The 144,179-nt window shown below is 36.6% G+C and overlaps 1 protein-coding gene and 1 long non-coding RNA gene across 10 annotated transcripts in view; one reads left to right on the forward strand and one right to left on the reverse strand.

Annotated features, from left to right (window-relative positions):
- Nucleotides 1-58,429: 58,429 nt before the first annotated feature.
- On the forward strand, nucleotides 58,430-116,270 carry POT1 (protection of telomeres 1). Of its 7 annotated transcripts, XM_015628836.3 has the most exons (21): nucleotides 58,430-58,794; nucleotides 58,920-59,012; nucleotides 62,949-63,082; nucleotides 67,235-67,307; nucleotides 68,589-68,680; nucleotides 72,454-72,564; nucleotides 74,193-74,240; nucleotides 75,428-75,542; nucleotides 80,672-80,802; nucleotides 89,568-89,858; nucleotides 93,726-93,881; nucleotides 99,838-99,998; nucleotides 102,128-102,216; nucleotides 103,332-103,376; nucleotides 103,863-104,019; nucleotides 105,273-105,478; nucleotides 106,727-106,862; nucleotides 109,430-109,524; nucleotides 111,058-111,149; nucleotides 113,289-113,394; nucleotides 114,413-116,270. In XM_015628836.3, exons 3-21 carry the CDS (start codon nucleotides 62,960-62,962, stop codon nucleotides 114,523-114,525), a joined length of 2,340 nt encoding a protein of 779 aa, XP_015484322.1. In that variant the 5' UTR covers nucleotides 58,430-58,794; nucleotides 58,920-59,012; nucleotides 62,949-62,959; the 3' UTR covers nucleotides 114,526-116,270. The 7 variants fall into 7 exon arrangements, with proteins under 7 accessions (XP_015484322.1, XP_015484321.1, XP_015484324.1 ...); XM_015628835.3 differs by lacking the exon at nucleotides 58,920-59,012; XM_015628838.3 differs by lacking the exon at nucleotides 58,920-59,012 and having other exon boundaries at nucleotides 58,430-58,574.
- Nucleotides 116,271-139,553: 23,283 nt separating this feature from the next.
- The window catches only part of LOC117244459, a 9,906-nt gene continuing 5,280 nt past the window's right edge, over nucleotides 139,554-144,179 (reverse strand). For all 3 annotated transcript variants that reach the window (XR_004497623.1, XR_004497622.1, XR_004497621.1), the window contains one exon: nucleotides 139,554-144,179. This exon is cut by the window's right edge and continues 1,256 nt beyond it. This is a non-coding gene — a long non-coding RNA (uncharacterized LOC117244459).

Genomic DNA, 144,179 nt, shown 5'->3' on the forward strand with positions numbered 1-144,179 from the left:
AATCAAAGCATTGAGAAAATTAATTTAGCTAGGAAGAGCAAAGAGCAATGAAACAATGCAGGTTTACAGTTAGGGATATAAATGATATCATTCTTATTGCATAATATTAAATATTTTTAAATATTTTTAAATTGCACATCAATAGTTCTATAGAGAATAATGTCTGTAGAGAATGGCAATGAATATTCTCAAAGGGCAAAACAAAGAAAATTTCATGCTCCCTGGAGAAAACTGTTGCACAAAAATGCAAGTGAAGGATTTTGTATGTATAGCCCTTCTGAAGAGAGGAGGAGGAAAAAAAGGAATCACACAAAGATACTTCTCACAGTCTAATCTCATAAACGCAGTGGCTGGAAGGAAAAATGTCATTACTCACACTTACTTTCCATCAGAAAGCTCCTTCTCATAGCTATGCACAACAGCCCTCTATTTTTGTGTGCACAAGAAATGGTACTGTCAGACTTCTGCTGTGCAGAAAGTACTACCAGAGCAGTTTGCTTTTATTGGTTTGTGGGTTGGGAGGCTGGTTTGATTAGTTGCATAGCAATTTATTAAATGACAAAATCATGTCTTCCAAGTTTTGGGAGGATTTTCATAACAAAATAAAGCATAATTTTCACTTAAAGACAACTTTTAAGCGCCTTACTTATAGACTAAAGTAGAAATTCTAATTACTACATCTATTCTAAAGTTGTCCATATTCTCTCTCCTCCTCTAATAAAGGAAACAGATCTATTGACCATCTGATGATTGCAATTCCTCTTGTTTTTCCAGGTATCCAGGCTTTCTAACGTAGCAGTCTACAATGTAAAAATAATCTTCTATAGGGTGACATAGAAAAGATGTCTTGTCACAGTCTCTTGGGAACTTACATGAAGATTCTTCAGAGACTAGAACTTCCAAGGCAGCACACAGCAGAAGCAGAATTCTTTTGGGTTTTCTGTTTGGGAAAGGATATACTCTAGGTACTCATACAGGATGCAGCAAGTACATGCTCTGAGATATGTATATTTGTATATACATATATACACACAAATATATGAATGTGTATGTATTTCCATATGTGTATATAAATGCATATCTATCATCTTAAAATTTGTCTTTATGCAAACTAAATTAAATGGGATGGAAATTTCTAACCTCCTTTATGACTTTTTTATGCATACAGAGTTCTCATTCACACACTTAATGAAGTAAAACACTTTGTAACACAGCAGCCTGAAAGAGTTTCTGCCAACTACATTCTCAATCTTTGCACATTTAAGACAGATTATAACATTAAAAAGATTAAATTAATCTGTGGCTTCTTCTCTATAATTCCAGTTAATTTTTCATAGTGCAAGTATTTAGCACATAAAGCTCTTCTGATTTCCAGTGTGTTTTGGGGGGTTATTTGACATATAAGAAATTTTTATTTGTGCTCTCCAGATACACATAACACAGGGAGAGAGGCCTGACACCTCAAGTAAGGTGGCAGCTCATAGAGATACATACATTTATCTGACAACCCATCATCTTCTTTTCAAACTCTTTTTTTTTTTTTATTATGGTCTCTGAATCAATAGAGACTCAAGACATTTTGATGACAGCCTATTAATGGACATTTTCCTACTTGCCTATTTCAGTGTTTTTCTTAGATACTGACTCCCATGCCTGTTTCCTAATCCAGTTCCTCCACTGGCTTGGAATAAAAGGTAATTAGTATGATTATTTTCTGTTCACAGTTATGCTGTGCTTGAAATTTAACCTATTTTATGAAAGGCTAAGCACTAACTGAAACAGTAATTTAACTAATCTGTTTTCCTGCTCCTTCCTGAGGAACACTTAACGTTGTTGTAAGAGCATTTTACTCTGACCTCAGTATGCTCTGACACCTGTTTGGCTGTAGTGTCTTGAACATGTGGGTTCTTTGTAACTCAAACAAAATCTTCCATTTCCAAGCTGGGTACCCATCCTCTGCTGCTGTAGAGACAGTCTGTGGTGAATAATTGTACAAAAGCTGGGGAGACTGGCCTTTAGGATGGTGACAATGACCAGGATGAGAGTGTTTAGAGCATGCTTTGTATATTGGAAACATATGTTCAAATACTAGATCCCAGTGCAGAGCAAGATAGAAAAGGGTCTCCCTAATAATATGATGTGTCTCTGAACTAAAGTTTCCTCTGATTCCCTACTCCCTATTCCCACAGACTCCACACTGGATTTTGAGAAACTTTACTGAAATATGATAAAAAAACACCAAAAAATTCTCTGTCAACTCAGCACTGAATACCCAATGCTTCCCAACATTTAAAGATCCCATTTATTGGTTCATTGCTTGACCAATTGGCTCATAAGAAGATGTGGAAGGGAGGGAATATGAAAAGTGTTTTTCCCTAAAGCAGCTTTCTATCACTGTCTAAAGGATTCACTTACCAGGGACTATAATAATAAAAGTATCTACAGCCCACAGGGGAAAACAAAGCAGGATTTTCAGAGTGATTTCTAAAACTACTTTTCCAATAACACCAACTGACTTCTCCAACTCTGTCAGCTCTACCGCATGGAATATGCAATTTCCTGCAAATTTACTGGTAGCTTTGCAGGGTGGAAGTGTAGCAAAGCAATGGAACCGATGTGTTGCTTCAAGCAGGATTTTCTTCTAAAGGTGTATTTTTTTGGCTTAATTTCAAAATACAGAGGAAACTTCAATGTAGTGATGGGTTTGCTTTCATCTGAAATAAAAAGAATTTATGCTACTCATTGTTACAGGAAAATCAAACTGCAGAATTTGAATTTTGCTTAAAATACTTTTCTTTCTGAGAGATTTCAGTTTGAGGGCTGGAATCAAAATTTAACCAAAGCCACAGCTTCCAGTTATTCCAAATCCACAGGAAAGCTTAAGTCATAGCAATCCTCAGAAAGTTCAGTACACAAACACAGACAGAGCTCCTTAACAAATGATACCCTTTTACCCACCTGAGCTGAAAGCAGCTATCCATCACCCAAGAAGCCTGATACACCAGTTCACTGCCCAGGAATATCAAGGGCCAGAACACCTCTATCTTGCAGCAGTAGAACAGCTACATTCAAAAAGCACTGCTCTCCAAGTGGCTTCCCTGACCGTGCCAGATTTCCGTAGCTGTTTGGGCTGGGTAACATTTGTTGGTAGAGCCAACAAATACATTGTGAGGCTGGAAAGCAGGACTAAAGACTGTCACCTTGAAAAAGCAATAAGACTGTATGTGGAAAAGCAATCGGCAAGGAGGATGCAATGACCTCTGAGCTGTTTGGATAATGTCTTGGGATCTGGCCCTGCATGGAAGTAGATTTTAAAATACAAATAATAGAATGAGATTTCTTGATGAGCCTTCTGGGTACATTGGAGGCATGGAATCTAAGTCCACTGGTGCTTTAAGCATCAAAGCTCAAATACTTTAAATGATCAGGAGCCTAAATTAGTTATTTTTATTACCATATTTTAATTCATAATCACTGTAACACTATTTGCATACAGAATATCAAAAGAAATAGGCCATTGTAAATCTACACCTATACTTTTTAATTGGCAAAATTCTTCTGAACTGTGAGCTTAAAAATGCAACTAGAGCTATTTTTTAGATTATGCATTTTCTTATTTACTCATTTCTAGAACAGAATAGAAAAAAACTCCAGGGTCATTTATTTTAAGCCACAATTTCTGACAGGTTTGATTTAACTTAGATTGCAAAGTCACCTTGAAAAGTCCATCCAACTAGTTTTGTAGAAAAAGAAATAAGGAGTTAAATACTGTGAAAAAAAAAATAGTGCTTTGGGTAATTTTTTCTTCAATATCACCATAAGAAACCTCTGGAGTTCTTACACTCTGTTGTGTGTCTGTACCCTTGCCCTCTCTATCCACTTCAAAACATTACAGAACATTGTGGACTAACTGGGAAGGATTCTCCTGTCTAAACATTGATGTCTAGAGAACCTCAGCAGAGTTGGCAAATATGATATAGCAGATGTAGACTTTGACAGCATTAGATGTTATGATTGTGACATAGGGGGGATGCAATGCAAAACTTCTACAGCACTTTCCTGAACAGATGGGAAAGTGTCCAAAAGTAACTTCCTTACTTGAAATCTCAAGGAGTGGGAGATGTGACACAGAGAATAAATGCTGACGAAGAGGAAACAGGCACATGTGTGTATATATATATATATAAATAAACCTAAGTAAAATGAAATCTTCATGTCATTTGCACTAAATGCATTAATCACATCTGACTTGACACATTTAGTAAACATTTAATTCCAAAGAATTATTCCTCTGTGTTCAGTACAAAAGTGAAATAGTTTTGAGGTTTTTTTAGAATAGAATCTAACAGAATAACTGCAACATCATTGTAAAAATTTTAAATCAACATGATACTTCAGAAAAAAATCAACCCATCATATAAACTCTTTGATTAAAAAAGAAAAAACACCTCACATTTAAAAATTTTCCACCTAAATAGAAACATTAAATATTTGTCTGTAGCGCTGTATGCATTTAGTGGATGTAGTGTAAAAATGGAATGAGCATCTAAAGTCTCTTTAATCATGTCACGCTCTCTTATGTTCTGAGAGGCACTATTAAAATATACTTTTGGTATGTTATATCCATATTGACTACTCTGTGTATAAATATATGTGCACTAAGTCAGCACATGCTTCTTGTATTTTGAAAATTTCAGTTAAAGGTATGTATGTGCTGAATAACACTCAAAAGAAATTTATTGAAGGAGTTGGAAGAAAGGATGGAGAGAAACATAGCAGGCAAAAGAGGAAGAAAAAGCTGGTTTTTGCTGAGGGATTTTTGAAAGCATTCATTTCTGAATCCACTCCTCTTGAAGTTAATGATAAAACTCTTATGGATTTTGGTGACAAAAAGACAAGTTCCCAGACCTTTTGAAAATTTCTTCCTATCAGTATAAGTCTCTCCCTACTGAAGAGTTGCTTCTGTGACTTCATGCTTAACAGAACAAAAGAAAAGTCTATTCTTTTGAGACTATGAGAGCAGAGGCAGAAGGAGTGAAAGAATAATAACAGAGCAAGAAGTAAAGAGCTAGAATTTCTTTTACTGAGCAGCTGAAGCCAATGGAGCAACACATGCCACATAAGGAAGAAACCCAGGAAGTTTGTCAATAATTTGTGTCCTCTGGAAACATATGCATTACATTATTTCATAGCCACTGCCCTCATTATATACTGGGTCCAACAGTATCATTATAAAACAAGAAAAAAAAATATACATAGATATTTTTATATGGATTCTATAGAATCCATCAGATCGTTTTAGTTCTCAGGTTCTAGGAAGATTTGCTGTGTTGTTGTAGCTTCTGCTTTTATACAAACAAGGCTGATGTAATTATTCCCTAGGAATGATTTAGGGGTTTTGGCTATCTTACCTGTTTTCATCACTCTGTTACTGCTTTCATCCTAAAATGAATTTTAGCTTGTTCTTTTATGAATATATTGTAATGAAAATTGCAAATTTAAAATAAGAACTTCTGATAACAGGATATCATTTTCATCAACCCGACAACTTCTGTGATGACTTTGAAAGTAAATAGTTTCTAGCATGAACTTTCTAATTAACAGTTAAAAAGAAACTGAATGCATGTAATAAACTCCGTGACTTGAATATCTCAACATTTAAGCTTCCCTTTTCTAGAACTGGTTTCTTAAGGAATAAATGTCCTCAGAAATCCCACTGTGCTGGAGTTTTCTGTGTCTTCCATACATGTTCCGAAAGTTTACCCTTTACTCATTTCTTAGCTACATCAAAACTAAGTACTGTAAACTAGCATCAATTTTGCTGGGCTGTTGCAATCCCACAGCCTTTTGGGGTCAAACAAAGGAGTTATGTCTAAGCACAAAGGATAAGGAAATATGGTCAGCCAGTCAGAAGTCAGACACAGATAACCAAACTCAGCTCCAGAGTGATGGAGGTCCCCTGACCAATACTGCAGAATGAGGCTACAAGTTTAGGGCTCTTCATTGGCCAGCTTCTCTCATTAAACTAATGACAAAGCATTCAGTAACCTTAATGATTAAAGGTTAGAACCATGAGTCATTATCAATTTCTCGATTATTTTTTACTAATAGCACTGATCAAAATCTGAGGAGTTTAATGAGAAAAATTGCCTTGTTGATGCATTTTTATAGCATCCTTTCTTTAAAAATTCACTTAATCTAACTTTTAGGCTGAATATAGTCTTACAGTCAAAAGGGAAAGAAAGACAAACAACCAATCCCAAACTCAGAACAAGTTACATTTACCTTGGTTACTTCCTGCTCTAAATGTTACAGAGAATGTCTTAAAATCTGGAAGATTTTATTTTTTGATGTTGCTTTCTATTTAAATATCAAGATGATTGGCATCAGCCAATGAGGCTTTACAAAGGGAAAATCATGACTGACAAATTTGGTGGCACACTGTGATGGTTTTAAAGCATTGGTGGATCTGGCAGAGCAAGTGACATTTTCTGTTTGGACTTCTGCAATGCAATTGACACTATCCCACATGACATCCTGATCTTCAAACTGGAGACTTGGATTCCAACCCCTCAGCACTCTATGATAAGTTTGTTTGGAACAAACTGTGTTGGGAGGAAAGGGTCAGAAGCAGAAGAATGGAGAGGAGGATGGTCAATTGGCTCAAGTGGCCTTGCAGCTGGGGCCTGCAGAATAACAGTGTGGAACACCACGTATATTGTGCCTTCTGCTGTTGATCCTCTGACTGTTTTGAGGAGCAGGATCTCTGTGTGGAGATAACATATGTGTTTATGGGGACTTGGAGGCACTCTCACAGACCTGCTTGAGCTCCCAGTCTTGGGAGAGAGAATATCAAAGCTCAGAGCTCATAAAAGAGCACAGGGGAGATCACAACATGGGCTGCATGGGCCCTTAATAAATTCATGCAAACAGCAGCCTCACCTGCTGGGATGGGCTCAGCATGATGGTGCCGTCACTCCCACCTGTGTCTCCACCTGGGTACTGCTTTGGGATCCTCCAATTAGTGAGGTAATTAAATAAATTTACTCTTTGCAGTTCGGCCATGGTTTTGTGGTAGTTCTGGGTGCCTGCCTGTGTCAACTCACACAACTAGTATAACCACTGCAAAATCACATTAAATGACCCAAAAGAGACAAAGATTTTGTTTCTGGAACTGTTCTTACCATCACCAAAATATATTTTCAAAACTTATATTTCTACAATTCTACATATTATAACATTTATATATACAATTTCTACGATTATAACATAAGTTTTATAATATAAATTTTATTAGTAGACATGTGAGGTATGGCAATAATTCCTTCTACTTTGAAAGTCAGTATAATTATTCTCATACTTTCATAATTTATAGCCCAGTACCAACTGACTTTTAATAGTTCCTACATAATAACATTATTTTACATTATAAGTGTTTACCACAAAATAGTGTATATTAACCACAAAGAGTGGCAGAAAAAGCTGCATGTGATTTTGTTTTGTAACAGATTGCCAGTGCTAACAAGAATACACAGCAATTGAAAACAACCTTCTCAAGACAAAAATTACTTCATTATTACTACATCCAGTAAGGCTAGCAAGAGCCTTTCAAAGGAAGTGCTTTCATTTAATTAACAGATGAGAAAAAATATAAACTTGGACATTTTGCTGAAATTTTGTTTCCTACATTACCTCCCCTCATTATCATACTTTTCATTAAATGTATTATTTTAGTTAGGCAGTGCATCATTTTCTGGATTCCTAGTGTCACATAAAAGGGATATGCTAAATTGGATGGGAAATTCCATTGAAGCTAACTGTTGTTTGGGAAATCACATTTATGGGGTCATTTCTTTATTTCTGGAATCACAATCCTAAAATTAATAGGACTGTTCAAAGTATATGCAGTGAATAATCTAGATACTTGCTGATTCCCATCCAGCAAAATGATCCTTATGAAGAAAGACTGAAAGAGAATACAGGCTACAATCTCAGCTTTTATTGCTACCTCATGGATGAGTTCAAGATGAATATGCAACATATTCAGCATATCCTACAGTGATTTAAGTGTTTTTGATAATATTATTCCCATTTCAGCAAAGAGAGCAATTAAATCCTACAAGAGAACAAGAACAGCTTTTTTCTTTCTTTCTTTCCCTTCCCTCTCATTAATAATCTATGGAATATCATAAACATTCTGGCAGCTTCTCTTGTAGGTGCTCCCAGCTGATGTGGGACACCAAAGGACCAGCAGAGTTTTAACCAAGTAAGAAAAGATGACCCTGGAATTCCTGGCAAATGCTGTGATTCCCTGGGGACACAAGGAGACCAATTTCACCTCAGAAAGACAGAATAATGATGCTTTCTGCTTTTGTTCGACATACAGACTTGTTAATTTATGACTGCCAACTGATCATTAAAACTCCCGTGGTGTTGATTCTTTGCTCTAGATATTCTTCTGCATCACCTGACTTGCAGATCAAAGCAGCTAAGGGAAAGCTATCCTAGAGCACGTTCAGATCTCTGTCTATAGAGGACTCCGATGTTTATGGGCAGATGACTGCCATGTGATCTCCAAATGAGATTCCAGGTAGATCCATTTTCGGTTCTACACCTCCAGAGACAAAAAAGGTATTGCATTAAGGTTTTGTTCTCTGCATGTGTTACTTTTCTTTTTTCCTTGAGAAGCAATTGTTAGAGAAAATTCATCCAAGACTTTCTTTCCTTCAAAGTTAAAGGCAGATCTTAAATTTAAAAGCTGAGTATACACTAACTCTGACAGAAGAAAAAATACAGATCAGTCAGCAATCAATAGAAGAGTCTGGCCTTCTGCATTTGAATCCTGTAAGGCACTGTTCCCAGAGAGAGCTCCCAGGTTTGTTAAAACATCTCCCTCCCTCTATTCCTTCTTCCTTTGAAGTAAATTTCTTTCTCCTGCCGTTACTGCTGTCACTGCTAAATTATATATGCCCTCGTGTTCTAAAAACTCTGCATCAGGCACAGTAGTCAAGCACCATTTTCTTCTGTAGCTTACAGCTGTATGAAACCCAGGTTTTCCTCAGTTTTCAGGTAATTCTGCCTCCTTGAATGCCTCACCATTTATTATGTATCCTCTAAAAAGAAGGAATATCTTCCACTCAGTGTGTTGGAATAAAGTAGACTTGTTCCAATTCCACAATATTAGCCCCCAGCATGTCTTCCACAATGGAAGGAATTTCCATGGTTCAGAATCAAATTTAGGAAAATCAATCCAATTAATCAAGGTACAATTACACTGTAAAATTAGGGCTATCTCCTAAAATGCTTAAATCTGCTGCAATATCCAGCATCTCTTTGGAAAATATAAGTATTTTCATTAGCTGATTCTCAATAATATGAAACACTGAAAAAAGAAAAAGTAAAAAATAAAAGTGTGCTGAACTGGAAAGGAAGAGTCATCTTGCTTTTGCCTAAATATGATCTCAAGGTAACCAGCCAAAGTCCACAGTAAACAGTGTAACTTGGACTATATGAAGCAGACCTGCAATCTTAGAAACAGAAAAATGTTGTCTTGGTTTTGTTTCTATTTTGGTCTCTTCTTTCAGTAGTAGTTCACAACATAATGATCAAATAAATACAATGTCTGTTTGTCTATAATCATGTAACAAAAGAGTGAAAAACAAGATAAAGCAGGAAGATAATGGACTTGTACTGAAACCAACCAGAATATTTTTTAGCAATTCTATTCTAGATTGCTGCAGTTTTCCACTTCAGAGTTAAGCAACAAAATCAAAAGGCCCTTCACAATACAGGAGGATTCTGAAGTCTTTGAGAGGTGGTTTACTGGAAATTGGGCAATTCAAGGAGAAGTTCTTTGAAAATAGATTAAATGTGAAGTGTCAATATCCATCTATAGATCTGCTACTAAGGAGCCAAAAAGCCATTTTGCTGCAAAAAAACCCCTAGCAATGTACCTTTTTTTATCAGATCCAAATTCCACCAAAGTCAGAGTTTTTGCATTGTTTCAAGTAGGCTCCGCATCAAGGCCAAAGTTAAGGAAGAGGGTGCAGTCAGGACAGACATAAATGCAAAATGCTCATATTGGGGAAACTGTTGGTTTTGCCATAGAGACTGTGTTAGTGCCCACCAATACGCGAAAAATGGATGGGCATGAACACATACATTTCCAAATATTTCCAAAATACAGCCCTAGTTTTGGCTGAATAAAATGGCCTTTTCCAGCTCGCTTCCCAGACAAAGAGACGTCTTTCTTTACTTGCAAACTGTCAGTCATGCTGCAGTGAGCACAGACACCATGAGTCACTCTTCTTTGAGCTCTAATCTCTGCTCATAGTGACAAATAAGACTCAAAAATCAATATGGCTCTGACTCCTCATATCTTTGGGGATTTTATTACTATTTTTTTAATATCAAGTAAATGTATTGCATGTTTTAGGTACAAAACTAGAGGATATAAAATTGTGATTATAATTAAATGAAATGTCAAACAGCTTAAAATGCACCTGCAATGGTGTTACCATCTTGTTATAAAAATGTAAGCTAACTGCCATACCTTTAGAGCCTTTTTTACGTTACTCCTCTAGGCTTATGGCAGTCTAGTTCTCACCTTTTATAGACTACTACAAATTGTAAAGCAAAACAGTGCATATCTCTTCTACAGGTCAGAAGAAGATACATTTTATAATGTTTATTATATACATATATCATATACATACATAATATGCCTTGAACTATAGTAAAAGGATCTACAAGTAATGATTTAATGTACAATGTCATCTCCAAAGGGATGCTATCTTCCCACAATTCCCATAAGCTTCCCATAATCATTCTATTATTGTCCAAGATGTACTGAACAGAAATATTAACTATCTTGTGTATCACCTATATACCTGTCGAGGTAGGGACTTCCTTTGCCACTAGGTTTTGTGGAGATAACTATTCCACTAATTTCCTTTAGTTTGAAGCCTTCCCCCAAAAGAGTAAAAGGAGGTCTGCTAAAACAGAATTACCTTCCAGAGTGTCAGATTTAAATATCTGGGAGAATTTAATGTTCCACATTCTAACCAATATCCTTGCTTAATATGAGAATAAATACTTTTTTTCTGTAACAACCTCTGTCATGGGATCCCACATACTCTGAAAAAATACATCCACTTCGATTTTGTTTGTAGTTTCAACAAAGTCTTACAGATCACCATCAACTGTAATACTTACCTCCTGAAAAATTGCACTGAAAATTTTAAGTCACATTGCACAATGCTGTAACAGAAAATCAGTAGTCCTAATTAACCTGCAGATTTGCTACTATTTTAACTACTTTAGTTGAGGATAGAACTGTGCTTGAGAATGGAAATAATTACATGACCAAAAGTGACACAATTCCTGCTTTGTGAACATCTACATCAGAAGAAAAGCATTCCTGTAAAAGAATTACTCCTTTTCAGAGTTCAGTACACACTTAGCTGATGGTACACTTTTACCACCGTGGTCACAATAGTACAGGTGGAATATGGAAAGATCACCTTAGAAATGCAATGTATTGTTTCTCTATTCTCCTCCTAGCCTTGCTGTATAATTTGATTATCTATCTTACATATGGTCTTCTAAATAATCAGTAAGGAAGACAAGCTAGTTCTAAAATCAGATTTGATTGATGGAAATGCATCAGTTTCAATTCAAAAGTACCATTTATAAGTACCAAAAGCTGCTTTTAATTTCCCCTGGGATTTGAGTAGCCTTCAATTGCATTATCACTTCTTCAAATGAGCAAAGGAAATTAAGAAAAAAAATAGTGAAGTCTAGTACTTACATTGAATGCAAGGGTGGATTTTATTTTTATGAGAGCTAATTACAATGTTCATGAAGTGGGAGAGATGTGTGAGAAGAGTACAACAGCAAAGCTCAATACTGCAACCCCTGCCAAAAGATCCCTCCACCTGTTAATCATTCTGCAAGATATTTCTAGTTTGGGCAAAAATAAGTAAGGTGCTACACTGTGTGAGTTTGATATAACATTGCTTCAGACACTGCAAGAGGATGTGTCAGCACATATATGAAAGCCATAAGTAATAAAAGCCTCAGATAATAATATATGCACTCTCTCTGTCATCATTATGCACCATCATTTTTAGATGTCACCATGCATTCTTGCTGAGTCCTCTGGCATATGTCCATTAGAGCCATTTACTGTCAAGTAAGCATTCTCCTTCATGGCACTGGTGATCCTTTCAGTGCTCATCAGAGAAACCCACAGAAAGATCCAAAGATAATGGGGATCTTGGAAGCTGACTGTAAAAAAAAATCCTAAGAAAATACAAATTATGTGCTTTTGGACATTTTTCTAATTTCTAATTTTCTAATAAATTTCAGAATTTGGAATGCAAGTGTGGACTTTCATTTCACAATCCCAGAAAACAGCATTAATCAGAGAAAAGCTGAAACCCATACCCACTGTATAGGTTCGGGGTGTATGAGAGAGAGAGAGCACTTGAAAAGTGGATTTAAGGAGGGCTGTCAGAACTTTTGGCTTGAATTGCAGTGCATAAACTCTTAAAAAATCAATATGGAGTGACAGTAGTTAAGCCCTGCATTCAATGCTGTAACTTCTTCTCTGAATGTTCCCAGTTCTTAATGTTAGCAGATACTTTTCTCTGTTCAATGGGTTGAGAGAGGGGAAAAGGTGACTCTCCAGCCTTTACCCCTAATATAAAGCATGGCTGTGCAAGATTTTAGGAACATCCAGAGAAGTGTAATCCAAAAAGAAGATGTTGTAGGCTAAAACTACTGTTGTCTACCACTGCAAAGAGTTTGCAAAGTGAATAACCCACAAAGTGGACTTGCTGTATTTTGACTGATACCAGGTTAGAATGTAAAAGCATTTATTGTATCATTAATCTCCATTGGTAGCAAACATCTCTCTGCATCAGAACAGTGGTGAAAATACAATCACACAATTATCATCTTTGCAATTAAGACCTAAAGTGACTTTCAACGTAATCCAGGCTGATTGACAAAGTCAGTGAGAGCTACTGACAGACTGATCATATAACCTGATTAATTTTTGTACAGGCAAAAAAAAAAAATTCTTAAAATAGACGAAAAAGGCCATCCTGTCATACCAAACAACTTTTGGAGGTCTACATTTCAAGTGCTGTGTCAATGTGAGAATTCTTCATTATATTATTCATTAACTCTCAAAAACAGTAGGAAGAATTATCTAAAGTAACAAAATCTATATTTTATGATTCCTCCATCCAGGCTTGACACTTACGAAAAAGTTATTTCAGTTTTAAGGGGAAAGCTAAGATACATCTTCGGATATAAAATAACAAAAAATTTATTTTCACTATTCTTTCCAAGCTGCATAGCTGCCTCCCTTCAATTTGAACTTTATGCTTGTACTCTGTTGTGGCTGCATCTTATACTAAAGAAGTGTGAATCACAGCTTATATTAAACAAGTCTGAATCAGTGCTGCAAATAGAGATTCGATCTTTTCTTCACAAATTCTGTTAATAAGATTTCTGGATTCATTCTGGCTGACATTAGCTGTCCTAAAGTTAGTGCTCTAGTCTAACCTCATTGTCTGTCTTTCCTCCATGGTCAATGCAGCAGGAGAGATGCACAGATACCTTCACAGGCACACTTATGAGGTTTTCCACTGTCACCTGTCTGAGGTGGCTTATTGTCAGCAGAAGAGAAGCCCACCTGCTCAGCAGCTGTCAGAGGTGTCAGTGAAAGATGTTTGATCTGACAGCCAGGAAGCTCTGCAGAGCCCAGCTACACAGCCTTCCACTCCAGCCTTACACCACTGAAACCAGGAACACAGAAAAAGGATTTGGAGTCCATTTTTCACTTACTTTACACCATTGCAAGTCCATATGTCTTAACTAAAGTGCTACTTCTGACCTACTTGGGAATGTTCGGGAAATTCAGAAGATGGAAGGAAAAGAGAGTTTAAAGTATAAGGTTAAAACTTAGAAAATCTGAAAATACAATTAATATATTAAGCTGGTTTTCAGATTTGCAGCAGGATACAATTTTACCTGCTTAAAAATGTATTTAACTAAGCGTTAGTTAGTAACAAATGGAAATTATTCTTAATGTTTTTCTAAATCTTTTCTATGCAATTTTTTGCATTTATTCCAAATACAAGCATCATGGTTTATTAAAAGAGCTCCATCTTCTGGCAGCTGATAAAGAACAATGCATCATAGACGAAGAAAGGCTTAAAATCATTTGCAGAATATAATGAAAAATTGATCCTGAATAATAAATGTCTGTAACTGCATTCCACAGAGACTTTGTGACATTTTGATTTTATACTAATTTGTTACTTGTTAACCTTGATTTCTAACCTTTTGTCAGGAAACTTACTCATTATCAAATTAAAATAAAAGGGTGACATACTAGAACAATGAAATTTTCCTTCCTGAAAAAGGGAAGTAAATTTATAAGCAAAAAAGTACTGAAAATTTATTTCAGCTTTTCAGAATGATAAGCAAATTCTTTCACATTTTGTCTGCCTGTCTTACCAGTAGCTCAATATTTAGCAGAGGTAGTCAATGGCAAAAGAGGAAGATGGCATCCTACACTTTATCATTTTTTATACTCATCTCATCATTGATTTTATTACTAAGGGGCTTAACTCGTTTTGTTTTTTTCTTAAGAGGGTGTGTTGGAGGAAATGTAAGCTGAATCCAAAGGCTCTTCTCCCATGTTCCACAAACAATTGCACATCTGCTTGATGTTACAGCACCACATATCTGAAGAAAAATCAGTTTAGGAGATCATTTATCCCTCTTTGGAGTTTTTATGAATAGAATAGTTGCATTAACAGGTTGAAGGTTTTCTGTAGTAAAAAGTCTTTACATAAAGAATAACTGAAATGGTGACTAAAGAACCAACATCCATATTTTTAATCATTTCTGTGTGAAAAGAAATAACGTGAAAATGGTGAGAGATTGACTGTGGAATCAGTTTTTTATATGAGTTTGTGAAACTTATTTTGTGTAATTACTTCCAAAAGAAAGTTTAAATATTTTAAAGTTTGAAATGGGATATCTGTGATATTTCCTCTTGCAGGAAGCGCAAAAGGAAATTTTGCATTTAAATTTAATGCATTAAAATTTAATGGTATAAAATAAAATGTCATTTTATTTAATGGCCACTTCATCATTAGTAATTAACTGCACATTCTGACAAATAGCATGAAAAGTGGTTTTCAATGAAGTAATTACAGAATATTCACTCTGAAACAATATTAGGAAGAACAGACAGGGGAAAAATATGATGTATATAATTAATCAGATTTTCCTCCCTGTATTATTCTTACCTTTATATTAATTCGTCTTTGAAGCTGTATTTATTATAGATTTACTTTAGAAAATCAGCTCCTTCCCAGTGACACCTCTAAAATCACACTTAGACCTATTAATTATTGCAGATAAACTAGCAATAAGGAAAACAAATTCAGATGAAAGTTTTTAAAGTTCTCACCCATTAGTAAACTTCACGAAAATGAATCTGAGTAAAATTAACTTGGTTATTCCTGTGTACATCAAAGATGGAGAGAAAAGTATACACATTATTTTATGTTCTTAAAATCTTTCAGTTGAAACAAGTGTATTTAAAGCAAAGGGATTTTATGTAAGGGCATTTCTGTCAGATATTCGTCATTTTCTCTTTCAAATGAAATTTGTTTTGGTTTCAGGAAGCTATGAAGGTCTGAAAACTGAATATAAGTGAAGTATGTAATCATCTGGAAAATACTGGTGTAATGAAGAAAAGACATATTGTTCTAATAAAAACTAAGACCCAGGGTACATGCAGCATGTAAGAAAAATCATGGTCAGGAAAACTAGATTCCAGTGTTTTCTCTGCTGGATAATCACAGGCATCTATTTAATTTTCCTTGTTTCAGTTTCTTCCCCTTGAAAACTGTGATAACATCATTTGCCCCTCTAAAGAGAATTCTGCTTAAAAAAAACTTACCAGAGAGGTCAGCCTGACTTAGTAACTAGAATATCTGGCAGACCTGTGGCATCTGGCCATCATTCTTTACTTAAAGCTGCTCTATCTGCTGCTCTCCAGCCTGTTTACACTGTCCTGGACTGAGGCATTGTCTCCTGAAATATGGCTTGAATAGCCTCTGTCACTTACTGTGGAGCTACCTGGGTCCAGAGGGATATGCTTTATATTATTGTAATACAAATGATGGACCAAAATAAATAGATCACAGTGAAATTTCAATAATCTATCTGTAAATACACTCAGAAGACTGGGGAATTTAGGTGGTCACGTGGCTAAAAATCAGGAAAGACAACATTTTATGGCACACTTAAAAATGTCAAATGCAAGAGAAACCTCTGCCTTTGAAGATATTTTTATAAATAGCTAAAAATGCATCTAATGAAATGCGATTTATGAAAAATGTCATTATCATCTCTTTCTTTTTTATATTGTAGTAACATAATTTTTCCTGAAACTTGGTTTCTCCTGAAATTGGCTTTTTTTTTTGGCAAGCTCTCAACTTATTAAATACATCATTTTTTTCATGCAAATTATCTTTCTAAAATATTGTGCTGTGTCTTATCATCTCATGATGCCTTGAGAGGCTGACCTAGAACAGAGGCTAGACAGAGTTAAGAATAAAGTAGGTGTTTATTGAAAGGCCTTAAAGAATACACCTTGAGCAGTACAGGAGCCTGGCCAAGGCTACACCCAAGATGAATTTAAAAAAGGTCACAAAATGGACCACTCTTCATGAGATCTCACATTTGTATAATGTTTTATAATGTTTTGGTCCGTTTGCATACCAGGGTTAATTGTCCAATCACAGCTTCAGATTATGAAGACCCATCCTTGTTTTCTGTCTTCAGTCCATCATTCTTTATGCTTCTTTGTGCCTGAAGCTTGTACCAGTTGTCCTTGGTCTCAAGCTAGAAAAGGAATTGTTTTGTCTGCCTACCCTGTGAAGAGAACACACTAACACTTCAAATGAAGCTCAGAGCTACACACCTAGGCAGCACAGAATATGAATATGAAAGCTAAAACTTAATGCATCACTTATGTCAGTTCTAAATCATTGCTTCTAAATTTGGAAATGACTGTGGTAATGTTAATTCTCCTTACTTTCCAGTAACACAGTTGTTTAACCCACTACTGCTACTGATTCCTCCTGATGGAGCTGTTAAGGCGGCAGGGGAGAGCCAGTGCTGGCCCTAGGCACAGGAGAGCTCTTCCAAGGCTGTCTTCTGAAGGAGAATCTCTGCCCCAGTGCTGTGCTCCATCCAGAACCTGGGAACCATCAGCCTTTCACAGATTCAGGCATCCCTCAGGTAAAATCTGCAAGCAATTATAAATTAAAGTAATATTTATGGAGAGACATACAATCCCTCTTCAGCTTTACAGGTACTTACACAAGCCTGCTGCAGCCAATGTAGAGTGAGCTCCCCTACAGAACAATCAGGCTAATCATCAAACAGGACTGGCTTTTAAAGTTCCACACAAAACAGGCTTTCCCAGATTCCTCTGTGGCACTTAGGTGTTACTCTGGCTACTTAGAGTCTTAAAAGCAGGTATGTGAGTGTCCTGTCTGGAAAGAAAAAACTATGGCAGCAAGGATTAAAAAATGGAAATTTGAGTATCATATTTTATAGGACTTCCATACTAAGGCTTTCTTCAGTAATAGACAACTTCTAATTTGTACAACTTTGATTACGTCAGTAGGAAATCCTAGAGACTGATGTGGTCATGTTACATTACAGTGAAGTTTTGTATCACCATATCCCACCTTCCCTTCTGAGCTGCTGTGAACTGGATGTTTAGAGCTCTCAACATTCAGGAGCAAAGATGGAAGAGAACAAAAATATCACCCCAGCCAAAAAGACAAATAAACAGCTGTCCTGAATAGTCACTGAAGAGCAACACCTCTATGCATGTCTGGAATCACACATACTCTCCTGCATCCTTCAGATACAACATAACAGATCCACCTACTGAAATTCAGCATTTCTTTTCCATATTATTTATTTAATTTTTATTACTGAAGCAGCATAATAAAGACAAGTTAAACCTAGAAGCTTCAGGGACCTATTTCACAGTGTATCAAGCAATTGTATATTAAAGAAGATGAAATAACAGTATCCTCAATGTAACTTCCCACCCAGGGCCCACAAAAGAAACTGCTAGAAGTTAGAAAATAATAAAAATAAGAAAATTAAGAAGAAAAATAATTATAAAGAACTATCCAAGACTACCTTGCTTTAATTTTCTCTTCTTTGCATTCGTAAGAGATCTGAACTCTTTGAAAAAAGACTAATAAAGATCAGGCAGAAAGTGGGGATGAGAGAGAGAGGGTTGTCATTTTTATAAAATAGAAAAGACTTATGAAGGATTAACTCTGCTGTTTGTTATGCATATTCAAATATACTTGTATGTTATAATTTAGTTTATTTTAGCTTTCCATTCTCTACATATCTCTTTCAGAGAGAGGCTGTATACTGAAGATAAACAGATTAGAAATACACAGATACAGCAAATAAAGTTGTGCATATATGAAGAAAATAAACGTGAGGTTGACACCAAGAGAAAATATTAATTTGTCAGTAAATGTGTAATTGTAACTAGCCACAGATTTGGCAAGCAGACAAGAAAATATCCACACAGAGGCATTTCATGGCAGAAAATAAAGAAGCTGAACTGAACAAGATAAATTGCACCCCATCAGCAAGCTGGCCAGGTATAGCATGAGCTTGTGGTCTCTGGCCAGCAGGAACTCTGGGCCAGCCCACACATTTGTTCTACTTCTGACAATGGCACAACCCTCAAAGAAATCAGAATGCAATGAACAAATAAATTAACAAATAAAGAAATAAACAAATGTTAGAGTTGCTGTCAGAAAACTCAGCCTTGGCATTTTGTTAAAAGAACATTTAGTGCTCAGCAGAAGACAGACGTGCTGCTGTCTTACACAGCCTTGACAGGTCTTTATAGTGCTTTGAACATCAATTTAAAGGAGAAAAGATATTACTTATTTATGACAGCACAACTTCCTATTGATGTCTGTACACAGGAGGCACAGGAAAGGGTAGTGCCTGCTGGTTTCTGCTCAGCTGTAAGGTTCCAAGCCCCTTGGAATGGAAGGAGATGCTTTCAAAGCTCAGACATCACCCAGTAGGACCGTGTGTTGTCACCCCCATCTCAGAGCTGGGGAACCATGGCCCAAGAAACAAGTACATCAGCAGCTCTTGGTGTTGACACCAGAATTTTGCAGCTATAGGGATCGATCGATCTATCTATCTATCTATCTATCTATCTATCTATCTATCTATCTATCTATCTATCTGTCCCTACAGGGATCTCGAGCTCCTCTTAAATATGTATGTCCTCAATTTACCTTTCTTCCTACTACTGGCAACAAGGTTACCTCTGAAACCACATAGGCATTTTCCATTTTCCCCTTTTTGGTAATCTAATCTGCTTTTGCTCATAAGTAGCTACTCATCTCTTTCTTTAAGGAATTAAGACCAGTTTTGGGCCATGCATATCCCTACTAAACACTTAAAAGTGTAGAAGGTAAACAGATTAAAAAATAAAAATTATCAAAAGAGGGAAATAATCACAATCACCCACAATAAACTGCTGAACCCCAGCTATATGGGAGCATTATGTGGCTTTTCCCTGTACTACTTTCTAAGCTCCCATGAAATACTGGACCCAGGAACACTGTGAGATGCTGAATTTTGTTTTCTCTAACAGTTGAGGAAGTTAAGGTTGACCTTCCTGCCATGCACTATAACCACCAAAAGGAGGCCTCCAGATGTTTTTTTTACAGATCATCCTACTGAAAGACCAGTAAAGAATATTCTCCTTTTTAAGTGTGATGAGTAATATAGATTATATACACATATACATATATGAATATGAGTCAATTTAGACAAAGCTGTGTTAACTTGCAATTAGGGTTGACTTTTACTACTGCTGTATTAACAAAGCTATGCAGAATAGAGGACTGACTTCCACCTGCTCACTCTGTCTCCCTGCAGAATTCCAATTTTTATCTTCATTAGTAAGGAAGTTCATACAGTGTTTGAGTCAGATAAGGAGACTAGCACTTATCTCCATGCTACTATTTTATCATATATATTATTGTTGTTTGCAAAACCTCAAGCATGGATTTCACTCACAGTTTATATTTTCACCAGAAATTCCATCTAAATGCAGGTCAGAAAAGGGAAAATTACAGGTATGGTGTATTAGTACTACTTTTCCCTGGATGTGCATTATTTCTGCTTCATGACTGTGATGTCCACAGCAGAAAACAGAGAAAGCCATATCAAACTTCAGGAGTCCACTGGCTGCTATCAGGCTGCACATGTTCTGTGCACTGTAATATATGCTGAACACAGCTGAGCAGGACAGCAGGCCTAGAGGAGACATCAGAAGCCAAATTATCACTAGTCTGTGTCAGTAGGGAACACCCAGATGATTTCTCTGCAGGTGAAATTAAAATGAACTTATCTAAATTTTTAACACATTTTGCATCTCCCTCAGACAGAAGAAAAAGCAAATTTACAGTAAGAATCATATGGCAAATATTTGAGCTAAGCCAGGTTGGGGACTGAATTTATTGGGAAAAGATTTCATTAAAGAAAAAAAAACAAACCCCATAATTCTTTTTACAACTCCTGCAGTGAAACTATTGAAGCTTACATATTTCATTGTAGAATTGAGGACAAAATTCTGTTATACTTTCATATTGCATCATCCTTAACCATGCAAGACTTCCTTTTTTATTCACCACCAACCTTCCAACTATAATAATCCATTAAGAGTGGCACAGGCTTCTGAAATGTCTGATGAGAAAAAAAGAACAAAAATGTATTGTGATATTACTAATTAAAGAAAAGGCCACTAATTTCTTCTTCCTGTTAGCCTATGCTAACTTTATTTTAAATTCACATTAAATTTTTAAGTTAAGAGGAGGCTTAGATATGCCAGCTTCCTCGAGTTTTCCTTGGTTCACTTCTTTCCTTTTTCTTCCTTAGTCTATGATTGCACTTTCAAGAAGGCTATTTTACACTAATATCCTTCTAATAAATGAACCCAAAACAAGCAACTACTTCTTAGATAAAACCCTTTCAGAACAAAGAAAATAAAGTAAAAGGAGCAGAGGTAGCAAAAGCACTTGCAATTTATTAATTGAAAGTAATAGTTTGATGACTACATCTTCCTCCAAGACCCCTTTATTATCTGTGGATTAGTTTTTTTTATATTGAGTAAAATTATGCTCTTGGAAATAATCATGCAAACTGTATTTACACTGAAGTTTTTGCAAGTATTGTGTAGTATCCTCATGTCAAATCCTTCTAATATGCAGAGCCTCCTCTCCAGAGTCTACAAGCATACAGAAAGTCTTGAGACACAGAGATCAAATTGTCTCTCTATAAAAACAAGATGAGGCAGAAGACATTGCAAAACTCACCATACAAACTATAAATACAGGATTCACATTTTGGGAGAAGGAAGCTCCAGTGCCCTTTGTGCAACAATTCTGGCCAAATCTGGCCCTGAGAAACAAAGTCTGCTTGAGAGATAGATGTATTAAACAAGGTCATCTTGATCTTTGCCTGGGCTGGTATCCCAAGCAATATGAAACATCCTCACAAGCCTTATCCTGTTAGTATAGGCTGCATCCTTCCTTGTAGCCCCCTCCATTCTGGGACCCACAAATAGGCTTCTACTGCCACCAATCTGCCCAGGGTCTGAATTTTATGATATTCTGTGATTGTAACACATGAAAAAGTAGAAGAACTAAATTCTGCCCCTAAAGTATTTTTAATAAATAGACTTCTCAACTTCAGGTGCACTGATAAACAGCATACAGCTTTCATTTCCCAGTGTCTCTGGTGTTCTCTCTCTTTTCCAAGATTTATCAGTATCCCAGCCTACTCATGTCTAACATTTTCATCCAGTCGCTGCCAAACTTCTCTTCATGTAAAATGCTTCCAGTGCACCAAACCTTGCACTGATCATCTTTTATTCTTTTAAAATTCCCTTTCAGGGCAAAAATTAAGTTTATTGGTCTCAGGAGCAGTTTTTATTCATCCTCTGCTCTGAACACTTCTGCTAGTTTTATTGTTTGATATTGCATGTTCACCAGATCATATAGTGATTCTTTAAAATGCCACAAGTTAATCAGGGTCAAGAACAAATAACAGAATTCAAGAAGGACTGAATTTTGGAGAAATATTCAGAATATTGGTTGTATTCAATGCAGGTTATTTATTCCCAAAATTAAAAACCAAAACCATGGGATAAAAAGGGAACTGGATGAGGAAAGGACAATCAGAATAAGAAAGAGATTTTGCTGGCTTGCAGGTAGTTGAAACCTGCACAGTCTAACTAAATGTTTTAAACACAGACATCACTACTCATTTCAGAGTAGTTTGATTTCAGTTTACACAATGTCTAGTCCCTCTGGTGACTGGTACTTGATATTAATTCAGAGCAAAATTGCATGTCACTCTACTGTCTGTTCTTTGGTGCTGCATGCCAGACTGAATTTGGTTGTATTTCTGTGGCAGGTGGGTAAATCCTGTTTACCTATATCTCCATGGATTTGTGATACCTAATTACTGCTTTAGAAGCTTTCATAGATCACTGATGTAAAAAAAAAAAAACCTTCAGCCTTCCTAAGAATCATAGTAGAGTTCTCCTAATAAAATCTTCAATTTGAAAGCCCTACATTTCCTCTGAGTAGAGATGAGCAAGAAAGATATTATCATTATGTTTGTTTTTTATGTTTGTTGGGTTTTTCTTAAAGCATGTAGATCAGCCAATTCAACCATCACTGTAAAATATATCCAGCACAAACTAACACCGGTCTGTTACCAAAATAAGCCTCTATCAGAAAAATGTATTCTATATGAAGTCTATATGTGGACTGCAGAAACACTTAAAGTCATTGTGATCTGGCTCTTAACAAACTGGAGATTGGCATTTGTACTGTTTTTTTTCTATTTTGCATGTTGAAACATCTCTGCAGCTGGGCTCCAAAAACAAAATCCTGAAGTACTTCAAGTGGAATACAAAGAAAGTCAAAACTAGATTTTGGCTCCAAAGTTTTACCAGTAATCTAATGCTAGATCTCTTAGACCACTGGAAGTGTTAAGAATTAATTTCCAAGATTTCTATTGGGCTGCTGGGCAAAGAGTGGAAGGAAAAAAGATAAACCAACATACTTTTCTGTGCTCTACCAGAACGAGGAGCCTTATCAGCAAGAGAAAATACTTGTGTTGTATCCCAAGAATTCTGTTCATGGAAAGGAACTACACACCATCATATTGGAGGAACCTTGAGCTGCTCTGTAAGATATAGTTTCAGTCCTTCTTTTTTTTTTATTTAAAAAAAAAATCATCTAAAATCATCTTGTTTCTTCCTTTTACAGTGTGTTCCATAGTTTGGTTGTGTTGGTTTTTTTTTTTTGGTATTGTAGGTTTTTTTGCAGTTACTTTTTATGTCTCAATATTTTCCTTACCAGTTGGTACTGATTTTGAGATAAACCTTCTCTTTTGCTGCAAACAAGACAGAGTACTGGAGGAAACACACAAGACTCAGAAACAAACCGGTGAATTGTGCTGAGCTGGAAACTTCAGTCTCTCAAATCAAAAGAAGTGTTTTTAAAAGTGTTAATATTAATCTTGTAAAGAGGAGTGATGGATCAAAAGTTATCATAATATAGTTATACCAAAACCACTTTTTACAAAAGCTCCACCTCTATTAAATTATCTTCTACCAAGGGAAAAGAGCTTCAGAGAGAAAAAAATTTGTTCTGCTGAGGAGTACCAAACTGGTAGAAAAAAAAAAGATACAGCAAGTGTTTGGAAAACTATAAAATAAACCCTTAACAGTTATGATTGACTAGGTATCTCTGATGTTATCACTGTTAGGAAACAAATGCTAACATTGTTAGCATGACATAGTCATCTAAACTAATTTCAAGAAAAAAATCCATACAAAGAAGCAGGTCAGAAATAGAAAATGAAAAGTGACAGTAAGCAAGAACTGGGCATGTTTCTGAGCATTATGCTTTATTTGTACCATAATAGACGCTACCTGCAAACATAAAATATATTTGAGTCACATAATTTGTGACTCAAATTATGCTTTATTCTGAAAAAGTTCAATCCCTTTTACTTTAGTAATCCTATTTCCCTTCCTAACTCTGTTAAATTCTTTAATTTGCTACAGACATTAAATCCATGCCCCAATCTGGCTGGTATACATCATATAATATGCTATTTTACAACTGATGGACAGAAGTCCTTTACTGAATTCATTTCACAAGATGAATCAGGATATTGAGCACAAGGGAATGCTATCATTTGACAAAATTACTTTAGTAAATCCATCTAGCTCATTAGACACCAAATATGGTCTCTTCCAAAAAAATGTTTAGATAAGTGGTCATGTGCTGGGCCTCAATCCTATGATAAAGAGCCAACTGCCCATATATCAGTGGCTATATCTCTATATCTATATCTATCCATATAGTGTCAGTGGCATATTCTTAGAACCTTTCCCACCTCCTCATCACTTTCCCTTTCTTACTGTTTTCTTTTTCTTTTTGTATATTCAGTTGGTAAGGGGTTAACATAGCTGACACTGAAATCATGTGGATTTGTGCAAACAAAGTAAAAGATTAAGCTGATCATCTTTCCATATATTTCTCTGTGTGTGCCCTATCAAGGATGGATTTTCTGGGGAAAAGAGAAATGTGGAGGTCATATAGAACAACCTCACAGTGCTATGCAGAAGAGGGTGACATTCAGCAGTGTGTGGGTATGTATATGTTTGCTCACTGCTGCATTTTTTTCTTAAATTTAACTTATTGGAATTGAATTACAGTGACCTTTCTCTAAGTCATTTCTGACTCTCCTCAGTATGTAATATATGTGTGTGTATATATATATATATATATATATACACAGACAGATAAATATTTCAGTTCTAATAACTAGGAGAACAAAATCATAGCCACTTACACAATTCCATTCCATGCCTGTCATTTCAGAAATACAAACAGTATGTGTCTTTTCTTAGTTTTCTTTTCTTTTTTTTCTTTTTTTTTCCCCACGAATATGAAACGAGGCAGAGGAAACACATTTCCACACTGCCATCCACTGATAAACTCCCTAGGACTGTTATTAGCCAGATTCCATTTGCAGCCTGTGTGGCATGCTGCTGGGAGAGCTGACAGCCAGAGGAGGAATGATGCTTTGGGGTCAAATTCTGCTCTGCTACCCAGGAGAAACTGCCCAAGTAACTCTAGTGACTTTGAAAGCAAAGAGTACGTGTGTTTCCACAAAATCCCAACCTACATCAGCACACAATGTAGCCATTGAGCAGAGCATTTTTCTTCAGTAGACATACAATTAATGTTTTCTGAGAATATTTTACAAATCACACTCATTTTCAACCATATTAAGCCAGCTACAATGACTGCTGAAGCTCACTAGAGTCCTAAAAGAAGCCAGCTTGAATTCTCCCTGGTGTCAGTATGTTCTTATGTTGAAGGCTTTCAAATGTTTCTTTCCTGATTTCACAGGTCTGATTTTACATTACCAGTCTTACTATGAAAGCTGAAGTAGGAACAAAATTATTGTATAGCTGCTGAATAAAAGAAAGTGAGTCAAAAGAAGCAACATTGCTCTTAGGTCAGATCTCTCTTGAAGTTCCTTCTTCTGTTCATTAATTTCTGGCACCATTTCAAACAAGGAAATAAATGTGAAAGATCTCTCTTGTAAAAACCTCATTTATAGCATAACCATGTACATGCTTGTTTTTCTACATTTCTATAATTCTTAATTATTCAGCCTAACACTCTCTGTTTAAATACATTTGTTTCAAACAGCAGCAAAACCAGCCCACTACATTATCTTGCATTTCTAGTACAGTTTTTTTTTTCTTTTTCATTTACAGCCTGTTTTCTTTCCATGCCAAGATTTATCTATAGTGCTGGTTGCAATCATTATTATGTGCAAACATCAACATCCCTGTGGGGCACTGCTGTAATGAGGATCAAGAAATTCCACTTAAAAAATGGAAGGGGAGGAAATGGGAGGTATTAGCACCATATTTTACTTTTAAAGATACTCCTCTGCCAATCAAAGGAAATCAACCAATGTTACTTTTTGTTTCCAAAAATGCATAAAAAAGAACTGTAAGGAAAGCCTTTTTTTAAAAAAGGAATACCCGACAGGTTTAATTATGAGAGAAGACTGTGGCACTTAAGGAATAAATATGACACTATATTCAAACCTTTAATATATCCTTCCTACTCTAGAGATGGCTGATCTGGCCCCACTGCCACAGAAGACTCAGAAATTTGATTCTTAATGTCATAATCACATCAATTAGCACATAGTGTCTGGATTTTGACAGTTTAGGAAGAGGCAGAAGAGTCTGCTAAGTATGATCTACTGAGAGGGGGAAAAAAAAGCAGAAACCAAAAAACCAACACACAAAACCCCCCTCAAAACAAAAGAAAACTCAAACAGAATTAGAGCAATCCTGTAGAGCTTATTGTACATACGCAGGGGGATCGGTTCCTCTAGGTGGCTCAGCTTCATGACCTGTAGTGTAATCAGTAAACCCTGGCTGCTGAATCTAGTAAATTCTTTCAGAAAGAGTTGTTTAAACACTGAGTTAATTTTCATCACCTAGTCAAAATACATGCTTGGATAACAAGTTGAAAATTGCTTGCAGTGTTTCTTGTGGGAGAACAAGAGTTAGAGCCAAAGGCTGCTGAGAACTTTCCCCTTGGACTTGAGCTGGTAACAGGGAGTAAACGTCATTTTGCTCTCTCTTTGTTTTACTCCTTATTTCACCTGACAAGGTCATTTTTTTTCAGGGAAAAGGGAGCTGCATTGCTGAATATAAAATTTGTAATAGGATAAAAAAATATCCCTTATTATCTGAATGACATAACAATTCTTAATGTTCCATGGTATATCATGAGTGTCATCAGCCATTCCTACTCTGCGTAGTTATTCTGAATAAAAGAACCTGTCCAGTCTGTATTATAAATGCATTTTAAAGTGTTTCAGCTTAAGGGAAATTGAAAGAGATGTGAGTATAAAAGACGATATTGTCTGCTCTATTTCATCCATTTTTTTCAGCATCAGGTAGAAATATGGATATATATCCATTTCTTACTTAAACTTTCTGCAAGTTACCTGCTTTGTAGCCTTTGGAAGGCTACAATACTGGTGCAAATTCTTACTGGTTAACCACCTTTTAAGGTCTATTATCAACTAGGACAGATCATTTCAGGTCCAAGGTTAAAGTATCTTATGCAAAATCTGCTACAGAGCAGGGTCAGGAATCAGGGAAAGAGCATGGAATATTTTATTCTTCCTTTTTTATCTCCTTCTGGGTGCAATGGGGAAAAAGGAGCAAGAGATCTGAAATAAAATAGTGTGCCATTAGCCAAGATTTCATCTCCATTTTCATCTGTTGCAAAGTACTGCCTCGTTCAGCTTCTGCTGTTCACTGGGAGAGGACTGAGTATAATTTGGAATAATTTAGGGTATATTTTAAAAGGGTTTTTTTCTTGTATGGTGGCAAATCTGGATAATCAGATGGGTTTCATGGCTAAAATATTACCTGCTTTGAAGTTCATGGAATTGGATTTCTTCACTTGACTGGAGAAATGGGAACATGGTATTCAGCATGTTAGAGTGCACAAGTTCTGCGTCTCTTAATCATTCAGCAGTTTCAGTTTACAGCATCTGTAGACCCTACTTTCTGTTTAACATGGGACTAAATTTGATTTTTAGTGGTAAATATACACATATTCAAGAAATAAATTCTATAAGGGGTTGTGGTGAGCATACATTTGGTGAACAAAAATCTCAGTACAATACATTCAAACTCATTCTGGAAGCAGAGTTAATAAAATTAAAATTTCATCCTTCTCTTTATGTGTGTTTTTTCATTTATAACTAGGATTTATGTCACGTAACTGTGTGCCTAGTTTGGACTTGCCAGTTTGCTCTAACCTGTGGAGATAAATGAGCGCACCCAGAGGGAATTAATCCCATTCTGCATTAGAAATCTATTTCTGGCTATAATGCCCCACACAGAAAATATCTTCACTGACTAAAGAGTTGTCTATATAATCACCTTAGGCTGAACATGTAATTTTCACACAACTAAAGTTAGGTGAGACATATCCTATTAAAGTGTCAATGAAGTTATGTTCATACCATTTTCTGGATGAAAGAAAATGGTTATCCACAAAATTCACATGTAGATTTCTGTGTTATCAACAAATAACTTGTTTTTAATTAAAGTTTTCTCTAGTAATCAGGGAAATATTGAGCCACCTACTTTAATGCTCTCCTCCACTTTGGAGGTATGTAGCCCTGCATTAACAATAACCATTATTCTGACTAAAGTAAATTTATAAAAATTACTGCTCTGGATTCTTAAAATGTAATCTGTACAGTGAGGAATCATAGCAAACAAGATATGGACTCTTGAAGGATGGCAGATAACATAATTTTGTTGTTGAAAGTGGAACTTAATTTCCTTCTTGTATCTCGTTCTGTATAGTCATTATGGAAAAAGTCTATAACACTTGCTTTCAGAAATGTAAGCCAGGCAAAATTAAACTCTTAATTTCCCTTTTAGTTCACTTCAGCATCTGTAGAAGTACAAAGCAGAATACAAATCTATTGATTTCTAATTTAAAAAAAAAAAATAAATTCTTCTGCTACTAAACCCTCCAAGTAACATACAGTAATTTCTCACTGTTACGAAAATCCAGAGATGCAAGCAGTGTGTGACAGTAGTTCATGGCACTTTTTTCTTATTGCCAAACACAAAACAGGCTTCTTTCATTTTCTCTAATCTAGTCCTAAATAGAATATCCTCTTAAATGGGACTAACACTATCTGAGATATATTTACATTTTTACCAGAAGATTAAAAATGTGATTTGTAAGTCAAAAGATTTTTTGAAATTATCTCAAACAGTGTTTTCCAAAGCCATCTCATAGAGATCATGATTCTATTTTTATGCCAAGCCCTCTGTCAAATCATTTATGGCATCACTATAAGATTTCATGCTGGAAAGGAAGGCAGCAGTCCTTTTTTTGTGTGACAGACACACTAAAAACTTGGTTTTTTAGCTAAAAAATGTGAAATGTTTGTCATGTTATTGGCATGAATGCTCCAGTCAACACAGCTCTGCAAAGATGATAACACCTGATATGAACAATTTCTTTTTCTGTTATGTTTTCTTTTTACCCTCAGGTAATGTATGCTAGGTAATGGTTTCTGTGTCTGATCTAAATGGTATTTTGAGTTGCTACAGCAGACATTTAAGATCAAATTGTGATGATTCATGTTCACATGACTGGAAATACCCAGTTTGTTTTTTAGTACATGAGGGAGCCATGGATATGGCAACAAAGAGAAGAAGAGGACCAAGAACTGAGGCTTTGAGATTCCTGAAATGAAGTATGGCAAAGAAAGGGTACTCTTTACTGTTTAAAACTGAAAAAACCCCAAACCTGATTAGAGTGTTATTGTCCCCTTCTGTGCCTACTAGCACATTATGTGTAAAAGACTTACTGCAGTGAGAGACTACACCCAGGGATGAATATCTTCTCTTATTCTTTTAACCTCATGTATCTGCTAAAATACTTACTATGTTAATTCCAGAAGACTGAAAACTCTCAGAAGAATGCTCATGCATATTTCAAGCCTTCTGTCAAGAGGTGCATCCTATCTTCTAAAATTATGTGCCCTGAGCTACAGAAGTGCAATTTTCATTTACTTTGTCTGAGGTGTGTCAAAGGGGTATAATACTCCATAATGCAGAATGGGCAAGCACTGTATTTCATATATTCTTGCCATTTCATAGAAAAATTGCACACAGTAAATGTTTTCTGTTGACTCAAGACAGTGAGAGCAAACTAGATGGCATAAAAAGAGACAACAGTGTGAACACACACTGCTGAAGCTTGAAGAAACTGGTTCAGTCAATTCTTTCCTTTTTATTTCCTGCTCATTATGTAAGAAGCAGACATACCACACAGATCAGCACAGTGTGAATGCTTGTATTAATAGGTTTTCCTCAGAGTATGCTTCCAAAAGTATTAATTTGCTCAAATATGTGAATAGGGTAAATCATTTTAACAAACTAAAATCCTTTAGATTTTGACTCAAAATCCTATCATAGGTCATATTCACAAGTTTTAAAAGGCATACAACTGACATGAACAAAGTAATACCAACTTATGCCTGCTGAGCAATATTATGATCTCAATGGATAAGGAACACCTATGTGTTATCAACTACGAACAGAAAGACACCTCAGCAGAAATCCCTTAGTGGTCAGAGGAGGCTGAGCACACTTGCAAAGTCTTTTTAATGGCTAAAGAACCCTGCAATTAGAACAATGCCACCATTTTTAACTGCTTTAGCAAAGGAGACTATACTTAGTATAATGTTGGGTCACTAGTGTTTTCCACAAAGTTCATTATTTATTTGTGATGCAGGTATCACAGAGTTTAATACAGATTAGAATTTAATTACTACTTCAGTGTTTACATGCTCTATTAGTTTTAGTCCATAGACATGAGAAGCATTTGAATGTGAAAGAGTTTTGTCACTGTTTCAGATCAATAATATTTGTATTGTAATGTGTACTCCAGTCTTTTGCACCAACTGATCATTTTATTAGAGCCTAAAGGAAAGGTAAAGCTATGATCTTTGGGAAACAGAAACATTTTCATTGAGTGCATTAATGCTAAAGCAGAGAAATGTATTAAAAAATAGCTTTTCTACTTGAATTTAATGATTTCCAGTAAGCTTTATCTACCTTTCAGGTTATTTTTTTTTTATTATTTGAATAATATCTCACAATATTTTATAAGATACAAAAGCAGGTGGGGATGAAAAATATTATTAATAGTTCTAATTATTTCATTATTCATGTTAATTTGGATATTCCTTAAAGATATTAAATCTTAAATCAAATGACTGACAGTGATAAAAAGAACCTGGTCTTTGTTCCCTGAGGCCAAAAATAAAATTTTCTCCATTTCCAGGTGATTTTTTGGTCACAGCTGACAGTATCAATGACTCATTTCAGTTTGAAGATTAGGAATTGCAGGTGGAGACCATGACTTGAAAGCTGATAACACGTAAGAAATTTCTTGCATTTCACCACAGCTGATGGCCAACTCAACAATCCAAAATGAGAGCTAAAATAATCTAGAGGGAAAAAAAAATAATAAAAAGGTTTAAAAATCACTCAATAGGTACCAGAACTAAAAGGATTTAGTGTCTGGGATCTGAATAGAGGATCAGCAAGAATGCTGACACTTGGCAGACGCATATCTATGTGACTGAAACTTCATATATAGCAATATTTTTTCAGTATATCACTGTAATGTTTCTAAAGTTACTGATTGCTCACCATGACTGAGAATATGCATTGTAGCTGGAAGGGCTGAAGAGAAAGGTGTCCTGACTGTCCTTTCCACCACAGTGAATGACTGCCTCTATCCCCCACAGAGGGTGCATGGAAGTTTACACAGACCTGCAGGAGATGCTTACTGAAGTGAAGGCAAAAGGTTTTTCTACAGGAGTAAGGACAGGATAATGCAAATGAAAAGGTGATTCAATCATGTGAAAAGGAGGTGTCTTACCACTGGGAGAATTTATTTAAGGATTAATTCTCTCGACTGTCAAAATCTGTGTAAATAGATGAGAAAATACATAGAAAAGACGAATGCTCAATTACTAAATTGCTGAAGAAAGCTGTGAAAAAATCATGTGGTGTCCATGCATTATTTTACTACAAAGGGAAAAGAAAATCAGGCAACCAAAGACAGAGGAAATAGATGGACTGTAAGAGGAGGAAAATAATAAGATTTATAGGCTAAAAGGTGCTAGGAATACAATCTTTGATAGACTGAAATCTAATATACTTGGATAATTTGGTGAGGGCAGTAAAAAGCTAAGAAAACTTGTATGCTCTTGCAAGGAACAAAACAGAAGAATCTGAATTCCTGCCATAGAACATATAAAAACATTTTACAAGCAGCAGACAGATAAGAATAATAAAACATAGCTTCTGAAAAATATCTATTATTAAAGAGGTAGAAAGAAAAAGTGCTGAAAAAACATTAAGTAAATAATGTTCCAGAGAAAAAGGATTGAGCAGATGAAACTATGTTAAGCACTGGAAAATCACATAAAAAAATTTATCCAAGGTCTAAAATTAACTTTAAATACTGCTGCTGTCTCAATTCCTATGACAGTTCATTTACATTATGCAGAAGATTAAAACAGTCCTGAGAACACGGGGTGGAACACAGATTTCCTATATTGCACTGGACCATTCAATTGTTTCTTGTTCACTTTTTTGTGCATCTGGTGTGCTCTGATGATCTCTGACCACTGGTTAATCCAGGTACTTTGGTTATGAAATAGTCACAATTTTCTTAGAAGCTGAACTACTTCTGTGCATAAGAAGAAGTCACAGAAGTTCAGTGACAGAAGTTCACAGACCTGAGGAACTCTGAGTTCATAGTGTTGATTGATAAAGGTTTGGGGCATAATCTTTTTTAATTACATGTGCATGGTCCAGCAACATGTTCCCATTTTACCAAAAATCTATCCTAGGTGCCAAAGAAAACTCTCTGAATGTTATCTGGACTCAGCAAAATTTTTAGAAGTTTGTTGAGGCTTTCAGCTTCACAAATCTCTTTATCACAGCAGGGACATTTCTTATAGGCTTATGGGTTTCTTTTCATCTTCTCTTACTGGAAAGTATGAGGAAAGCCAGAATACTTTACACTTCATGTATAACTTCTGCCCTAAGTCAACTGGCTTAGGTTGTGGAGAGGAAGAGTCTGAGGCAGAAAGAAGACAAAACAAATCAAATTATTAATAGCACATTTTATTAGACAGGTTGAGGAAATCAGTCCTGCTTCTCAAATATCCTACCTTTCTACTCCTGGCCTATTTCTAATGGAACAGTTTGATGATTTATTTTTCAAAACAGAAATAAGAATGGTATATATTTAAGAGTGTGGTGCTCCTTTCTGAATTAATTTACAAGTGTGTATTTACAAATTTGAAGATATGTAAACAACTGCATGTTTACCTCAGGTAAAGCTAATAAATATTTAATGTATTTTAGAGCAAAATAACTTTTTCAGGCCAGTGCCACAGCTGAATCCAATCCTCACTGACAGACTGTATTTTCACAATTATTTTTAAAGGTCTGTTTCTCTCCATTTTATTAGTGCATGATAAAGTCAAGCCCTAAGGCATCCAATTTCTGAGTTAAATGATGAAATATAGAAGTTTTTGAAGAGGACTAAATTAAAAAGACAGAAATTATGTTGGGAAAGAAAACCTCCATGCAGTGATTTTTCTAGAGACTTGGTCTCTTACAAGGAGTATATAATAACTCTAAGGTGACAGTATTTTATTGACAGCCCATATGTTTTATTTCCAATTCTATGCCTTTCAATTGTACTAAGTACATGTTATTACAGAATGTGGGACAGAATATTACTCCTCTGAAGCTGTACTGTTTAAAGTCAGTTAAGAGACTTGATAGGAAACCTACTGAGAAAGGCAACAAGCTGGCAAACCAGCAGCAGCTCTGCCAAGGGTGGGAGGATGCACCCTATCAATCAAAACCTCTTCATGTTGGAGTTGCAACAACAGGGACAGAAATACAAACAGAAAAGCTGTCTATCATTTCGAAACATACCTTTTTGTCTAATAAAAAAAATGAAATAAGTATTTGTCCCATTTATAGAGGTAGGAGGCAGACTTTAGTACTATTCCACATCATCTGAATCATCTACATCATCTTTGATGGGCTGTCTCTCTAAGCACAGGCAGAAGCAGAAGCGTGGCTGCTCTTCACTTGCCTGGAGCTTGAGGAGAGGTAGCTCCTCAAGCTCCTTCATCCAGGACTGTACTGTCATCGCTGCAGGTTTGCTGTCCACCATTTTTCCAGCTGGGTGGAGCCCAGGCCTTGGAAAGGCAGCTCCTGTGTGGAATGTTGTCGTGGGGGCAGCCCCAGGAACCAGAGCAGTTACAGTTCCAGCCCAGGAGCCACCAAGAGAGACCCTGCAGACCTCACCGAGTGGGCACAATGGCAGCACAGGCTCCTGCTTCGGAAGGTGCTATTTTCCTAGGTTTCTTTTTGCTTTGTCTCTGTCTCCCCATCATCTGTCTGGCAGGGGGTGTGCATTGGCCCACAGAAATTCATTTACCACACTGTCTTCTTAGCTCTCTTGACCAGTGTAGGCTAACGCAGGAGCCTCCCTGCTCCCCACCTCTGTCTGTCTCCTTGGGACCATGTGCTGTGGGAGCAGCAGCTGTCTTAGCTTTTTCCCACTGGTAAATGCCTTTCTGTGGGTAGGGCACCTTTTTTGGTGTACTTTTGCTATGTGTGTTGTTGTTGTTACTTGTGGTTTTAGTAAATTTTTGTTTTTAATATATAGTCTCTCAGTATTGTCCCTTGTCAAGGGAGGGTGGTGGATAGGTGGTGGATACCCCCTGAGGGTACACCGCTAGTGACTTTCATCTAAATGGACTTTATGTCACTGATCTCAACCCTCTGGTGCTGAACTGGTTGTTCAGTGAGTTTTTAATACCTCCTCACTCTGTTTTTACACAACACAGATTGTGTCATCTAATCTGTGATAATGTCATGGAAGACTCCCATCAAAAACCCTACTAAAGTCCTACTAAGTCAGTTGACATTAGTCAACTTTCTCCCTTTGTCTACTGACCTCATCACCTCACTGTACAAGGCTATCAGGATGGTTAGGCAGGATTTGCCTTTCATAAACACACTGACTACTCCTGATCATCTTCTTAGGCTTTACCCTTGTGCTTCTAGTGACTCAGCACTTGTGGGTGCAACCACTCAGGCTGCATGGATTTCTGTATGTTCAGCTGAGTTCTTCTTAACATGGTCCTCTTCTGTCAAGGGTTATTCTTCCTTACTCCAGACTTTTCTCTGGTCTCAGGGGCTTGTGATTTCCAAAGACTGGTCTTGCCAGTCAAGAGTGAAGAAAAGAAGGCACCAAGTACCTTTCATTTTTTTCCAAACCCTTTGTCTGCAGCTCCTCTTCCCTGTGCAACACTGGGGCCAGGTTTTCCTTAGTGTTCCTTTTGCTGTTTATGTACTCATATAATCTTTTATTTTTATCCTTCTTATCCCTTTGCCAGATTCAATTCCAGGTCAGCCTTGGCTTTCCTAACCCCATCCCTGCATGATCAGACAACTTTTGCAGAGCAGCCCGTTCATGCTACTCCCTGGCACAGTGCTGACTTCCAAAGCTGGAGCAGGTTGCCCAAGGATTTGTGGGGCTTGGATTCTGCAACCTCTCTGTGCTACCAGCTCTTGAGCTTAACTGCTCTCACTCTGAAGACATTTAATTACCTCCAAAGTGAGTCTAGCTCCATTGTCTCTAACTCCAGGAGGGAAGACCTCATTGAGCCTAAAAATTTCAGATTCAGACCCCTCTTTCTACACAATATTCCTCAGGCCCCCAACCCGTAGGGGCCCTCCACCATCTTCTTTCCAGTTTCCTGATATTTCTTTTCTACTGAAGCACCCAAACTGGACAATTGTAACAGGTTAATAACAAAAGATTTTAAATTATGGTCACCTTCAAAATTTTCACCTCTTCTGAGTATTTATCTCTATTATCTTCATATTATCTTTATATATATATATATATATATATTTAATTAAAGAAAATAATTTCTAACATTACTAAAGGAAAAACAATATTGACAAAGAAGAGTTAGAAAATAATTTAATCTTTCTAGCTAGCCATCCTGATCTGAGATTACATGGTTTGGGACATTTGAGAAACAATTTAATCTGGCAACTGAAGCAACAGTTTGAGGAAACTGAAACTTGTTAATTGAATTAGGGTAAAGGTGAAATGCTCTTGTTCAAATACCTCTTCTGCCTCCTCAGACTGTGAAATTCTTGTACATCTGTTTTGCTTATTCTTTCCAACAGCCAAGAAAAAAGGAACGGACTGCAGTGATTTGATCATTTTAGATGCTTTCAGCCAACACTGTAGGGTTCAGAGTCAGAGCTTTTATTTCAGAAAAGAAAAATCCAGTAATTTAACAAAGATTTCTTTTAACATGATCCCTTGGAAAGTTTGAGCTTAGAATTTCAGGCTAATTGCTGAAACTCACAGGAACAAAATAAAGGGAAAACACCAAAACCTATGTGATTTGCTTACATAAAAAGTACTGACAGCATTATTAGTAGTGCTCTAAAATATAGCAATAAAAATAAAATGAAGTCATAAAAATATGTGTTTAAAGCTTTAGCTAGACCTTGTAAACCAGATGATGCAAGCTTTCACATATTTTCTTCCTACATGTTACATTTCCTAAGAGGAGTTGCAATATTTTACAGTATAATAGGCAGGGATTATAATAAAATGGTTAAAGAACAGTGTTTAAAATGCTAATTTCATATTCTCATGCTTTGTGTGAAGTGGGAGCCTATGCATGATATGCTGATGATGAGAACTTCCTGACAGCAAGAAAGATTTACCTATTTTTTTTCAGAGGTAATTAAGAAACAAAGCAATAAATTGAACAACATTAGTACTATGCAGCATTTCCAGGCTCTAGTCTGAGAAGAGCAACTTCTCCCAGAATATAATAATTATTTATGACTAATCTTTTTCCCATAGAGCATAGCTAGGATCATTGATTCACTTTAGAACTTACCAGTTAACATCTCAAAGGAAGACATTTAAGGCAACAGCAAACAGGAATGATGCTGAGATGGAAATGATGTAGAAGAATTTAAAGCAAAAGGGCTAAACAAAAAAAAATATAATCTAAGGAAAAAAGGAGAGTGTGTGAAATTTACATATTTGTTCTCACCTTCCAACAAAAAAAAGTCATATAACACCAGTTTTAAAGTCTGCTTACTCTTCCCATTAGATTTGACTGCTTGGTTTTAAAAACAAATCTATTAATTCTATGCTTAGATTTTATTCTGAGCATTTTTTTTTGTTTCTCATGCTTCAGAACTGATAGCACATAGTCTGGTTAGAGGATACACATTCACATTCCCCTTTGTACTTGTCTCATACAAACTGAGGTTCTTCAGGTAGGATGGGGAAGAGAACTGGAAAAATGAGAACTCATGGGTTGAAACAAAGACAGTTTAATAGGGAACACGAATGTCACAGGCATGAGCAAAGTAAACCAAGGAATGTTTGCCATATCCAGGAAAGCAGGGCTCCATCACACATAATGGTGACTGTCCAAGACAGATATCACCACTCCAAAAGCTCCACCCTTCCTTCTCCTCTCTCCATATGCAGAGCATGACACCATATGATCTGGAATGCCCTGTGGGATGGTATGGCTCTCAAGTCCTGGCTGTATCTCTTCCCACCTTCTTTTGCACCCCCAGCCTCTTCACTGGTGGGGTGGTACACATAGCAGAAAGGCCCTTGACACTGTGCAAGCACTGCTCAGCAATAACAAAAGCATCTCTGTATTATCAACACAGTTTTCAGCACAAATACAAACCACAGCCCCAAACCAGCCCCTGTGAAGAAAATGAACTCTACCCCAGTCAAAATAACCACAGACAAATAATTTTGCAATAAATCACAGGAATGATAGGCCATTGAAACAGAATTCAGCAGGGTTTTCATCTTAAAATTAAATGAGAGAATTGGTATTTGGGACATGTTCTCCTCCAATCCCTTGTCTGAATAGTGCTCTGGGAGCCCAAACGCTTTAAGGGTAAGAGCAGATCTTCAGGGTGCTCTAGGCCACACAACCTGTTGAATTGAGCTTAGCAAAACTGGAACAGCTGCAGAAATGACAAAGGCCCCCAAGGCTAAGCCCCATCCCTTGACAAAGCTATTGCTGAGCAGCAAGCCAGGCTGTTCCACAGGGCGGGCAAACCTCAGCTGAGGTTATGCACAGCGCAGGCACCACTGCATCCCCACCAGCAGATCCCACACCCACAGTGCCTGAGCAGGGTGAGCACAGCAGTGGGGTCCACCCACCATCCAGAGAAAGCTGAGGTAATGACTCAGTCTAATATCAGCCCAGGAAATCTAATCACCAGCTGGGGAATGATGTGGGCAGGGCTGGAGACAGGCAGATGAGGTGAGACTAGGGGCACAGGCTTGAGCTGGAATGAGACCTCTGGCTATGGCAAGAGTGGGTGGGTAGGGGTCCAATGCAAGGCTTGACATGGCACTAGAAATATTTCATAATGGGACTAGGGAGGCCCAGAGGAGAGGGTTTCACTATTAGCAGGAAGAAAATGCTTTCAGCAGGGTCTCTAAACTGTCCTCCAATGTCTGTAGCAAAACATCCCAGTGTCTAATTAGAGTTAGAATTACCTTGGGTAACCGACTGTGAAGGAAAAGTAAATGGCTGTAGACAGACCCATAAAAACAAAGAAATAATTAAATAGGTCCTTGTGGATGAGGAGCTTTTCAGAAAACAGAGCAATGGTTGAGCCAATTTATCATTTGGTAGATGGTGTTCTGACTTTACAGGAAGAATTAAAGCCTCTTATTACCTCTCCCATTTTCAGTATTGATCCTGGTATTGTAAAAAATAGTGCTTGGATTATGATGCCAACCAGTTCCTGGGAAAGTAGACAGTACACAAACCATAAATTTCACATTTCCTTCCTGATGCAACAGCATTTCCCATCTTGCCTGTTTCACTAATGATTAGTGTTAGTTAAATTAAAAACTATTAAAACCCTGGAAATAGAGATTAAAAGAGATCATCCTGTTCTCCGATTCTAGTCCCCTTGGTTTCTGTTCTATAATATAATCAATAAATTTCTTTGTCTAGAGTTTGAAGTAATTGGTGTTTTTGCCATCACTGTTTTTTTCAAAGGCTATTCCAAGCATTTTTTTGCATAGCCTGTAGTCAGGATGTGAAACTGTCAATACTATTAACTCTTACAATCAAATGTTCCTGACATATTTTTAAAATACATGGCTAATTTTATGCCTGGTAATATAATTTTATTTATTTTATAAACAAAATGTGGTCAATATCTGAATCTGTGACAAGACCATTAAATAGCTGATAACAAGGTCCCATCCTGTCAGGCAGTATTGGATGATCAGATCATCACCATTTCCTCAGAAGCAGCACTAAGCCTCTTTCAAAGGTGTTTATTAAGCAAGTTGAAAAAATGGTCTGATGAAAATTAACATCTTCACTTGACATCCACATAGCACTGAAGTGCTGTAAGTAATTATGGTAGAGGGAATCTCCACCTGACAGAAATTCAAGAAGAGTGAGAGTTTTCTGCCTGTAAGTTTTGCAACCTTCTCCATTCCTTTCCGAAATTTTTCTCCAGTCTGTGGCAGAGATATGCTAATACTTGTCCAATAATGGAAAAACATTTAAAAAAATCCTGTTTTCTCCAGCTCTGCATTTTTCAAGTATCTGACCATTGCCACTCCCTATTTATCTCTATGCTATTGTGGCTACAACAGTACTCCTAACAGCGAAAGAAGGTCACTAGGATAGCCTTAGTACTGGCACTAGGGCTCTGCTGTGACAGCTGGTTACAAGACCAAGGAATAAACTCAGTATGTGAGTGCTCAAGTGATGGAATTGCTGTGTAAATTTGGATAACCTCAAGCTACTCTTATTCATAAGAAAGATAAAAACTGGATCTTTGCTTGCCAGTATTATAGAAACAGAAATCTACCTTGGACTGTGAGGTGCCTCAGGGAGGCAAAGATTTAGTTTCAGATAAGCATTGTGAAAGTGAGAGGTGTGGCTGTAAAGCCAGGCTAGCGTGAATTCTAAACCTCTGCCTCAGGGTATGTGCCCCGTGAGCCTGGGAAGAGTTTCCCCACCCTAGACCCCTCCTGGGGTGTCATTTTTATGTCACATCATGGGGTTCTGATTGGGTTTGAGTCCCTGGGGGTTTTTCCCTTGCTGTGTTCCTGGTGGTCCCTGACCTTGAGCTCCACCCTGGTTCTGTCCCTCAAAACCCATCACCTGCCTCTGTTTGGGGCTCTCTGTCTCTGGATCTGAGTTTGTTCCTGTGCTGAATAAATGGTTTCATGAGCAGAAGCCGGTCTCCTTGGTTTCCCATGCTGGTTCCTGGTAACTGTACCTTCTCTGGACGTGATCGTGCAGCTGTAGAATGCAACATTTGACCAATTTTTACCAGGACTCAAGGGAAGCCGTTTAGTTAGTTGCTCATTGGTCTTTCATTGTCCAAGTATTAGTGGATACAACTATACTGCATTTTTGAAAATTGAAAATCCCATAGAGAAAGGACAGATTCCTGTACTTCAACTGACAGATTTAACTTTGGATGTTGTGAGCTGCATCCATATCTCTCTGAACACCTGCAATTACTTTTCTGTCAGGAAAACTCATATAGTAAAAAAACCCAAGAATCAATCACTAGGTTACTCAGAAGAGCTTGTAATAATTTATTTCTGGTCCTTAATAAATTCCTGATGTTTCCTCTTAGTGAAATCACAATTTTACATCATGAGAATCTGTAAATTACATTTTAAAAACCTGAGGTGAAATTCTGAGGGGATAGTTTTTCCTTTCTTATATGAACTTTCACTAAAAGAGACATGCCAAAATCAGTATCTTCTTTTAAGAGATCTGACTCTCTGGGTTTTTTTTTTATTTTCTGGTCATGAAAATTTCTGATTTTTTTACTAAGTTGGCTCCATCTGACTATAGAATTTGAAAAAAAAAAAAAAGTCTTCCTTTCCCTATGTGTGATGCTGTTGCAATAACCAATGCTTATCCTTTATATCAGCCATCATGAGATGTCCTACTGACATTTCACAAGAATTAATTACGTCAGTAATATGAATATGACTTCATCTGTGACTATGGAGAATTTAAAAGGATGTGGTACATTGATTACTGCATGCTTTTAAACACTTCTTCAGTTAACTTTATGCACTTCTTGCATTTTCTGATATTTTGTTGCATATTTCATTTACAGCAAAGTCTATTGACAACATTTTTTCAAAGCATCAGTATATGGATTTGGGTGATTCATGAGGGGCAAAAATACTAAATTCCTATACCTAGGTAGTTACAGAGCAAAGCTGGAACCCCTGAAATGTAACACTTAAAGTAACTTGAAGCAATAAAAGCAACTTTATTTCCTTAATCTACCCTTCAGCCATTTTTCTAAATAGGAAAGACCCAACTTACTTTTCTGAATGCAGTCTCAGATATTCTAAATTGCAAGAGATTAGACAGAATTTTATTGAGATCAAGTTCAAAATTAAGAGAAAAGAAAAATGGAACACCTGACAATTATGCTAGTAAATTAAATGTACTGAGAGTATTCCTTGGTCTTGAAAGGAGGTGGTACAAAAAAGCTTGTTTCTACACTAGTAATCACTGTTATCCTGGGAAATTATATGGTTGCATGCAAACTATCTATTGGCAGTCCTCATTGGAACCTTTCAATTCCAGCATCATACCCAGGAATTCTTTCAGTAAGTTACTCATGGCACATCAAAAAAACTCTGCCAAAAACACTAGCTAAAAAGATAAAAGCTTGCTAGCACTGGCAGTTGTGTTCCAGCACTCAGAAGCATCATTGCATAGTGCATAAAAAGCTGGAATTTTTTGTCAAGTATCAGGATTGTATGAAATATGCACATATAAAATTTTATATGTACATAAAATAAACATATAAAAAATAAATGCTGTAACAACCATATAATGTGGCAACAGCTCCTGTGGCTTCCTATGTACATTGCAGTCTCAAACACTATGTTTATTCATCACAATTCAATTTTACATCATCACCTTATATTGGGTTGATCTAATGCTGTTTACTTATTCACTACTGATCTCACACCACTCTTCTGCTCCATGTTCCAGCTGAGGAGCCCCCTGGCAAGGAAACCTGCTGTATTTTCACTGGAGCAAACCAACAGAGCACACACAAAACAGAGGCAAAGCACAACAATGTTCACACGTTTCTTTAGTCATATATACTCTGATATTGTTTATGGCCATTCTTCAGGAAAATCCTCTAGCTCACCATATTAGATCACAGAGTACTCTCAAGATAGTTCATCATTCAGCAGAACAGCACCTCACGTGGACAAGGCTGGAGAATATGGAGCTGAAGACTTGTAGTTAATAGCAGGATCCAAGTAGAATCTGTGATAACACAAAACAATGTCCTGTCTAGGTAAACTCTGTTGGTGTAATGTTAGCAAATATTTGCATGCATGGAGCCCAGCTGGACTAGATAAATAAAACAGTTTCCATGCAGCTCCAACCAAATCCAAACCTCCTGCCTACTTGCAGCTGACCTGTTCTGTTGTGCCCAGCCTTTGGAAGATATGTTGAGTGCACAGATCATGACTGATACAGGAGACTTATTGCAGGAGACTAGCAAACACTTCTCAGTAATAAAAAATAGAAAGAACATTGTAGCTCTTGTTGGTCAAACCCAGCCATGATCATCTCCTGTAGGTGTTTCCAGGTGATTAACAGTCTAAACACTTTCTCAAGGCACAAGAAATTTTTGAAGACTTTGCGAATAAACTGCTTCATAAGTTACAGGCTGGGATAAATGTCATGGACCCTAAAGAGTGAAAAACCATCCTCTTATTTTAAACCGTTTTTCATCTTGAGGACAAAACATCAGGTCAGGGGAATTTATAAATTTCCAGGTGAAACACACAAACTGATTTACAGAAAAGCGTTTTGAGCAACAGTGGTTAGATTTCTCAAATTTGGCATTTCTCTCTTCTGACAGAGAAAATGTCAGGTGTACTAGCACAAATCAAAGTTCCTCAAGAAATGTTTGCATTCATGTCTCAAGAACAAAAGAATTTTGTTGCTACCCTGGGCTCTCTGACATATAACTGCACAGCTGAGCCAAGCACAATTCAAGTTAGTGCTGAGACTTGAGTCAAAAGCAATTGTATAAAAGATTGCAAGCAATTTCTTGTCCTCTTTGTGCCATAAATTGTCCAAAGACTTCTGTGATTTTGTGAATATCAATTACACATCTCTGTTCACACATTCAAGTAACCTCAAGGTCATATTCCTGTCACTGCTTTGGCCACACTAAAAAATCATTTATTGTCCTCTGAAGCATCACCATATATACGTTCTGCTAAGCAACAAATCTGCTTTCTCTTTGTTCAGAGCCTGCTATTTTTTTCCAGAAAAACCCAACACAGTTTTCAAAAAACTGATCTCTCCACTTCATGCAAGAGGTTAAATCAGTACAGAAAACATAAAAGAATTCCATCCCTCAACATTTTTATGTCACATCATGACACGCTACTTTGAATAGGCTGTAACATTTGATAAAGTACACTGATGTGGACAAAACTTAATTCCAGTTTAGAATTACATACAGTCCCAATTGATTTATATCTTTGTATTCTTATTCACCCTCTTTTCCCTCATGTCATGGTTTTAATCCCAGCTGGGAGGGATTAAATGGATGCAGTGGTGCCTGCGCTGTGTGTAACCTCAGCTGAGGTTTGCCCGCCCTGTGGAACAGCCTGGCTTGCTGCTCAGCAATAGCTTTGTCAAGGGATGGGGCTTAGCCTTGGGGGCCTTTGTCATTTCTGCAGCTGTTCCAGTTTTGCTAAGCTCAATTCAACAGGTTGTGTGGCCTAGAGCACCCTGAAGATCTGCTTATGCCCTGAGTCCCAGTGCACAGTTTAGCCACATCATGAAGCCTGAAGGATCAGGGTAGGAACATGTCCCAAATCTCAATTCTCTCATTTAATTTTAAGATGAAAACCCTGCTAAATTCTGTTTCATTGGCGTTTTCTCACCCCCCACTGCAGTAGAATGAGGAGGAGAATCAACAGTAAAACTTGTAGGTTGAGATAAGAACAGTTTAAAAATTAAAAACAAATCAAAATACAATCATAATAGTAAATAATAATGGCAACAAAAAGGAAAAGAAAAAAACCAAAAAAATTATTTCTGTACAATACAATTGCTCCACCCACTGATTGATGCCAGACCCCATTCCTGAACCTGGATCAATCCCACTTCCAGGTAACTCCCCCAGTTTATATATTGGGTATGACATTCTATGGTGTGGAATATCCCTCGAGCCACTGTTATCCTTGCCATTCTCATTCCAAGTCCAAACTACAGCACTGCATCAGCTAGTAAGGAGAAACTACCTCTACCTAGCTAAAACTAGAGCATTCTAGTAATTTACACAGTTTAGCTTCCCTTAACTTGTGTCATCTGTTAAAACATGGTAAAAATCAATTTTACTAAAATAACATGAATCATGTGTGAAAAGAAGGAGAGACAACTGTTAATATCCATCTTTTCCCGGTTAACTGACATACATATTGCAACAAGTTAATACCCTGCTCTTCTCTGCAACAGGGAAAAAAATAGCAAAAAAAGTGGAAAATTTCTTTGCTAACACAACTTTAAAAGCATGACAATGTCTAAGGAATGCAGTGCTCAGGTTGTTTATCTGGCCAGCAAAATAAGTGGGTTTTTTTTGCTCACCCAACTGCTTAAAGGTTCTATCCTCATCATTTTTCTAACTCATACTCTGATATCTTATTACCAAATATTTTCTCAAGGGGAGCCCTGAGTTTCCCTAGACCAATGAGAATTTTAAAACATAAATCTTTGCTGCACAGGAATCTCATAGATGTTGTTAGCTAGTTTTTAATGAAGATCTACTGCTACCTTCCAAACCACATTCTTTTGTTGGGATTTAAAAATATATTGCACTGTTTCTAAATTAGTAACACTTGAAGCAAACTCCAGGGGTTCCCTTGCAGTTCTCTCAGGTTGCATCATAGAAATGTTAACTGTATGAACTGTGAATGGATTTGAGAAACTGACAAATTTGTCAAGCCTGAATTGGAACATAAAGACAGTTTTTTGATGCAGTAAATCATGTGAAAACTATTTCCAAGGAGCCTCTTGACAAGCTGTCAGAACAGTGGTTGGACAAGCACCAGGTAGCATTACTCAGGACTGGAACAGCGACCACAGTGAGGAAACATGTCATTTCATCTCTGTATTCCACTTCTTGAGAACCAGTTGTCATATGAGAGAAAATATCCTTTCTGTCAGATTGATTTTATGTGCTAGGGCTCTACAAACTGGCTGCTTTAAAAGGTGCACATTCCCAAAGTGTAACTTCAGGCACAAAAGCCTAAACTAGGCAGGTTCCCCTTTTCTCACAGTGGGCAGAGACAAGCTCTTCCAGAGACTCCTGCAGAGATCACGGATGAGGTTCCTTCCATGAGTTCACTCTACAATGGCTCATCTCCTGGGTTCTTCTCAGCCCACTTCTCTAGCCAGCTGAGGTCCTCCTGAGGAGTAGGTAGCACAGCCATCAGCTGCTCCTACCAGTTTTGCATCATATTCAAACTTGCTGAGGGTGCACTCTATCCCCTTGTCCAGGCCATTAACGAAAATGTTTTGGGCAAAAATATATCAGCTGCTGGTTAATTCTAACAACAAGTGTCCTGCAGGACTTTATCCTGATGACCACAGTTGGAACAGCCAAGAGATTAATGTGTTTTCTTTTCACTCAGACCAATTTTTGTTTTCCCTGACTGTTTTACTGTTCTTACAGTTAGAAAAGACAATGGCAGTTACTGATTCTTACTTTCTGAGGATGTTTCTCTTCTTTGTGAAAAATTTTGAACAATTTCCAGTACTATTTTTAAAAAGTGTAATTAATAGTGCACTGATTTAAAGGAAAAGTATTATGTGAGACTCACGGCCCCACCTGATAAGCTCTGATGTTTCACCACTCCTAACATCCTCTGTGTTTCATAAGAGCCTTATAAAATTTTTAAATCTACTGTGGGAATATTCCTCTTTAGTTATCAATAAACTTAAAGGGCTAATTTTTAGCCTCTACCTTGTTTCAGAGCTCTTAATCATCTTAGTTTATTCTCTAGGGGATATTGTATAGCTTACAATAAGTTGTAGATGTCTGGTCAGATAGCAAAATGTTAATTGTATCTTTTATTGGTTTTATAGCCTTTTGTCTTGTCCAGTTGCTTTGTTACCTTGTTTTCTATTTCAGTTCTTCATAGCAACTTTCTCTGATTTTCTATGTAGAAAAGCTTATGACAGTTAAATAATTCATATACAGATTTTTCATGAGTTTCCATAAACATCCATTAATCTGTGAAATGTCACTCTATATAGAGAGTCCACATCAATTCTCAGATCACTACATGCAACACCTGTTGATACCAGAGGAAGCTTTGCTCTGTCATGCATTATCATTTCAGGTGGTACTGGTAAAATTTCCATTTTATCAGTACCACCCGACAAACATTTCCAGAACAATCTGATTCCTGAAATGAATATAAGAAAAGAATATTTTTAATATTCTGAGTAGTGTATTACTTTCTTTTACTAGTACATCATGTGGGAAATCACTCTATATTTCAGTGGTTATTAAGTTTAGAGTAAGATTATGGTAGCAAATAGACTACCTATCAATCAAAGTCTTGCTTTTATCTTGCCTATGAACTTCATGATTGCCATCTCTGAATCTTTTTACCAGTGAGATGTGCACTGCACTAAGAGATCTCTGTAGAAAGTCCTTTCCATAGAGGCCAGAGACCCTGGCTAATTTTTCTTCTTCTAATCTTAAGAATTTCATGAAACTGCTATGAAGAATGATAGACGAGGAAAAAGGCATTTAGGTAGTGATGGCATTTTTAAGATTTTAAGAGATGTACAAAGTAATTATCCTCAATCACTACTACTACAATCCTTATTTGCCTTTTTTTATTTCTCTTTGTGATTTCTACCATCATTTAATAAAATATACTAGCTGTGAGATATTAGAATTCTCTGAAATTGTAATTGGCTATTTTTCCAATGAAGGTAATATTGTACATTCTTTATTATGATCCATATTTACACCTTGTTTACCACAATTCATGCCTTTTGACTTTTTCTCCCTATTGACATTTTCTCACAAGTGGACACTGGCTTCTGAAGAAGAAGACCAACAAGAAAATGGACAAATGACTCACTAAGAAATTGGACTGCTGACCATAGCAAAGCTTAATTTGCTGCTGTAGTTTTAACACTCTCATCAAGCTGACCTTATTACATTGCTGCCCTTCTCTTGTGCTAGCTGAAAGCACTTACTGTCAGTGGCTGGTGTTCTCCTCAGGACAACGCAGTTTGAATTCCTGATAAATCTCCTGCTTGCTAGAGTAATAAAACTAATAAATAAGAATAAAATTTGCCCATCCTGAAAGAAATTTAGAATTGGATGTCAATACAAATGAAGTTATCATTGTCTATGCAAAATGGTGTCTGTTGAGTACCCCATAAATCAGACTAATAGCTAGAAAATACACACTTTATATATTATTTGTTTACATTAAAAGCTGTGAGGCAGGCTGAGAAGAAAGGAATTATTAAAGCTGATGAGAGCACATGAACTTCAGATTTCTGAAGAATCACTTCAGTTCTTAAAGAGTGACAAGAGGATGTGGATTTTCTGTTTGAAAATGCAATGTGGATAAAACCATTTGTGTTGGTGTGGCAAGATTTTGGGGGTGAGTAGTTGCAGGGGTGGCCTCTGTGGAAGAAGGTCAGTGATTGTCCTGCACTGGACACAGTCATTTCCAGATAGCTCTCCACCCATCACAGGCCAAAGATGATCCCATCACTGAGTTTGGTGTTGTCTCTTCAAAAATGGAGACTCTTGAAAGAGGAGGAAGGAACATGGAGACAATGAGGGAACAGAGATAGGTGGAGGGAACCTGAGGGAAGCAGCAAGAGAATACTGAGGTCAGAGCCGTTCCACGGCAGAGCATATATTCCAAAGACACAGAGCCTGTGGAAGGCTCAGGCCAAAGCAGAGGAAAAAAAACATAGAAAGAAGCACCAAAAGGAACCACTATATCCTGATTTACAAACACTGCCACCCCTCCACCGCTGGATCCCATGCCTAACTGAAAGCACTGAGTGTAATCTGCAGCCACAACAAGCTGGGAGGTGAGAGGTGCCTCATGTGAAGCTTGGAAAAAGGAGTGGTGCATTTTCCTTAAATGTTTTAATGATTTTTTTTATTGTTTTGCTTTTGTTTCTTAATAGCTGAAAGAGTGAGTAATTAATTATTTATACTAATTTGCAATAAATAATTTGCCCAGTTTGAGTCTACTCTGCCCGCCACAGGTTATCTTGAAACACGAGCTATCTTCTGTTCTGTTTGCTCTTCAGCCATGCTGAGGGTGAGAAGAGTGAGAAGGAGCTGCATGAATGCTTGGCTTCCAGCCACGACCAGTCCACCACAGACCTTTTTGTTAATTATACTTTCCATAATGTTGCTGACCTCCTCAGTAGTCCCCCTTCTCAAACAGAAATGAACCTTGTTTACAGTAATCCACCTAGGTCACTGAGAAGCTAAAACTGCCATCCTCACTGCTGTAAATGCTTCAGAGAGAGCTTCATATTTGAGATGATATATTCAGATGTGTAGTGTTTGATCAAGTGCAGTGTTCTGCAAACTGAATGACAAAGAAGATTTGCATAAAAATAGCAAAGAAATACTCTTATTCACCAAGTTCGAGACAAACGTGATCTACATGACTCTTCCTAATGTCTTCCTGGAAAAGTGTCCTTTTTTCTTAAAAAACACTATCTTGGACATCCTCTCTACTGTTAGAAATAAGAGCATTAATAAATATGTGCAAATAATTTGACCATCACCATACTATTTCTATTAGCAGAAGCTGCAAGCTTCAAATTCGGTGTGGTATCGTGCTCCTTCATGCTTGTCTACTTTCTTAAAGATGCAGAAGTCAGTATCAGAAAGCTTTGTCTATATTCAGTGTCACAATACAGCATCCAACTGCAATTTTTCAAAATAATTAGATGCTTGGTTGAGCACTAGTCTTAGTCAATTCAGTTGAATTCAATTGTAATTATGATATATCAGAAAACATTGTTTACAATGCTTATTCCTTTTTGCCTGCCACTAATCAAATTATCAAAGAAATTTCAACACCTATTTTTGAAACTTCTTAGCACTTTGTAGATTTTTATTATCTAAAAATTACAATTAAACTAATAACATTAAAACACACAAACCACAAAACTGAATGACATTGTCAATATACAAAAAAGAACAAAGAACTAATGTATCATGAAAATGGGGCAAAACAATCAAGCACGATTGTTTAGAATAAAACTAAATGGCAGCTGTTAAGCTCATATTAATCACATCCTATCAAATACAATGAATACATACTAAGTCACAAAAAAGCAACAAATTGTAAATATATCAGTCTGAATGCAAACAGATTTCCATCCTTGTCTAGTGATTACTTTGAGTTCATAAAAACAGCTGAGAATAATGCTAACTGAGAATAATACAGCTTTAAGAGATGAATAAATTTAAAGTAAGCAAAGGTTTCAAGCCAAATCTTAAAGAATCATAGAAGAATAGAGTTAAAACAACCTTCAGAAGGTATCTTACCTATCTATCCATCTACTTTGAGACAAATCATCTAGCTAAACTAAATATTTTATTAACCCAGCTCAAAGAAATCCATTCAAGTAATGCAGATCTCAGAAAAATTATTCCATGCCTCAGCATTAATTTTTTTTGCTCCGAAAGTCCATCCTATTGTCAAATACAAATAATTAATTATAGAATTTAAAGTTATTACTTCTCCTCTGTACCATGGACACACACACACACACACACACAGATACACACGCAAAAATACTCTTTTTTAAAAAAAACATATTTCTCTTTGTATACACACGTGACTTCACATTAGAAAAATTTTAGGCTAAATAACCCCAACTCTTTCCATCCATTTTTGGTGGTCATGTTTCCTAAGCCTTTCCTCATTCACACTGCCATCCTTCAGAATGCCTTCAACAGATCTATCAGGTTCCTTTTCTTCAAGCTCTATGACAGAAATTTGGCAAATTATTTCAGCTTATCAGAATTCCTGAACAGGAAGGTTATTTTATGTACAATTGTGCAATTTATTAATGTTTTTGGTGTTTTAGAACAGAATGATATGTCTGACTCACATGTGATTAATTCCTTTCTTCTCTAAAGAACTGCCACCTAGCCCATTGTTTGTCCTTGTGTATTTACACTGTGACTATTTTTAAGTGTAGTATTTTTTGCTTCTCCCTTTTGACTGCATCTTAATTTTTAACCATTTTCTTCAATTCAACAAAATACTTTTGTAGGACAATGAAGAAACAATATTATCAGTATCTGCTATTATTTAAGTCTTCAATTTACCATACTTCCTAGGTGTGCAATATTTTACAGAACACAGCAACAAGACCATTGCCAAGGTTGTAAGAACATACCAGCATATTCTCATAATTCTGCAGGGCCTGAACATCTGCCCTGAGATTTCTGTGGAAATTGAGCTCATGTAGTACCTTTCAAGAGCTCAGCAGTTTGTTGTATAAGGTCTTGACACAGCTGAAAAAAATCCCGATTTCCACAAGATTCCACGTGGCTTTAAGTCCCATTGAAGTCCACAAGAATATAAAGCATCAAGTACAACACCGCTGCACTCCAAAAAATGTGAGCAGTAGTGGATGAAATCACAAGCACTCGAGTTATGCTGTCCTGGTTCTGGCTAGGACAGGGCTAATTTTTTGCAGTAACTAGGAGGAGGCATGGCTGGGACATATGGTGGAATATATTCTATACCACCTCATGTCATTGCTGGGAGCAAGGGAAAGGGACTCTCTTCCAAGGAGAAAAAGTAAATTCTAGTCAAAAAAAACATGGCAGAGGGAGCCCACTGGTATTGTCTGTTACTAGTTCAGTTTTGGGTTCTTTTCCATGTGAATAGTTTATTTTATTGCACCTTCTGTCATTTGTATTGTTGCTGTTACTGTTCATTTTTTTTGTTTCATTGCTGTTTCCAGTAAATTGCTCTTATCTCACGTTTTGGCCTTTGACTTTTGTCTCCAATTCTCCTCTCCATCCCATTGCAGAGGAGGGAAAGGGGAAAATGGGGGACTGAGAGAGTGGAGAATGGCTTGGAGAGTCTCAGTGAAGGCACTGAATTGGGGATTACCATTCCCAAGCCATGACATAAACAAACTCTAGAAGTAAAGATGAGTGCAAACTCATCACTAAACTGTTGGATACTAACATGGAGTTCATTTCTGTCATGGTCAAAAACAAATGGCATATTTTGCCTCACTTTGAATATTTTGGCTGCTTCCAAATGTAAAATAACATTTATGTTTATCATGTTTAGGAAAATTATATTTCTGGTTTTCTGTAACAAATAAGTTCTAAAAAGTAATCATCTAGCCCAAGAAAATAAACTGACAAAAATATTTGGAAGACTGAAGACAAACATCTTCCAAGTTATAAGTGTTTTTAAATAAAGTGGTCTGTTATTCCTGGTGGAGGAAGTTCTGTTCAGTTTTTCACAGAATGCTGAAGCTAAAAAGGTTAAGAACATTGGACAGTCAAGGCTTCAGCTTCAAGGTACTGAAAAGCACTTATGACTCTTTGAGTTAAAACTGAATTAAGGATCTCTTAGAAAACATTCAAAATATCTCAGGATAGGTGGTGAACATGACTAGAGTGACTAGATAAAGTCATTCTGTTTAAGCCACAGGTTTCTTCCTCTTTATTTTAATTTTAATTTTAATTTCATTTTCCTTTTACTTTTATTTTACTGAAAGCCAAAAGAAATGTATCATTAAAAATGCATTGATACAAAGCTGAATTAATAATTAAATGTGAACAGGGAAAAAACATGAAAAAAAAAATTTGAAATATCCCACTGTAGTCAATGCAGACAGAATTATCAAAACTGAGCCCTAATAGCTAAAGGATTTTTAAGAAAGAGAATAAATGGGTTTGTGTTTTTGGAGAATTTTATATATCCCAAAAGATCCATATTTTAGTAAATTATAATTCATTTTATATATAAAAGTTTTTTCTAGGCTGGAGAACTCAATGATATCTGGAAAACTGGCACCATCATCACACAAAGGGAGGCTAAATGACTGAATAGGAATAGGCTTCCCAGTAAAATCTCTTCCCAAGTCTCCTTCAGCTTCTTGACATATTTTTTTTTTGGTTTGTTAAGGAGCTCACTACATATTAAAATAACTTCAATTCTAATTTTCTAGGTGCATTTTGACTGTAAACTTGGTGGAGTGAAGACACTCTTTTGTTCACCACTATACTGTTAAACACAATGATTTCAGTTCATGACAACATCTAGAGATTTTTACAGTGAGAAAAGTGATGCCTGTGATAATAACCATAGTTAAATTTTCATTCTTGAAATGGAAGAACTTGAATTTTCCAGGTAAACCAGGTCATAAAGAATTCTATCTAAAGTATATTTTCTAAAGAAAAAAACAAAACTCAGGGGTTTTTTTTAGTACATGTCATAAAAAAAGAAATTGCTTCAGTTATTGAAAATAGCAGAAGAAACACTTTAATATTTTACAAGTAATACATAAATAGCTTTTCTAGTTCTGCTTATCTGCACTCACATAATGACACCATTTAATAAGCTCTTTTAATGAGTTTTTTGAAAATATATGCCTGGATTCCTGTCCAGTGTTGTCTACAACTGATGCACACATAACCAAAATTCACATCCAATGAATGGATATACAAACAAATGCTCTGACATTAAAAGATTAAACACTCCAGTGATGCCACTTTGTTTTTAATTACCTTGTAGTTATAATTGTTCTGCTTTTCTCACACAAAAATCTTAATACATCCCTGGCTTTATTTCTATGTTTCCAAAACAGAAAAGAAAAAATCCAGGGCTTCTGAAGTGTAGTGTTTCTTTTTGTTATCTTACTCCTAGGATATGTGTCACACTAACACATCAACTCTTTGGGAAATTATATAAATAAGATTTATTTTTTTGCAGTAGCCTTCTTAGCCAGTGTAAGCTTATAAGCATCAGGGAAAGAAGCACAAACTTCTATACCTAATCAGACATCTGAGGCTTTAGAATAAAGAATAGTACTTCAACATTCTTAGAGCTCATGAGTATTTCAACTGAAATACTGAAAAACTACTATACAAAGAGATAATAGATTTCTATCATTGATTTCTACAGAAGGCTTTTGGGTAGGTGCCTTATTAGAAAATAAAATCCTATTGCTAAGAAAATTAGCTAAGAACACAACCACTGAGCAAACAAACTTAATGAGTGTATTAAACTTAGAAAAGAAAAATGTCTCATTTTAAACAAAGAAGCATACTTAATACCTGCAAACAGACATCTAATCAGCATGTAGCTGTGATGATTCAATAAAAAGGAAACTTTTAGAACAAATGAAAAGGCTAACATTGAATTGAAACAGTTTTGTGTCAGCCTCCAAAATTTACACTAACTGTAATAACTCAGTATATTCTCTTAGCATTTATCTTAATAATGCTCAAAACCCCAATAAGGTTTGAAGTCGCCAGTTGGCACAAAAACCCTTTGCAAGAGACTCCATGTAATACATATCACTTTCTTTTCCAAGCAAACTTGGAGATTTTCAGATACACTTTAGAGCTGCTGAACTACAGAATTGCCACAAGCAGATGTGTGTCCAGGATCACATTAGTGGAGACTTTCTCCGTTCCCTTGCCTATATTCAATCTCTTGCTCTTCCCAGGATCCTCTCCTATTCCTTTTTCCTTGTCTCCTAGATACTGAGGAAAATTGTCTCCTGCTCAAAATGAGTCTTTCTTCACCCAATACTCCATTAGTGAGTTATTTAAAGCTGTCTTCTTCTGATCAGGGAGCCAGTCATGAATCTGCTCAGTGATTGAGCTACTGAAATATCATTAATAATCTCTGAAAGCGTTCCATGCTATCATATACAAATCATAACCTATACAATTTGGTCTAATAAAAGATTTATCCTACTCTGCTAATCTTGCTTCTTAAATTATGATAACATAGCCATTAAATACTTGTAAACATATGCTCTATTTATTTTTACACCCACATAAGTTACAGCCATGTAAGTGAGCTTCAGTCACACAGAACACTAATATAGGACAAACAACAAAGAATTGCTTATTTTAGTACTTCATATATACTTATTTCAAAATACTCAAATTCTGGTCTCTGCATTTCAGATTTCCCAGCAGTTACAACAAGTCATGAATCTGACTGTTCTTTACAGAAGGAAAATACTTTAAGCACAGTACTTTGTAATGAAAAAGCATGCCATAGTCATATGATTTTTTTATTGAGTGACTACACATTAATTATTTCTATAAAGATGCAATTAATCAAAATTGATTCCTGGAAATCATCTAGAAATTCTTAAACATTCATGCTGTAATAATTTCTGTAATTTTAATAAATCTGCATTTTTGACTTCTCCTAGCCTATCAATTCTAGCAAGCAATACATAATTTCAGATGTACTGCAAAGGATCTCTACCTGAATTTGGCTGGTATCCATAAAAGTTCAAGTAAAAATCAAGTGCTATCATCAAAACAAAGCAAAGGTAAAGGAGTAGAAAGGGCTGCATTTAGGCTATGAAATGTCTCATGCTGAACTTGGAAAACATTATACCAAGGCAGCTGTTAATGAAAATAGCCAATTGTACTCCTATAGGAGAATTCTTTTGCTACTGTTTACTCAGATATCTGAGGGAAATAAGATTGAAGAGGTAGAATTTTCAATATGGCTTAAGGACTTGACTGGTACTGCAATGTGTGTTTGGAAAAACATACTTGAAAAGCTTGCCTAGTTTTGGGGGGGGGGGGGGGGGGGTTTGGTTTTTGGGGTGGTTTCTTGGGGGGTTTTATTATTGAAAAAAAAAAAAAACCAAACCCATTAACTTGAGGCTAGTTTCTGGAACCCATATCTAGTTCTTGCCTCATTAAGATAGCAGTCTTCAGAAGCTCCTGTGACTAGGTATTGATTTAATGTGTAAGGCTCCTATTCCTCAAAGCTTTGATTCAATGTCTTATGTTTCATACAATTTTGATGTACAGGGGAGACCTTTTGGTCTTGCTCAACTGAATGGGAATTTTTTAGTATTTTCAGTGAGATCAGAATTTCAGTTGCACTTGGGGATTTCCAAGGATTCTTAAACTGGTTAAAAGCATGTGTAATTTACATGTGGACCTCACCCCAAAACTTGAGCTCAAGAAATAACGCTACCATCTTATTTATTCAAGGAGTTTCGTTTTGTAGTGTAAGCAGTTTATTAAAAGCCACAAAGCAAACCAACATTAAGATCAGAATTATGGTTTTGGTGATTTTTTTCCCTCTGCAGAGGTACTATTTTTTATTAAGATGCATCTAAACTGCAGCACATTTCAAGATTGCTCCAAGTATGAGTAGTATGAGAACACACACACTTACTGGAACATTAAAAATAACCTTCTGATGCAATTCATCTCACTTCTTAAATTTCTTAAATTAAAACTAGTAACTGAGGAAGAAGCAAGGTTAAAATTAAAGAAAAACAGACTTCAGGCTAAATTTCTGGCAGACCCAATTGCTTTGTTGACATATAAACTAAGGTATTCTTTTATCAAAATCAAAATTTTGCTTATATACAGCTTTTCAACCATTAAAATTACTCTGGAGTGCAACTTGATGTTTCCAAATTATTTTAATTTAATTCACCTATAATGTATAAGCTTTCCATTATTTCACTTTACTGTAATTTTAATTGCTAAACAGATCTTTTACAGACATGAAAAAAAGAAACCTAACAGAAAAGAGAAATGCATCATGGGCCAAAGCTACCTTCAACTTTTTCACTTCATCAACTTTTTTTTGCTGATGGTTTTCTTATTGTTTTCTATATTGAAAACTATTGTTGTAATGTAAAAATAGAGGTCATAAAAGAAGACAGCAAATATTCCACCAGAAATGTTTGCTGGACAGAACTTAATAGCCTAAAGATAAGTTTGATTTCTCAAAATCTTTTGATGGAAATAAAGGATGTGGGCAAGTCACACTAACCTCAGCCTATCTGCTACAGCTGGCTCTACAAACGGCAGATCATTAGACCTCCATGTAACCAGCTGCCTTAAATTTTAAATTCCCAGCTCTGTCTTAGCTCTGACTGTGGGCTACTTTTATCACGTCTGTTTAACAAGGTCTTAATAATTTTTTTGCTCATAATCAAGTATGGTACATCAATACCCAATGGAAGGTACAGGATTAAAATTTATTGAGAACTGTGATGATCAAAGAAAAGAAGCCTGTTCCAGAAAAGGTTGTCAGCGGTGAAAATGAGTACAAAGCATAGATGTCCCTCCAGAGGCTGCCTGAACATGGATAGATCCAAGCTCCATTTTTTGAATTGGATTTGAATTCTAAGTGTAACTATAAAACACTCCAGAGACGTAACTAACAGAGTTCCTAAATAGGAGGAGGGTTGTGAAGGAAATTATTTGAAGGTAGAGAAAGGAGAAAATTGTTTCCAGTGGGACTTTTTAAAAATTACTAAGTGATGAGAAACAAGAAAAAGAAAGCTGTCCCAGTTATTCAGGATTGCAGAGATGGGAAAGGAAAGAGAGAACATAGACTGGCAGCAAACGTATCTCTGAGGTGCTGGAGACAGAAAGCTGAAGTCTCTAAAGGAAGAAGCATCACTGTTGAAACGCTGAGCCACGAATGCTGTAATTTTGAATTGGCAAGCACTGCAAACGGGATCTTGGCATGTGTCAGTGAGATCTTGGCACGTGTCAACTTGCAGCATCCAAACACCAGCAAGCCTCAGGGACCCCGTGTCGCTGTCAGCGATGAATACTGCTTTCCAGAGCCATTTCAACAACAGACGCCAGCAAGCTGCAGGGTGTTCTTCTCCCCCGTATTTTTTAACTTTCTGCAGGTGGCGGCTTCTAAGGTCGTCTGAACACGGACACAACATCCACGATTTACCGGCTACCCCATATGGGCACTGAACATCCCAGGGAGGCTGGGGAACAGCCGGGAGCGGGCCGGGAGCGAGGGGCGGCCCAGGGCCGGCACGGCTCCTGCACGAGGGGCGGGGCACGGCGACACGGAGACACCGGGGCACGGGGACACGGAGACACCGGGGACACCGGGGACACGGAGACACCGGGGCACGGAGACACCGGGACACGGCGACACGGGCACACCGGGGACACCGGGACACGGGGACACGGGCACACCGGGGACACGGGGGACACGGAGACACGGAGACACCGGGGACACCGGGACACGGAGACACCGGGGCACGGGGACACGGGCACACCGGGGACACGGAGACACCGGGGACACCGGGGACACGGAGACACCGGGACACGGCGACACGGGCATACCGGGGCACGGGGACACGGAGACACTGGGGACACGGCGACACGGGCACACCGGGACACAGGGACACCGGGACACGGCGACACGGGCACACTGGGGACACGGAGACACCGGGGCACACGGACACCGGGGTACAGGGACACGGGCACACCGGGGCACGGGGACACGGAGACACCGGGGCACAGGGACACGGGCACACCGGGGACACGGAGACACCGGGGCACGGGGACACGGGCACACCGGGGCACAGGGACACGGGCACACCGGGGACACGGAGACACCGGGGCACAGGGACATGGGCACACCGGGGCACGGGGACACGGAGACACCGGGGCACAGGGACATGGGCACACCGGGGCACGGGGACANCACCCGTCCCCGCCCCGCGCCATCCTTCTGAAGAAGAATATGACTACCATTCAAAAACAGTATTAAAGAAAAACAGACTTCAGGCTAGATTTCTGGCAGACCCGATTATTGTTTTGTCCACACATAAAACTGAGTATTTTATCAAAATTCTGCTTATTTTTTTCTCTTTTGATTACATAAAGGACAGGGCATAAAAACCTCCAATTCTTCTAGGGTTAAGATTACTTTATAGAAATCATTTAATAGCAAATTAAAAGTAACTGGAAAAGAAAGAGCAAAAAGGAGAGAAGTTAAGACGAGAAGATCAAGTAACCATATATTCATCTGGAGTGCAACTTGATGTTTCCAAATTATTTTAATTTAATGTACCTATAATGTATAAGCTTTCCATTATTTCAGCTCACTGTAGTTTTAACTGATAACAGATCTTTTACAGACATAAAAAACCAGAACCAGAAGAGAAAAGAGAAGAGCATCAGTGGCTTCGAGGCCATCCCGGTTCCCATTCCCATTCCCAGCCCTGTGCCTGTTCCTGTCCCTGTCCCGGTCCCGGCAGGACGGGTGTGCCCGACGCCGCCGCTGCGCGTGCGCGCGCCGCCCGGGCATGCGCAGTGTGCGGGCGGTGCGCGGGGCGGGCGGAAGTTGCGCAGGCGGCGGCGGAGCGGGACGGGCAGAAACGGGGAGCGGCGGCACGTGGGGAGCGGCGGGTCTGCGGGCCCGGCTGTACCTCCCTCCGTCCCGCAGCTGCCCTGCACACGGGCTCCACGGCTTTGGAAGTTCTTTCCGGGCACTGAGTAAACCGAAAGGGGAGTTTTGTTGGTAATACGCCTGTGCTGGTGATCTCGGTTTTAAGAGTGTCGGCTTCTTGTAACTGGTGGACTCACTTTCTGAAGCGATTAATTAATACCGTGTGACGTGTGGGATTTGCAGAGTAGCCCTGTCTTCCTGAGGCCGCTACTTTTCAGTGGGTTGCCGCTTTCTAGAGATGAAGTACTAGAGTTGAGATATTAATGACTGTGTGAGAATCCCTTTTCCTCAGGTAATGTTTGATTGTAGTCTCTTGACAATGTCAGATGAGTAAATTTTAATCTGAAATAAATTTTGTTTTCTTAAGAAACCTAGTTGTACTCTAATGAAACTAAGTATCACTTGTGTAATTAACAGTAAGAATAGCCGAGGGTATACTTTCCAAAAAAAGACAAGTGCCCGAAGATCTGCAGCAAGAGCAAGCTGAAGCCTTGCAGCCAGGGCAATAAGGTGTGTCATGGTACTGACTTGATTTCTCCTTCTATTTCAGTTAATCTGACATGATGTTTTCACCTCATGAGAATTCTCAACTAATAAATTACAAAATTAGACTTTTGAAAAAAGTCTAGCCAGACTACACGCTTTGTTCGCTGATGGTCTTCTTGATTTCATTAAGGCTGCTATGTGACAAAAGCTTTGTCTTGTGATGGCAGGTTGGGTTTGTGGTAGTCTGTACTGCCTATTCTGCTCAAGCCGCAAATGATAATTTTTATGGCAAACGTTGCATAAAATATAGCAGGAATGCATGGCTGTGTCTACAAATATGTGTGTTTTTCTAATGAAGCATGACTTATTTCATAATTATTTTAACTTTTGCACAGTTAGCCTGAATGTTGCACAGACTATGTTTACTAGTATTTATGCTCAAGTACCTACCACTGTGACTTACCACATTAATAAGATGCTGATGCTCTCGGCTATTCCTTCATTCTTCATGAGGCTTTGGTGAAGTTTCCTTCAGAAGTCCACAAAGTCATGTGTTTTATTCTCTTTGGTTTCCCAAAATGACATTATTCTCTTCATGGAATTTTTGTGTATGACTGAAGTATTTCTTGGTAGCAGGGAAAGGATTAAATTTTCTAGAACATCAAGGATAGGGCAGAGCAGCCCGTAAGAGTTAAGACCATAGCAGTCCTCAGTGTTATATTTCACTTGAGTGATGCATATTGCATTCTCTTTGGGGATGTTAAACTGTGGGTTACATCCTATATACAGTATATAGTCTACTTTAAACAGTCTACATTCTGTCATATAATTCTTTGTTAAAATTGTTAAGCTCTCTGGTTGCTCACTCTCCATATTTTTGTCACTTTAAATACTGGAAGGCAAAAGGTATTTCTAGTTCAGTCTTCTTCCTGCTGTGTGTATGTGTTGTGTCACTCTTCTTCAAGGAGTGTCCCGTGCTGCTGTCTGCCTTTCCTGCAGTCTCTGTTGTTTTTGTTTGGGTTTTTTTTCAATATCCATCTTTATGTATAGCTCTCTTTACGCCATTTACGGGCTCCTTAGGCTCAAGTTGGAATGATTCCTGTCAGTGTTAGTCAGGCTTTTGAGAGCAACCAAGGTATTTGACAGACTTACTTATTTTCACTTTGCTGCTCTCCAGAAGAGTTGGGAACACCAAGGACAGCCCTAACAATATCTTCATGTAGATTTTGTGAGCCAGTGCTCTATCAGTTTGTTTTGGAAAATTTACTTTTATAACTCTTAGAACTGGATACTCATATCTTTGGTTTTTAATAGCTGAGAACAAGAATCTGAAAGCTGCATGGATTAGCAGTTAGAACACATGACCTTAGTTTTATATATATAGGAGTTTAAGATCTGTAAAAACACCCCACTTGTTTTCTACTAGAATGTTATTCACATAAATTCAAATTTTAACAAAATATAATTTTGTTATATTAAAATATAATGCTCTGTGTTCTTAAGACATCGTCATGGGAAAAATAAACATAAAATACTATTTTTAACTGCTAAGTTATGTAACAGAGAGAAACAAGATAAAAAATTGTTAATCTGTTATGTTGTATTGTGTATATATGGCTCATTATACTGTTGTTGGGTGAAGACCAATATTGCTAATTAACTTTGAAGTTGACTCTTTTTAGGTGGAATAGATCAGCTTCTCAGTCTGCTAGAATAAAGTGTGAAGTAGATACTTTGAACTGAAAAGCTCTGTAAATCTTCTAGTTGCTCTTTTCACTAGCGACTTGAAATCCTAGTAGGCTAATGACAATGCTCTTGTGGTTTGGTGCTGTTTGAAAACATACAGACAAAGGCATCGTTTTTAGGCTCATTTAGTAATGTCTTACAGAAATCCTAACTTCTAATACCTCACTAATCAAAGCAGGAACAGCATCTGCACCTTTGTAGCAGGCTTTTCCTTCTTTTGAAACTCAAGCAGAAATTGAAACCTGTCTGGTGCTGTACATCTCAGCTCTGTGCTGTCATAGGTTGACCATGGCTGGAAGCCAAAGCCACTCTTATCATTCCCCTCAGGAGGACAGGGAAGAGAAAATACAACTAAAAGCTTGCAGGTTGAGATGGGGAGATCACTCACCATTTACATGGACAAAAGAGACTCAAAGGAATTTAACTTGCTGGTCATCAAATCAGGGTGGGATAATGACAAATAAGAACGAGTCTAAAGACGTTTCCCTCACCTCTCCTATTTTCTGGGCTTAGCTCCACTCCAATTTCTCTACCAATTTCTCCCCCTGAGCTGTACAGGGGATAGAGAATGAGGATTGTGGTCAGTTCATAATGCTTCACTTCTCCTTCCTTCCTCCTCATGTAAATTGGAAGCTAGGAAAAAACAGAAGATAGTCATCCTGTGTGTGCCATTGCAACTGAGACATCCTCAAACCAAAATATTGATATGTCATGAGTGACTGTGACTTCTTGCTTGTATCTGCTAGACAAGAATAACAGCACTGGGGGGGTTTCCTGGAAAATGGGGAAGGAGAAAGAAGGGTTGCTAACAGCCAGAGAAACAGTCATGAGTTATTAGTGAAGTCTGGTATCTTTGGATACTGTAATAACAATAACGTAGATTTTTGAATTTTCTGAAGAATAATGCACTTTTTAAAAGAATGTGCATAATTTTTTGCTCTGCACCTCTATATGCTGACTTATGTTTGTAACTTATGATGGTCATAACAGAAAGTCTTCACTGGTCTTTCCATTTTGCAGTGGTTTCCCAATTCCATTTCATTATCACTGAATAATTTTTAGGAATTCACTCTGCTTAGCACTGCAAAAGCTCTTTTGAGCTATAACTGAATGTAGTTTAAGCTTTTACTGAGTAGAATACCAAGTTTTTGTGTCCGTTCAAAACTACAGAAAATATTTTCTTTCCTGTTCTTTACTATCATATATGAATTGCTAAAACTGTTTGAAATTAGAGCTGTGGCAATAATGCTGCCATCTGGATTTTCAGAAAACAGAAAGCATTTTTTGCTTAGTTTATTAAAACTTACTGGAAACAGAAGATTGATAATGTTGTGGCTGTTCTGTAGATGCCCACTTGAAATAAAAATTGTACTGTAAAGACGAAGATACCCCAGAAGAAATGAGATGACAATGTAATGAGAAAATACACCAGTAGCTTCTTATTGCTAGATCACTTTTTTCTATTATGTGTAACTTCACTGCAATAGACTACTCTTTGAAGCTCTCCCCTTATTCTCTGTGTTATAACACTGTCACTATTAATTTATTTCATTGACTTTTAGCACAATGAGGGCAGACCATAGATGACACAGTCATACATTCCTTGTCTTATTCTGAGTGCCTTCCATGCTTGGAATCTGTAGATACCCATCTTATTTTTTTATTATTTTTTTCATTACTCGATTCATTGATGAAAATTTTTTGATCTGTACATAAGCATCTTTTGTTCATTTTAAGTTAAAATGACAGATGTTTTAATTTCTTGCAGTCGAATTTTCTTCTAGGGAAGAAGCTATATATGGAGACTGTTTGTCTTTGACCTTGTGCTGGGGAAGGAGTCATTCAAAGTCTTTGCATGATTTTTATCTGCATTTCTATATAAAATATTAACACTGTTTACATTACTCTTTGCATTTATATGCATTTCTATTTATTTATATGTAGAGAAATATTTTATTGCCATTTATGGTGTTTTGGAATGTTTGAAAAATCAAGTAATTTGGATGGCAGTCTATTTTTGAGGAAATGTTACTTTCTTCTTGCTTCTTATGGTACTAAGAGATGAGCCCAATCCCCCTGAAATAGTTTTACATAATTAAACTGTCTTGTTATGAAATAGGAAAATATTCCCCTTCTGACTGAGGTGCAACTTCTAGTAACTCTTCATTTGAACAAAAGAAGAGCTTCAGGACTCTTTTTATGATTTTTGTTTAGATAAAGCAGCTATGCCTGTTCAGCTGCTGAAAATCATTAAAGGACAATCTGAGATTCCACTACCAAGCCATTTGCAGAAGGAGAATTTGCAACATTTGCAAGAAGGCTGTGATAATGCCAACAAATACATTCAGGTAAACTGACCAGTAAAAAAATTTTGTCTTGCTTTGAAATAGCTCCTCTTAACATTAGCAATGCACTTTTGTATTCCAGCTCAGTTGGTGACAACCTGCAACTTGTGTGTCTTTGTGTTCATCTGTTGCATATCTTAGCAGTGGAAAATTATGACCGTTTTGAACCTCATTGCATGTTGCTTTTTCCTTCATTGATTCACAGTCCTGTCCCTTTCTCTTACGTTATCAGACTAAAATTTTGTAGGAGTTTCTCTTTTCAGAGTTTATAAGCTGTGGACCAATTTAAAACACATTAATATGCAGAATGCATTTCTTAAAATGGAGGGACTGTGGGAGGTTAAGTGGTATTTTGTTTAAAAAAAAACTGTAATAAGCACTTCAATCCTGTTAAAGATCAGAGTAAGTGAATTGAGAATAACTGATTTCAGAGTAACTAAAAAACTTCTAAGGTAGTTTTCCTTTTGTATGAAATGATGCAATATCCAGTTTTATAAAAAATGTTTGTAGCAACTACTAGCATCAAGGCACAATTAGGTTTTTTATCATTACGAAGTGTGCACTTATATTTGATAGTAATCTTAAATATATTTTGGATTGGAAGTACAGTCCTGCGATACTAGTGAAATGCAGAACAAACCTTTTCCATGCCTAAAACAAGTATTCTCGGTAAAATGCAGTGTCAATTCTTGAGTGTGTTCTTTTTTTATCCTGTTTAACTTTTTTTTGTCTGTGACTCTGAGAATCATTTTAGGCATCACTGATGCTTACGTGTCAGAATATCAACATTAATTCAGGCTTTCTTTCAATCTGTTAATTAAAAAGAAGAAAGGGAAAAAGTTAAGGCAATCTGGTTCTGTAGAAAACCTGAGTTGTCTTGAATCCTTAAAAAAATGGCATAAGCATTTTAAAAATATGAGCTGAACTGATCTAATGTATTTCTGTATCCGAAAAAACATTTTTGCTACCACAGCTGTATATTCTCAGCTCCAACTCTAGTGCTTATGTGACCCTGTGATTGAGTCCATTCATGAGAAGGAAGCTGGCAGAAGACTGTCCTTATTGCTGGAGAGAGGATAATTTTCTGCTGCTTTCACTCTGCGCTGGTTCCTTGTGGTGTCAAATTGATGCCAAGAGTGGTGCACTTCGGTATAGCGAAGGAGCAGAACTGCCCTGTCTGGCAGCAGTTGAGTGGTGTAGGAGGTGATTTGATTGAGAATGAGCCTCCCTCAGGTCTTGTAAAGGAACAAATGGAAACATCAATAACCATTGCTGCTAGCAAACAGGGTTTATTCCTCAGGGTGTAGTTTTCTGTCCCTGTTCACCTGTACGATATATAGACTTTGCTGTTTTGAAGAGCTATGTCTGCAAGCAGCTCCGACATGGAAGAACAGGGATACTTGTTCAGAAGAAAGTGGTGAAGGAGACAAAAATGCATTATAAGTTAGAAAATCTTTCTGCCAAAATAAATATTTCTATTCGGAAAGCAGAGCAATTACTACCAGACTATGATTTAAAGCATACATGCAGTGCTCTAGCTGATCCTGAAGGGAAGAGTATGTAGAATGTCTTTCTCAGGCTTCTGCCTTGTGTAAAGAGAACTTCATGCTGCTGCTGACATGGATTAGTAGGTGACTAAAACAGCTTGGCATAAGCAGCACGACTGAGAGTTGATAAAGCTGGTGCTAATGCACCATTAAATGTGAAGGAAAATCCAGTTCTGCAGGCTGAGCTTGAAGTGAACCTTACTGTTCACTGATGTTAGGTTATCTTTGTGGTGGCACACTGTCACTCTAGACCTGCCAAAATAGGGATCAGGTCCTGCTTTAACAAGGGCAGGGGAGGATTTTTATGAAATGTGTTCTGGCAAAAGCAAAAAAAAAAACATTTGGAAACCTTCTGTCTGACTTGTGTGCCTCAGTCCTTTCATTCTTCTGCGTGTTTTTATCTTCCTCACACCTCTTTGAAAATGGCAAACTTCAAATTGGTAGAAAAACAGCACAAGCAATATTTGTACCTATTCAGTCATCATGTTCATTAACTAAACATGATGCCTTCTCCTATTAGTTCATCATCCTCTGGATTTTGCTGTGGCAAATCTGAACCAAACCTGAAAATAAGCTGCCAAATCAGCTATAGAACCAAACTGAGGGAGCGAGGCCTTCTCAGGAAGGAGACACATGCAGTAGAAGAATTTTACATGGTTGGTTTGAGAGTGCATCTAGTGGCATGTGGAGTGTTTTGGAAAGTTTGCTTCTGAATTCAATAAGCAGTGCAAGATTTATGAGGGAAGAGTCAATCTGAGTAAATTTTGCTAAAGTTCTTTTGCAGTTTGAAGCTCAAGATATTCAGGCATGTGGGGAAGGCAGTGGGGCAGTATGAGGAAATGGGTAGTAGCTGGGGAAGAGAACTATAGCTTAGGTGTTTGGGATACAGAGGAAAGCAGAGGGGCCAGACCATTAGAGCAAAGAATGTGGTCCCAGAATTTGAAAACACTTTGGAAGGTACTGGGATGTAAAAGGAAAAATAAAAAGTAAAGATGGTCAAAAAGCAGTCACTATCTCATCAATGAATTCCACTTTTAAAGTAGTGTGCTGGTGCAGATTGAAATTTTTTAATAAGAAAAAAATATATATGTAAACATTGAGTGTTCCTGAGGTGACTGTTTCATTGCAAAGACTTTATTACAAGAAAAATTCTGTAGTTTTTTATTTACCTGTGACAATTCACAGTTCACAATTGCATTTACCTTTACAATTCACAACAATCTCAGCAAGAACAAATATCTATGTGTGTGTGTGTATATCTATATATATATATATATATATATGTAGAGAGAGAGAGTGAAATTTTAAACAAAGCTGTAATTTTTAAAACAAGTAGGAAAGCTTTCTGTTTTTACAGGTAAGTTCCTACTTTTCACAGAGAAGACTAATGGTTTTATATGAAGACGTAATTATCAAAATATTTTGGAAATCAGCATCTGTAAATAATGTTGAGGTTTTGTGGACTGGTATTATTTCTTTATAAAAGAGATAGTAAAATCTTGTTGAATTTGATTTGGATTACTCCTCAGCACATCATATGACAAATTTTTCTGTGAAAGGCCTCTGGAGTAACAATTCACTGCTGCATATTTTATCCTGATTTGGTTTAAGCAAATTACTAAAATAAAACTGTAATTTACCTGACTGTCCTCTTAATGTTACATTTATAGATATATTGCCCTGGTCTTTTTTTACAAGAAACCTTTCAGTATATTTTTATGTTGTTTAGCTTTTTTAAGCATTTTACAGAGTCTGTTTTCAGTATTTTTATTTTTCTTTATTGAACCAGTTTTTTTGGTTTTATCATTGAGAAGGTGTAACAGTGCTTTATCTGCCATACTGTGAAAGAATACACTTGGCTGACATCTTTGGTAATGCAGATGATAACCATATTTCTAACTAGAAGTGTTAGTAAAGAGGTGTGAAATGTTAACATCCTTAAAGTTGCTGATTTTTGCTTCATTATAACTTCAGCTTCAAAATATAAAGAATATTTTGAATTAATCATTAAATCATAGCATCTTTTAGAGCATTTGTATTATTGCCTATTAAGTAGGACATGACAGTTTGAAACCTTTGTAGTACTCTTCTCACATCTGTATTTTTTTTTACAGAACATTATATATCTTCATATGCTCCTATTATATCTTGACTGTGATTTTATTCTGATATTTATGTTGTAATCCTTTGCCAGTATTTTTGGAGAAATTTCTGTATCTTTTAAGATTTTGATCACTACCTCTTCAGATGTGTTTCAGGTTTTGTGCTAAAACTAGCGTTATTTGCTATTTTTGTAATGAAAGTTGCATGTATAGTTCCAAAGCTACTGTCTTATTTTACTATCTTATTTGTGCTTGTTTATCATCTAGCTGTAGCATCTAAATAGTATTGACATACAATACTTTGTTGTATCTCCAGAATGTTGCTTTTTAATGCTGTCTATAGCAGTTGTTTTTTGGTATTTTATTAAGAATGTAGATGGCAATTTAGGCTTCTTCCTTAAATTCTGCCTTTATCTTACAGATGTTTCAGCTGTTACCAGCATTTCAGTAACTTAGAGGCATAAAGTCTTAGTTCATAACATTTTCTTTTATTTTTTGCTTTGTAGGGAATAGTTACTCTTTCCTATCCATTAACAAAACTCAGAGATGGAACAGACTTTTTCAAGATTGTTCTTCAAGGTACTACATTTAAATATACATTTTTAATTTATAGTATTACATCAGTAGTTCCTGCTTTTGTATAGTGTTCAATAGAATGTAAGATTTAAAACACTCTCTAAAACTCTTAATTTTCTAGAAAAAAAGTTTATCTTAAACTTACACCAGGTGAGTTAATGGAAACAATGCGGTGTTTATATTTCAGTAGACTTCTTGTTGCATAACTTTTTAAAAGACTGTCCTGGAAATGTATTAGCTATATGTATAGCTTTAACACACTGTATTTTCAAACTGCTTATCATAAGAAGGACCAAGGAAATTGCACATGTAATAGTTACCACATAATATATATACATAGCATATACTGTGTAAGGGCACATTTAGTATAGGTCAGTATTTTGATTAGCAGCAAAATATTTGTGTTTCATTCTGTTTTAATTTAAGCACTTAAGGAAATTTCACCTGACTACTCAAGTATTTGAATACCAGCAGCTAGATTTGCTCTTTGAAGGACCTAAATTGTTCATCATGTAATAAATGATGCAAAAAAAAATAATGCATTGCTTTCAGGTCTTAAGCTTGTCATCCCCTCCAGTCAGGAAGATGGAGGAGGTAACTTGTCAGGAATCTACTGCCACCTGTGCCTGAGCAGCAGTCCTGGGGTGTGCAGATCCTGCCTGGTTCTGCGGTTGTGGCTGGTGTTAGCAGAGGTGTTGAATTTCTTGGGACCCTAGCCAGTCTCTCTGCTGGCTCCAGAGTTCTCAGAGGGCTGCTTAACCTCCTGCTTAACCTCCCTGAGTCTTGCTGATTTCAGTGACTGTTCAGGAGAGGAGAATTTATGCACATTCTCCATGGAAACATAAGATTGCACATCTAAATCTTTGAAACAGTAAAAAGTAGAAAACTTGAAATAAAGATATGATTTCTGCTCCAGTCCTCCTGGGAGGCTATTAATTAATATTTCTGTGTCCTAGAATATCTTCAGTTTATAATAGATTCTACAATAGGATCTGTGTTAATGTGACTGCATAATATTTCCTTTCTAACACTATACATTGAATTATCCAAGTGGAAATCTTTTTAATTTCTGTTTAATTGTACACTGGTGTACAACATTCCCATTTTAATCCTCTTACGAAGAATATTCTGAGCACCATACCTGTAGTTAGTACATTTCCTGGTTGTACATTAACTGAAATGTGTTAGACTGTTGATCAGCTTGTTTTGTAAATCTCTTTCCACTGCTGTTTAGTTTTGGAGAAGGTATAGTGATTTGAATCATTTTTGCCTTTTTTCCTGTAGATTCGGAAGACTTGTGTTCCCAGATCAACAGCATCAGTGTTTTAATATATGGAAAAATGGCAGAGGATTGTGCAAAAATTATACACCATGGGGTAAAAAAACCACCAAAACATATATACATATATATTCTTGTCATAGGAATTGTTTTTCACAGATGTATGTTGACTTCTTTTCTTGTCTTCTTTTATCCCTAAAATTAGAAACAGTCTGTTCAGTCCCTTCAAATCTGTAAGTACAAACTAGAAAGAAAAAAAAAGTATTTGCTTACGTAAATTATTTCTCACACTAATATTGAAATAAAGCAATTCTTTTTATGAGTGCTGTTTACCTAGCAAGCAAAGGATCATGAATATGGATAATAGAGAAGTCACTCATTTATATTCGTATTTTGAATGTTTTGCCATTTGATAAAATATGTTTTACAATTAAATTCACTTAAAAGACAGTTATACTAAAAGATTTTAAAAAAAAATAAATTCAAAACTGTCCATACAGAGTTGTTTTACTGACTTGGTGCCAGTGTATTGCTTTGTCAGAAATAGAAGTTTGGTTAGATTGGCTCCAGGTAAGAGACTTAGACAAGTCAGCCTATGAATTTCTGAGACAGTGTTACCACTAAAGAAGGAAAACAAGATGAAAACAGTTATCTCAGTCTTTTTATAAGATTGCAGATCAGTTTATTGATGTGTCAGTATTAGCCAAATATGAAGTTGAAATTAGTATATGATGCATTATGAGCTCATGTTAGTGCTTTTTGATTTGTGATACAAATTCACACTAAATGGTAGAATGGGTTGGGCTGGAAGGCACCTTTAAAGGTCAGCCAGTCACAACCTTCCCACCACAGGGAGGGACATATGGGCAGGAACATATTTCACCTCTTTAGATTGCTCCAAAGCCCTATCCAGTCTCACTTGGAACACTTCCAATGATGGGGCATCTACAATCTCTCTGGGCAAATTACAGTGTTTATACAGGTTTTTTTATTCCAAGGAGTTTTGAATTCCTTTGATGGGGAAGCTGGGGTGGAAAGTTCCTGAACTAATTTGCAAAATGTGCAAGCTGCAGAATCTTTTTAAATTTAGTGAACGAATCAGTTTTGTCCTGATAAAAATACAAATGTTGAACAAGACACTGAGCAGCAATAAGAAGAGAAAAATATCATTACTAAAGAGCTGGGTAGAAAACTACAACCCACAGGCAACAGCCCTTAGGTGAGGTGTGTTAAAATCTCAATTTGTTCTTCCCCAGTGAACTGAGCCTTTGTGGTCTTCCCTTATGTCTCAAATGAGATTTTAATTTTGGAAGACTATGAGACAACAATGATTTCTGCAGCTAGCAGAGTTTCATAAAAAGTCCCATTTTTTAGCCATTTAAAAATTACTTCAGTAAGGTCTAGTACTGCTTATTTGCTGTATGCCATTTCAGATTTTAGTATTTTTTAATTTCCATATCATTCTTGGCATACTAGAAGAAATGTAGCTAAGTAGCTGGGGGAGGAGCTGGCAATTTCCAAAAATACGAGTAACCATATTGTCTTCTGAGAGTCTTCTCGATCTGGAAGAGAATAACCATCAGGAAAAATATTGTCTTTCCTGTATTTCACAGTTTTTGAATGAGGAAAAGAGATTTTTTTTTGCCATTTAAAGATGATGTTTGAATCTCATCGTTTATTTATGCAATGCACATCTGTTGACATGAATATCCACCAATTTCTATAAATAGCTTTGATTCCCAAGCCAATTACAAGATCTTCTTAGCTAAAGGTGAAATGGAAGCTAATCTAGTTTGAAAACTAATTAAATATCAAGGCACTGTGCAAATATTATGAAAATTTTTTTGCATGTTTAGAAACTGCAAGTCACAACCTGTCACAGTTGACTGTGAATTTGTAAAAAATCTGAGAGTGTATCTGTTCTTTCTACCTATAGAACTGGATATAGAGGTTAGTGCTGTCTTCCTTACGGAATTGCACAGCCCTTTCACAGTCTGAGAGGGATTTTGTTTGTTTTTTTTTTTTAATGTGGTGCTACATATGGCGTATGTATTAAATGAGAATAATCATCAGTGACCTAATACTACTCAAAATTTTTTTTCATTTGTTGTCATCATTGTTAAAGGGCTGTGTCTATGTAATTCTGAAGTTCCTTCTGTCACAGGAGAAGTTACCTGTACAGAGCTCCAATCCTGACTCAACAGTCACATCCCAGACTCTTGAGCAGTCTATGTTCTAATAAAATGAAGAAATGAGAAAAACTTATAAGCAAGGCATAACTTTTTAGGTAAAGGTTGATTTTACTGTTGAAGGAACATTCTTCTTCAGCTAAGAGTGAAAGTCATTGTAGTAACATCTGATTTTGACAAAATTCATGGAGTTTCCTGAAGTTTTTATTCATGTGTTTCTGTGTCTGGAAAGACTGAAACAATTTTCTTGTATGTTAGTAGGACAGTCTGTTTGCGGTGCAAAAAGAAGACTGAGTGTTCTAATTGTTTTGCCATGTTTTAACTTAGCTTTGACTTACTTTTAGGTTTATATATTATTTTTTAGTCAAAGTATACATTGTGACACTACCTGAAAATCACCATGCCCTAAGTAGTTTCATTGTGAATTAAACTGTCTGATTAAATTTATATTTTCTGCAGATTTTTTCCCCCCGATGTTTTAATAACTACATATATCACTGTCACTTAATCTAGAAGCCTTTCTTTTTCTTGCACAAAACATTAAGGTTTTAGATCTTAAATCATTTAGCATAGCATTGTCAGACTGCTGAATAGCAAAAAAAGTGCTGTCATAGTGCAATATTTGGCTAAAACTGTCAACTTTAATCAGAAAGATCTTTTGTTTGTTGTAATAAAATAAACACTTGAAGAAAAGTTATTCAGTAAAAGTTTATGGAAATGCTTTTGGTAGAAGCTTGAATAGAAATAGGCTTCCAAGTCTAATGTGTTTACTGGAATGGAGCATACTGGCACAGGTCAGCTAAACAGTTCTGATAACAGGGGGAGCTGACTATAAAGAAGCTTTACATTGTATCAGATAGCTATCTTAATCATCTCTGATTACCTAAAGATATTTAATGTATTTTCTACCTTGTCCTCCTTTTTAATTTTTTCTTTTTTTTTTTTTCTTTTTGATTTGGTGAGGTTGCTACCAAAAAACCATGAGCTGCTTCTGGGACTTGCCATGTACCCTTTAAATCCTCTTGTTCATTTTGTGGTGTCTGAGGAACTTTGTACTGACATGAAAATAGAGTTACAATTGCTTCCTGTGCCAGAATCTCAGCAGTGGTCCCAGAGAAGTTTGTAAGGTCTCTTTTGTTACCAGAAATCTACCTCTTGATTGAACTGGTTATTTAACCCTTCAGGAAGATGTTGGTCCAGCCAAAACAGAGTTTATAGGAGAGTTTCTTAAAAGTACAGCTGTAATTCAATGAGAAAGGAACTCTAAGAAAAAATGTTTGATCACTGTTGGTCTGACATGTGATTTCTTTTGTACTTTAGTTAAGCTAACCAGAAAGGAGTCAGTCTTCAGTGTATTCAAAGAGGAATGATTCTCTTGCTTTATTCAGTGTGAATCTTCCTCCTTAGGCTTTGTCAGAAATAGCATTCAGTTATAGTAGCATCATGGGTGTGAAAATTTTAGCAGAATTAAAAAGAGAGGCTTTCTGGCATTTGCTGTAAATATAAATTCCATGGGTGAAAGAACTAAATTGAGAAACTTAAAGACAGATTTTACAATTTGTTCAGGGTTGTTGTTTCTTCAGTGTCTTGAGACTTCAGAGTGAATTTTCACATCATATAGTCTTAAAATAGAGCATGTGTTGGAGTCTGTAATTTTCTGTTTATTGCTCTGTTCCCATAGGAAACCATGATAGTTGCAGGATTTAAGGTGATAAAATTGCCTACAGCGAGAGAGGATGGTAGACATGAGTGTCACCTGGAAGTGTCTGAAGAAGCTGGATCAGCCATTTATGTATGTGCCCAATTTTTTAGTTTCCAAGTTTTGCTTTATAATAGAAAAAACCAATAAAACCTATTAGAAACTGAAACGGTACAGATTATTTTACCACGTTAATCAGGAAACATGTCACATTTGAGTGTGTGTGCACATGTAATTTTATAATAACCCTAAACAAATTATTTTCCAGGTAAATTTCTACTTGTTGAGTGCATGAATTTGACTTTAGTTGACTTTAGATAGATTTCTAGAGTTGTTTTAGCTACTCCTAATGCAAATAATTAACTGTTGCCTTTTAAATAGATGGAGTCCTATAATCTAAATTTTATACAGAGAATTATACCCTTTTGTCCTGAGTAAAATATTTGTTCTTTTATACCACTCTCACATCAGTTCTGTTTAGTCTTATCTGTACAGTTGTTGTCTGATTAAATCCTAAATTTAAGAAAAAAATTTTTATTTTTTTTTTTAAATCTCAGGCACTTTTGTTTTTGAATTGACTTCTACAGGTAATTAAAACTTGGCACACAGCTCAGTGAGAAACAAATTATTTAAAATGATAGTGCAGATCCTGCATTCAGTATCTGTTGATGATGATGATGATATATAGGTAAAAAGAGTATTTTTCATTGAAGGTGATGGAAAGCAAAACCATCCTGAGCCTGAATAGGTGTGTGTAAACTAAAAGTGTCTAAATCTTAGAATCTACCCAAGGCCTTTAGCTGAGTATTGGCAAGACCTCAGACACTGTGCAGCCCCCTGAATGCCTGGGTTGTGCTGTTTCCCTCATCATTGACCGCAGAATGGAGCATGTAGCACTTTGCTTGGTGACAGGCGTGTTGGATGTATAGTAGCATTCATACAAGTGACTTCATGTGTGCTTCACTTCCTCAATCATAACTTTTCACTCAGCTGTTTAAAAGTAAAATCAGTTTCAGGGATGCAGCTGAGGTGGAGAGCAAAAGCAGATCCCTAGCAGGAGTTGGCAGTGTGGGGCAGGGAACAGCTGTTACAGGGGCTCTGTGGCAGGCTGGGAAGGTATCTGAGCCCTGTGTTCCTCACAGGGAGTGGGGCTTTTCATCAAATCACCATGATTAGCTTTACAAGACCGTACATTGAAGATAAGTCTGGCTTACAAGTAAGTCTCAGAAAGCCTAGGAACTATCTTTAAATACAATTTATCCCACTGCGGTGAATTTTTTCTCCCAAAGGAAAGTAATGAGTCACTGAGAATAGATCTGCTCTAAGCATTGACATGTACATACATCTTTATGTACCAAACCTTAAACCCATTTCTGGTCTTTGTTAAGCAAGTGCATTTTTAAGTTTGTGGCCTCCAAATTTCAAATGCTACTCTCTTAATGTCACCTAACATATTCAGCTACATGGCTTTAGAAAACGTGTGTATGTTTTTTTGAAGAAGCTTTTATCTGAGTGTAATTGCAGTAAATACTTTCTTTTCTTCTGTAGCTAAAATTTTACTAGATTCACATATGATTCTTGTGGGAAGAATGTCTGTAGGGCTGGTTTGCATTTCCTTATGTTCCAAATATTTTGTATTTGCTTTAAAGTTTTAAAATGTTGTTACATTTGCAGTATTATCAATTTTATAATCAGAAAGTTTGTTATTTTTTTCTCCACAGATTTGCATTAAACCAGGAACAACTGCTGCTTCAGAAACTGCATCTGTGGTGAGTTTGTATTTGGGATATTTTTAAATCACATGAGATTAACTGGATGTAAATAAGAAGGTGTGGCATTCGTTTTTGTTCCTGTTTAATTTACTTCTGTTCTCTTATCCCAGCAGTCATTAGCTTTTACTTTTGCAAATAATATACCTGGAACACAAAATAACATTTGAAAAAAGTAGTATATTTTCTATACTTGTATAGTTCCCATCTCAATCTTCAAATGGACTTCATGTTGCTTTAGGAAATTTGAACTAGGAAGGTAACTGTTGGTCTAAATAAGATTGTATGCTTGTGTTGTAAAACCAAAAAAAAAAGGAAATATTAAACTTCCTTTGTTTTAAAATCAGACTTCCAATACTGGTCTTAACATTTGTTTTGATTTCTGTTTGGAGCAAGCCCTTATGTGCCTAAATTAAATAGTATTTTAAAGACAGAGGAACTGGTTTGTGAAATTGTAATGGTCTTCATCATGATTTTAAAGATTCAGTACCAATGGTGATGGAGCTCATTTTGAATTTTTATTTACCAATGGTGATAGAGCTCGTTTTGAATTTTTATTTACAGTCTCGTTTTTTCAGTATAGTACTTGAAAACGTAAGTTATCAAGCAGTTTGAGAGAACTTCTTTCTTTAAAATAATCTAATCAGCATATATTACAACCTTAAGATGAGAGGAGAATAGTCCTTAAACTGTAGAATGTAGCCCCTAATTTCTCAAATCTGCCAGAATTGTGGTATTTTAATCAGATATGCACAGTGGCTGTGAGACGGAACCCCCGCACCAGCCCAAGACAAGGAGTCTGTACAGTGACACTGCCAAGCAGAAATACAAAGCTATTTCTGTTTGTGCTTTAAAAAGTCTCTGGATGGACATGTTAAAATGGATCAGTAAAAAAGTCTCTTTCATTGTTCTTTATTGTAATGACTTCTACTCACCTGGTTCGTGTATTGAAACTTATTCAATTAACTGGTTGGCTTATTGTAAGAAAGATGCAATCCCGGAAAGAAATTAAGTGTCTCGTGTGCTTTCTGAGTCTCAAGTGAATAAGATACAAAGAAGTAGATAACCTTTATTTCTTTAAGATGAAATAATTATGTCTGAGGATGAATGATGTTAAAAGGCAAAATTCTGTGTGAATGTTTGAATAATTTTTAATTTTGTTCCCTCATTGTATCATGCCTTTTCAGTCTGTTGCTCCAAAATATGTTTATACTCCCCTCAATCATCTAAAAGATGGAACTATAGTGAACTTGTATGGCGTTGTGAAATTCTTCAAGCCTCCATATATTAGCAAAGGAACTGGTATGTACTATGTTCAAGACATTTGAAATCTTCTCCAGCCAGAATTGTTCTTACTATGTTTGTTAAAAATCAACCAAAACAACAAATTCACATGTTCCTTTAACCATAGTTTTGATCAGCTAATACCAAGGAAAGAGGAGAACAAATAAATAAGAGATACCAGTCACTTCAGGCAGATTGGTGAAGACAGCAAATTAAGAAGGTTCTTAAAAGAGATTTGTCATTTGTCCAGCTACTTTAACAAGACTTTGGGCAACTGAGGATGTGGAACATCTTAAGTAGACAAGCGCTGATTGCTGGAAATCATTAGGGCAGCCATTCTGTCCACATATATAAAAACAGTGAAGTTAAATGCACCAACTTTCAAAGCAGCATGTCTCTGAAGCAGCTAGGAGATTTTTTTTTTCTGTTGAGTCATTTGCCAAGTTAATCACTTCAATTTCTTAAGTAGTAGAAATTTAATAGGGAAAATGATTATTTATTTAGCAACTAGTCCTTGCCTAAATGTAATTAATAACTTCCTAATACGTCTTCCCTGTGTATTTTCAGTTGACATTATTAAAATAGCACAGTGTAGCTAATACTAAAATAGTATCAGTAGAGAACAGGGATGCAGTCTGATATTTCTTATTTATGAAGATAGTTGTAATTCACTTGCTACTTTATAATGAAAATCTCTAAGACAATTTTAATCAGTCTGGGTTTTTGAGTAAAAATATTCACTAATCAGTCAAATATTTCAGTGTTGGTTTTTGATTTTTTTTCACTATCCAGAGTGATGATTGCTTGAGAGGGTACAAAATGGTCAACGATTGTTCTGTATTGTCAGGGCACAAAGTGGGTCTTGTGAGAAAATTTTGTGGTTGCTTTAGATCTGGCCCAATCCTACACCAATGCATTCTCTGTCTGACACAGTAATAATAGGATCATGTAGCTTTTAGCTGGTGCCCACTGGAAGCATGAAAGTGGGGCTACTGTGCTTTATCCAGATGGATTTTTATTCACTATATAGGTACGTTCTGAGGTACAAGATGCTGCTCCTTCTTACACATATTAAGGCTTAAGGATGAGGTCTTGCTCTGTGTTCCCATTAAAGGTGGGTACCACTGGACTGGTGCCTAATTTAATCTGGCTGGTTTATATAATCTATAATTAAAAGTTCATCATTTCCATTGCCATGATAGCATTAGATGCATGTTAAAACACTGATGAATGAAATGAGTTTTCAGTATGTTTATAAATTATTTTTTACAGATAAAGTTGTTTTAGCTAAGCATGCTTTTGCTTGAGGCATATAGTCTGAAATGTCTGTATATGAGGGCTTTATGAGTTCTGAAAACTGTCCAAGAAAGTGCTTTGGGTCTTGCTTGGTACAAGAGACAGGCAGGATTTTGTCTGCTAGAAGATCTGTTGGAAGTGTTCAAAATTATATTCTAACTTTCCTTCCCCAATAGTTTAAGAGTCTTAAGATATTTTTAATTTTTAACAAAGATTATATTCTCCTCTCTCCCCTCCCTTACTCTTTAGGATATCTCAAGTACTTAACCTTGAGATTTAATAGAAAAGAGAAGTAAACAGAAGAAAAAAGAGCCTCTGTCTTTGTAGTGTCCAATTTCAAAGATTATGTGCTTGACCATGAAAGTTTTAGGATGTTAAAACGTGACACCTACTGCTTCCCCAGCCCTTATTTTCATGTAGATATTGGTCAGTATTTTCCATAAAGCAGGGAATAATGAAGAATCCTTGCTGCTGGTTAACAGTGTCACAGCATGAATGTCCTGTTTTTCTGAGGAAACCTCCATCTAGCATTTTATCATAGATGCATGCAGTCTACTTGTATGTCACATGTTCAGTTAAAATCTCATCCTACCTAGACATGCGTGTAGATTGTAACTATTTTATTTTTATGAAATATTTCTTAGAATCAAAATTAATAAAGGATACCAAGTTGTAAAAGATACTTCTAAAAAGCTTGGCCGCTTCCAGGTCAACAGTTTTACATGCCCAAAATGCAGATTAAGAATCAAATCAGATTCTTAAAGAATTTTTGAAGCCCTAAGTTTTATTTTTATTTTCAGTTTTTATTTGATCTTGAGCCAAGTTAATCAAACAGCCCGGAATTTGTTTAAAATTATGTAGCTGAAAGAATGAACTCGAATTTAAACTATACCACTTGGTTAACTTGAATTACAATAGTCAAATTTTATCAAGTAATAGCAAACCAACTTTACAGTGCAAAGCAAACCCATCACAGAATGTTGTGGTATCCATTTGTGAGGAAGCAAACTTAAACCTGTAGTAGTTTTTCTTCAAAGTACTGTATTCCATTTGGGGTTTTTTTTCTGAATCAAAATGTTGAGGATTTATTTAAGTTTTGCAGAACAGAATAAAAACAGTTGCAGAGGTAAAGGTAGTAATTTAATTTTTGGACCCCTAGAGATTAGAATAATGTTTTCCCTTCTGTTCACAGTGGTTTATATGCATTTCTTTTTTAAATAACCACTCTTTCTAATCTTCAAGTATAGAAGATAAATAAAAGATACTTAGAGGAATTAATAACAATAGTAAATAGTTGAATAAATAATTAATAGAAATCTCAAGACAGTTACTTTGATCTACAGTTTAAAAATTACATCATTGAAACATCTGTTTAGCCAGATGCTTCTGGTAGTTACCAAATTGTATCTCTAAAGCGAATCACCATGTTAGAAATAACAAGCCCTAGTAAAACAGTTTGGTTCTTCAGGGGTTTTTGTTTTGGGTTTCTGCAAAATGTATTTGATTGTACATATATATATATACACACACATAGAAGTGTGTGTACATTTTTATTATTTTTTCTTGTCTTGTTGAAGTATAAATGGTAAATTAACTAGGTCAATTTCTTGGTGTTAGTGCAGACACTTGTGTATTGAAAGGCCTCAGTAATTCTTGAAAACAGTATTAAATGTTTCATTTAGTTTTGAAGAGAGAATAATTTGCTACAATAATCTCTGCCTTTTTTGTATGTATTGAAATAAAAGAAACAGAAGGCAATCTTTAATTAGAGTCTCTGACTGCTAACAACATTGCCCAAAACCTTTTTATCTCTTGGAAGGGAGTAGTTATTGGTTCAGGGTAGTGTGTTTTCCACTAAATGTTACTGAGAAATAAATTTGTGATTGCCCAAAAGGGGATGTGTAATTAGATCAGTGCTTTCCACCTTAACAATTTATACAAGCATATTAGTCAGGAACTGCTGAAGTCCTCAGTAAAACTATAATAAATATTTATTCAGTAAATGATAAACAACTTGTTGGTCCGACAATATCAATAGCTACTAATCTGGAAAGCTTTTTTAGCAATTCTGGTTTTCTTAGGATGACTGAAAAATGAGTTGGTATGTGAAGCTGTGGGGTTTGGGGCTTTCGTGTTTGTTTTTTATCTATCTGTACACACTGTGGAGCAATGCTGGATTTCTGCTCATGCTAATAACCAGCATAACAGAGATTTCCATAAAAGATTAGAAATGCTATGGAGTTGTGAAAGGAAAGTTGCAACCTGAAGAATGAACCTAGACTGTCATGATAGTGGAGGCAACTTGAGATTTTCAGTAACTGTTACAGAGCTGCAAGAGATTTCTACTTCAAACTATTTAAAAGACCTAGAAGCTTGACAATCAGCATTCTCTATGCAGACAGTGTAACCTTCTCATATTTGGTAATAGTTGTGGATTTTTTTATGAAATGAAATAAAGAACTCATTAGCAAATTATAGCAATTGTATTTTTAAAGAACAGTAAGGACTAATATGGAAGAATATAAGAAGCATGTAAGACACATGCAGACTATCATGCTGTACTTTCATTTAAATTAAACATGAGTTATGTCTCCTTGTTTTTGTAACAATTGTGGGATATTACAAGCATCCTTACAGGTAGCTGTCCATGGCAGGCGGTTCCTCATGTAATGTTAAGCCTAAGTGAGAACACCCCTTCATAATAATTAAATATATTTTAAAAAAAGGTAAATGCAGTTTGTAGTTTTGTGTAGTGTCAGCTGAAATACAGTGCTTTTACCAAGACAATCTAGTATGAAAGTAAAAGGCTTTCTGCCATAGCATATAAATTTGCTGAACTGTGCATCCATTGTGTCGTATTTTTAAGTCAAGTTATTCCAAGTAACATCTACCAGTGGTAAAATTTTTTTAAGGAAAATCAGTGGATTTTTTTTTAACCAGTGGAGTGAATTTCTGTAGTAAAGGAAAATTGACTCCAGTATGTAAACTTCCATTATTTATTCACTTGTTAGCTTGGTAATGAAGGGATTTTGCTTTGTTGGACGGTACATTGAGAAAAATCAAGTGTGACCAATGGTATTATATGACTAGCTGCGTCATAGAGTTACAGCTCAGGGAAATTGGGGATTTTGATAATTTAGATTTTTTTTCTCTTCTGTTTGGATTTTCTTTTTAAGAGATGGTGTCTCTTGGATAGCATACATGTTCTGTAAGCTGAAATGGAAAATACAGGTTTCATTTATGTCATCCACAAATATTGCTGTATTCTGGGCTGCATTGTTATCTTTGTATCTTGTTTTGATTTTACTTTTTAGATCATTATTAGAAATGAAATTCCATCAAGTTTAAATTCAGAAAGGCATATTTCATATTTTTACTCTGTTCTTGTGGTATATTTGTCTATCTTGCATATTTTGTTGAAGTGGAGGATATGTAATTTATGCTTTAATTTCCTTGTAGAACTCATTACCTTGTCAGAAATAGTGCAAAATAAATCTTAGAAACTTATTTTATAAAATTGTAGATATGCTCCTCATTTTGTAGAACACATAATTGAAACATGAAAGAATAGGATGCCTGTTCCAGACAGAAGGAAAAGACTTGTGTGTCCTTGCACACAGAGATGTGCTTAACCACACGTTTCATTTTCAGTTATTTGGGCTAATTATTGGCAAGATTGGCCACACTTCAGTTATTATGATACTGTAAAAAATTAACTTTGAAAAAGTTAATATTTAAAATGTCATCGTAGAAAAAAATTGCCCATAAGGGTGTTCCTTCCAAATTTAGTATCTGTGTATTAATAATTCCATAATGCCTGTTATTCATCCAGACACTTTTATATTTTACAGATTATTGCTCAGTTGTAACACTGGTGGACCCATCAAATGTGAAGTTGACATGCAATCTTTTTAATGGAAACGTAGATTTTCTACCAAAAATTTACAAAGTTGGAGATATTGTTCGATTTCATAGAATAAAGGTATGTACTAGGATGTGTTTATGTGCTTGCTTTTCTGCAGTGAGAGGACCACGGTAATAATTCAGTTCTACACATACAGAAATTAACTCTTGGAGATACTGGATAAAACAGCTGATTGTTAGAACAGCTGTGGTTATGGTATGGACCAAAACTGAAAGTAAACAATGACATTTTTTCAACAACAGTGTTTATTAAACTACTTGACAAGAAATCATGTGGTACTTCTAGATGGACAGAGTTTAACTGACATAAATTGGCACATTTTAGTCCTGTTCAAGCTGATAGAATTGAGGAGTTTCTTTAGGTCTTCTATTATGGTGCAGTTTAGGTCAGCTGGAGAATAACTCCAATATAGCAAATCAGTCTGGGCTTGTTAGTGTGCAGTGTGCTCCTGCTGCTGCTTCAGTGTTACTCTGCAATACTTCCTATCTGTCTGTCTGAAAGGGCATGCAGGAAACTGTTCATAGCTCTGGTACTGCTTCTGCTGGCTGTTTTTCTTATGCCTGCTGCAACTGTATGGGGAGGGGGAACCATCCTGCAGGGACTGAATGGAAGTCTTGTAATGCTGGATCATACATAAAGAGGTGCTTAATAGGACCAAAGATGTGATTTTACCATTAATTTGCAACATAACCATACGTAATTTTGTATTTACTTTTTGTGTAAAATAATTATAGCGGAAATTAATAAAGATAATGAAAGAGGCCAGTGGCAGGTGGGGGGGGGAAGAAGAGCCCAGTTTGCATATCTGAACACTCTAGAGAGTGTTCTAGGAAACTGGAGAGATGTAAGAAATTTAGGATTGTACAAAAGGATGATTAAAGGGATAAATATCCATAGTCCTAAGCATGTGTATTTTGATATGCTGTAGCAGGAGAACAAAGAAAAAAACCCCAAGACAATAAATGTAAAAGGTAGTAAGATTTAGCCAGTATTTCAGTTTCATACTGCTGAGATTGTTACAAAAGAACTTGCTAAGATTCAGAAACAGTCTAGAGTTATTCCTCTATATTATATGTACTTACCATTGAGAGAGAAATTAGCTAACCTATTCTGAGTTAGTATAAGGTTTCTCTGAGGTCATCTGTATATATAATGAGAGTGGAATTAAATTATTATATTTTGAAGCTTGTGGTGCTGATCAGTACTTGAGATGTGTTATCAGTCTTGGAAGTTCATGATTTTGACTTCAGATGGGAAACTCTTACACTAAATTTTAATATTTTCTCTGAAACCATCAGGGTGAATGTTATACAGATACATTCAGTTTAGAAACTCAGTGGAGATAAAAACTTGTTTATTTCTTCTGAAACAGAGTATGTATTTTATATATGTGGAAGAAGAAAGTAGAAAGGATCTGGTTAAGAAGAATTGAAAAGTTGTATGGCTGTGGTAGGTCAGTATTGGATTTCTAAGTACACATTAAGAAAATAAACAAGACCACTGTCAGGAAATTGATGTTTGCACCCTCTTTTATACAAACATAGTAATGTCTATCTTCTACTATTTATTATTATCACAACCTGACTAAGGAAACCTACCGATACAGCCTACAGGTAAGGGACCTCACTGTTCTAATTTGGCATCACTTTTTTAGATGATCATTCTAGAATTCTTGTCAGTTGGTACTTTTATCATTCTCCAGGATGATGTTCCAGGATTTAAAGAGAAGGTCTATCAATTTGCTTCTCTTATTTTTTTTATTTCATCCTGGTTGAGCTGTTCTAAGTAGTTTCCAGTCCTAACAGACCTCCAGCTGCTCACAATCTGTGTCTCTTCTATATCTCTCTCTATTCACATGAGCTCAGAGCTTGTTTAATTACTTTCTAAGTGAAAATGATCTAGAGTTACTAAGATGTCTTTTTCTGGATGGGAATGTTCTGATTACCCCCAATAAAGAAACAGGTATTTTGGAAGTTTTCATAGCTGATCTGAACAGATGTAAATCTGACACAAAAGGCTGGTGTCAGCTTCTGGGAATGAACTGGGAGAGGGAGGACTTCTTCGTCTTTCATCCATGAGCAGCATAGTAGGTATGACTTCTAATTACACTTTCTGCAGTTCTTCCTTCACTCTTTCCTGCTTTTGTATTCAGGCTTTAATCACCTTCTCTCAGCTCGAATGGAAAGCAAGCCAGGGTAGCAGAGGCCATAGTTTGTCAAAGCAGTGCTTATCAGTGGGGGCATAGATTACACAGCCTGAAGAGCATGTGTGCACGTTCTATCCTTTGAGGGAGATTGAGGGAGCAGATGTGCTTTTGAGGGACTTCCAGGGAGTTGACATTGATAGCAAACACATTTTAAAAATTACTGCTCCCAGTTAACACTATTGGCTTCTAATGGATAACTTCTCCTCATAGTAACAGAGGTGTTGACAAGATCTGATGGTCAGAGCTAATAAGAATTTAATGAAGAGGATTCTGCTGGAATTACTGGGGATAGAGAGTAATTTAATTTGCCTAATATTTGATGCAGAGAAGGAAAATTTAAGTGTCTTAGTAATAAAACTGGAAAATTATCTAGTTTTAATTACATTTCTGTTAATTTTCTTGAAGTGCATCTTTATGCATGGCATCATATGATGATTTCTCATGAATTACAGAATTTAGTGATTCACAGCACTGTACCCAGGCTTTCAGCCACAATCAATGCTCTGCCGAGATTGTGGAAGACCAGCCCCCCATCTCCCAATATAAAAGCCAGGCCATGATCTATTTGTCTAGTCTCCTTCTATCTTCATGTCAAAGGAAGAGTTTTCTTAGGTTGATTTTTCTTGGACATTCTTGTTTATTGTTCACTGTGAATACTCTTAGTATCTTAGAAGTAATGCCTAATGGTGCACTTAAACTGTGGGAAGAGGCAGTCTGCTGGAACTGGCTATACCTGCAGTATTTTACCCTTCCTTGACTTGCAAGTTTTGGCTGGTATTCTGCCTTTCATAAAATACTTCAAACCCTGCCATGATGATAGAATAGTTAATTTTCTCATTGGCTTTTCTCTAGTATTCCCTATTACTTCTGAGTGATTCACAAACAAGAACTTATTTACTCACTTCCAGTGAAGAGATCTGGTATTTGATTTCCATTTTAATGTTTGAGAATTGGAAAAAGTGAGGCACATTCTTATTTTGGCATTCATCTTGTTCAGTGTGCTCTAGTACAAGTACAGTGTATTTGTTCAATGTGGTCAGGATGTCCAGGATGCGTTCTGGTGGATCTTTTTCCTTAGTATGTGGCATTGCAGAGCTGTGTGGTTCATGTGTAACACTAAGAGAATGAAGACAGAGACAGTGAACTCTATTATAAACTTCACTTGCATGACTTTCTTGGCATAATGCACATTCTGTAACAACTACAAACCCTTAATTCTCTAGCTTTTTGTCACAGTAATCCTGATACTGTTCTCCTCTCCTACTTTCATTAACCTTAACTTCTATACATAGGCACCAGTTGCTGTAACAAATGAAGTAGAAATGGTAAAGTTGTCCCTCTCTTTCTTAGATAGTACTGTTGCATCACCACTGCGCTTCTCAAGTCATGCATTGTGTAGGAAAATGGTCTATAGAAAAATAGGGTCATGGGGGTTATGGAACATGGTATCATAACATAAATGCATCATGAGCTGAACTGAGTTTGCACAGGCATCAGTAACTGTCATCTGAACTTGGAATAATTATGGATTATAATCCTGTTGTTTTATCTTTGTGATTAGATGGCAGAATAGGAGAATCATTAAGATTGGAAGTTAACTCCAAGATTATCATATCCAATCTTTGACCAAATACCACCATGCCTAATGCAGCATCCTAGATCTGTAGAATAAAAAAATGCAGGAAAACACCAGGAAAATAAAATCCTTGCATGCTATTAATTCCATATTCATCTGATTTAAACTCTTTAGATTTACAATGTAAAAGCATAGTCTCTTTGAGCAAAAGGATTTAATAGCCACCGTATAGATGGTTTTTCCTTTCATAGATCAGTAGATTGACAAGTGTAAGATGGATGTTTTGTTAGTGAGTTTCTAAGGTGTTTATCCACAGAGGAGGAGGAATCTGAATGTCGAGTATATGGAGCATGTCTTCATAACAGCATAAAAGTATCACACTCCCTTTTTTGTTATCCTTACCAGTTCTGTTCTGTCTCTCTTCTAGTTCATCACTCTCCTAAATATAGTAATATTTAAGATAGCATTCGTTCCACTGTGTTACTTACTTTGATCTTTGAACAATCTGCTGTTATTTCCAGGAGCACTCTTACTTTTGCACTTAGCTAGCAATTTCCTTGTCTCTTTATATTCTCTCCTTTAGTTCAATCCTGTTTGTCCAATGAAAGTTGATGTCTTTCCTTCTTTCTGCTTAATGAAATATGGAAAGTACTGAGAGAAAGACACAGCTGAAATATCTGCTCACTTATTCCTGGGCAGCCCTAGCTATAGCGGTTAGGTTGATAAGGATCGGGGGGGAGGGAAAGTCTGGAGCTTGGTTACACACCATACTGAATGAACATTAAACTTTTGCAGAATATAGCTCCCAGATTCTTAGTGTCTTCTGAGTAAATGTGGTCCAAATATATAAACTTGACCAAAATCAGGTTTGAGACTTTCTGCTAAAAAGGATGTTGAAGAGCGAGGGTGTTGTCTGTTGCACTGCTACCCAGTTTTAAAATTCTTTTCAAAAGAGTGGAAGGAATCAGTTTTTTTTTTTAGTAATCAGTTAGGAGATTCTTTTTAATACAGAAAAAACCTACTTTTTTTTTTTTTTTTCTCAGAAATATCAGTATTACTATTGCTTTTGGCTCCCCTTCAAAAATTCTGTAAGGCATGCAACTCACTTTGAATGGAATTTAAATTTTAAAAAAGTATTTTTCCTATAGTAAATAATGTCAGGAAATGGTGACTGTAGGCAGTGATAAAGTGTCTCTGTAATTTGAAGTCTTAGCAATTTGCACATATGATTTTCATATCAGTACTTTTGGTCAAGTTACTGGATCAGGTTTTAAATATGTAGAAGATATTTCAAAATAATAATTTTTTAGAATTTCCTTAAATAAACTATGCCACTTTCTCTAAGGAATATTTCTAAAGCAGTATCACAGTGCCTTCTGGCTTTTTAAATTATTAAACCAGAAATTATTTCAACTGGCCTAACTGTATAAACTTTTTGCATACAAATTTTTCCACAAAATACTTGTTTCTTCAGGTGAATTGAATTGGTAAACAAAATACAGTGTATTGCTTATTTTTTTCTTTAATTTGTGTTTCCATTGCTGCAGATGTTTCTGACAATCTTATTTTACAGGCAGCAATTCAGGAATGCTAGAGGATAAGCTATCATTTATGGTCCCAATATCTAGATGTGTTCATCATGTCTTCAAAAAATCATTTTACTTCCATGTAACTATCATTGTTAATTTTCTTTCAGAAGGTGCCTGCAGACAGTTTTGATAGTTCTTCTTGTGATACTTAAACATATTCAGAACGGTTTAATTTATACTTCAAGTGACTTCTCTATTTCATTAGTAGCTCTCTGTTCATACAGCTGGAGGTACAAGTAAGCCAGGATTACATTATTAAAATATAAGAAAATATAATCAGCATCCTCTATTATCCAAATTTGTTTAGACTATTTACTTAAGATGGGAGAATATTTATAAAATATAATGAAATCTACCAAATGCATTCTAATGGGTTCTTTTTTCTGACAGGATACTTTCCTTCATACAAATATCATCAGTGACAATAATAAAAAAAATAAAGTCTTCCTTCTTAGTATAAAAACATGTACATTAGCTTGGTATATGTTGTTTCCCTAGGCATTTTTTGATATTCTAAGATGATCTGTGACTGCAGTGGTTTCATAATAGTCCTTTGCTTCTATAATTTAACAATCAGTTTTGATGGAAAACTACCTTGGAGATGCTATTATTCCAGCTTTATACACTACTTACTATCAGACTTTTCCATTTAGTGAGATGAATAACACCATCTTCAGTAAAAAAAAAGAAAAAAGGATGTATTTTACTTTGCTGTAAATCTATTTATAAATATTTCAAGATTTGGTTCTTTTCAATAACCATATTCAGGATAGTGTTGTACCGCATAGAAATCAGTAGAGTTTATTGTTCATGCAGTTTGTTAAGGTGACATTTCACCTATTGTTCTTTAGTTTACAAAAACAATGCCAAAGATTCCTTAAATATGTACTGGAATTTACTTGTTTAGAACAAGCCAAATGCATTTTATCTGCTCCATTGTTGTCCCAGAGGATATTTTTATTTAGCAACCATTAACTATTGAAATTATTTAAAAGTTTAATGGAATTTTAAAAGTGATACCTGTCTGCCCTGCTTCCCTGTTAACCCCCTGCTTCACCCTCCCCCACCAATTTTTTGAAAGATATATCCTTGTCCTCTAGAAATGACACAAAATCTACTGCAGGGGAATTGTTGTCATATGTAAAAGTCCCAGGTTGACTCTTTTGTAAATTTAATTCAAATTCAGAATTGTTTGGAAGATACAACATGTTTACAGAATCAATGCTTAACTTAATCTGATATCTACTTAAGAGTGACATAATGAAACAACATTTGTCTATAGATTTTTATTCATTTTACACTCCAGCAATCCCTCATCACTTTAGCAATGATTTGTTTTTAAAGGACAGGCCCAGAGAATTTCTGTTAACCACCATCTGTTCCATGGGTCCAACATAAGTAATTTTCCAGCTGTGAAATACTTCTTTCTGTAACCATTTCTACATTTTCTATTCCTGTTTCTTCTGTTCCTCACTAATATTGTCGAATTCTGTTTACATTTGAGCGGACTCAGTGGCTTCTACACCTGCCTGTGACTGAGGACATTTGATTTTGTTAAAGATCACTGGTAATTTTCTCATCATGACAGTTGAGATTTACCTTGTTACATATTTTATTTCTTTTTTTTTTTTTATTTTATTTTATAATTGCCTTTTCCAACATTACGGCTGATTTAAAATTCACTAAATGAGGGTACTGGGAGATGTCAGAAGTACAGTATGTCAGCCTCCTGAATGCTCAAAGCATGACATGAAGGATTTGGGAAGAGAGGAAAATAACTTAAGGTAAAAGTCGTCTCCCTGGGTGGTAGCCCAGGGAGACATAGTGCTTTCTTTATGGTTTTGTAGAACGCTTAGAGCATTCATAGGAGACTAGGACACAATTTTTACTAAGAAAGAAATCAAGGTATTTTTATGATGATTTAAAAGAACTAGTGAAAAAATAGGTAAATTAGAAATTAAAACACTTCAAGAAACATTTGACATTTCAGACAAGATACAAAAAATACTCTTGAAGTATATTTTGATACAGTATGAAGAGGTAAAAGTGATGAGAGTTTTCATCAAGTTTCATTCAATTGATAGCAGCTAAGTAAATCTGTGTGCTTAAATTAGATAACATCTTACAGGGGAACACATTTTTTCCAGATCATTGATAATGGGGGGGCAAAATGATTATGAAACCATGCATTTTCCATATTTGTCCTTTGGCTTTTCTTGTATTTTCAATATTTAAACATAAAGGTTAAAAGACTGAAGCTTTTCAGTGGTTCACTGAGGAAGAACTACATCCTGAATTGATGTGCTCCATTGGTCGAGTCTGAAGAATGCTTAAGTAAATCAAAGTTTATCTTAGAGATGACCCTTAATGCATATATGCATTATGTCAGAGTACCAGGGATTAAAGGAGTTCTGTCACCAAGATTGAACTGCTATGTTTATGAATTTCCAAGGTCATTGAATGCCTGATTTGTGTGCTTTTAAAATTTCACTATGTTTATAAAATACAGGCCTAAATCATTGGCAATGTTTTGCTGTTTAGGACTTCTGATACATATTGCATGTTCTGCATTTCATATCAATGGGATTTTCAACCATTTGAAAACTGAGCCCTGGGAAGCTCATACTAGACTGTGTTCATGTGTGTTACTGCTTACTTGGTAACCCGACATTAATTAAAAAGGAATGGGTCAAAAAAGACTGTTTCAGATTTCAGGATAATGAGTCGTGCAGTGCTTTGAGATAGATAAATCTATCATTGCAGGGAGCAGTAAGACTAGACTGGACCCTTGAAGGAATGCTTCAGACTTTAAATACTGTGTTTCATATGGCAGCAGATGCACAGCTAAATTAGCAGGATTTAGGAGACCTGCCACGAGCAGGACAGTAGACATTGAATAACTGTGATAGCTGTATTCGTAATTCAAGGAATGAAAGCTCATCACTATTTGCTTTATAGAAAAAAAATACCTTCTTGAGCTGATACATTTTTTTTCAGTTCCATAGTGTTGGGAAGCAGGGCTATTGGTGAGGGGCCAAATCAGGAATCCAGAATAATTTTGCCATTACTCTGCTGTGTGACCCCTAACAATTAATTTCTCTAGTGCTTTAGTTTCCCCTTTTATAAGGGCAATCCTTATCTGTTCCCCACACAAATACTTTGATGTGTGCAAATAAAACACTCCTGCAAAGATGGTGTAGGTATAAATGTTACAGGTAGTTTGTCTGCCTCTTCAGAAATTTCTTGTGTAATGTTATATTTCTGCTTATACATTTTGTTTTCTTATTAATTTTACCTTTTTGTTTTGTTTTTATTTTGACTCTGTTCTCCCAATAGAACCAGGAACAGAGGTGATCAATGGTCCATTTTCCATGCACATGATAAAGCAGAAATATATTTCTTTTTCCATGTAGTGCAAACTGGTTTTTTTCTCATTCATATTTTATTACAGATCAGGGAATACAATGGACAGATGCAGGGAATTACCAGTGGGGGATTTGCATCCTTAACTTTTGATGGAACTGTAGGAGCTCCAGTAGTTCCTCGAGCTTCTAGCAGAGACTACACTTTCTTGGATGAAGAACGGAAAACGATAGAAGAATTACGTATTTGGGCAGCCAGTAATATTTCCATCTCTGGACCAGCAACAAAATTGTCTGGTGTTGAGCCAATGCTGTTCTTTGATCTTACGTGCCAGCTGGTAGGAAAAGCAAAAGTGGATGGATCTTCTTTTCTTCTAAAGGTAGACTTCCTTTTTAAAAATAATTTGTTAGGTTTATTAAGACATTGTGATATATTTTTTAATAAAACATACATATTAATTTAAATAATATTATGTAGATAAAGATTTTTAGTGTAAGCAAATCTGTGATCTTTGGCTATTTTGATTCTATGAAAACAAAATAGAAAGCCCAGTTGTCTTTGATCACCTTGTTTGGTTTTTTAGAGAGGTTTATTAAGATGGCATTATATAGATCAAAATTTCATGAAGATTTGTAGATAAATAAAACTTGTTTAAACTTGTTTTCTAGTTAGCAGCATTTACTGCTTGTTTTTCTAGGTTTGCTGGATATGATTAGTGCAGTAAAAAGCACTGCCTAAAAAAGAATGAATGGATTATGCTATCATGATGGATTTCAGGTAGCTTCTTTTAGTTATACATGAGCACTTTGGGCATCAGTGCTCACTGAAAGTACAAAATGCAAAGTGCCATGGAACAAGAGAGCAGATTCTAAAGGTCCTTCACATTAGCTAAATAGAAAGGAGGTCTCCATAATATTCCTAGTTTTAGTTCCAATGTATCAGTCTGGTGCTCTTCCAGAATTCCTCTGTATTTATTTTTTACTTGACTGTTAAAACATGAGTAATTACAAGCTGTTATTTTCCACTTTATGACTTCATAAAATAATATATTGGTTCTACTGTGTTAAACTGTATTGTTAGAATATTTTTAGAAATAGCACTTGGCATTATTCCTTCATTGAAGCAGCAAAGATTTTTATCATCCAGAGCAATGCATTGCTACACAGAAAAAACCTTAAGTGCATACTGTAACATATTCTGCAACTGCTACAAATATTTCCATTTAATTATGCCTTTTGAAAGAGATGTCAAATGAGACCCAGTAAATTTTCATTACTTTGTGGACTGTAATTAAGTTGTTCATCAATAAGTGTATCTTCAGCATTGAGGGACCTTTTGCAAGGATGGAGACAAGTCAATTTAATTCTTAAATTAATATTTTTTTTACACACTTTCCTGTGTTTTAACACCTGAAGTCGATTTTGTCACTTTTGTGTAGTAAAGGTGATTAATTTGGGAAATCTTAGGATAGACTTATGAAGGTAAAAGCTTGAGGTCAAATAATGGTACATCAGGTTTTTAGCATAAAATATTAAATACTTAAATGTGTATTAGAATACATTGGACAAGCTACATTAATATTCTGTTGCCAATTTCCTCCATTTTTTTAACAGTGGTAAAATCCATTTCTGATATCAAATACTGGTTGTGATAGAAAAGAAACGTTTCTAAAAACTTGTAGACAGATCTCTGATTATTTTCTTGATTTGCTAAATTAAAAAAAAAATCAAACAAAACAACCAATTCAATACCAGCTCAAATTGAGTGCTCATTAAATAGTGTTTTATTGTATAATTTTGTTATGCATTTTATAATTATTATTTGCATTTATTTTATTCCAAGTATATCAGCTAAATTAATGTTTGATTGTACTATTAAAAAAATCATGATTATTTTAAGCATTGATCTCATGTACCTAGTGGAGAGTGCTTCAAAGACAACTGAAATGAATTTCAGCAATTTTGTGCATCACCTGTAGCATAACTTTTAAATTACACTTGATAAATTAATTCCTATTTGCAAGGCAGTAGAGTTGATAAGGCATAATCACTGACCTGTTACTGTTTACCATTTTATGAGAATTTTGTTATTCAGATTGGTGAAGACTAACAAATACACTGTAGAAATTATTCTGTCATTAATGTCTTTTATAAGAGTTTTATTATTACTCTATTCTTCCTCTCTGTCAGTTAAATTGTGTACACTAAGGTAAGTTGTATGATGAGCATATTCTGCTGAAGACAGAAACAGGTATTTTGTCTCTCCCATTTCAGTGTTTTCCTACCATGGTGGTAAAATGTTACCACTAACTTTCCTTTAGCTCCAGTCTGTTCATGACTAGTAATAGAACCATTTGTTGTTTTTCTTTCAAAATTAATTAAACCAGTTTTGGATTTTATTCCAGTATTCGTTTTTGAAACCAGCACCAGAAAACTGGGATGTTTTCATGTTTTGTGGAAAGTAGAGCTGCCAAGCTCCTGAGGTAGAGAGCTTTATCTGTTCTTATATTTGTGCAAGAAAAAACCCAAAACCACTAGCTTATAAATTCCTCTAAAAGGTGCCCTGGTGCCAACCCTGTTAGTTCCTCTGGTAAAGGACATTTTAAAACTAAGTCACCATCCTTTTCTTCTGATCAGGGAGCATGCAGGTTATTTTAATCCATTTGTCAGATCATCTCTCCAGTGTACAGTTACCAAAGTGTCTCAAGTTGAAAAATAATGGAAAGTTTGACAAACATAAGATTCTTTACTTCGTCAGAGTGACTAAATTTGTAATATGTATGCACTAAATCTGTTTTCAAGCTGAGTTCTGGAAAAGATGTGATAATTCAAGCAATAGACAACCTTTCTTTCAAAGGTGGTTTTAAGTATTTCATGGTACAGGATCAGAAGATAACAGGCTTTTTTAAATCTATGGCAGCATACACCACCTCATTATCTGGGTCCTTCAGAATTTACTCTTATTTGGCAACATAATTTGATGTCATGGATCATTTTCACTATGAACAGTTTTCCCTTTAATCTTTTGATTTTGGATGCATATTCCATGAGTTGTTATTAGTGCATTTATACATAGCTTTGCTGATTCTTAGATCTTTTCCTGTGGGCCTGTTGATCCAAAGCAGTTAAGCATAAGGGGAAGAAATCCTTTAAAAATTAGGCTTTAGTGTCTTTTTTTCTTGCCATCTGCAGTGCCTAATTCGTGGGACAAAGCACCTTGATATCACAAACTATCTGAAAATTGGAAAATAGGTTCTTCTGTTGAACATACATGTATGAAATCCTATGAAAAGCAGAATTTCAGAAGTATAGTCCAACTGCTTCTAGATTTTTGTTTTACTATGCCAGTATATCAAACCATTATTTTTGTGTCTTTGAGAAGAGTATGTTTCCAGAAACTCAGGAAACTAGGGTTCACAGGATAATATTTAGGTTAAGAAATAAGATTTTGTTTCAAGGTGTTAAGCCTGTCAGTAAGCTTACATTTTCACAACACTTTGATAGCTAAAAAATAACTACTGATATTTCAGTACTTGAAGTGTATCAAGTATCAGCTTTATGCAAACAAGTTTTAGAATTATTGTTAATAAATACAGATTAAGTACTGATGTTTTTCTGATATGTTCTGGGTAACTAGCAGTGTGTACTGATATAGGAGATCATCAGTAATAGGTCAGTAAATGCTGTGTACTCAGTTTTAACATACTGGAGTGGTTAAAAAAACCCTACAGCAGGATTAAAATATTAAGTGCAGACAGTTCTGCATATGATGAATTCTGATAGTTGTAACAGCTGACCCTAAGATTGTCTCAGCTGCTCAGACCATGGTTCCAAGAGCAGCAAGGCTGAGGGTTCAATCCCCATGTGGAGCATTCACTTAAGAGTTAGACTTGATAATCTTTGTGGGTCCTTTCCAGCTCAGAGTATTTTGTCATTCTGTGCTGATGATAAGCAGCTGAGGTTTAGCTAGAGCTGTTATTTTTATTTTTTATTTAAATATTTAAAAATGCCAGGTTTTACCAGTTGATTATATTTTCTGTTGAGGTGATTTTATGCTATGTAAGGAGTAATAAATTAAAAATCCCTTAAGGTCTAATTCAGGTATTTTAATGGCTTTTAGACTGAGACTACAACTAAGATCTCTTATTGTTAATAATTTTAAATCAAAATAATAGAAATATAAGTTGTTAAAGTCTGACTCTAAAGTATTCTGAGTGCATTGAAATAGTTCATTACATGTATTGCAGGTTTGGGATGGCACTAAATGTCCCTACCCCACATGGAAGGTGCCTGTGGAAGCAAAAGACCTGGAAGGGGAAAAAGTTCTTCTTCATCAGCTGAGAAATCTAACAGTGGACATTCTAGTCTATGATAATCATGTACACCTGGCAGAATCACTTAAGGTAATGCACAGTTTGGTATTTCTCTTTCTTTTTGTGGCCTGTTTTCTGCTTAAAAGTTGCTTTTAATCAATTCAGTTCTGCTGTAATTAGTTTAATGTGCCTCTTTATCTTTTGCTGTATTTCCCATACCTTTTATTTGAAAGCAAAACTTCACCATGTGTTAAACAGGCTTATTACCCAAAAATTGCCATGAACATATTCTTCCAATTAAGCACTTTCCAGACAATGAAAATAATGCACTCAGAAAATGTATTCTATGCTTTAGAATTATTTTTAAATTATACGATGCAGTGTTAAACCTGTAGTCCTGTTAAACACCCTTAATTCCAAAGTCAATAGAAGATTTTCTGTTCTATAAGTTTCTGCAGTTTGCAGTGCAGTCTCCATTTAGTAGGTCAGTAATGTTGATTGTGCCTAGATGGAGAAAACAACAACATAATTAAACATTAGATCTTCAGCAATACTGCCATCTTGCTTCAGAATACTGGAACTTGGCAAAGAATGCATCTTTCATTTCATGCCTTGCCCTCTATGCTCAAGATTGTTCTTAAGAAAACGCTTACTAGAAAATAAAGAGAAGCAATAGCCTTTTTTTTATGCTGGGTCTATCAGCAGACATGAAATTATTTTGATACATTAACACCCATTCATAAGTAAATTACAGATAGCAAAGTAAGTGCAAAATTTTTTTGTAAGAATTCATAACAAAACTGACAGCAGTATTTCATTTCTTACAAGTTCTCTTCAAGAACTTTTCTCTTGCTAACTGGTGTAAAAAACTGATGTTCTGCTGAAATGGTATGTTTTGAATATGAAGGAAAAAAGTATTTTAATATTAATAAAACATATTTTCTTGAGTAGCTGATAATTCTTACTTTATTATTCTCCCCCATTTATATTCAGAAATTGAATCACATACTGAGTATGTGATACATGGGATATCTTCATTCTCTCTCTCAATTTTTTGTTTCCTATCCACTTGCTCTTTTGCATTTCTGAAGCATTTTTACCTTTGCTGGATACTGCACTGTATAGTAGAAGATTTAATCATTTCAAAAGAAATTGTTAAGAAACCCCCTTTGACTTCTTGTGGGTGTTTCTCTCTTTCTGGCTATGTCCAAAGTTGCAGTAGTTTCAAATTAGATAATTTTTGTACACAACATTTTAATTGCTTGTCTTAGTGGAGTTATCAAAGAAAGAGCTGATATGCTGAGAATTAAATTTCAGAAATATTTATTAATTGCAGATTGTAACATGTAGAATTAATTGTATTTCAGAGAATAATTTTTATACATAGATATATATATAAAAATGTATATACACGCACATATATATATATTATAAAATTTGGGGGAAATTCTCCCTAAAATGGAGGACTTTATTAAAGGCTTTTAAATACTAGTGGAAATCGTGTCATATCATAAAAAAGCATAATCAAAATACGTATGATATTTTATTGAGTTCAGGATCTTGTTACACAAAGCTATTTTTAAAAATTAATTTATGTAGCAGTACAGAACTGGCAAGTGTTTAGTGGATCCACATGTGCCTTCGCAAGTCTGATTAGATATTTTGCTAGTTTATGGTTTCAGAAACAGTTTATGGTTTCAGAAACAGTAAAAAGTGCACAATTTTTCTGTCTTGTCTTCTACATTTAACACTAGCTCAAAGTGGCCTTTTTCAATGTAAATTGTTACAAAATTGTTAGGTTACACTCTCGCCTCAAGTTGTGTACCATTTACAACAACAGTTGCAGCTTGGAAATGATGTTTTATGTAGGAGCAATCTGTTTTACACAACCCTGATAACAAGAAGGCCAGATTAAAAAAAAAAAACAAATTGAAATACATGTTCTTATTTTAAAATTATATCTGTAGGTGCATGTTCAGACAAGAAATCTCTGAATAAGTACCACATGCCAGAGAAAGTGGGTAATATATTACAGGGAATTTTTGGCAAATCATGGAGCACAGTGCCAGGGATATTGCTGCAAGAGTTTGTTAAAAACTCCTTGTTTATATTGTCTGTCCAGAGAACGCTGAAGATAGGAGCACTTTATCTCATTTTCTAAGACAACTAATACTTTAAATTTTCAATGGAGAGAACTTTAGTTAAAGGTATGTTGAAGGTATGTTGCAGGTGATACTGTAAGTAGAATTTTTTCCCCTGTATTTACTGGCCCCCCTTTCCTGCTGGGCAGGGCTGTGGCTTTTCAGCATTTGGTGCCATAATAGAGCACAAAGAGAATTTTCAGAAATCTCCTCTTTGAAGCAGATTATTGCCTGGGGCATAAGGACAAGGCAAGACCTACAACTAAGCAAAGAAAATGGTGTTTACCACTTTTGCTTGAATTTCCCTAATCCTCTGGCAATGTTCCCTTATCCTCTGGCAACCTGGAGTGGATGAGGCTTTCTTATTGCTGTAGGAACCCCAGCCTACAACTGTCTGGAATACAGTTGCTCTACATGGTTTAACCTTATGCCAGTTTTCCAGAACTTCTCAGGGTTCACTGACTTTACCGTGAAGTTTGGGAATAGGTCTGTGACATGGGTTTCTCCATCTGGGGCATTTTGCTTGGGTGGTAAGCATCAAGATGAGTGAGTGTCAGTGGTCAGCACAGTAGGGGTCCAGCTGCCCACAGTTGGTCAGAGGTTTCCTGATTTCTGGTTTGCACTGAATATGATTCAGTGCATTCCTCTTCTGGCTTGATACCATCAATTCTCTGTTGCCATGCATTTTATGGATAATGCAATTAAAACAAGTAACCTTGAGCATACATACGTGTCCTAGTCCGTAGTTTCACAGTATTTTCTTTGTCTTATATATCTTCAGGTGTAGAATTTGTCTATTTTCAGCTGTTTCTCCTATGTCATGACTATCACGTCATGTCTTTCATGATGGTAGTTTGACTAAACTAAGAAGTTTGTTTTCCTAGTGGTGGCAGAGTCACATTTTCACCACACAATTCAAATGAGTTGCTACATGGATACAATGTCTAGCTTCATATTTTTCAGACCTAGGTAGCATTCCTTCAACCTGTGAGTTGTATTCTTCCCACTTCTGTCTTATTACTCATTGAAAAGGGAAAAAACCCAAAAGACACCACTCTTGAGTCCTTCAAACTCTTAAATGGATTTATTTCTTACTGCCCAAGATGGTGCCTAAATGTCTCATTTGCAGAAAGTTGTGTGCTATTTACTCAGTAAAATTGGACTGTTGCTGCAATAAAAATGATGACAAATCTCACTGAATATTATCAACCATAAATATAGGCAAAATTGAGTGCAGGTGAATTTGTTGGGTGATTCCTGTAGATAAAGGCAGTTTCTTGTGTACCTTTTTGGACAGACATGAATATTTACCTGCAATGACAGATGCTGTTGTGAATTCACTGAATTCCAGTGTGATTATGAACACAACCCAATATGTATTGAAATAATTAAGAGAATTTCCTATGCTGAAAAGTTGTTCTAGTTAACTAGTTGCAGGGAACTGCATATATGACTTATGCATTTCAATTCTCTTTAGCCTTAATATGTATTCTTTAAATAGTTGTATTTGAATTAGACTGAAAATAGGGTATTAATATATTTTATATTACTGCAAGTAATTTTTTTACTCACTTTAATTTCACTTTTAAATGAACTTCCTCTAAACGAGGTAGGTCATGAACAGAACTGCTGTAAAGTCCAGTAATAGCTGGGTTTGTACTAGATTTTAGTGATGGCTCTGTAAATCACGGTGTTTAATGTAGATCACAATTTCTTCCAAGTCAGGTATATAAAGAGTGCAGTCTGCCAGCATTCTGTAAACAATACAGAACATTCTAATACAGTAACATTTTTATCCACAACGAACACATTTGCTCTCTGCTGTTACAGTAAGCAAGGCTGCCTCCCAAAGGAATCCACAGAAACAGCATTCTGTCCACCCAGGCATCTCTGGGCTAGCATTCAGAACCTTACAGAACTTTTTTGGTATTTGGCAATGCTGATTATTATGCATATCTTTTTTTTGTAGTTCAAAGTGATATTAAAATACATAAAAAAATAAAATTTTCAGAAAAGGATCTAATAAATGTCTTCTTGGCTTCTGAGCTCTCCTCTCTCTGATACTTAATTTTTTGTGTTCATACTAAAGAAAATAGTTATTTTTTATATACTATTTTTTATAAAACAAAGAAATTTGTCAATTAAACTTTTTTCTCTTAATATGCATATTACTCTTGATGGAAGGGAAGTAGTTTGACACTGTTTTATTTACGTATGGTTATTCCTAAGCAGAACTTAGGTGAGAACTTTTAAAAAAAATTCTCCAAAAGCATTTTTCATAGTCATTAGTCTTATGAGTGTCCTTTGCTTTTTTTTAAATTCATAATTAAGTAAAATCAGCATCTGGAAAGGAAAAAACAAAAAGCCTTAGGATAAGCCTCTTAACTGCCATCTAAATGCACAAGCTGTCCTGGTGGTGCTTTGAATGAACAAAATGAGCAGCCTACTAACAGTGCAGATCAATTAAAAGTCTGGTAAGAGCTCCATGCCAGAAGCAAAATAGGTGTGGACTGAAGTGCACCATTATGTTCCTGCTGCCTCAATTGGAAAATATGCTGCCTTTTTCATGTGTGATTATTGTTTAAAAAAGCAGTTTGATACCAGCATTATGTAGTCATAGTTTGTTCCTTTATATACAGAGGAGGATTCTAGACACAGGTTGCTGCTCCATCTGCTTTTATGCATATATACATGTGTTTAAAAGTGTTGTACTGTGACATGACCAATCCAATCTAATAGGAATATTTTTTCAGTTTCCACTGGTTAAAGTTGAGGCTGAAATACTACTTAATAAATGAACTGCTATAACATTAATTTTAATTGAAGTAAATTTAAATTAATTTCTCATTCCTATCAGGCTATTTAAAAGATGTTTAGAATGAATATAAAACCAAGTTGTTGAGTGTGTGTAGCTTGTCAACTATTATCTAGATCTCATATTAAAAACTAAGAAAAAAATATTTGGTAACTGTGTAATTGAAACACCATGTTATGTGCCGTTAGAACATTTGGCTTGGTTTTGCTTATTTGGCTGGGTGTGTGGGCTTTCTTTGGGGGATAATGGGAGTAATATTTTGAAATAAAAGCAAAGTTATAAAAGGTGTTCAGTGTCCACCACATCATAACTTCATTTTCAATAGGTCCTTGCATAAGTTAGCATAAGTCTGTTTGTGTAACTTGACAAAACTGTTTCAGAAAACACAAAATCATTCTAAGCAAAACAGGAAGGATATTCTCCATGTACCTGAGGAGATCTAACAGAGATAGGAGAAGTGCCAAAATCTTTCAGTTTCTAATGCATGTTGTCTTTTGTTCTGGTGCTAAAAAAATGTTATCTGTAATGTGTAAGAGTAAGATACGATGGAGAAATCTGAGTAAGCAGATATGTACATATACATGTAAACACAGTAAGCCATGCACGATGATGAGCAGATCAATTGCTGAATGTGATCATTCCTAGGCCAAATCACAGGATGTCAGTCTCTGTGGGGCTCTGTTGGGAATATAGAAGGCAGATTGTGCCCTTGTGAAAGGAGTGTTTGATCTGTCTTCTGAAGTGTGTTTGAGAATTAGATTTACTAAGAAGGATTATTCTGGTTCTGAATCACCCTTTGCTGACAATAATGTTTTCTGATAAAGCAAAATAAACAGATCACACGAAGAGGTTTTACAGTTTCCATACTTGAAAATACTTAAAACCCATCTGGAAACAGTCTGAAGTCTAAGAAGTCTGCTCTAGTTGACTCTGCTTTGGGCACAAGAACAAGGTAATCACCAGAGGTCCCTGCCAGCTTCAGCCATTCTGTGATTCAGTTAAAACAGGGACAAAGCTTCATGAGCACTCTAATCTTCCACGTAAATAACTAACTTTGTCTTATCAAAGTGGTTGGTTTTTTTCCTTTCAGATTGGAAGTTTTCTGAGAATTTACAGTATTCATACGAAACAAGCAAGTGCTGACAATGAAGATGTCTCACATATAGAATTTCATCTTCATGGTGGCACTTGTTATGGTCGAGGAATAGGAGTGTTGCCAGAAAGTAACCCAGATGTTAAGGAGCTAAAAGCGTAAGTACTATGTATGTGTAGATAATTCCTTTTCTCTAGGTCACTCTTGAAAACTCTAGGCTTATGTAACAGCTATAGAGTTTAGAATTGTAAATGTATCTAAGAATCAGAAGCTCGGGAACAGAATATGTCTTTAGCACCACTAAGATGAACATGTTTGGAGGGATAGGTAAGTCCCCCACTAAACCATGTCTCTAAGTGCCACATCTACATGACTTTAAAATACCTCCAGGGACAATGACTCCACCATTTTTCCTGAGCTGTTTTTTTCAGTTCTTGTCAACCTTTTTCATGAAGAAATTTTTCTTAATACCTGATATAAACCTCCCCAGACACGACTTGAAGCCGTTTCTTCTCCTTCCGTCACTTGCTGAGTGGGAGAAGAGGCTGACCCCACCTCAACACAACCTCCTGTCACGCTGTTGTTGTAGCCATAAGTGATAAGGTTCCCCCTGATCTTCCTCACCTCCAACCTAAAACATCCCAGCTCCCTCAGCTGCTCCTCACAGGATTTGTGCTCTAGCTCCTTCACCAGGTCCTTTTCTGCTGAGCCTCTTTCCAGCCACTCTGCCCCAGCCTGTGGCACTGCATGGACTTGTTGTGACCCAAGTGCAGTTCACCTTGTTGAACCTCATGCACTTGGCCTTGGCCATCAGTCCAGCCTGTCCAGAGTCCTCTGCTGAGCCTTTCTGCGCTCCAACAGATCAACACTGCTGCTCAGCTTGGGATCATCTGCAAACTGACTGAGGGTGCCATGCCCTCAGTCACCTTGTCAGTGGTAGAGATCCTAAACAGGCCCCTGTACTGACCCCTGCGGAGCACCTTTTGTGAGTGGCCACCAGCTGGAGGTAACTTCATTCATTCTCTGGGCCTAGCCAGATTTTTACCCAGCAAATATGCACCTATCCCAGCTATGACACCCAGTTGCTCTGTGAGAATGCTGTGGGAAACACTGTCAGAGGCTTTACTAAGGTCCAGGTAAACCACATCCACAGCTGTTTCCTATCCACTAAGCAGGTCAGTTTGTCATAAGAGGCGATGAGGTTGGTCAAGCAGGACATGTCTCATAAACCCATGCTACATGTGTCTGATCCCCTGGGTATCCTTCATGTGCTACATGATGAAAACATACAGAGGGTGATCTGCTCCATGACCTCCAGCACTGAGCTCAGGCTCAGTAGTTCCTATTGTAGAACTACAGGCCCATAGTTCCCTGGATCCTCCCTCTGACCCTTCTTGTAGATAACCATCTGCTGTAATTTTCAATCTGTTGGAACCTCCTCACTTACCCAGGACTGCTGATAAATGATAGAAAGTGGATTTTTGAGCACTTCTTCCAGCCCCCTCAGTATCTGGAGGTGGATCCCAACCACCCCTTAAACATGTGTGTGTGTGTATATAAGTGGTGTAGCAGGTCAGTGACCATTTTCTCTTAGGTTATGGAGGTTTCATTTTGCTCCCCATCCTTCTCTCAGCTCAGGAGTCTGGATGCTCCAAGAATAATTGGTCTTACTATTACAATGGAAGTAAAGAAGGCATGAAGTACATTAGCCTTTTCCACATCCTTTGTCACTTGTTTCCTGCAACATCCATTAAAGGATGGAGATTTTCCTTAGCCCTCCTTTTGTTGATGATATATTTGGAGAAGCTATTTTTGTTCTCATACAGCAGTAGTCATATTAAGTTCTAGTCAGACTTTGCACTTCTAATTTTCTGCCTGTGTAACATCCGTGTAATCCTCCTGAGTGATCTGCCACTTCTTCCGAAAGTTGTAAACTCTTTTTTTCTTCCTTAGGAGCGGCTAAGTAACCAAAGTCCATATTCCATTATCAGGAATTCTGTTTCCAGAAGTACATATTTCTTTTGGCACTCTTTTGTGTTTAATGTTCCAGAAGTGATTTGGAAAGTGTCTCATCTGCATCATTAATATAACCTCCTGAAACTTCTGGTTCAGTTGATTTTTATGTCTCTGCTGGAACATTTATGTCTGAACACTATACCTGTGTATTGATAATAAATAGGTTTCTTGTAAGTGTCTGTGTAGTCCCATATATATTTATATGTGTGTGTGAATGACAATACATAAAAAATTTCTCTAGTTTATAAAATATTTAGCCATTTATCTTTAGATTTTTAGAATCTGTGGAACTGACAGACAGTCAGGATATGGAAAGCATGTGTTCAATGGACGTGGACAGCACTTTTGGCAATGTTACAGGTAAGAGCATCTGAAAGCTGATGTGCACTTTCTTCTAATTTATATATGGTCGAGATAAGGTCACAGTTACTGCTTTTTCTGTGTGTGTAATGCTACTTTCACATTCAAAGCCTTAGAGAATTCCTTCAGTTTATTAGACTGGAAATTTACATTACTCTTTCTGTCTTCCAGCACACACATTTCATATTACATGGAAAGATACTTTCATAGGAGTTAGTGAATAAATTCTTAAACACAGATGGTGTTCTTAATCATACTGTATTAGATCACAAAGCAGAGTTATGCAAGTGCCTCCCTCTAAAGGGGGATTCTGCAGGGACAGGCACTGAAAATGCTACTAAACAGCTGCCTGTTGAGGAGCCCTTCTTAAGCCATTGGATGAAAAGTTGTGTGAGGTGTATGTAAGCTGCACTTCCACAGAACAGTGATATCTTATAGACAGTTCTACAGACCCCGTATTATTTTCTGAATGGTACTTTTAGCCCAGGATAAGAATAACTAAAAGGGAATTAAACTCTAAAGCTGGTTGGACATAGTCTGTATCTTTGCTTCTGGCTTTTAAAAAATCTGTGTTACTCAGCCATTATTAACATAGAAACATAGGGCATTTCTAAAAGAATGCAGAAGTCAAGCATAAATAAATGCTTCATGTCCAGTCCATAACTGAAAAATATTGCATTTATTTGCTGCGCTCTGTGTGTAGTAGAGGTTGTTTAAAGAGACCAGGCAGTCTGTATTGGTATTAGAATAATGTATTTATGTTCATGTTCAGAAAGATTACAGGGGATGCATGCAATTTATGTCAGCAAATCATTCACAGTATACTTCTGAAAAGTGTTCACTTCCATAAATATTCCTATTTAATGTATATGCTAACTTCCCCTCTATTATATTAACTCTTGATATTCAATGTGTGTCTTCAGCTTACTTTTGCTACTCTTTTTTTTGGTTGTTGTATCGTTTTCATACATTATTGGAATTTTCATTTTCATTTGTTCAGCTTTCGGTTTTGTGTGTGTATCTACCTCTTTATCTACCTACCTGTTTGTACGTGTCCACATGATAAAAAAGAAAAGAATGGCGGAAAATAATTATGAAATTCTTCTTGATTATAGATCTTGAATTGCACTTGCAGAGATGTCAGCAACTATCTGTTACAGGTAGGTAACGTTTTGACCTTAAGGTAAATTTTAATTTTGCTAGAGAACAAAAGCAGTTTTAAAACATTATCTTAAAGTTTATTATAGGATATATGGTTATAGTTAAATGGTTATCCATATATGGTTATATATAAAGGTTATTATAAGGTTATAGGAAGAGCTATTCTGAGAGTATAAATTCCATGTGTGTTGTATTTGGTTTGTTTTAAAAGAATAGATCATATTTTTATATTCTTCTTTCATTTGGTTTTTCTACATGTTGTGTTTCTGTACCCTGTACACCATACTCCCTCGTCCTAATGTGATTTATCTTACTGACTGTAATAACAAATTGTGTTGATAAAACTAAGGCTGCAGCTGGGAAGGAAAAAAAAGCTGGAAATTAGGGAAAAATGCATAACTGTGACTGCTATTTCCAGTATTATGAATATTACAATGATTAATAGTATGCATAGTGCTTTTTCATCTCTGTGTGTTGTTTTGCAGTATTAACAGATCATCAGGATTTGAGTAACACAGAACTGAAAACCATAACAAGCAGCACAGCACCTCAACAGTATCGCATTAGAGCAAAGCTGAGAACTTACAAACCCCAAAAGCTCCATCAGTCTGTTAAACTTCATTGTTCCAAATGCAACTCTTTGTAAGTGTTTCACACATTACAAGTAACTAGGAATTGCTCTGTATGTTTTGGGATGCCTAGATTTTCAGTGATTTTTTTTTTTTTGTGTAAGATGAGCTGAATGTAAATGTATATAATTTTGTGAAATGATTTGAAATGCACTGATAATAAGTAGGAATTTTTTAAATCGTCAGAGTTCAATTTACAGAATCTTTTGAATGCTTTCAAAAAAAAAAGTTTTCTTAATTTGCAAATGCAGCGGTACAGTTTTTTTCCATACCATAGCTGTATAGAAGTATCTCAAGTATTTCTTTATTGAAGTTTTAAAATAGGATATTCAAAATGGTACAATAGTCTCCAAGTGAATTGATAAAATATTTTTGATTAAAGTGCATCTTCCAGACAAGGATCTTTTCTGGATCCAAAAATGTCAGGGAAATCACACAACTTCAGGCATTCCCGTGGGTCCTGTCACTGGTCACCACAAAGAAGAGATCAATGCCTGCCACTCCTCTTCCCCTCAAGAGGAAGTTGTAACTACAGTGGGGTCTCCTTCATGCTGAACAGACCAAGTGACCTCAGCTGCTGCTCATATGGCTTCCCCTTAAGGCCCTTCACCATCTTCGTTGCCCTGCTTTGGACACTCTGAGACCTTTTATAACCTAACCAATTCCGTAATATTTGTGTTATTTGGGTGGCCTGCATTATTGCTTCTCTGTGTTTGACAAGTGGAAGTGCACAAATAGTGCATTCCAGCAGGACAGGATAGAAACTGTGTGGTGCAGAGTTGTAGATTTTCACTTGACAGTGCTTACATGGAACTGTTCTGATCCTGTCCTTTTTTTCTTTTTCCTCCATCAGTTTATACAAAGTCAAACAGACTAAAATATGAAATTATATAAGTTGATGTAATCTTTTCACTCTAATGAAGCAGTATGCATTTTGTGGCCATTTTAAGGCCCAACTGAAATAACATAAAGCTGATAGATTTGGCTTTCCATGGATTTTCATTAGTGTGTATGTAGCCACTAGGCTGCCTCTGCTCCTAGGTAAGTTGGCATATTACTTAGCATATTTATTAACATGGAAAGCCATGATATACTATATAACTCTAAATGTTTAAACTGATAAAACAATTAGGATGTTTTTCCTGTACGTACATTAACTCTCATGACTGTATTCTAATATTTGTTTGGAGTACTGTCATCCTTGTGGGTAGATTGCCTAAGGAGGAGCTGTTATAATATACTTACTCAATTTGGAAATGGTTTTAGGCAAGAAGTTCCAGATAGAGATGACTTTGACTCCATTTTACGCGGCTCTGCCAGTACTGCCCCAAACCCAGAATTACGCAATACATCCTGGTATGAATCTGTAACATGGACTACACAAGAGCAGAAGCAGAGGGAAATAGCCATCCATTTTGTGAAGCATGATGAAATGCTTCAACATCCTGAAGACACCTTGCTTATGATAGAAGGTAAACTGCAAATATACCAATTCTTACAGAACTGTGTTCCCTCTGTGTATGTACAGAGTAAAAATATGTTGAAGTTGCATTCAGTGTAAGTAGTGATGAAGGCATCTTCAAAGAAAAGAAGAACTGATCTGGAACTCTAAGTTGCTTTTATGCAAACAGGAAATGGTAATCTGTGAAGGTCTTGTAAGATGATTCCGTCTATTTTAAAACTATGCCAATGTTGTTTATTGTTGATTACGCTGAAATTAACAGCTGAATGTCTTTTTTTTCTTCTAGCTGTGCTTACTGGTTTTACAATTCTGATTTAAAAACTTAGCAAGTCTTCTAAATAGGCCTGTTTTTAGTAATGATGTGGAAAGTTTTGAAAGGCTTCTCGTAATACAAGCTTCCAGTTAAATTTGTCAGCCTCTGGATGTCAGTGTTGTTTCAGATTAGTAGAGCTTCTCTCAGTGTGAGTTTTTTTGGTGTGGTTTTTATCAGATTTTCTCAGGAAAGAGAAATAGCCACTGACCTTTAAACAAAGCAATTTTTCTAGAGTACTATTAAGGAATTTTTATATAATAAAAATGATAAATTGCATATAGCACCATTCAGAGTTAAAAACAAAATCTTCAATTGTGCTCAAGTAGTGATGTGAATAAGCGAATATAAGTCAGGTGGTCCTTTGTGTGAGGGTCAGTGACAAAACCCCTTCTGTTTTCTGCTTTCTTTTATAATGGATTAGTTCTGATAGCTGCTTTATTTCTGACGTGTTCCCAACTGACTTCAATCTAACCTTTTCTTTTGGGAAAAAAAAATAATCTATTTCTTCTCCATTTTCCTAGAACAGCTGAGCAATATAACTCAGTAAATCTATTTTCAGATATTAAAAGTGTCAGCAACTAAGTATGTCTGTGTATGGATATGTGCATATAAAAGGTCAGTTTGGTTGCTTTGATTTTTTTCTAAGAAAATGGCTAGTAAGATCATAGGAGTAATTATATGAAAGTGATGTTAACTAAATACAACCTCTTGATTGCAGTGTTAGCTATGAGGAAGTTATTAAGGTATCTGCTTTGATAAATGTCTATTTTTGTTTCTTAATCAAATCTGTTGTTGAGTAAAAGTGAGAAGATATTAGGTATTTTTTGAGTTTTCAGTAGTGATATCAATTATTATTGAAGGCCCTGAAATCAGCTGAGAAATGTAAGTTGTTCAGTTTATTTCTGACTACTGTGTAAGAAACCATGGTTATTTGGTTTTTAATAGGTGGAACTCTGAAAGAAATCTGGAAGCTTTCAAAAAGATTTAAGTGTGTTATTCCTGTGAGATCCACAGAAGATGATCTTGAATTATTAGATCTTTCAGCTCCTTTTCTTCTACAAGGGAATGTAAAATATTATGGGTAGGTTAAAAGTATTTGTTGATATTTCACTAGTTGCTGTAAAAGATAGCATTTTCTTCAGTAATTCAGACTGCAGTACTTGAAGGGAAGACTTTGATGTAAAATATATTGCATGATCCACAGTACTGACATTGGGGGTGAAATGTGTTATCATTTGATACCTGGTATCAAAGGACTGACTGCAGTTTGGCTCTTGATCTGTAAATCTTAAGACCTTAATTACACAGCACTCCAGTTCCAGTCTTTTCTGTGGTGCCTGGGAAGGGCAGTGGGCTGTAGAAATGGAAATGCACATGCAGTGCAAAGTACCTAAATACCTCTTCTAGTCCAGATCTTCCATTTTCTGGTCTCACTTTGACTAAAGTCAAAACATACCTTGTTTTCGAAACTGTATGCTGAGGGGTTTTGGATGCAGATACATACAATATAACAGATAATATTTAAATAGAGATACAGAAGATAGTAATCAACCAGTCAATCTACCTCTCATTCTTAGTGTTGGGAAAGCTTAAGTTTTGGAAGCAGTAAGGGATTTTGGACAGCTTTTTGTTACCATTTGTAACTTATGATGATCCACAGCACTGCAAAGTGCCTTACCTCTTTGTGGATGTCATTCACTGTAGAGATGACTTCACCAGGTTTCTGAATTCCTCAGTTCCAAAGCTGTGGAACACAGTAACCACACCTAGGTCTGGTATTTGTGATCTGCCATGCAATGCCACGTTCTGCTCAGTGGGAGCTGTCAGCAGTGTGTTCCCCCAGTAATGCCCAGCAGCATAGAGCTGCTGAGCTCAGAAATACCAGCCTCCTCCATGCAAGCTACTGAGCCCTCTCTCTCAGCAGCTCAGGCAGAGCACAGTGCAGTGGGGCACTATGCTAGGTCTCCAGCCAATCAAAAATTTTCTGTGCAGAAATATTCCGTGTTTCATGTGAACCCTAAAGTTTCCCATAAGGGCTGTCCATAAAATGAATACAGGTAATTGTTTCTCTCTGTCATATATAGTTTTGACCTTTCCAGATATTGCTGTCTACAGCTTTTTTTAAATAAAGGCAGTATATGGATACTCCTATTGGGACAGGATCTTCACCATTACAAAGTATTTCTGCTTGCACTTTCATAATCCATATATTTCCCCTGCTACATGCAACTCACCTTCAGACATTGTTCACTCTTCAAATGGTTGAACTGTAAAAGTAAAATGGTTTGTAAGGTATTCCATGGTTGCTTATAGGATATTTGGGAAAGAATCTCAAAAGGATGCTGACATTTCAGAGCTATGTTTCATGCATGTTTCTATTAGTGGCATATACTTTGCTAAGAAAAGATTCTGTTTGGTAGAATGAATTATATGTGTATGCATTTGCATGCATATTCATTTATATATAAAACAGACACACTGCATATAAAAAGCAAAATTTTCAGTTATTTTATTGGAGTTTGAGTTTTTTAAAGGAAAAAAGTGACTTGACTATATCACTTAAGCAGAAGTATTTTTATTGATTTGGCATGCTTTACATATAATTTTAAACTATAATAGATGTTTATTTCAAATTCTAACTGTAGTATACTAACACAGCAACTTAATTTGGAGCAACTAGTTTTGTTCTGTAATTTCATTCCTTGAGGCAAATGGGAGCAACTTTGAAAACAGTTCAATACTTCAATCCACTTGTAGCATTTGCTTAATATGTTACATGTAAAATTTATAATACTTGGTGAAAATACACCAGTAATAAAATGGACTTTTTTAACAACTCTTAGTTAATATTCTCAGCATAGGCAAGGCCAAATTTCTCCTGTAACTCTGTAATGGGTTTAGAGCATGCTACAAGTTTAGATTAATTTCTGCTTTTACAAAGTGAGAAGTAGTGGCATATGAGCATATGTTTAGTAATGTAGTGATCTTAGAATCATAGAATGGTTTGGGTTGAAAGGGACCTCTCATGATCAGCTAATCCAACCCCCTGCCTTGGGCACAGACACCTTGCACTACACCAGTCTCGTCTTGAACACTTCCAGGTATAGGGAATCCACAGTGTTCCTGGACAGCTTGTTCCAGTGCCTCAACTTCTTTGTGAAGTGTTTCTTCTTTCTGCAAAATCTACATCTACCCTCTCTCAGTTTAAAAATGTTGTTCCTTGTTCTTCACTACAGGCCCTGGTTAAAAGTCTGTCTGTCTTTCTTATAGAAAAGAGAGTCTTGACTCTGTCTTCTCTCACTTCCCTTTTATATATAGAGAGGCCACAGTAGGGTCTGCCTGGTACCTCTGTTTTCAAGGCTGAACAACCCCAGCTCTTCAGCTTTGATGTAGTTTTATTCCTGTCTAATTACTGGTCTTTTCTAGATTTATTTCTCCTCATGGATAGTTCAAAAAAAGCATTAAGGGATTTTGTTTTGCTCCAAAGCTGGTGTGTCTGGTAAAGTAGTTACTTCAAGCAGCAATATAAGTACTTAAGCACTTCACAGTGTAAGAAAATCAAGAGTTTTGTTTTTTTTCTGTGCAGAATAATTCTAGTACAAATACATCAGTGTTTGGTTAGTCTCAATATGTTGTTTTAAATGCTAGGTGCAAGCAGTGTTCAACTCCAAAGCCTATGAAGAATCTAAGTTCCATTGCAGCAGAACAGCAACCATCATGGGAACCAGCTGAAATTGCACAAGGTCAGCTGACATGATACTGTCCTGAAATACTTTTGTGCCTTGGTTCTGAAGGGTCGATGTGAAATAGTTTGACTTGCAGTTCTGGGTTGCAGTTTTGCACAGAAAGCATGTAGTTATGGTCGTGTTGAATGTGGTCCTGTAAAATTCATTCACCTTTTACCAATCAAAATAACATACTTACTTTTGAAACTATTGCAGTAGGAATTAAAGGATTTTATATGTTGACTAGTTTCTTGTACCATTGGCATCAGTAGTAACGCTTATGATAATACAGGTGTCATGAATTTTTGGTTGTAGATGTTACTTTTAAACTTGCAGTCCTAGAACTTAATGTTGCTTTTCCTTTTGCAGATACTGTTTTTCTGACCTGAACTAAAGACAGTCTTATTTAATGACTCATGCAAGTTAGACTATTTTCTTCTGTAGACTTCATTTTCCAGAGAGTCTACAAGAAATAAATGAAAGGAATGATACCACAACAATTACATGTGTTCTGTGCTTCATGTGTTCCTTGTGTTGCTGTATGAAGTCAACATGTTACAATGATGGAAATTGAGTTTAAAACTTTACAACACATTAAGGAAAAAGAATATTTGCATGTTTATCAATTCATGTTCTAAAATATTAAATTGGAATATCTAGCAATATATGTTTGATAAACACTTTCTAAAAGAAGAAAACCATTTGAGCAATACAGTGATTTTCTTAAATAAATTTTCATAATTATATCCCATTAAATAATTGTAAAGTAATATATAACTGCCAGTGATTTTATTATAATATAGAACTGCCAGACATTTAATTCTCAAAGTGAAAACAATATTAATTAATGCTTCCTGACAGTTACACTGTGTTAGTGTATCATTCTTCTATCAGCTGAATTTTCAGGCTAAAGTATAAACCTGCAAGTTTATCAGATCATTTGAACATAAAATGACTACAAATTTAAGTAGGTGTACCTAGAAAAGACTGATGCTGAGCTGTACTAACTTTGACTTTCAGTTATTTTATGTTTGCAGCATAACAGTTACTGCTGCCAGTGATGTGGTGACTGTAGTCTTTTACCTACTCTGAAATACTTTCAGAACTGCCAGCAAAATTTTTTTGCTGAACAAGCCTGGTAGCTTTTACTACATCATACCAAATAAACTGGTTTTTCTCAGAAAATAGTTTTCAGGTGGAATTTGTATTACCACTGAATTAAGAGCACCTCTCCTTTAATCTTTCTTGGATAAAAGAACACAAGACGAGGAGGATCCTACTGCAGTGGGATCTAAAATCTAAGCAAATATTAGCTTTTTGTTTACTAGCATGGGAATAAGTACTTAAGAATCTTTGTGTTTTTATAGGCTCATCTATTAAGGTGTTTCTAGGAAAATTGCAATGTGGTCTCGAGATTAATGACATTTTGCTGTCAGACATCACAGTCTCTCTATTTTGGTCTTTAATACTTCTAATGACAATATTCAAAGTCAGTTGCTATTAAAAGATTGCATATTCACTCAGAGAAATACCAATTTTTCTTTCCTTCAGTTTTAGGTATTGAACTGCTCCAGTATGTTTTTATTATGAAGTTTACACTGGTTGATGAAACAGGAGCACTAAATGCATACCTTTTTGATAATGTAAGTAAATCTAGGTAAAAGTAGACTCTACAGATGGTGTAAGTTTGGATTATATTTCTTTTTAAAATGGCAAATGTATGTGCACAAATATTCATTCTATGTTACCTGCAGTGTTTCATGGGAATAATTACAATGCTATAAGGTTATTATTAATACTGTACAGAGTATAGAATATTAAAGCATAAAGACAAAATTGCAGCTTGAAGATTATTTGATATTTCCATAAACTTATATATTCCTATAGCTGAATTTCTCTTTTATTGGCAGTGTTAAATTATGCATCCTGAATGCTGTGTGAATGATAGGAATGTTTCAGGATTTATGCAGTTAACTTCTGCATCAGCTTAAAATCTCATTACCTCTTTTTTAACTCTTAATAGAATCTTTCCTTTTAGTAATGCTTGATTTTTTTGTTTCACATGAGCATGAGGTAAGGAGGCCCTCTTTTCTTGAACAGCTGTATCTGTGCAGATATTTTTCTTGGATTTCAGAAGCAATTTATTCAACTACTTCACTAACCTTGGAATTAGCCTATCTTCAGTTTTCTCTGAAGCAACTTAAGACCATTCCTGCTACCTGAAACACTGAAGATTGGATGATTTTCCTGTCACAGCAGTGTGGGTGTGACAAAATGGGACAAAAAAATAATTTAGTGTTATTTTTTTTTTTTTTGTGCATAGCAATGTTGTTTAATGTGTATATATATCTGCACATTTTCTGCTATTACATTGAATTACTTTGAATGGGACTTTAAAGAGAATGCTCTTCCTTGTTTAATTTTAAGGCTGTAAGTAAAAATAATATCAGAATACAGTGTGTTTTTTTCTTAAAATACATGGTGTTTTAACAGCAAAGGAGATCTAAGACTAAAATCTCCATTTCAGCCAGTCATCTTTTCCTTCTACTGTCCTTTTTTCTTTTTATATCAAGAAACTAAACTGTAAAAGGATGGTGGGGAGATTTAAACCAGAGTTCCAAAAATTTTTACTTCATGGTGGCTCATTTTTTTATCAGATACTGCTCAGTACTACAGTTTAGCTGCAGGAAAATACCCACAGTTTCTTCTGAAGTGCCAGCTGTTCACCTTCCTGCTGGTGGTACTTCAAAGGCAAGCCAGGAGTTTCCAAGCCCAAACTCCAGTCCTTCAGCACCACCTGAGAAGGAGCTGGGCTGCTTTGAAGTGCAGCTTTACATTAGCCTCCAGTTGCACTTCCATAGGAGCACAGTGCTTCTCTTTCCTTCCCTCCTTACAGGAAAAGTCAGTGAAGGCAAAAAACTAAAAAGTTCTGTAGTCAGAAGAAGACTGAAGAGACGAGAAAGTTATCTGTGTCATTCTTGCTGCTGGATTATGCCCTAACTTCTGATCATTGCCATTAAACATGTCATACAAAAATTATACAGAGGCAGATTATTCTGTAGCTGTATCTTATAACAAAAATGAGAAATTACTACCACAAATAGTAAGCTCACTCTGAGAAGTTATAAAATGATGAGCCTTTAGGGATCCAAAATCAGGTAACAAGCTTGGAAAGAATAAACTTGGAGTTTTTTCAATCATACTTACTGTATGTGGTTTAATACACATAGAAAAGTGTTCCATTTATTATTTTCTGTCTCAGAAAGCGCACTTCTGGTTAGTCTCAATATATTCAGAAGTGTACCCCACAGTATAAGCATTTTTCTGTAGTTTCTAAAACTGCCTGAATTTCTAAAAATGAAACTCGTGCTAAGAGAGTTCCACAGATACAAAGCCAGGCTGCAGTGCCCCTTGTTTTAAAGGGATCTTGTTCCTCTCAAGATGTGAGGGGCTGTTGAGGGGGCTGATCCTCTCTGGCCATAAGATTGTCTGGTATTGTCTGGTTATGGAGTTTCATGAGGAATGTCTGCCAGTTATGTACAGTGACTGATGTTTGCATTCTGGGTGGCTGTAGTCCCTAAGTACTCTGGGAACTGAAAAACAAACTGATCATTTTTTCAGACAGTTTGGGCTTTTTCTGTATCTGGACAGTTTTTTGAAATAATACAATTCTTCTGTTGTGTTACCTGATTTTAACTTCCTAAAAGAACATGCAATCAAGATTCTGGCTAATGATTTCTTACACCTCTTTCAACACTTTGTATTCTTCTGTTCTCTTTCAGGAGAAGTTTTTCCAAATTCCTGCCTCTGAAATCTTAACTAGTAATTTTCTTCAGCAAAAGATGCAGATGACCATGGATACACTCTGCCCTCCAGGAAGAAAACTAGGTCAGCTTGCTGTTTTTTCAAAAGGGGGTGGGAAGGGGTCTTTCAATCTGCTATTGCATATGCAAAGTCTTAGAATTCAGTTTACACTGGAAGTTGAAAAATGCTGGAGCCTGAAAGCAGAGTTCGTATTAATTTGTTCTGAAACATGTCTTTCATATTAACTCTGCCTTTGAGAAAGAAAAGAAATGGTTCAGTAAATTCTCATGTAGCATGCAGTGGTGTGTGAATAGAGTCATGCCTGTGCAGGCACTGACATGCCATCTGTAGTCATAGGAAAGTTAACCAGAACACCCTCATACTGAATGTCACAGCACGTTAGGGAAAACGAAAAGGAAATTCAGCGTATGGCACATGCTTTGGGTGATACCCTGCTTTTGATTGCACATGCTGCCTTGGAACATCCCTTGCCATGGGAAGTATCCATGGAAATTGAGCAAATGCTTAATCCAAATCCATTTACAGAGTTCTTTGTGCAGTGTATGTGTTGTGAAAGAAAGTAGCTCTGCCTGAACTACACATGTCCAAGGTAGATGGGTGTGTAATATGCAGCTCTGATTTCCAGAGCATACTCCGGGTACATGGCTGTCAGTGACCACTGCAATCACCCTGGAGTCTTTGCCATACGTACAAAAAGTTGTCCTGTAACAAAGATTGTAAAGGATTTTCCCTTTGAGACCTATGAAATTGTCTCATTGAGACACATGGAGATGAATTTTTATTATTGGAAAGCCTTTACATCTATGTATTTTATACTGTGGCATGACTGCTGGGTCCAGGTGTTCTGTGGAATGCTGGTGCAGGGAGGAAAGGTCTTGGAAGGCTGTCACTGAGCACCATTTCAGATCTTGTGGGAAATTTAAAAGATAACAGTTGGAATTTCAAAGTTAACAATTCATTTTTCTTATTATTAACTATTGTATAAATTTAGATACCCTAGTTAAGATCTTGCTCAAGTTATACTTGCCTGTTATAAAAATTAGCAATGAATATTAAACAGTAATTTGGATTTTGTTGGTAGATGACTTGCCGTGGCTGGAGTGCTTCATCAGGTCCTATAATGTCAGAGACGCGATGAAAAATCAAGTTTATTACCAAATTTTTGACACTACAGTTGCTGAAGATGTTGTATAGTCATGTGTTGCTAATTGGAAGTAATCCAGTAAGAATCAGTTTCTGGGTGGGGGCTAGGATCAGAGATTGTATTTAAAAAAAAATCATTGTTCCTTTCTTAGGAATTTAACCTGTTTTTACGAACTTTTACTTTATGTGTGAATGGAAATGGGAATTATACTCTGATATGTTTGCTTTTTTCCTGGCACATGACTTCGTGATCTAAGGCCAGGTGGAGGTTCTAAGCTTCTCTCACTGGAAGCTGCTTGGCTTAGGCTGATGGGAGCAATCTGCTTTCCATCTGTCCTTCATAAAGGCAGTGATGAGGTTACTCTAAATTTGTGAATTTTACTCAGAAAAATGTAGTCATTGTGTGTTCGTTTTTGTATTAAATTGTTGTATTTTTGTATTAAATTATGTCAACAGAGGCAGAGAGAAAGACATCTTCAGTAAACTCAGACTACTTTGTACAAGCCAATATTACTGTTCTCAGTTTGACAGGGAGGTTGGTTTTTGGAGACTTCTTTCATTTTGTACTGATTTGTACATTTAGACAAACTCCTCCCATTAGTGACACTCAAGTAACTGCTACGTGTACCAGTTTCTGCAGATCCTGATGGCATTGTGAACATGGCCATGTATTGATTACCACTAAAACTAAAGTCAAGCCATGAAAGTAAACTAGTGTAAAATTGTAAAATGTAATGATTCTGAGGTGGCCTGGTTGGGTACCAAAGTTGTTTGCATGTTTATTAGCTGGGTCTGTGTTTTCAAAGGCTCGATCTGCCTTTTCCATCTTACATAATCAGATTGTGTGCCTAAATTTAGAGATACAAAACTGATCTGGTGCTATCATGGATTGAAAATTCTGCTGACTAGAAAACTGTATGGTGGCTTTACTTTGCATTCAGAAGTCTCTAGGACAAGTTCAGAACATGTTTCTCTAAGGATAATTAATGTAGAAATCCCTGTCAAATCGAATGCTTTCCATCAGAACAAAATTAGTATTTACAGCAGATGTTTTTAAAGAATTTCAGAAGCAAGATGGGGTATTTGTAAGTAGATTATTGTTTTGATAGTAGATGACAATTTTGTTTTCCATTTTTGAGGGCCATTTAATTTGAGGGCAATTTGTCTTAAAATTTCATCAAATATACCCCGGTAATTTTCTTGTACTGTAAATTATACTGTGTTTAAATGTCATAAGCCAGGATATTGTTCTTTGTTGATTGGTGTATAGGGGCAACCAGTATTAAAAGTGGTGAGTGCATATTTCCTTTAAAAATTTCTAAAAAATAAAAATATTTTGAAATTGAACCAGCAGTTTATCAAAGAGTCTACTGACTTAAGAAAGTTTTCTTGAATTTTTGCATAAATGCACCAATAAAGAATAGTTAGAACAAATGAATATTATAAAACTTAAGACACTGGCCATACCCAAATGTTTTCACAAGTTAGAAGTTAAATTGAAGGCAGTCTTCTTCGCTTTTATTTTATATAGGGTATAAAAACATGAATTTCTATTTTTAGATTTTTTGTTAACAACTCTGAAAGATACTGATATTGTACAGTTTTTCTAATTTGTCTTTGTAAAGTAATAAATAAAAAGATGTTTTGAACTTCAGTGTAAAATAAATCAGTTTCACCACATGTCTTGCCTGAGATCCCTGCCTAAAAACCCTACATGTGCATCACATAATTTTTTGACTACTGAATATTTTATTAAAATCTCTAATAAAGATTTCTCCAAGTAATTTTTTCATGTATTTGAGTTTTAATTTCTGTTTCATAGCTGTGAAAACTTTGTTATCGGTAGCCTTCATCCATCATAGTGCTCCAAATGAATGTAGTTGGTTGTACAGTTTGTTGGATTAAAAGGTACGTGTTTAATTCTTTTTCTAAATACAATGTGTATAAATAAGTTAATAATTATATATTTGTTCATACTAAAGATCACTGTCTAGAAAGGAGTTACTGGACAGACATTTAAAAATGGCTCTCATTGGTAGCCTTTGTACAGAGCAGTGGAAGTCAGTGAGGTGGGACTTGAACCTTAGCTGCCTAAGGTTAGGTGCCTGGTCAGTGCTGAGAGTGTCTGACTGGAGGGTGAAATCCTGAGATTGTTGTGTCCTGAGTCTGCAGCACCAGCAGGCTCTGGTTTCTGAAAGATGAGCATCTCAGGCAGCAATGACTTTTAGCCATTACTTAGAATTTTCTTAATTACAAATGAAACTCTTATTTCCTTTGGTGAGTTTCTTGACCAGGTGTATGATTCCAGTTTCTAAAACATTTTAATAAAAGTTCAAATGTCTACTCTAATAGTTTTTTAATTACTGAAATATGTATTTAAAGACACTCAAAATCTGACCCAGTAAGAGGAGATGGGGTTAATACTGGTACACTAAGATCCAGTGAGAGCTCCAGGCATGTCTTGCTGGTTTCACATCTTTCTTCCTTCACATAGATCCCAGCATACAGGAAAACTGAAGCAAAACAGCACCTTCCTACTAGAAATGGAAAATATGCATGGAATGTGAAGTTCATCACTCACAACACCATCATCAAGGGGGAAGAATATCTGAATATAAAAGGAGGAGCTGTGAGGGAAAATAACAGAAATATAAAAGACCAAGAAAGGAACATGAGCCTATTAATTGTTCCAATGGATAAGTGCAAAAAAATTATAAAGCTGTAATTAAAAAAGGTTTTTTCAGGGAAAAAAAGAAAATAAAATAGATTTGGAATAGTGTTTTTAGGGATGCCTGTGTAATTTGTCTCGAAGTCTGTGTTTTAAGGGAATTAAAAAACTCAAGGGCTTTGGAAGTCTTTCCAAATTGAGTTGAATTTAAGTTCTTGGACATGTCATACTCTTGAAACTCCAGCTGGAAAGACAGAATGTAAATAAATAACATATTGCAGAAACAAGGAGGCATTCCTGTTAGGTATTACTGCTGTTGAGTAGTGATTGAACTTTCTCATCAGCTTTTGCAGTTATGGGATCTAGAGATTTACAGACAAGGCTTTGAAATGCTTAGCTTAATGCTAATCCTTTGGCTACAGAGCTGCAGGAAGTGGGACTGTGAGGAGGACAGTGGAGCCCAGAGGATACAAGCTGAGGCTTGAAAAAGGAGGAAGGGGGTTTATTGTCTTAACAGGGATGAGTGCTTAGCTTTTCAATACCCCACAGCATTTTAAATCATGAGAATTTATGCATATTAGGTCACTTTTTGGCCAAGCCATTGCATTAAGATGTAAAACTGGTAGGAACTGGGATTCTGCCCTATAGGGAAAGGCCAAATATTTAAATGGAGTTGTTCAAAAAATTAAATACATGTTCAAGTTCTTCAGGTGATACATATTTTCAATTTCTTCAGGGGCAAAGGGACCACTGCAAAAAAATTTTGTTCACTGGAGGAGAGAAAAAAGAATCGAAATAAGAATTTACTTCCAAGTATTTTTCAAAGTGTACAATGAACGTAAAGAATTGGAAACAAAAAATCAGCATAAAATGTAGACAGAAGGAAAGAACAGTTCCAGAGGATAGTAATAAAAATAGGAAGAGATAGAGTCTTTATGAGACAGTTCGCTGCAGCTCCTGTTCACAACATTTCCTATAGGTGAAATTCCCAATAAGAACTGTGGTTTGGGAAAACATTCATCTGATGATGGAATACCTGATCCAAAGTGCTTAAAAAATGTAGAGCAGAATTATGCTACAATTAATGAATTCATATTTGTGGTAAAGATATGGGTGGACTTCTCCCCAGAGTAATGTGCTATAATTTTTCCTTGTTTCCTACTGCAAGTCTGATACTTGCTATGGAGGTATCTCCATAAAACTGCAGTATCGGTACCATTTGTCTACATAAACAGAGCAGACTGAAACTCAAGGAATAAATCTACATGCAGTAGATATTTGTTTTAATTTGTTTTTACAAGGATGTATGCTGAATGGGGAAATATGTGCCAGCAAAGGAGGTTTTGATTTTGTTTTTCTATCAACTGTTCTATTACATATAGCTTTAAGCATAACTTTGTTCTGTACCTTCTACTCTGTGTGCACAGCCTGTGGACTGACACTGCTAAACTGGCACAAAAAAGTACAGTTTTGTACAAGCCACACCTTTAGAATTGAGTCTGTATTCAGCTGTAATTTCAAAGGCCAGTTATCAGATAGCTTTGAATTATGGAGGTGTTACTTCACTGAAAGGAATTCTCTGAACAATGGCAGTTTATAAATGTTGCTTGAATTTTTTGGTTAAATAGCGGCAAAACTGAAACTGAAATCTGCTGCTGGAACAGATTTAATTACAGATTTTATTTCTTCTTGTGTCTACAAATGAGGCCTTAAGCAACTCAAAGCCTCTCTGAAGCAATGTTTGAAGTGGCATACATGATCAGTTGCTGACAGGTTATATATTAACCAAAGGCGCTCCTTATTGTTTTTAACAGGGTGAGTAAGGGGTTTTCATCACGCAGCTGTCTTAAATGCTGTCACTGACATACATTCATTTGCTACTCCATCTTGAAGGATACAATTTTCCTAACATATTAACCATGCCAAAGGAGTAATATCCCATTTATAAGAATGTAAATATTGGTGTGATTGCATTTGCCATAAGCCTGGGACATGGAGGTGTCAGAGGCCATGTGGACACGCTGCCCTGCGGTCTCCCGTCATGCAGAGGTACCCTGGTACGGGCAGTGTGGTGGTGTCCAGGGTCTGGTCAGAACAGGGGTAATTGTTTTGCAGCAGCCAGGAGTGGGCATGGCTGGCATGCAGAGCTTATTCTGTACCACTTCACATCACTGCCAGGGGTGGGGGAAAGGGACCCTCTTGTGGGGAGCGGGCCCTCTGTTCTGTTTTAGGGGATTTCTTTCCATGTGCATCATTTCTTTTCTTGTACCCTCTCTCATTAATATTGTTGCTATTACTGTTCATTTTCTTGTTTCATTGGCGTTTCCAGTAAATTGTTCTTATCTCAAACTGTGACCTTTATCTTTTTTGTCTCCAATTCTCTTCCCCATTCTGCTACAGGGGACAGAGAGGGGAAAATGGAGAGTGAGGGAGAGCAGAGCACGGTTTGGAGTGTCTTGGTGGGGGCACTGAATTGGGAACTGCCATTCCTAAACCATGACATGTGTGTAAGGTCTCACTGCCCAGAAAATGGCATTTGACTTAAAGGGAAACAGCTGTTTCCATTGCTTGTTGTTTTGTGGAGAGTAAACCAAACAGCCTTAAAAGTAAGGAGAAAGGTGAAGAATTGCTTTTTCCCTACAGGTCAGTTCAATGCATTTGTTTAGCAGTGTGCTGTGGCTTGGGTCCTTCTTGCAGGAAACAGAAGCAGAAAAGAAAACAAAATGCTTTGTTTGAAGGGTTGAGAAAGGTCAGAAGTTACACATGAAGGAACAATGAGGAATGAGGAGTGAACCTTAAATATCTCATCTGGTAGTTCTATAATTCAGATTTTGTACTTTGCAAATCCTAATGTAGATCTTTTGCCTGCTGTGCTCTATATGATTGGATAATAAATAACATCTTGAATATTATTCCATTCTGTTCTAAGTGATTAACTAGACTAATTCACAATTATATTTCTATACAAGTTTAATTCCTCTGGGTCCAGTTACTGGAATTTGTTTCTATTCTTTAAAAACTGTATGGAGAAGGAATTGGCAAAATTACAGTATTTGTCATTCACCGAGTGCCAGGACCTACTCAGATCAGATCATTTTTTCTGGCAAAGATGATATTCCACAATGATACCTTCTAAGTGTACTTTTTCACAGCAAGCTTATCAAGGCAGTTTAAAAATAGCAATAATTTTCAGAACTCATTTAGTTCTGCTGTAAGGCCTAGAAAGATGTGAATGTCTGGCCTACTTTTCAGTCTGGATAAAGAGGTAGCTGATGTGATGTGATGGAGCACGGAATCCTGAACTCTCTGCTTAGGGGCTATGGCAAAGGTACTCAAGCCTCATCTTAAATATCGAGGTCATTGGCTAATATGTGTCAGAAAAGCACAGAGCTGTACCAAATACTCCTGTCAAGAGCACATGCAACAATGCAGATCAGAACTGGAAATAAATTGTAATTTAAACTGACACATGGAAAAATGGGACATTGATAAATTCTGCTTTTGGTAATTTAGCTTGGGTAAAGAATTTTCATCTGAAACTGAAACCAGATAGTAAATAAAAACTTAATTTGATGAAAAGCACAAGACTACTTGCTCAAATAGAGCAGAGTCCCCAGAGGAGGCACTGAATTGAAAAGGGATTTTTTTTCTTATAGATACCATACAAGTGCTTTATACTATAGCATAACTGATCAAGGTATACATAACAAATTCACAGTATTCAATATGTTTTCAACCATAATTATATGAATGCACCTCTTTGGGAACCATACCTTTATTGAGCTGAGAGTATTGGAGTGTAGAATCCCCAGGACTCTTCAAAGCTGAGTCCAGATTCCAAAGGTGACAGCTGTCAGTGGTGGATGAGTCTGTACCTGGGAATGCCAGTGAGCCCCAGCCCCAGCAGAACACCATGTGCTGTGCTGTGACCCATAGGGAGGGGCTCCTCTGACTGCAACAGCTGCACTTCTCAGCTTCAAAAGGGACTCAGATTGCTGTCACCTCCTCTACAATTTCCATACTTAATAGGTCATCTGTCCATCTCTGAGTGTCAGTGCCTTACTTACTGGGATCCCAAAAGAAAGGGCACCTCCCCGGTATAAAACACTGTCAGTTTTCAAACTGTATCAGTACTCTCCTGTTGGTCCTCAAATTAATTTTCAAAGGTTAGATATTAAAAACTGCAGCAGTTGGTCTAGATCTAAAAGAAATCACTGACAAGTTAAAATAGAAGCAGCAGATTAAATCACAGTTTACAATAACGTGTGTCTGAACAGTTTCAAAACACATATGGACAGGTGTGCATCTCAGCCCAGTAGAGCTGCTGCCTTTGCAGGCTCAGGAGCAGATCCTTGCACTAAAACACTGATGTCTGGCCATTGCTGCCTGAGGTGTCCTGGTCTTTGTTAAGAGTGTGACAATTGACAACATAATAACTTGGAGAGTTGTTAATCCTAAAATTCTGGCACTGTTCACTGATGGGGCAGAGTCAGGCCCTTGATGAGATGTGGGATTTTGATAAACACAAATAAATTTGGTTATGTTCCATAAATGGTTTGATTTCACAGATTAAGAGCAGGAATATCATGGGGCAGAAATGTTCAGTGTGCTACCCTTCTGTCCCCAGTTGTCTGACAAACACATTATTTAACACTCAGGGTTGTATCCTTCCCTGTACTAGACACACACACCTTCACTGATAGGTGATAATAGAGGTCTTGGGCATTTTCATCAAGAGGAGAACTTAACACTTAAGGCCTAATTGCACAAACAACCCATCTGTTTCATATAGTGCAGAACCACAGCCATATTTTTAAGGCTAAATCAACCCCTTAGAAGTTAGACAATCTGTTTCAACTTCTGCCCAGCTGTGCTTCAAGCACCGGCTCTATTATCTATTAATTCATCTAGTACTAAGAGACATGCAAGTGGATGGAAAGGCCTTCAGAAAATTCAGCAAATGAGTATCACATCTCTTCTTTTAATTGTACAGGAAGTACTGCAGCCTGAAGATGTATGTGCTCATTGAAAGAAAATGTTTTATTTATCAATGTGTAAAAGAAGGAATTGCGAGATTCTTCACAGATTTTTCTTATTCTGAATATTATTATTATCTGCAGATACTGGAAAATAAGTGCTTTCCTTGTAAATAAGATCATCATGACAGGCCCTCCAGCCTGAGCCTTTTACTCATCCTCTGTTTTGTAATGGGAATCTCTTTGGCATATATCTGGAGGATGTTTAAGCTTTTCATGTTTACCCTTATTGTTCTGGCAGCATCAGGATGCTTTTAAAGGGAAATCCACTTAAATATACACAAATTAAGGATGATGACCAAAAGTTTCTGCTAGAGAAGAGACAAGCATAGATTCAAGCACAGTAAGTCTTCCCTGAATCCTGCACTGCTGTCCAAGAAAATGATGACGTTTATTTTTTTGCATGAGGCTTGCCATAGGTTCATTCATTTGGCTGGCCATGTGTCCACTTAGGCAAAATCCAAAGCTCAGCCTGGCAAACGTATTATCTTTATTACAAGTACATCTGAAGTATTTCCTTTTTTATCTCTGTGGACAGAAGATATCTGACTAATAGATAATTTTTAAGCCAGTCTAGGCAGGAGCCACAGTCAGATTTGGGAATCACGTGCTATGTCCTTCCCAGACAGGCATATGGAGACTGTTGTAAGTTGTGTGTGCTTGTGATGAGCTGCAACTCATAAATGAAACAGATGAATGGAGGGTATGTGAATAAAAAAATAACATGATTTTTTTTTTCACCTTACCTACTGTTATTTAGGCAGTGTTGCCCTGAAAACATACAGAGAAAGAGGTTTCATCTTTAATAAATCTTGGGTTCATTCCTATCCAAAACCTGTTGGATTATTTCTTGCTTCCAGAAGTCATTAAAGGCCTGGCAGCTGTTCCTGACTGTCCTGTTCTGGAAATCCTTTCTGAATTTTGAGAATTTCACAATCAAAAAATGCTAAAAGAGCTTAACTGAGAATTTTCAGTTTTTAAATGATAGTGAGTTAGAGGGAAGCAGCTCTCACTCCACACAAGCTGCTATTGTACTGGCAACAAATCCACTTCCAGATTTACATTTGTACCCAGCTGTGTTTTCCTACACCCCCTCTCCAAAAGTCTCCAAATCTCTGGATTTGAGCATGGCAGCTCTCCAAACAAATTTTAAATGTCCTGGCCTAAAATAAAAGATTTCCTTAAAAAGAAATGTTAGAAAATGATCTCTTAGTCTGCATTATTCCACAAATGAACCTGTGAAAAGAGTCACATGAAAAGCTGAGTTATCAGAGCTAAGGAGTGGCAATAAGTGACAGAAATGGTGGATGTAACTTTTTGAACTGGGTTTGCTGATAAGCATTTAGTGACATGTAGCCACAGCTCAAAAGACCAGGTGGACAGGACAATCCTTCAGTAGTGTATCACAAAGTATTTGTACTTAATTTTTTGAAATCTGTTGTATTGGAAGACATCTGGAGATCTGTTCAAGTTTCAGAATTGTTAATTTCAGACTACCTTTTTAATATAATATCCTTAGACAATATCAGCCCTTCTTTGCAGACTAAAAAAAAGAAGCATTGTACAGAAGTGCACAAGCAATACCACCCTTATGCTGAGGCACAGGAATATGAAGGATCAGACCTAGTTTAGAACTGTACTAACCATGCCAACTTGGATTTCAGTCATCTCTGAGCAAGTTTACATTTTTCTTTTGAAATATCCAAAGTGAAAGTCTTTCACAGCGCAGCACTTGGTGCAGAGATCATCATTTTTATAAGATGTGCCTAGCCTTGCCTTAGGAAAAGCCCCATGTTACATTTAACTCTGAAGGAGACAGATTAAGATTTTGCCCAGAAGAGTCCACATAAGTGAGACTTCACCCAGACAAGTACCTGTGAGGAGAACCTAACCAAGGAAAGAAAAGCAACTTTTCAGTAGAATTTTACTGGCTAAACATCCTAGAAATTTAAACTATGCAGAACAGAGAAAGCATTGGAAAAGAGGATAGCATATTTTACATGCTTGTGATTCACCTTCCAAAAGAACTTGTAATTGCAGATGATGATCGTAGCCACAGAAATGAGAAGGAGAATGACACATGTTTTTGATATCACTGTTTTTGTTGCTCTTTATTTTGTTGCATTTTTTAACTATTCAGAAGAGTTTCTAGCAAATCTCTGGTACTTTGTTGTCAAGTACCAGTGAAAGTTTGGATATGTTTTCATGTTTCAAAGGTTAAATTTAAAAATCTGTCTTTTCTTCCAGAGCAACTTAAAACTTTTTCCATGTCACAAGTTTCAGAACCGTGTCTGAACTATAAAGTCCTCAACTATAAAGTTACATTCCAATATTGCTATTAGTACAGTGATAGGTAAATAAACATACCTACTTCCTAACACAGAGCAATGACTTCTGTACATGGAAAGCACAATTGGAGTGAATTCCAACCCAAAATGTTAACAGACAGTGAAAAGAACACAACAGTTGCAGTGACCTCAAAACACATGTGGCAAAACTCTTAATCAAAGAGTACTTTGGGCTATTTTCTAAAACACAGGGGCACGTTTAAGAATTAGAGGGTGGAGCAGAGCTTTGCATGTAGCCCCATATTCCTTCAAGAAGAGAGAATGGAGTTCTACTGCGGGTTGTTGACACAGCAAAAATCTGGGCTGGGATGTGCCAAAAGCAGTCTTGAAATTGTTTTATAAAATGAAAAATTACAAGTCTAAATGCAAGCATTTTTCAGAAATGCATCCTGTTCTAAGCTTTCTGCTGGAACATAGACTGTGCTGGGTTGGAGGCCTGCCAGCTCCCTGGCAGCAGCAGATGCTGAAGAGCCTTGTTTTTCAGGCTCTATTGCTCTAGGGCTGTGTCACCATGTGGATGGCTCTGGGCCTCCAGGGCTCCCAGGTCATCTGCTTCCCATCGTGGAGTCTGGAAATCAGATCCTGGATCTGAGATCAATGTGTGAAGGAAAGGCTTCTCTTGGCACTCCTTAGCAGGAAGCTGTCCATCCAGAGCATCTGCATTAAGATTCACTTCAGGATTTCTTCTTAGGTTTAAGTCATGGTTTCTGAATTACCAACACATCTGAAAAACTCAGTTTGCTTATAATAAAGAGATACTTGCACCACATCTAGTCTAAAAACCATATTTTTTAAAGGACATTTTAGCCTTTCTCCCACTCCATGCAGGACTGAACATTTCCTACTGATGTTTGCTTTGGGCAGGTGCAGCTGACCTTGCTGCCCATGGCAAGGCCAAGGAAAGCACTTGGGCAGTGACTGCTGTGGGGAGAAGTTTTGCAGCACGGCAGGAGCTGGCACATACCCATGGCTGTGGGAAGTGCAGCACCTCTACAACTTCTTTAAGTCTATCCCAGCTGCAGAGCAGGAGGAGCTACACCTCATCCACACAACTTCATATTTCTGTCGGGAAAGACTGAAATAGCCACCTCTTAATGCCATGAAAAGTGTTGGGCAGGAAGTCTGCAGTATGGATGTAAGTTTGTAATGAAGATAATCCTTAATTCTTAATTTTGTAAGTAATAAGTACTAAGCAATAATTAAAGTCACAAGGATGAGGGAAGCAAAGAAGATGGAAGCACATTATAAAATATGAAGTGCTGAATAACATTTTAATAATCAGTGAATATTACATGTCTGTTTCTTAATAAACCAGGATGAACTTATATATGGATTTCATTAACGTGCTGTAACTTGGTATATTATATAGGATGTTGTTTACAGAGAAAAAGCAGCCTTAATATCTCTCCCAATCTGTCACTAACAAAAGAGGCTAAATCACTAAACTAAGATCTGGCTTGGGGAGCTTTGCTGCCTATCTAACCAACAACATTTATGACTGCCTCACATTTGAATAATTTGAGACTTTTTTTGTGAGACAATTACTACACATTTGGAAGTGAAAATTAGAAAAATATGTCTATTAACAATTTTCATAAGCTCTTATTTCAGGCCACACAATGCAAATTTATCCATTTTCATAAGAAAAAACCACAGATTGACATGGATATTTTGGGAAAGTAGCAAAAAGCAGGAACACAATAAGATAAAGTCATACCAGCCATTTGTATTTACTTTAACTGTGTCAAACCTTCCATCAAGTTAGTAATAAGCATGCAGGTCATTAAACAGCTTAATTGAATTTGAGTGACATCTGCTTTTGAACAATTAGATGGCACAGCATATTTTCATAATGAAAGAATTTCCTTAATTTTCATCTTCTTTCACTGAAGGGTTATTAAGTAGTTCAGCCATTAAAGTGCTTATTTATTAGTGAAGCCCAGATGGCCAACCACTATAAGTGTAAATAATAGCTGAGCCACGTCAGACGTTAATTAAGAGATTGCAAATTAGAGGAACATCATTCAGATCACAGGGGTTAACATCACACTTCACTGCTATTAAAATTCCATAATGGTTTGTGCAGAGAAAGGAAAACCCACATCCTAAATATGATTCATCCAGAATGCAATCTGAGGTAAGGAAAGGTAAGGAAAATGTGTGATACCCCTGGTGTGACCCTATACCAAAGCTCTGTCACTGATTTTGTTGAACTTGCAGCCCCTGAATAGTCCTTCCTTCATGTCTTTGCAAGGTGCTATTACTCCTGTATTTCACATGACCTCGATGGGAACTGAGGGTGTTCAGAAACTGAAGGATTAGGTGAGAAGTCAGTCACACATATTTAGTTATAAATCTGTCTTGTCTTCTCATTCTGAAAGGAAATGAGCATGTCATAGCCACACAATTTTTTTGTCTAAAAGTAACAAGTAGCTAAGGATTGCAACACAGTGTGAGACAGACATCTCTCTTCTCTGAGTCAACTGGTAAATTTAACACACACCAGTTCCTGTGGGACTGTTTTCTTGGGTGAGCATAAAAGTAGAGACCCAGAGCCCTCCCTCCCAGGACCAATTTTGAATGCTGTTCTGTCACAAAATACCTTCTCACACGGGATGAAGAAAGGATTTCTGATTTAGATTGTAATGGATTGGATTTTCTGGTGATCCACAGGTACCACTCAGCCCAGTTTTCTGCCAGCTTTGCACAAAGCTGGTGGAAAAGACCCCAAAAGACCAAGTGTATTGACAAAGGATCATGGCAAATTTAAGCTCTTTATAGATGTAGATTTATGATTCCCACAAAATGTGCTTTATAGCAGCTGGGTTTTTCTGTGTCTCAGCTTCTGTTTTCATTGTTTGTTTCTAAGCTGAGTACTTGGGCAAAACTATCACAGCTTAAATAGCAGAGGCAAGGTTTTTTTTGATGTTTACAGCTCCCAATTAAATTCACTTCTCAGAACCACAAGAAGAGTTTCCTTAACAAAACATAATTCTAAACCAAGAAGAGAACTATTGCAACCCAGGTATTCAATTCTGCTATTTAAATAACTGTAGATATTCATTAGATCCATTGTCCAGGCCAGTGCTCAAACACTGAAAATCAATTTAAGCTTAATGTTGCACATAACTCTTCCCAATGTAAAGACTGTGAAAAATCCATAACATACTTCATTTCTCCTTTAAACATTTAAGAATTTTCTGGATGCTGTCATCAACAAAACAACTAGAAGACACCAACTTTTAGTTGAATGCAGTCATGTCACAAGCCCCCCATTCCTTTAACTCCTCACACTGGGTCCTTAGTCTATGCAGTGCCACAAGGAATTATTTATTTGGCAAAGCACAAGGGGTGACATCATTCTAAAGTTCACCTCATTCCTTCTGGCTTTAAGTCTTTTTTAGTCCCAAAGGCCACAAGCAATGAAGATTGCTTTGGTGGCAAGGTTGGTGCTACCCATTGCAACCACACCAAGGCACTCAATCAATAGAGCCATGATTTCAGACCACCAGTTGAAACTCTCAATGTTTTGCTCTTGTGGATTGAAAAAGCTGCTGGTTACACAGCCTTTCTAGCATGAAATAGAGGTGATAGTCCCAGTGGCTGCATTAAGGATGAGAAAAGCAAATAGATCAAGGACAAACTGGCTGGCAAACTGGTAAATGATGCAGTCAATACATTGCTGATGCTGCTGAAATCAATAGGTGCATTTTGCTTTCCATTTCAGGAAGAGCGGGATTTCACCAAAAGTTTCTCTGATGGGTCTATACCCACAGTTAATTGCTTAGCAGTTCCTGCTTCCAGGCTATTCCTGACTAATTAGAAATATGAGTTCTCTGGCACAGCACACCCCTAAACCACTAAACCACATCAAAGGACATTATTCATCAGGGCTGTTTCATATACTCTTCCTCAGCTTTTGTCAGATGAGAGACATTTTTCTAATGTTCAATCATTGTTGCTGGTCCCCAAAGAGAGGAGATAAACAGCTCTGACCCTCTCAGGAAGTTGTAGACTGTAATTAGGCACCCTCAGCCTTCTCTTCTCCAAACTGAACCAACTAAGTGACCATAGCTGCTCCTTTTAAGTCTCAGCATACTTCAGTATAGTTTAAAATTGCTCATTGTCATGAAAAAGAAGATAATTATCTTAATGAGATTTTACTCCTTTTTTTTTTTTTCAAACTATAATATATTAATTCTATAGTTAGCAAACTAAATGAATATCCATCTGTTTAATCTTACTTTAACAGTCTTGCTTTGTATTATAATATGGGTCTGACTTCTTATAGCAATAGCTATTCTCACTATTTTGTCTTTGCTAATGGGTTATCTTTGAAAGAGCAGCACTGCAAGCTATGTGTATATTTATATATTTATTTGCACACAGTCTCCAACTGTTGGCCAGTGTGTAATTTGAAAGAATCTGGGGCATCATAATCAGTCTCAGTAAGGTTATGCCCTTTATTGTGGCTGAAAAAATGTGGCCAACAAACAAGTGCCAACAACAACCAAAACGTAATTGCAGGTTTTAAAATATCTGATGAATGAAAAAAGGAAAAGGAAACACAGGACAGCACGTCTGGAATCCCATGTTACTAATTCTGTCAGGTTTATTTCTCATACTCCAGGAACAGTTTGGTAATGACTGTGATCTAAATTCCTATTCTATCCTTATAAAGATTCATCAGGAAACAAAGGAAAGACAGAGAATGGCAGATGTCAGCAGTGACAGACAGAGACCTGAGGTGCTCTGTACCCTGTACCAGTCCTCATGGGAATGAGAACATGTAACCTGTGACTGGCTCTGGCTGAGATGGAGGTAATTTCCCCCCCAGAGCCCTCCCAGTGCCATGCTTTATATTGGGACTGGAAAGGTGTTGGTAACAGCCCAGTTTCTGGCTCTGCTGAGCAGTGCTGGCACAGCATCCCTGCCCTCACTCCAACATTCCAGCACTCCACTGGGGGACTGGGGCTGGGCAAGGTCTTGAGAGGAGACAAAATCAGGGCTGCTGACCCAAACTGACCAAAAGGAAATTTCATACCTTATGATACATATAAAAGCTAAGAGAAAGGAGGAGGAAAGAAGGGCATTTGTTATTTCCAATGTTTGTCTTCTGTAGTAGCTACTAAGGGTGATGAAACCTTTCTTCCCAGGAAGAGGCTGACATTTTCTGCTGTTAGAAGTAGAAAATAAAATAATTTGGTTTTCTTTTTGCTGACACTTGCTCAATCTTCACTTTTTCTTTAGTAAATTATCTTTTTCTCAATCCACAATTTATTTTTTTTCCTTTTTTTTTTCCTTATTTTCTCCCTCTGTCACACTGAGGAGGGGAATGATAGAGCAGCTTAGTGGACACCTGGTGTCCAGGCAGGGTAAACCCACCACAACCACTTAGGGCAGCACCATCTTTTTATTGTTCTTACAATAATCAGTTTCCTTCTGTCAACTTTACCTACATGTGTATGTTTTTGTATGTTTTACCAGTGGATAAAGTGAGTATTGCTAAAGACATGCTTCTTAATAATCTTACTTTCAGAAACAAAAGAAACATAGTAGTGGAAGTAAAAATTCTGGGCTCTTTGGTAGGTTCTACAGAGCAAGGTTTATAGTCTGTTCTACAGACTGGGCCTGCAAATACATAGGATGTGAAAAATTTATATTGATTTCTAACCAAGGTCAAACATAAACTTCTTCATCCAGTTTTAAAATCCGTGTGTCTTATTCCTGCCCACACTCTGCCAGAAGGGGACCATTTTTATTCTGGGATGAGCATGCTTTCGTGCCAGCACAGCTGAGCCTGCCCATTGAAAGACCTTTACAAATTCACTGGATAACAATAGATAAGTTTATTACTTTAAATATAATTTCTATTTTTTAGAAAACCTATTTGAATGTTTCTTATAATTTCATACTTCTAATCCCAGAAAAAGGGAAGAAAGGGACTTTGATCAATGTTCACAATACATTTATTATTTTTATTGGTGTTGTACCCAGGGGTCTCAATTAGTATGGATATTCGTAAATAGCAGTTAAGCAAATGCAAGCAGAAAAAATATTATCTAAATCACTTTTCATCTTTGGTAAACCCACTAATTTTCTTCTTAGGCCATACCTCTTCAGAGGATGTGTAATCTGTTAGGGTACTTCACATGTTTTTTTACAAAAACCTGAGATATTACAATTCATGAAAATGAACTCTAAAGTTTAATCCTGCAGGAAAGTGGCAGTTTGAGGGGTTTTTTTTGTAATGGAAAGATTGCTGTATGTGTATGCCAATCTTACCCTGTTCTCAAAACTGTGGATATCAAATACTTTTTGAGGACTGACCCAGCATCTGCAGATCTTGTAGTATTTGCATTCTGACACTATTATGCTGTCTATATGATGATTATGAAACAGATGCTTCTTTTATCTTCTTTTTGTTGACAGGCTGTATAAGCCCCCCAATCAGAAAAGAAAAGTCTATAAGAAGAATTTTTGTTTTTTCTAGGGAAAAATTTCCTTAATGAGCTGTTTCTACCGTGTTTTTTAAAGGCTCTTATTATATTTCTAAATGAATGTACAACCTAGATGTCTGAGTAAAATTCAAAAATTACACAGTAAATATAGTAAATACTGCACAAACGTGTCAGCAAGTGCAATTTACCACTGCAGTCCAATTAAATGGGCTGATTTTCCCTTTAACACTTAAGGAGTCGGTACAAGATTGGTCCTCTGTGACTTGCAGCAATACCTTATCTTTTGCAGGGGAGGGAGCTATTCCCTACAAATTTTAGGATGTAGATCTGTAAATCAGTGTGCTAAGGAAAAATATGTGGCAGGCGCAGCAATGCGGGGTTTGTTAGGGGTGCCTGGGAAACATTTAATGCTGTCTCCAAGATTAAAAAGATAAATAAGATGATAGTAATAGAGGAAATTGTCTTTCCTGCAGACTTTCACCTTAACAATATGTTCCAACCACTTGCTTTTCCCTATATCCCCACCTCATCCAGGGAGGAAGGAATATCTAACTGAGGATTCAGATCTGTTTGTAGGTAAAGATGTCTGCACACATTTGATGACATTAATACCTAAATTTTTTTTCTGTCTATATAAACAAAATATTATGTTAAAACACGATATAGTTTTTCTACCAAATCTTGGCTATTTGTTGGCATCTGGCAGATTTCCATCTCAGCTCTATGCCCTTTCAGCTGGTATGGCTCCAAAGGGAAACTGCACTAAGGGGCCCTTAAAGTATGAGTTGGGAAGTCACAAAGGGCTGAAGGAGAATCTGTTTCTGTATTGGTAATATCTTCATCTGCAGTATCAGTAGCACACAACTCTTTGGGTATAGGACAGGTGTTTCCTGCAGGGCAGGCAGCCAGAGCCCTCTCTGCAAGTCAGAACCTGGCACCCCTGGTTGTGCTCTGTGGGTACACTGTGTGGTACCTGGGTGAACAATATCTGAGTGAAAATGGCTTCCTCTTGTATCCATACATAGCCCCAAACTTGTATTTAAAATTGCAGCAGTATTCGTTAAAAAAAATAAATAAAAAAATTGAAATATTAATAGTGACAGCTGGAATTATCTCTGCATCTGCTCATTTAGTTCCCAATTCAAATTTCCATACAGGCTCTATTTATGCTGCATAACAGTTAACGCTGTAAATTGATGCAATTTCAACACAGCCTAAACCACACAGATAAAACATATACAGAAACATATTCACTACATTAACCAACAACATCAGTCAATCACTTGCACTGTAAACTGAAAATCACAATAGGATAGATTGTATCAGCTAAATACTTTCTGAAACGCCCTGATCACCCTCTGGATGGCAGGCAGGGGAATGGAAAATAACTTCTTGGTGTTTATAACATCGCCCCAACCTTGCCTTGCCTTCCTAAGGCTGTGTTCATTAGTATAACATGTACACAGGGAACTGACTATTCCCTCACACCTGCTTCTTTCTACAAAAGGTCAAGAAAAGACTCAAATGTGACTCAAGCTCATAGAACAACTGCAATTTCAAATTAGGGAAACTGGTGAAAGTGGCAGGCCTGAAATGTAACTTCCTCTGTTCTCATTTTTGCTTTGTAATTGATAAAGGAATTTACAGGGTTTTTGTTGTTTTGGTTTGAGGAGGGGGGATTGTTGTTGTTGAGGGTTTTTATTGTTTATTTTCTGTTGGTTGGTTGGTTGGTTCGGGGGTTTTATATATATATATATACTTTTTTTTAAAAAAAATTCTCTTTAGGTTCCAAAGGGAAAACGAGTCCAAAAGCCCACCAGTCTATCTCAGCTTGGACACAAGCTGGAGGAAAATAATTGTGGTAAAGAACACATCCATTTTCACACTGACTGGTGATTTTTTTGGAACACACAGAAAGAACAAGTTCTACAGTAATAGTCTTAATTTTGAATGGCATCCTTCTCCTGTCTGTCGTTTTTCTCTCTCGGGCAATTGTACTTACAGATGTTAAAAGGCTTTTTATTTCTGTGCAAATTCTCCACCTGCAAAAACAGCTACAAACACCAGGATAAATTGCCTACAGAATCCTCTTTAAAGCCCTATTTGTATCTATATAGAACAACATTGTTGAAGAGAAACATGAAAATCATGTTTGCTATAACACAGGATAAAGAAATAGCCATCCCTTGCTTCTGTATTGGATTCTAATATTTTTCACCACCTAATAATACTCGTTACCTATAATCAAATAATTTTGACGTAACCTTAGATTTTAAGGCCATTACTGAGAAAAAAAAAAAGTTATATTATTGTAAGACAGATTAATGATCAATATTTTCATTATAAAACCTATATTTATGCACCATTTTTGATACAGTATTTTTCTTCAAGTATTGTTTAATTAACTCAGTTGCATGATTAATATTCTGTAATAAATTCTTCCACATTTCACTTTTGTGTTGGAGTTTCTCTTGGCTCAGAAAAAGGAGCTTCAGGGTTTCAAAGATGCAGATCCTTTTTGTTTGATACTCATATGAAGCTCTTTTGTTCCCTTCTGTCAATTGAAGCAATAACAATAATAGAATAAATAATCATTGTATACATCAGGTGCAGGGTTACACAAGATCGATTAATAACTAAATATCATTGCAAAAAAAAACATCCTTTTGGCTAAAGTTGAACATCTTGTCTCTGATTTCACTCATGGTTATTTGCCTCAGTAAAAAAAAGGAAAAATAGCCTGGAGGTAGTGGAACAAACAGGTGTCAGATCAAATGTCTGATCAGTCAAATCCTTTCCTTTTTTGTATGGTTTTTCTGGGTCTGGGAAATGCCTATTTAGAGTGACAGGTCCTGAGTTCAAGCTAGAAACAAATACCTGAATCTTTGAAAGGACCCTCAGGAGAGCCTCCCTCATTCCCAGGGTGTCAGGACTGCCAGGATTGCAGCTCCCCATTTCAGAGAGCAGCTGACAAGGTTCCTCATACTCTCCATCCAAATCATTTCCCTTTCCCATCCACATTGAGTTACATTGTCAGTCCTGCTCAGAAAGGGCTTCCTCCTCCCCGTGGATGCACAGGCTGTAAACTGCTCAGCCACTGCTCAGCCACAGCAGGTTTGTGTGGCACTGGTTTTGCCCTTGGTGCTCGAGATCACTTCTCAGTGAGCAGGGAGTGGAAGGTGCAGGAATGCCCTGGGGAGCAGAGATGGGGGCTATGTTCACTTGCTTCCCAGGAAAGTCCTAGCCCTAGGATGCCAAGTAGGCTGAGTCAGGTGTCTGAATGACCCCAAGCAGGGAACTGAAGGTAGGTTGTTATTTCCCCATGGAAGCTATTAGTCTCTAACCTGTAATTCAAAAGATGAGCGTGTAATCCCTCATTTTTGGAGCCACTATTTCTTCCTTTCTTTTCTTGAAATTCTCACATTCCTGACTACACAAAAGGAAAAAAAAAAAAAAGCTCACTGGTCTGGAAATGGTCATTTTCTGTCCAAGAACCATAACCATTAGAATATAATTGAAAAATTGTCTGCTACTACCACAGTATCATCAACTTCCATTGGTTTGGATGAGTCATTTAATGCACTGCTACCTGTCAGCTTCAGAGCAACTTAAATCTCTTGTCCCTTCAATAATTAATTCTCTTTGCTGCTTCATTTCTTCAGCCATCTATTAAAGCTGCCTCAGCATTCACATTGCATGCTTCTCACTCATCTCTCAAATACCTGTTGTTGCCTTCTGTTAGTTACAGCTATGAATTTCTATACTGCAGCAAATTTGAATAGTTCACTTGATATCTCATTGTTAAACACTTGAGTTGCAGCTCATCAGTTTAATTTTTATGCTGCTACAGCAGGACTGCTGAGTTTTCAATGGCAGTAACAGTAGCATCCTTAGAAGATTTTAAGAGATGGTTACTGCTAATGGTACTCAAACTTCATCAGTTTTGCAATGAAGTGAGTGTATTTCTTTTGCATTGACAAAGCACATGAAACTTTCTCTTATTAAAGCACATGTCAGCAGATGTGGTTAAAACCTCTCACTCTAATTCTGACTAAGGTGCTGTGGTATTCAAAAAGCCCTCGTGGATTAGTGTGGTCTGATCCTAGGGAAAGAGAAGAACACATTACTCCTCCCTTCACATTTTACTACTATTTTTATGTCAGACTTCTTTTCCTTAATTCTTTTTTCAATGGTGACAAAACATTTTAGGCAAAAAAAATCAATAGCATAATTACTGCAAGTAGGAGCATCTCCCAGTAGCCCTCAAAGATCCTTGATTGCTTGTTGAGAGGTTCTCTCTTTTCAACTTATTGTAGCCTCAGGAAAAAGAAAACAAAATCCACATGTAGGATGAAAAAAAAAGACTTTTCTGCAGGTGTATTCTGTTCTCTCACAATTGTTCTCTGTTACGATCTGACTAGTAAGAAATGCCTCTACCCAAATTAAGCTGCAAAGGAGACCATATGGTGAAGTCAATCATACGGAATTTATTTAACAATAAAATGTGATGGGGAGAAAGAAAGAGAAAGGGGTGGGGGTGGGGTGGGGAAAGAGAGGTATCAAGCAAAACATAGTCAGAACCTGTGGATCCAGCAGTGTCTCATTGGTCCTTCTTCATCCTGGGCTTCTTTGTGGTGGGGATCCTGAGGACATTCAACACTTTTTGCTATTTATAGATTTGTAGCAAACAAAGGAATTAAAGCTCATTGGTTACCCAGTTCTCTTATTATATTGGCTAAATTATTCCCTCTCTTCTAATGCTAAACAGTCCCATGTTCAGTGTTTCTTTTCTTTTGAGTTGGTGGGTTGTGAGTCAGTGGGTTTCTGGAGTTGGAGGGTTGTGAGTTGGTGGTCACAGTCTCCCCCCCACCAGAATTACCTTTTACCAATCCGGGCAAATTTCAAAATTTCAGCACAGTTGCTGAGTTGGGTTTCCTTGTGTCCCATAACTTCTGCCATTATCAGTGATATATTCCTTTCCCTCAACTTTGTTAACCTCCTCCTTGGTCTGAGATAACACCTGGGAAACAGTGCCACCTTTACCTTCTCTCAAGCTCCTGTCGTGGTGCTTAACTTACAGTCCATGTTTCAGGTAGGCATGGAGGCATACTCAGGGGGGTTTCAGTGGCCTTTGGTATTCACAGGTACCACCTGTCCCATAAATTGGGGTGATCTTGGTTTAACCACTGGTATGTGCACCAACAGTTGATTCTTTACACGGTTTGCCACAGTGGGAATTTTTGTCTGGATGTGTTACCCAGGAGATGCTAGGCAGACCTCATCAGAACAGAGCCAGCACCATCCTGCCACTCCATTCTGTGCTTATCCCATGGCAAAGTCCTTCTGCATCCTAAACCGTGTTTGAGACAGGTAACTGTGGTCCTTAAGTGCTTGCACTCTCCTGGTTTGAACATCACCTTTAAGCAAACTAGAACAGGCTCCCTTAACATCTCAATCTAAAGCAAATCCTGTTTTCTGAGGCTGCTCCCATAGAGGCTGGGAGGTCTTTGTTGGAAAATTTTATAAACATGCCTCACAAATATCTGCTGGAGACAGTTGTTACTTAACCCAGAGAATTTCTGGAGAATGAGGTCTGTTTGAAGATCTTTCTCCAGACCCCCAGATCTAGAGAAGAGGATACTACAGTGATATTCCATCATAGCAGTTTAAGACAAGAGTGCTGTGTCTAGTCTTCCCTTACACTGTCTAGATATTGAGATGTCAGATACAGCAATATTCTGGTAACAGGAGACAAAAAAAGAGCTGCTTCTTCACTTGTTATGATTATATGTGGCAGAGGAAACCAGCAAGAAAAACTAGGAATTTGGGTGTCTCAGTTATACAGAACCACCCATGAGTGACACAACATGTCACAGCACAAATATGACAGACATATTTCTGAAGAGGCAATGCAGCATTCATTATTTTGTGTGTGTTTGTGTGGGGTAAGCAGCTTCCCTAAAAAAGAAAGCACTGAGGAACATGCTAATGAAATGACATTACCATTCCTAAAAGTCTTGCCTCTCTGAGCTGGGTTGTCTGACTTGACAGTGACTTTCTATAGTAACAAATTACTGTAGACACTGCACAGTTGGTACCAAAATTTATCACCAAATATAATTTTAGAAATTTGCTATGAAGCACATAAGTAAAAAAGCACAAGTGTTCTGAAAAATATGAATTCAAATATAGAAAAATATGATTCAAATATACCCAGAAAAAGTTTCAGCCGAAACAGTTCGTTACATGAAGGTACAATATATTTGCCCTCTGGCTATTCTGTGAATACACAATTAACATAATAGAATTCTTGTATTAATAGGCATAGATAATTTTCTCAATTGTTGTCTACTTGCTCTGATAATCTACCAAGCTATTAGTCCATGTCAGTCTGATATAATAGGCATTCCAGAACAAGTGGACAGAAATACATCAAAAAGTGGTAATCAGAAACAACAATGTGTTAGATTGAAAATGTAGTCACTTATTTAACAAGCTGGTCCATAAAATACTAGCAAGGCTTCCCTTATTTTATCCATGACGCTGTTTCAAGGAAGTGCTGTAGGAGATGTTAGCATTCAGACTTTTAAACATTTCTCGCTGCAGGCAAGGTTCTGCTGCTTCTCCTTCGTGCTGACAGCCATGGCCCCTCCCTTCTCCTTCACTTTGTGAATACAAATCATTTAGATGCAAGAAAAAGATCTTTAGCAGCATATATGGCTGAGATCAAGAGGCATTTTGCTCAGCAGGGGCAAGACCTTATATGTGATGGCTCACAAGCCATTTCAGTGTGTTTTCACTGTAAGAAGCAGGTACAGGGTGAAGGAGTTGCTGCTATTGGAGCCTTTGCATTTCCAGCAGGGCACACGGAACAGCCTGCACACCTGTGCTGCAGTGCTCACCAGCATCACCTCCTCTGATTTCCCCTGCATTCCTTCCTCCCCTGTCCCTGCTGACTAACAATTGCTATCATCCTTACCAGCAGACACACGGAGAGAAAAAACACTTCTGTCACTTGCAGAGAGAAAAAACAGCCCCAGCAGAATAAGATTTCATGGAAACAATAAAAGGGAACCTCCTCTTTCTTTGCCCTGTTGCAATACATTTCGTTTCTGCTTGAGAGCTTCCAAGGGAAACAGGTGTCAGCATTTCATGGTGATCAAAACAATAGATAATTTCCTTAATTCTCTACTTAGGAACTTTTCAAGAAAATGACATAAAAATTCAGCAAATAACACTATTCTATTTCACCAGTTTCTAGAAAATTGAAAAACTCAAGAATTAAATTTGAGGGAATCATCAATTGCAATTGTCACTACCTGGACAGTTCCTCAAGAAGTTCAGTATTGTTTACTTTTCCCCAGGATTCTTAAATAAATAATATATCTAATCCATAATATTTCCTTTTAGCAGACAGAGGAAATGGCTGGTGTTTCTAAAGCAGTTCTCCAGCAGTCTTGCTCACTGCTCATTTGAAGGAACTGCATGCAAGAACCATGTGCTTGGAAGTGCATGCAGGTCCAAACAGCATCAGAACATTGTGTGCCTGATTCTTTGTAGGTGTTTAGTGTCAACCCACGGGCCTAGAAGTATCAAGAAAATTATAAGACCAGAAATAGTCATTCTCTTGTAAATAAGGAGAAAACACTGGCCAGTTGAAGAACTTACTAAACAAGCTCTCTCAGAGACAGCTACTGAGCTTGTATTTCCCAAGATCTTACATGTAAGAGCATCCTTCCTCTTCCAGCTGTCTGAAAAATAGGAGGTAACTGGCTCTGCTGGGTAATTATGTGTCAGAATAAAGGAATCTGTTATGTGACACCCTTCAAGGCTCTTTCCCATTTGCCATGCTGTAAATACCAAATCTCTAGGTGAGATCATTACTGAACACAGGACAGAGTATTACCAATCATGCTGATGATGCAAGATCTTTTCCTGGCTTTGTAGCTGCAGGGCCTGATCCATGGGAAATTTTGAAAGACAGGTAACTGAATGCATCAGAAGTTATTAGTGCCCTGTGTTCTACTTGCTCTGATAATCTGTGGAGGTCAGATGCCTCAAGAGGGTACTCAGAAGTCTCCAGCCTATTGCCACACTGCACACACTGACAGAGCCTTTTTTATTATTTTATCCAGTTGCATCATTCCAAGACCCCATCACAGGGCTCTCAACAGGGCAGCTGACATCATTGCAGCTGTACATTATCTCAGTGTGATGGGCTATTGTGACACATTAGGTCCAGCAGCAATTTCTTTTATTTTTTTTTTTCATCAGCTGCTGCTTATTATTCCTGAATCTTTCATCAGGCTACACTTCAGCTATATTTAAGAGATATTCACTGAGCTCTAAAGTGGTGTGACTCTGTGCTCATACACCACCCACTGCTGAAAGTTTCTACCACTGAAATGAAGTCAGCTGGATAGCTTAATTCTGTTATGACAGCCCTCCAGAATAAAATTCTTTCTGCATCACATCTGTTCCCATTACCCATTCCCAGTGTTATGAATTTAGACTGAAAATATGCCTCTACTTTCTTGGTTTTAACATTAATATACAACACAAAATAGAATGTGTGACATATACTTTAATAAGTGTATGACAGAGTACATGTTTGTGTGAAACAGTGCACGTGCATATGTGTAGTTACAACATACAGGTTATAAAAATGCAATTAATATTAAATTGGAATACACAACATGTAAAGAAATCATTTCAGGATATCAGTGTTCTGCATTTTTGTATTTCCAGAATAATTTTATAATTATAAATGAATATAAATAAATACATTTTATTATTAAAAATATGTGTAACTTTTCTATTTGCCTCTTCTGTGTGCACAATTGCATTCCAAATACCATTCAAGACTACAGACTCTTGCACTCTACAGATGTCACAGAACATGCAAATATTTTATTGAACAATGTGCATACTGTAACTTGTGCCCCATAGGGTATTTCCTCATTAATAATATAAGGGCTTGATGAAGATGTTTAGATTTCATTTGATTTTATTTATTTTTGATAGCATAGCAGGAAAGCTAGTGTGCAGGGGATAACCTTGATGGATTTGCTATGACAGATTTGGTGCTTATAAAATCTTCTACCCCACAGAAATCTGTTTTTCCTGCAATGATGGCTCATGGGAAACTCGGATCACTTCCATCAGCAACAACGCACTGGTAACATTACTGTACTCAGATGTGGAGAACTCAGCTTAAGATTTTTACACTGAACACAGAAAAAGAAGGGTGTTTTCTTGGATGGACTCAGAGCAGCTGCTGTGCATTACTTTGCAGCACAAAGATAACTGCAATATTTATATTTTTTCCTTCCATTTTTCCAGCCTTCCTTCAGAGTTGCTCAGTCAACTCCCCATATTTTTCAGGGAATAAAGCTACTCTCATCACCAAGAACACTCCAGGGCCTTCTGACAAGAAACCCCTTCCCCCACACATGGCCTCTGAGTCTCACATCTGTCTGTCTGAAGTCATTAATCCAAAGACTTCTATGGAGGCGGGAATCTCACGCTAACAAGCTGGCAGCTTGGGCTGAGCTCTGTTTTCTGGCTCTGGCTAAAGCCTTCCTTGCAAGAGGTTAGAAAGAGCAGCCCTTCATTTTAAGCAATGTTCCAGTGAGTGACTCGAGCTGAACGATGAGTGCTTTTCAGACAGGCTCAGCCTGAAAACAGAAGGATCTTCACAAACACAATAGCCCAGCCCATCCCTATTTAAAATATTAATTAAACACATTTTGAAAATTCTTCACATAAATCACTGCTGCTGCTCCTTACCGTTATAGGGGATGTGGCAGAAACCTTAGCTCACAGCAACATACAATTCAGCCAGGCTCACATATGATACATGTGTGCCACATGAAATGCATGTGTTTCACTCTACAGGAAGCTAACATTTTGCCAGCACCCAGATGAAATACGGTTTTACAGCGGATGCTAAGTGGAAAAAAAAGGCATTATCAAGAGATAGTATTCATTTCACAATTAGACTTTAATAACCCTTAACTTTCATTCTGGAATGAAAGGTAGAGAGAAAAATGATTGCCATTAGCTTTCTTTCAAACCATAGTCATTTGAAAGGGTATTCAAGATTATTTAATTTGGAAATTTGAATTACTATTTTTTAAAACAATTGCAATAACCTCTTCCAGCCAGTAATATATTTTTCTTCCAGAAAACATATGGCTTTCTCTGCTGTTCAGGCTTCCATGGAATTAAGTTCTTTGGGAGGTCAATAACATATTTCTAAAGCTCTTTACAGTGATCAGACTGGATCCTTGACCTTTTTTTCTCTGGTCTCCTTGTGCTATGAACTACATATATTAAAAAGCAGCTAAAACAAGGCAAGTGACTTTTCCCTGATTTAAGAAAGTTGCTGATTGCCAAACATCATCTAGCATGGCTCTGTGACACCCCTCAGGAGGAAAGAGGGCTGCAGATGACAGTCCAGGGCTATTTCACTATTTCTGTGAGCATCCCTGAACCTCAAAGCATTTTTAGAAGCTTTAGAGTCAAAGTGGCTAAAAGGAAATTTACTTTAACTCTCTGTATCTTTGCTGGCCTGGTGAGCAAAGAACAGCCACAGCCAAAAATGTGTCACACTCTACAAGTAATTTACTTACCACTGAAGTGAAGACATTTCTGCTACGGGAAATGACCATGCTCTCAGTGTCAAGATATTTTCAGTCTTGTAAAAAGTATCCTAGAATTTATTACTGGGTACAAATAACAAGTGCCTTCTAATGATATTTTACTTGACAGACACATTCTGGTACCAAAGGTCATTTCTTAAATTAGGGTATTCACTGATGTTTTTAAGAGAAGAATATACTAACTCATGCAGTAAACTGAGGTTTACACCTATACAAAGAGAAGTGCTGATGCTATTTCTGTAGAAAAAGCACAGCCTAATTTAACATCACCACAGGCAGCTTTTACCAACACCCTCAGATGCCTTCTGTGGTCCTGGACATCTGTGATTCAAAAGACCAGTGACAGAAGAGCTGGCATCCCTGACTGCTTCTTCTCCTTAATGACCTGCTGACATTACCAGTGACTTTATACTATGTCCTCATTAACCGATGCTGGCAAATTGGGACAATGCTATAGAAGGCAAGGATTTCAGCCTTTGAAACAAATAAAGAATTTTTTTTTAATACAGTGTATCTACAAGAAGTTGCAGAAATGTTTCTCACAAGGTCATAACATAAAAATGCACAAAAAGTAACCCACCAGCTTCTGAGATGCAATTAGCTGATCTTCTTATTCCCTGTCATCCTTCAGAAGCTATCAATTCATCATGGAATACAGAAGTGGGAGAGAGGAAAAAGAAAAAAAATAGGAAAAAAACCCCAAAGCAAATCAAAACAGAAAAGAGAACCCTAAGCAAAAATGCGACATTTGACAAGTAAGGGTGTGATAAAAATTAATTGTCTACAACTTGGATCTGACCTTAATAGAGAACAAATAAGTCATGAAAGGGAGAACGTGTATGACATTTATCATAGTTTTAAATAACTCTTCTCCCTAGGGTGCTGTGATTACTTATGCAGACAATACATACAGTGGGCTACTCTTCAGGAAAAAGATGAACTGTAGAAGAGATCTTGTATGAGCAACAGCAAAGCATAAAATCTTGTGCTTAACTTGAATATATGAATATTCCCAAAACTGGGGAATATCCAAATTCCTGCAGGATGACTTGGGCAATGAAAAGAAAATATATTCTTACAATTACAATAGACCTCTGTCAAAGTGTTCAATGTCTCTCAGGATAGAGCCAAGAACAAGTTAATGATACCAAAGGGGACTGTTAAAATATATAAAATTTATGCAAACATGGTTCAAATGTAGGGCTACTTTGGTGGGAGAGAGGTGGGCAAAACTCACGTTTCCCACATGTATTTCTTATTTGTTCTCATTGAAAGCAGGTTTGACTGAAAACAAGTTTCATGGTTTAGCCACAGTTGGCAACACAGCCCCTCACTCTCTCCCAAGCCTCCTTCCCTGGTGGGATGGGAAAGTGGATCACAAAAAGGTGCAGCCTCGGGGTTGAGATAAGAGCATTTTACTAATTAAAATAAAATATAATAATAGTTACATAAGTAATAATAATGATATAAAACCAAGAGAGGAATAAAACCCAAGAGAAACAAGTGATACACAAGACAACTGCTCACCATCCACTGACGAATGCCCAGCCCATCCTCAAGCAGCTCCCAGGAAACTTCTCCCAGTTTTTACACAGGGGTGATGTTCCATGGTACAGAACACATTCAGGTCACCTGTCCTGGCCATGCTCCCTCCCAGCTTCCTGTGCAGCTCCTCAACACCAGAGCAGGAGCCAACTGAAAGGTCCTTGACTCACGGTAAGCAGTAATATGCAACAATTAAAACATCAAAGTGTTAAAACAACGGTTCTTCTCCTACTGAATCCAAAACACACCACTACACCAGCTTCTACAAAGAAAATTAACTCTATCCTAGCCAAAATCAGGACAAGAAAAATTTGCTATGGATAGCACAAAAGTAAGAAAAACAGTTGTATCCAGTCAATTAGCCCATGTTAAATGCATTCCTGAGTGCACAATGAAAAGAGTAAGCCCTCAAAAACTATTTGTGAAAAGTCATATGGCATAGGAAATATAGCCTCAAACATCAATAAAGGGAAGAAGTGTGCTTTATTAAACAAGGAGTTTAATTTCAATCATATTCTGTAATGAGAAAGAACATTTGCTAAGGGGAAAAAGAAAATAAACAGAAAAAAGAAACAAAACTCATGACTCCAAAATACTCTTCTAAACATTCAAAGGATAATGGTACAATGAGCAATAAGCAGCATGGGTTCATAAGGAACACGTCGTGCCAAGGAAACGTGATTGCTTTTTTGATAGAACTGCAAAAATCCTGGATGAGAGATACACAGCATGATTTTAATAAAGGATTCAATACAGTGTCTTACTAAATCTCCCAAAATGAATCCAAATTGCTTTGGACGTAAGCACTGTCATGTAAATTGAAAACAGGCTGAAGGATCACAAACACTGGCTGATGAGAAATGGCAGCAGATTGCACCAAGTTGTGGGGAAGTAGGCAGTGGGTCTCCTGCAAGGTATGAAGTGGTTTATTATTTTAATAACTTCATTAATAAGCTCAAAGAAAAGGTAAACAATATGTGAAT

Source organism: Parus major, chromosome 1A, assembly GCF_001522545.3.
Source record: "Parus major isolate Abel chromosome 1A, Parus_major1.1, whole genome shotgun sequence".
Lineage (NCBI taxonomy): Eukaryota > Metazoa > Chordata > Aves > Passeriformes > Paridae > Parus > Parus major.

What these genes read in the sequence shown, in the direction of transcription:
- POT1 (XM_015628836.3), top strand. Translation starts at nt 62,960, where the DNA reads ATGCCTGTTCAGCTGCTGAAAATCATTAAAGGACAATCTGAGATTCCA. An exon ending in GATGTTAAGGAGCTAAAAGC is followed by an intron (nt 99,999 to 102,127) that starts GTAAGTACTATG and finishes ATTTATCTTTAG; the next exon opens with ATTTTTAGAATCTGTGGAAC. An exon ending in TGTTCCAAATGCAACTCTTT is followed by an intron (nt 104,020 to 105,272) that starts GTAAGTGTTTCA and finishes AAATGGTTTTAG; the next exon opens with GCAAGAAGTTCCAGATAGAG.